Genomic DNA, 120955 nt, shown 5'->3' on the forward strand with positions numbered 1-120955 from the left:
TGAGTATCCGTCAGTGTGGTTTTTATTAGCCTTGCTAGTTTCAAGGGAATTCCCATTATTTTTAGGCTTTGCAGCCTAATTCCCTATTCACGCTGTCGAAAGCTTGTTTAAAATCAATAAACAGGTGGTGAAGTGTAAGGTTGTATTCGTGCGCTTTCTAAATAGTTTGCCTCATGAGATTGAGATGGATGTGATCTATGGTGAATCTATTTGGTCGGAAGCCGCATTGGTATTCTCCCAGGATTTCCTCACCATATATCATTAACCTGCTATACAGTACAGATGAGAAAACTTTATAAGCTGTGTTTAGAATTGTGATCCCTCTGTAGTTATCGCACATTGTTTTGTCTCCCTTTTTCAGAATAGGCACGATTATACCCATCTTCCATGCAGCAGGTAGAATTTCTTTTTCCCAAATATTGAGAATTATCTTGTGGATATTTGCTTCCAGTGTTGGGCCACCACTCTTTATCAGCTCGGCTGTTATCCTGTCGGTTCCAGGTGCTTTATTGTTTTTCAGCGTTCTTAATGCTTTTCTTACTTCAGGCAGAGTAGGCTCATCAATAAATTCCTCAGCAGTGTGGTACAATACTTCTTCCGTTTCCTCATGACTATTACTATAAGCCTGACTTAAAAGTGTTGTGAAATAGCCTATCCATCTTTCCATAATGTCCTCCTTTTCGATCAGTATTTGTCCTTCACTATCCTTACAGGAGTTTAATCTGGGTTGATAGGATTTCGTTCGATTTCCAAGAGTCTTGTAAAATTTTCTGGGATCATTGTTTCTTCTTTGACATTCCATGTCTTGGAGTATTCTCTTGAGCATCATTCGCTTTTTCTCTCGACAGAGCTTTGTTGCAGTTTTTCACTTTTCTTTATAAGTTTCGTAATTTTGGCGCGTTTCCCTTTGTAGGCATTTCTTCCTTGCTTCATTTTTTTCAAACAGTGCTTGCCTGCAATCATCATCAAATCATCCTGCATCTATTTTTGCTTTGTTTTCCCCCAGAATTTCTGTGACACTCGTGATAATACAGTTTTTTGTATTTTCCCAGTCCATATTCACATCATCGGTTATTAAAGTAATTTTTAAGTTTGTTTCTATAGATTCCTGGTATTTATCCAAAATTTCTTTATCCCTCAATTTTTCAGCTTTCCATTTAGTTCTTCTCTTGCCTTCTTTTTTCAGTATTAAAGAGATTTTTTTGTTTTAATTTTGCTCTAACCAGGAAGTGATCAGAATCGCAAGTGGCTCCTCTACAGACGCGCACATCCTCCACTCCACCAGGTACTTTTCATCAATTTATAGTACTTACTGAATTTTTTAGCTTACTTTTAACATATTTTTTTGTCAAAATTAAATCTTTGAGACCTTTGCGGGCGTGCGCACAACAACTCACCAAAGTTTCATCGCAATCGGATTAATGGTATAGGAACGCATACGAATAGAATAAGATAGAATAGAAGAAGAAGAAGATGGTTGTACTAATTCAGAAATCTTCGCGAGTGTGAGCACAGCAACTGACGAAAGTTTCATCGTAATCGGATGAATGGTATACCAATGCATACGAATAGAAGAAGATAGAATAGAAGAAGAAGATGGTTGTACTAATTCAGAAACCTTCGCGGGCGTACGCACAACAACTCACCAAAGTTTCATCGCAATCGGATTAATGGTATAGGAACGCATACCTACGAATAGAAGAAGATGGAATAGAAGAAGAAGAAGAAGATGGTTGTATTAATTCGAAAATCTTTGCGGATGTGCGCACAACAACTGACCAAAGTTTTATCGTAATCGGATGAATGGTATAGGTATAGGTATAGTGTACATATAATTATTTATATTCTAGTTAGTGGCTGTCTCTACTTTATATTTCGTTATTATGCATTTTTAAATATTTGTATAGAAAATAATAAGTTGGTAAAACCGGTTCTGATAATTAATAAAATATGTGAAAAAAGTATTAAGTCAATAGGTACATATTTAACGTGTTCAATGGTAAACTGTAATTATTTTAAATCGAGTATTGGACAAATAACACGCAGAAATTGTCAATATTCACTTACCGTTTCTGGCGTTCGATATTAACTTCCCATGTTTCTTTTCTTTGTAAACGCTTCATTGGCTCATTGGGCTTACATTTCGACACATAATCAGTTCAACATTCATTATAAATATTGAAAAATACTATCAACCTACAGAGCGATCAACACGAAGTCACTTTAATTTTGTTCAGGCAGACATATTGAAATCCGTATCATATGAACATCAGAGCAGCCGCTGATTGGCTTATTCATTTTAGGGGGAATTGAAATTCACACGCCAACTGTTTTAGGGGGTTTTGAAATTAAGTCTAATTTTTGAAAATAAATATTAACGGTTTTAGGCCTTTTTTGAAACTATAACTTTGGCCAACATATAATGGACGAAAACATATCTCTAAATATATAATATCTAACTCAAAATTTTAGGAAAACCGTTTTAGGGGCTTTTGAAACTAGGCGTTTCAAGTACAGACTTACAAACGTATGGATGGGTGAGCCACTGTCGAAAACTACCCAATCAAGACTCGCAACTGGACAAAATCTGGCATTCGAATGACGTTTTCAAAATGGCGTCCATACGGTAGTTCGTAGTTCCATTTTTTACCGTTCTTTAGATGTTTGTAGGACTGTACATAGTACACGAACCACAATTATAGTACAAATACTATAATTATAGTACGGTTGGCTACACTGCCGGTAAGTACCATAGATATAATAAAATTAATAAATGTTACTATTTATACCAGCGGTAAGAAACCTTTTGTTGCTCTAGAAATTTGCATAAGATACTAAATTGAAATCACCGTGCATCTATTTTAAAATATAAACATACAATACCTACAATAAATGAATTTTTATTTCTATTTTTAAAGAGTTTCATATTTAATAATTTATTACTTGATCCAAAAAGCTTGAAGATCTTTTTTCCGACCATGTCCGATCCTAATAGGATCATATGGGCCTCCACAGAGTAAACTGAGTAGAGGTTTGTATTAACAGATTTTGTTTTTTTCGAGAAATGGATGTCAGCCACTTGCTCAACCTATTAGGTCCATACCCTGACTCACACACAAATTGAAAAACAATAATATGTGTACTTGCCAGACCCAGGATTCGAACCTGTGACCCACGGCGTTGAAGATCTACCTACGTGCATTTTCATTGTACTTACCTAGCACTTGTGAAATAGTGATATTAATACACAGTGACGTCCCTAGATAAAATGCCACCCGTAGGCAGCACCAAAAAGCCGCCCATTTTTATACAGTATTTCATCACCCTTTCATGAGTCCATTATCTAAGTAATGTGTTGTATGGATACATGACTAATAAAATATCAGACTAATTATTCGAAAATCTGCACGTGTCGTTTCTGGTCACCTAGTACGTCGAAGAGCAACGGAAGTAAACTATTTTCTAAGTAAGATATTTTCGTTATTACTAAGTTTATGTAGCTATTTATATATATTCCAAATATTTCTCCTCGATTTTCCGCCCTTCGAGTAACTGCCGCCTCCAAGCGACGCTCAATCTGCCTACCCCCATGGGACGTCACTGTTAATACACGTGAGACATGCAAGGGTGATATTATAACTGATGTTATAATTTCATCTACCTACCTAATATATACGAATTAATATGATAAGATTATACCTACCGAGCGTTAGGACACATACCTACTCTTTCCTTTTTACATTGTATACCTAGGTACTATTTATTATGTATATAACATACCTACCTTCAGGGCTTTTTCTGATAGATGTTTGCAATGTTATGGAGTGATGACTAGGTAGATGATATTCAGCGCTGTAGAATATGTTCACAGCCATACTCAATAATTGATATTCTATCGTTTTGATATGACGTGACAATCATCAATCATTGCAGGCATAGTTGGTCAAACTATTGAAAACTGGGAAATTTCTTCCACTGCACAGTTTCTTATATTCTCCCAAAATTGTTTTGAGTTCAAAATGAAAATAATAATAAAATATAATAACTAGGTACCTACCTACCTATTTCAGAATTTTAGAATTGAAAATAAAACATAAATGGTACTCTAGTGAGTATTGTACGACAACATCTTATCTTCTAGGCTACGTAAAGGAAGGCGCTGTTGTCGATTAAATTGGAGGAGCTTGTTAGTTTATAAAGGAAGTGCGGTTAAATATGGGAGGAGCATATTAGTTCACAGTAAAGTTTTAACACGTAGCCAAGAAGATGTTGTCATAGAGTAGGTACCAACCTACCTAGATGTGAAATATGTAGGTATGACAAAAAATGCATATCAAAAGCGCTCGTAGCAAACTGATATGGTGTGGTGGTAATTGGACGGTAATGTAAGTGTTAAATGAGATTCTTTCTGATTGAATTTTTCTAAATAGGTATATGTTAGCAGGTGTCTAGATAACTATTTTGACATGGCCGGGTTACTGACAATGAAACTGTGACGTCACAATGTCGACACTATACCTACAATTAAAAAACATATTTTGTAATACGTGAATAAATATAGACTCCTTTATGTTATACGCGTAATTAAAATGGCAATAGTCCAACCAATCTAGCACCTCACTTCCATTATTGTTAAGTGGATTAAAGTCAACCTGTTTTACGGAATTAATACATTTATCATTTTATTGTTTATGGAAATGGAAAATATATTTATTTATATTATTTTTATTTATGGCAAGCAGTGGCACGCGTTTGACGTTTAAACAATCTGTGACTGTATGGTGATGTGAAGTGACACAATAGTGAGTGGAGAAACACCGATAAATTTGATTACTTTTGACACTGTCTATTATTTAAGAGATTCGTTATTTAGTTTTTTTGTACTACGCAATAACATAATAATAATGAACTGAATAAATTCGAAAGACAGACGTTGAATATGTATTATTAAAGAAGATAAAGGTAGGTAATGTATTTTGACTTGACAATTATTATGCGTTGTCTTTTTTTCTATCGCAGCTGACAATGTTTTCCTCTATCATTTCGGTATATACGTACGAACTTTATTTATAAAGATAATTAATAAACATATTTATATGTATTTTTATCATCTCTCGCCGTCTATAGTGCATTGTTAATTGCCTGTATGTTTGTTCGTGGTTTCATGTAAATATCATTATTAACTGTTGTATTATTACATTTTTTCATGTGCCAGCATGCGATATCATGCCTTATTAGTTTAATAAACTTATTTATGCCATTGAGAATATCAGCAAATAAGCAATATAATATTTTACTATTAATTAAGTAAGTACCTACTTACATACTTAAGATATGATTTTTTTAAACTCTTATCAACTTGTGGTGGGGCTTTTAGCAGTGGACTGTATAAGGTAAATGTGCCGCAGAGGTGGACATGAGATTTTACAACTTTCTTTTTAGACCAACCCAAATCTAACCTACCCCAACCTAATATTACCTAATATATAATCTTAGTTTGTGATAATGGTGTATCAAAATGTATGAAAATTTGAAATTTTCAATTAACGATTATTGGATCGAAAAGCCGATGCGCCGACAGAAAAAGGTAGGTATTTATTATAATTGTCTACATGGAATAAACTGTTTTCGTAAACAAAAAATTATAAAAGCTTGTGTCCACCTCTGCGACACAATTACCCAATGGTTATATAAAGAATGTTAGATTCTTTGGTAGATGTCTGTTTACTGGAAGCCAGGCGGGAACAGTGGCAATTTTCATAGCCAATTTCGACAAAATTCATGAATTAAAGAATAATAACTGGTGCACACTAAATTGCATATAGGGTTTGTTAGTTTTTCAAATTCGGTTAAACCCTACGTTAATCAAGCCGTAATAGATAATAGTCAAAAATTATTCGTATATCTATAAATATCTAAAATTATGCCATTAAATCAAATATAATTTTAGATATTTTATTGATAGAAGAATTTTTTCTATCGATTATGGTTTGGTTTAGGCAGGGATTAATAAATTTAAAAAAACTAACGAACACCATCTGTAATATTTATTTTTAATTCAACGAAAACAAATGGCTGCAACCGAAAAAGTGTGCATTATTTTGTCGAATCGCCCATGGCATACCACACTATTATGGTTTGGTTTAAGCAGGATTTAATTGAATTTTAAAAACTAACCAGCACCTTCTGCAAATTGTATTTTTAGTTCAATGAAAACAAATAAGTATGACAGACAAAGTTTCGTTTGCACTATTTATGACGGATCTCCACAGTCTACCTCCACTCCTTGCTACTGTTATAATCTCTAGATCTATTAAATTTTAATTGATAGTTGTATAGTATTACGTTGGAATCGGTTTTAGCGACTGGGGTTTTCATTTTCCAGTCTGATTCATGCTTGATTTTCATGTACCTACCTTCAGTTGATAATATAAATTTTCATTCAATATTGTTAAAATAATTGAATAAACAATTTTATACGTCATATTATGAGACTTGATTTTTTGCATTCGCCTGAAATTTGTTTTTCCAATCACTGACAGACCGCAAGCATCAGTCCCAGTAGCGATAAAAATAATCTTTATTTTGACCGTCAGGTGCAGCCATGACAAAAGAGATGGCAGCGTCCGAGTGGAGTGGTAATGCCACCTTGGCGCCTCCCATCCCCGAAGAGTCTTTCTGCAAACACATTCTATATGTAGAGATATCTGATTCAAGGTATGTCTGAAACACATAATATCTTGATGAATTTATTTTGATAAATTAACACTATCTGTCAATATATTTTTGTATATTAAAGCTCTTAGTTTAAAGTACAGAAGTTGTTTCTCTGACATCTTTGTCGCTAGTAACGGCGTATGCTCAAGTCGAGGAGGGATGTTGGAATGTTTCAGGGTTCGTATCTGGGATCTGATCATAGTGATCCCGAACATCCTGTTCCTGCTGTTTCTGGCGGCTCGCTTCAACAGGGCGCGGCTAAAGCTGCGCGCTACCAGCAGCCCCATCTTCCTCACCTTTTACGGCCTAGTGTGGGGCAACGTGGCTGTCAGCGTGCTCCGGTGTGGCGTGTCCATGACGGTGAACGCCGCGCTGCCTGCAGGCGGCCTCGCCGACAAGGTGCTCTGGGTCACCGTGCGCTTCTTCCTGCTCGCCACTGAAATGAGCGTCCTCATATTCGGCCTGGCTTTCGGTAACTTATTTCTCCTCCGTAACTGTCCCCGCTCAAATATGTTCACCCCATGTTATAATGATAATAAGTAACCATTTAACAGTCTCAAAACTGTAATCTTCAAAAATTTTGTAACTGCTTTTCGAAAAAAAGTTTACCTTCCACGCCCTTATGTTTACAATTCATAATACGTACACAGGTCAATTAGGTAATACTGTAATATTGCATAAAACATGCATGTCCAATTCCAATGTCCAAAGACCAGACGATCGCGGTTACATGTAAATTGTACGTAAAAAATTTCACCGTGGTACAGTTCGCCGTGAGCTTTCTCATCGAAGACATTATTGTATACTATATAGTCTCCAATTTTATTAGATTCAATATGAACATTAATTCAATTTTCATTGCTGATTTTGGTGAAATTCATGAATTCAAGAATGAAAACCTAACCTAACCTTACAAATTTATTTATTTATTTATAAAAAAAAGAGTATTACGGCATTACAGCTCTTGGCCAATGCGCCATAATACATAATAAATACAAATGTATAAAAATATCTTAATTACAAATAACAATAAAAAGACAGCATGTGTAAATATTAATGAAATATGATAATTTATACAATTATAAATTTGGCCTATTTAATACGTCCACAAACATTATATAGTTAATAAAAAACAAATCAACCTTTATGGTGCCATCAAATAAGCTAATTGCCAATACACAGCATCATGAAACATAACATCTGTCCTGCGACGAGGTATCTTGAAGACCGTGGAGCTACGAGTGATATTGGTGGGAACATGAAAATTAATAATACAGTATATCGGCTATTTTCAAAATTTATTTGCTGCTGGCTTCGTGTAAAGTGTAAACCGACAAGAACTATGTTTTATTTAGACATGAATTTTTTGTCAGTACTATACGACCCAAAGAGGTTGGACGGTCTTTAATATACGGCTATATACTTCCGATACAACATTTCACGGTGAAGTGTGATACGACGAATTTCATACGTACAAGTTTCCGGACACGGACGATCGTACCATGGCTCATAGGAATTAAGTCATGAAGCGTCAACCATTTCTCTTCTTATTTCCTTAACCAGCTTATGTGAAAGTTGTTTTCAAATCAACCATGAAAAATCCCGCATGACCTTATTGTATCACTCGATTCATATTGGATCACTCATGGCCTGCTGCAAGAGTGAGAGAAGGATTAGATTTGAAGAACCCCGCGGCTTAAACTGATGTGTTGTTTCCCCTTACCGTCGCGCAGTAGACTTTTTGAATAATAGGAGAATGGTTTGACAATGAGTGCCCAAATGATGACCACAATGGATGGGATATTGAGTATTTCTTCGTGGTGGCGAGAAACAAGTGTTGTTCAATTTGTACCGCCTCAGTGTCTTCGGCCAAATACAACACGTTTGTTTGTTAAAGAATCACAATGAGAGATGGTAGATCACTGCCAGTTTTGATACTAGGTAGTAATATCACATCCTAATTGAAGTTGGACATGCCTGGTATATAATATTTTATTGTGTAAACTTTTAATGTCATACGGCAAAAAATTTTCTTCTCATCTAGGTTCGATCGAAGTAATAATAATTAAAGTCAAGCTAGGAGGCCCTCTGCTTCACTTAAACACAATCACTGCTGACCTTTTAATTACCACATTTACATTTACCACACTAAATGAGTTTTAAGAGCGAAAATGGTATTGTTTTTACCTATTTCATTCTCACTTATGATTCGTCGTTTGACATGTGAATTATTGTGAGATAAATGCGGCGTGAATGGGTTGCAGGGCACCTGGACAGTAGGAGCAGCATCCGGCATGTGCTGGCGGCCACGTCGCTGATCGCTCTGGCCTTCACGCTCACGCAAGGCACGCTAGAGATCGTCCTGCCCGACGACTGCTTCCACATCGACTCCCGGGACTTTGACCTGTTCGGCCACGGCGGAATGCTCTTCTGGTTCTGCTCCTCCGCTATCTTCGCGCTGGTCTATCTCTGTGTCCTACTGCTGCCGTGGACTAGACTGCGTGAGAGATTGGCACTGCCCAGTGAGAATCTATCATATATATTATATTTTTTAATTCAATTTTTTTTTTGTTCTTACAATCATACGACACTAATCATAGTGAAAATCTGCATAGTTGAAGGTTTACCATGTCATTTAGCATTAAAATGAAGCAAAGCTTCCCAACAAAGTGTGCCACAAGATATTGTTACAATTAAGATTTGAAGAATGATTTGATGTTCAGTTCTGAGATATTCAGTTGACTGAATTCAGGTTATCGTGTACCGTGGTGCAGTTGGGTAGCGCTGCTCTACATACCAGTTGTGCTGTGGCAATGAATAGATACTTCTGTTACTAGATGTTTCTAATACCCATTATATTCCACCTTAATGAAGGCATTGGCCGTCGGTTTTCAGCAAAGCTGTCATTCTACGTGTACGTGGCATTGTTGGTAGCAGTGGACGGGGCGCAGGCGGTGGGCGCGGGCCTCATGAACTGGGGGGTGGGTTCCGGACTCTGCGTCGTGGACGTAACCACATGTCTCTATTTCACACTCTTCACGCCTCTCGTCTACCGCACCTTCCTAAGTGAATTTTTCAGGTATCCGCCCCCATTTTCCTGTACTCGTTTTTTTGTTCTCATTTATGTATTAATTGGTTGAAGTGATGCAGCGGACCCATTGGGGGTGGTCTGTTTTTCCACCGCATATGAGGAAGAAAACCTTTCTTGCTTATAATTATTTGTTTTTAAATGTAGTTTCAGATATTAATGAGATTGACAAGAAATACTGAATAATTATTATAAAATATTGCAATTTGATAAGTAAATAAATGATATCACACATAAATAAACAAAAAGCCTTGCTGTTTGAACTTAAAAAAAGATTTTAACAGGTCAACAGTTACATGAAATCGCAAATAACAGTACAGTAAAACCTTGTTAATGCGAATTCCATGGGACCGAAAATTGAAAAAAAATTCGAATTACGAATTATGAAATGTATGGGGAAAAATATAAAAATTTTGAAAAAAAAATTTTTAGAGAAATTTTTTTTGATTTTTATAATTTTGTTTCCGATCATAGATGTGCCTACCGAATTGGATCATAAAATGTCAGGATTATTTTTATTACCTTAAAATAAGTAATTTTTGATTTTTTAAGAAAAGTCTGTCACAATTTTCAATGACTGGCTCATGAAATAGTGTACTTTATTACGATTTATTGAATATTTTTGTATGCCAGGGACTCTCAAATCATTTCAAATTACGATATTCGAATTAAAGGTATGGTTTTATATGAAAATAGTGTTCAAGGGACTTTTTTTTCGCGAAAATTTCGAATTACCAGTGTTCTTACTAACGAGGTTTTACTGAATTGTCAATTGTACAGAAAAAGCCATAACATCATATTGTGTGTGTTATATAGTGTTATCATCTCAAAAACTTTCCCTTACGAATGATGTAAAGCCTCCGTGTGAATGATGTGTGCATTGCAGTGTGTCGCAGCCGGGTATAATGTTCTCGTACAAGGCGCAAATGGATGAGGCCCTGGAGGAGGAACAGGTCTCCCTGCCGCACCAGCACAGCTTTAGTTCTCTCAAGACCGACTCCGACTACATCTATCAGGTAACAGCAGATCTATTCCAACGTAATACTTAATTCTGAAATCACAATATTTTTTATATTTAGACATGAATTTGATCTCAATGCTATATGGCCATTGGTTTCTGATACACAGTTAACTATGATACGGCCAACTGCATAATATATGTGCAATTTTTTTGACACATCAATTTATATCTAATCTAAATCAAAATAAACATTCCCCTCTCCATTCTACATTTCTTCAGCATTGATGGTGGACATGAAAAGAGGGTTCCCTGCTCGAATCCTGGTAGATGCGGTACAACTCATCGTTAATTATTCCTGATTCTCCACACCTAATGGGTCCATATATCGATCACAAAATCTTCCTCTGTTGGTGTCAATCAGACCAGCTTTTTTAATTATTGTTCATATCCATGTGTCATAAACATATACGGAGCTTTGTTTTTCCTTGACCTCTGGACCGGTGTGGCTGCTGTCCAATTCGGTACCCCCAGAATACGGCAGTCGCTGGCAGCTCCATCCAAAGAATTTAGAGTTTCAATAAATGAAAAAAATTAACAAACTCTCGAAACCAAAAGAAAAATACAAAATTGCAATTCCTAGGGTTTAGGAGGTTTACAAATTCTGCCATTTTTTAAACAGGGACTTTTGTGGATTGATTTTTGAAATGATTAATTAATGCTACAAGAATCTTACACAAAGTAAACATTTCGTAGTATTAACTTTGTTTGTTAATCCTAATTTTTGCCCTATTAAATCATTCGTTTGTATTTTGTTGGATTTCTGATTAAATTTCTATTTTCAGCAGAGCAACAGCGTGTACGACAGCACAGTATTCGAGACGGGTGGGCGAGCCACAGCTACCGCGTCGCTACACAGCCCCGATAGCGCCGCCTCCATGGACGCGCCCGTCCTAGGACACCGACACCGTCAGTAACTACCTGCGGTTTCTTATCGCCCGCCCTACCCATAATATATCTGCGGTATCGTGGAAAAGTGGAATAAGTGAAAGCAGTGTGAAATTGAGTCATGTATCATAGCTTCCTCTTTAAATAGAATTTACAGACACCACGTGGTTGCCCCAAGAATCCATTTTGTTCACCAATATTCTCACATATTTTCATGTCCCGTATACACCCGGTGGATTATGGAATGCAGTCCGTTCGAATAATAAGCAAGCCAAGCTGACATTTTCTCGAGACATCCATAGCATTCGGTTTTAGCCGAGTATAGCCTTGATTCCCCAATTTTCCACTTCAAGTTGGATATTATTCCAGCCATGATAGCTACCATTTAATATTTATTAATGAGTAGCAGAACATTGAAGTAGACATCACTGTATACAGTTGAAAGACAGTACTATTACAAAGGAAATTATTAAGAGATTCACATCAGCGAACCAATGCTTCTTCGGACTACAATGACATTTTTGGTCACGTCTACTATTTTGCCGAACCAAAAGCATGCTTTACGACACATTCATAAAACCCATGCTCACTCATGCCTCGGAAACATTATAATGAATGAGCCCTAAATATTTTTGAAAGAAAAATCCTTCACCTATCTACAAGCCTAACTAAGACGGCAATATTCACAATTCGGAGCTGTACGGTCTTCGAGAATATACCAGTGTAGTTCAATCAATCAAGATTGGAGAATACGTTGATCAGATCATGTGCTCTGAATGACAATGAATCAGCAAAGAGAGAAATCTCGAGCAGCAGAATAGGTTGCAGAAAATGCAGATCGAAAATTCAGTGGCCAGACAGAACTACCAATGAGTTCTGTATAATTGAGGTACTAAAAGCCGGTCATTTCGGATTGCGATAAACACAAAGAGTTGTCAGAGGAAGTCAAGACCATCCTGAGGGTGATAATGAATGAGATGAGTCGGAATCAGTAGCATTTTTCTACTTCTTTCTTAATATAATATATCATGAAAAGCAATACTGTACTGACTCATCTCTGTATTATTATTTTTTTAAACGTCACAAGGATACATCTCGATTATATGTTTTTGACTTATCTTCTTTCCAAGAGACCGCAGATATTAAAATATTTAAAATGAGCGCGAGCATCCTCTCAGTATTCACCAGCAGAGTTTACGGAGGAATCCGTACATTCACGATGCGTTCTTATTTCTGAGTGAAGTTGTGACAATTTTATTCTGTGAGAGACGTGGCGGCCCGCGTTCACTTCGAGCGCGAGCGGAGAGTTTTTTTGTGATAGGCACCAAAGGATCATCCGAGCGGCGACGGAGCGCTACTGTAAAATAGAAATATTTCCAAATATATTAAAGTAACGTAATCTACCCGCGCGGGTAAATTTAGTCGTCCACTAGACTAAGGCGAGAGAAACTAAATTTGGGTCGGACCCGCCCCGAAACCCGGCTTCGGGCGGCAGTCAATTATGCTTTATCTAATTTTATTAGGAGACTGTGATATACCTCGATTATTTTTTTTACTATTAACGATGAAAATTTTTCAAACCGAATGGTCAATTAATTAATTATTGATTCGATCTTAGTTTTAAGACTAAATATATTTTTTTCTGTGAATTTTTAATTAGGATTATTTTCGTCATTATAATTATTGAAAAGGATTAATAAATGTTTTTAAATATGCAATTGTAAATTCTACATAATTGTTCTCAACATTCTGTAAATGAGGTCTTGTTCTTAAATGATCCATTATTACTATTCTATAATGATTTTTGTGTATGTAGAACATGCACAGTGGTAGTGAAACTTACTTTTTAATTTGTTGTGTACTTAATTTAGGCATTGGTTATTCATCTGTAGCGATGCTGTGGCTAGTAGATCGTATATCTCGAAAACCACCTGTACCAAGACTTCAATCAATCAATCAATCAACACAAATAAATTAGAGGGTGTAACAATAATTATAATATAGTGATAAACAGCAGCGAAGTGTGGAGATAGACTGTTAAGACCCGTCATGAATAGTGCACACTAAACTTTGTCAGTTAACAGTATTGAAATAAGACTGCAATGTGTAGATAGTATTCGTTACTTTTTAAAATTCAGTGAAACCCAGCGTAACCAAGTCATAATAGATAATAGTCAAAAAATATTTGTCTGTCTTTAAAATATCTAATATTATGCCATTAAATTATACTTTTGGATGTCTTATAGATAGAAGAATATGTTTTATCTATTATGGTTTGGTTCGGCAGGACTTAATGAATTTTAAATAACCAACACCATCTCTAATATGTACCTATTCCTAAATCAATGAAAACAAATAAGTATGGCTGAAAAAGTGTGTACTATTTTTGTCGGATATTAACAGCCTACCTCCACCCCTCGTCACTGGTGATACATAATGTACATGTCACTAAGAATAATTGAAAAGTTGCAAGTCATCGATTGTAATTATTATAAATATCTAACAAATACTGTGTCAATCGTAGTTCACTTCATTCAAACCGTAGCATAGGTCATTCGTCCATATTGCGTGATGCAGATGTTAGCCACTCTCTCGACTAACTAATATTGCGAATGAATTGAAATGAACTGCGAAGAGACAATGTGCTGCCCTCACCATAGCGAGGCCTTTGGATTCAATTTTCGTTACGTTGATTTTGATTGAATGAATTTACACCCGTGACTTAAGTAGTTTCACTACAAAAAATGATTATGTATACATTTCAAACAAAGCAGTAACATATTTGAAATACGCGCAAAAATAAGTAGTATCTACATATGAGTCGCCTGGAGTCATTGATGCATTTACAATCTATTACAATAATTCTAAATGCATCAATATAGTTGACTATGTATCAAACATCACTTTAAACCGTGTTAAAATCATAATATCTAAATATCACTATTGAGTGAATTCTGTTCCGGCAAGTCTTTTCTAGTCAATCTGGAATCTGTGTTTCTCACACTGCCATGCCGGATTTCACTCCTCATAAAGAAGGTAGAATGAGTTTTATATTTTTTTTTTCGACCATGTCCGATCCTAATAGGATCATAGGGCCTCCACAGTGTGATTTGTTTTACGAGAAATGGACGTCAGCCACTTGCTCAACCTATTAGGTCCATACTCTGACTCATACAAAAAATTGAAAAACAATATGTGTACTCGTTGCCAGACACACGATTCGAACCTGGAACCCACGACGCTATAGGCTGACACTTACGCCGCGCGGCCATCGTGGGTGTGAATATTGAAAAATTACGAAAAATAGTGCTCGAGTGGTTTTTGCCGTAACTTAATTTTTGGAGAATGTCAGTTATGACTCCAGGCTACTTTTATATGGTGATGCTTCTAACTCATGTCAATTGTATTACTTTAATCTTCAGTACCATATTTTCCATCGATAATGCGAGAGATGTTACGATAAAATATTGTTCATCCTCTTTCTGTCAACGTTGAATTATTAAGGCGATACTTCAGTGAAACGGCAAATAATTTTCAACTATAGGTGTGACGAAATTTTGGACTCACTGGCAGTCTGAGAGCAAACGTCGAGGTGTGAATACGTCAATTTGTTTCGTGATGGCGACGGCGGTATTAATTCTTAAATCGTGTAAAGATGACTAAAAACGTTACCCATTTACTTTAAAAAGAAAACATGTCAATGAATATATTATTATTGTTACTAATAGAACAATAAACAGAACATTAAATGGACGCATGTTTGATTTATATGACAAATTATATTTCGGCATGTGTCATTTGCACCCGCAATCCGCGCATCGCCTTGCCACGATCTTTTTAGACCACGCCTCAACTGAGGTATAGCCTTAATGTTTACAGAATTACACTGTACACATATACATTAGTGTTAGACTCTCTTTTTAATGGGCTAGATAGGATTATCTATTCCCTGGATGTACAAGATCTGCCTGTGTAAAATTAGAATGGTAATATTATGACCTAATCATTATTGACAAAATGCAAAATAACTACCTATGAAACATCATCGTTTTATCTGTAAAATTTACTCATCAATCTGTCTAAAGCAGTTTTTTGTATCCCTCATAAAATTTAAATATTTTCACATTGGAGGTTTTAACAGAATAACAACGATATTGAAATCGGAATATTATGTATTTTGCAATTATATAAGTTTTAATTTTTAATAACATGTAAGATTTTTGACCAGGATGTGAGTTCTATGTATTGTTCTTTTTGCTGTGATTCTATCGTATTATATGTCAATATACCACGTACATATTATTAATTTGGCTACCTTTTGATCTGAATATTTTTAATCAAAGTGTACAATTATTAATTTTCATTATTACTGTTATTTCTTGCTGGAAAGACATAATAGTTAAAAGAAATATCAACACAATTTGCAAGACACAACAAGAAACCAATATGTCTTTAGATTATGCAGGGTTAGTGTGATTCTACCTTACTATATTGTGTTGATATTTCCTTTAATAAGATGTAATAATCTTCACTTTAAGAGTAAATTTTTTTGAGGCTTCTCTCTGTGGTATTAATTTTATGTTATTAATTTAGGATAGGTTTATTATCTTTTGTTTTCACCTTAAGTATGATATTTAAATATGTACTTCTTTTTGTAAATTAGAAAAACTTTAAAATTTTTGAAACGATACCAGGAGCTGAGTATTAATTTGTGATTTACTTGTGCAGGATGACGCTTGTTATAAAAAAAAAATTAGATAAGGCCTTATGCATAGAATCCTCATTATGACCACTAAGCATTGATGACATGACCAAAATAGTCAACAACATGGCAACTCCATAAACAAAATTATGATTTTCCATCTATCATTAGGATATAAAAACAAATTAAAAGTATGAAAACTGCAAAGTATAAATTGATAGTCAGGTAAATAAACTTTACACAATAATATAATGGTTGGTTTATTAGCAGTTAATTGAATCGCGGATACAGTATGCTTACAGTGTCATCTCATTCATATATATTTTTATTGACATGACAATGAAATTTTTATATTATTAAGATGGTGTTTGTTTACATAATAGATGTCAATAAAGTGAATAAAATAATAAGACGTACTTACCTTTTTAAAACTGGTAGTCTTTCGTGTTTGCATATGTAATCGGCGCTAAAATTTAATGTAAAAAGATGTGTACGACATTGAAAACTTACTTTTAATTTCTGGTTTTAAATATTATAACATTCGTCAGATTTGAAAATTATTCTTGGTGCGCGCATCCTGCTGAACGCAATTTGTGTGAGCACACCCATTCTTCATTAAACACTAATTACATACCTGAATTATGGCTGTTTAGTGATCAGTGACATTCTATGCATCTCGGCCGTAGCAACATATTGCATGCGTTGCTTTGTCGTTCAATTACTTCTCACTATACATTTTTACACCTATCTTCGCAACCGTGCAAGCTATCATCTTTATTAATTATTCTATTAATTTAAACTGTATTTAAATATGCCTATTTCGTTTTATCCAGACATTGATTTTGGTGGTAGGTATTTTTAAATTATTTTTCTTGCTAGATTGCACGTCTGCTGCGTGAGCTCTCCCATTGGTTTGTCACAAACGGACATGCATTATTGCAATATTATCTATCAAATTATATTGCGATTATACCGTAAACAGTGAATATAGAATAGGTACTAGTTGACTCAATTGTTTACTTTCGACTAATTACTAAATCTACCAATAATTTATAATATGTAATATATGAGAGCATGGTGATCTTTATTTATAATTTTGTGATTTATAATATTTTTGTGATAGGTTTTCTCAGCATTTGAAAATTTGCTTTTATTGATCTTATTTTTAATTGTGTATTCTTGTAAAATAAACTTAAAATGTATTATGAATACCTGTGCATAATTTGTTAGGAAATGAAAGATGCTATTTTAATACCACTGCTGCCCGACCCGAATTGTAGGGGTAACATTTTTTTAACCTTGCAACATTTTTATGTACATACTTATTATTATATTTAAAAATAACATTTCATTGTGTATAGATATTTTCGTAAAATTGGCATTTTGACTACGAATCGATCTATCTAAATTATTATTGTGAATTTAAATATATAAAACGTATCATACAATAACAATTAATATTTATAATTCACATGTAGATATTTTTATAAAGATTGAACAAACCAAAATATTACCGTGTTGGAACGGGACTGTAGTGTGTGAAAAATTATGTTTTTGAGATATTTTAATGCAAAGGTTTTAGCCTCACTAAACCAAGCTATAAAAAATTAATACAGTTTCCGGTAGAGGTGAAGATAATTTGGTAAAAAATGAGCCAAGAAACCACTCAACGAACTGGTATTTGACAGTTCTGTAGATGTAGCAAGTAAATAAGTGTCAAACCGTGGCTAAACTGTAGTAAGTATTTTACTACAGTTTACTCCGTTGCGTACATATAATTTCATTAGAAGTAAGACTGTATTTTTATGAATAATGGAGTATAAAACTAATTAAATTTAGATATGACAGTTTTTCTGTTGGGTAGAGGATTGAATAGTGATAAAAGTGATTGAAAATGATATTATTTCGAAATACTACAGTCTAGTTCCAGGACAGTGATTATGTGTTTTGCCTTTTATTTGATTGAAATATACAATTGTTTTAGCCTGCAATGGACACCTATTTTTTCACCTGTGACACTTAATTCTTGAGAATCGACGGATGACAATTTCATTCTCAGTTGTGTTACTTGCCATATAATTTCAACTCTGAAATTGTAAAGCTACAGATAGACGTGAGGCGTAATGAGCGAAACAGCATTGAATTTGCGCCAATATACATTAAAATGGGCACATTCTTGCAGATGTCATAATATTCAACTGTTCGACTCATGTTTGTTTGGAGCTTAAGGGATTATGGCATTCCAGTGTCAAATTTTAACAGTGTCAAAATGTAGTTGGGATCTGAATATTCCTATTGTACAGGTACAAGTGCTAAAATGGGACATCGGCGGATCTATTCCAACATAACACTTATTTCCAAAATCATTAAAAATAGTGGTAAAAATGCTATGATGTATTTTAAGTGTTAATTATCTCGGGGTATCAAATGTCTAAACCGGCTCAGCAGTCGTTTTAATTTAGTTCAGCAAATTACAATGGCGATGTACCTCATAAGGACTGAGAAAAGTATGACACCGATTTTTCCGTGTACATTCCTAATATTTATGCTATTTTAAATCTTAAGTTTTGTTCAATTTAAAACTGACAGCATGTGTTCAAACATTAATGACACACGAGTTCTCACCACACGGCTTATTAACTAAAAAATGCCATGCTACCAGTTATTTTAGATAACCGTTTTGTAAACAGAATACATCTGTAACACTTGAAGTTATCTTGAGTCTGGAAATATAACGAAACGGTGTTATGCTGTTACGGTTGGAATAGAACTGCAGATTGATTTTTCTCCCTGTAGATATTTAATCTGATAACAATGAATAATATTAACTGTATTACTGTTGTCTGAAGGTTTTTCGAGTTTGTGTTTGTATTCGATTGTAAGCTCACTGACACTAATTAAAAATAATGCTAGTTTAAGCTATACGTTACAACATTGTACTCTTGAATGGTGAAACTGTATGGTTGCTGTAGACTATTTTTATAAAAATTGTATTTTTAAATACTAAATAAAAGAGAACCGTATTTATTAAACACTCCCAATTTGCATGTATTATTTTTCTCTCAACCTTTTTTTAGATTAACTATTTCTTTTATTCAACGAATAATTCACAAGATTTAAGAATGTACCATTCTAATTATTGAACATACATAATTTTGAAAAACACTTTTCGAGAAAATATATTATAACCAATAGAAAAAATCTTTTTTGAAAAAAACCTCGGCAGGGAATCGAACCCTGCATCTCCCGGGTTTACGCCCCATCCGCGCATTACCTCTATGCTACGCGGTGACATACTAATTGCGACAAATTTTAACTATTGGCCACTTTTTTAATACCCACTCATCAGCGCTCTTCCAAATCAAGCTACTTTCTTTGGCAATAGATTTTTGTTTTTTTTATCTACTTTGATTTAATAAACAAAAATCGATTGCCAAAGTAGCTTGATTTGAAAAAAAACCGTTAAGGTAAACCCGGGAGATGCAGGGTTCGATCCCTGCCGGGGTGGCTTACTTTTTTCAAAACAGATTTTTGCTATTGGTTATAATATATTCTCTCAGAAAGTGTTTTTCAAAATTATGTCTTTTTTTAGATGTTTAAAGCCTCCCCCACACCAAAGCGAATATTCGCGGCGAATATTCGCAGCGAATTATTCGCCAATCAAGCTCGTATTGGCTTACGGGACAGAGCACGCTTGCGCGACCGCCTTGCGTCTTGAGTGCGAATTTGCAGCGAATATTCGCTGCGATTTTCGGGAACTCTGTCGACAGCGAATTTATTCGCGGCGGACAATTTCGCCAAGGGAATTAGTAAAATCAAAATGGCGACGATTCGGACGATTGAAAAGCTGATAGAGTTGGTCCGGAAATATCGAATTCTTTACGATTTGTCTGACAAGGAGTATAAAAATATACGAAAGAAAGATAAAATATGGGATGAGATTGGCATCGAAATTGGTGAAAGTGGTAAGGATGTCGTCATAATATGTAAAAAAAAGTATTTGATTACCGTCGCTGCCTAACCTATCTACATTTATTTTGACAGCATGGATACGATAAAAAATACAATAATTATTGTTTCCCGATATTTATAAAATACACATTAATATTAATGTGCGTCATAACGTTATAGCTTTGTTAGTGCACTAACAGTTATTTATCTTATAAAGTTCAATATGGAGCGCTGCGATTGTTAACATTTCGGTATCGAGCATTCAAATATAACAATAATTTTATATCATTGATGCAATTTGTGTCCAATACTGCCATCTTCTTCGGTATCGGTAACGTAAGTACCTATTGTCATTTTATATTTGTCAATAATATCGTGATTTGATAGTATTCAAGAATATTTTCTTTAGGTTATGTAGGTATCTTTAAGATTTTTTTGCAGGTGCCTAACATACAGCTTTGCATTTTTATTGTATTGTATGTTACGCCGAATGTGCGAAATTGACTATTACATGAAATGGGCTAAATTTTGGCTAATTCATGTAATAGTCAAGCCTGTTGCCTTATTCATGAATTAGGTAAATTTTCTGCCCGAGTACTTACGTGAATTCGCCAGGGCATGGAATTCTTAAACTATCAACATGACAGTAGAAAAAGTAAATTTAATACGGATTGGATGGTTTTATTAGTTATAATTGGACATAATATAATATTATTCGGGGTCAATCCACTGCTAGATGAAGGCCTCTGCTAGCTCCTTCCTTCTTCGCTGCTACGTACTTCTATTGAACTTCACGTGAACTAAGAGACTAGCTAAGTGAAAGTGTCATAATATACGAGGATGAATAAGGCAAGGGTAAGGGCCAAGGCCCATTTTATGATTCCTCTGTTGATATACCCACAGAACAGATAATAAATAGAATACCGATATGCTATATTCAATTCGCCGCATGTTGAATGTGTGAGTGTCCTACGAAAATGAAGCACGCATTATCCACGTGCAATAGTGTGTGTGTAATACACCAACATTAAATGAGCGTAAATGCATAAACCGAGAGCCGTTTTCAGTATTCGACGTACAACGTATTCTTGACACGAGTGTAAGTTTAACCCGGATTCTTCCTTACTCTAGTCGGTTACCTGCTATCGTCTTACCCGTTATGCATTTCAGTTCCCATTATTTCTGAGTTCCCTGGATGTACCTATATTTATTAAGAAAAACGACTACCGTGGAATGGGGTGAATACTGGATAGACCCGTTTTTCCATTTCTATCTTCCTGGTCCACATTATTCAGACAAACATGAATGACTTAAAACCTGTTTCTATGGACATAAACATACTACATACCTGAATATCACCCCGCGCTCTCAATAGATTTGCCATTAAATTTTTTACAGTTCACAAATATTCGTATTCAACATCATAATTTTGGAAATGGAGACAGTGAATGCACTGAATCGAAGTATATTAATAATAATTTGTGGAACTTCTTTAAGGGCGACCTATTGCACATGTATTATGAATTTCGGAATGTTGACTGGGAAATTTTATACTCGATTAGTGACATCAATGCTGTAGTGAAGGTATTTTACCAATATATATAAGTATATATAATTTATTTGACAAGTCATTTTTTTTTAAAAAATCATCGGGCTCTTCGCGCAGCTACCCAAGATGGTTCAATTTTGATTTAATTAAAAACATACGACTAAACCACTTGCATCACAAAAAATGGAAGAAAACAAAGACATAGGTACATTGATAGTATTGGGGGGAAGTTAACGTCAGATCCTAAATCATTTTGGAATTACGTTAGAAGTACGCGTGACTCTTCTCCACAATTATCATCTATGTCTCTGGAAGGTAGTGTTTTGTGAACTTCTTGAATTAATAATTTGTTATGTACTCAACATGTCTTTTAAATAATTAAATAAACATTTTTCAACTACCCTTTACGGTATTAGCAGTAAAACAGCCAATTTTGTGTGATTTCTCTTCCTAAGCGTTGGGGCGAATATAGACATGGCGAATGAATAGAATCAAAACAACTTTCTTAGTGGTAAAAATGTAATTACTGTAAAATTATAAATTTACGTACATTTTAGTATGGAATTTAATAAATCAATGTATACATTTTACAAGTGCGGTGGCAAAAACATAACAAAATTAGGTATATATAAAAAGTTAGGTACCCACAAAATAAGCTTTATCATATTAGGAATAATTGTGTTTTGTATGTAGGATAATAATTAGTGAAGTTGTGTTAAACGATGCGATTTAGCCACCATATTTCAACATCGCCCATACAGATTACTGCACCAAACCTTTCTCGGATGTCAGTACCTTCGGCACAAACGGTTCAAGTCCTGCTCAGTGTCATATTTTAGTATCTATAGTAAAGATGTTTTCTAGCAGGTCGATATATTTCTGAGGTATTTTCAAATAGTGTACATTAGTGAATTCATTTTGTTTTTAATTTTTATAACAGTAATTCTAGTAATTAACAGGAGTATCCAAAATACTACGGTTATTAGTTTATTTCGGAATAAATAATTGGTCATGACCATAAATAACACAACAGGTAGGTAAAAAAAAACAAAATATCTATTTACATAATATTGAAATATATTTGCCAAAAATAGAAATGTACATGTTATACCAAGTTATAATATATATATATATATATATCATGTAAGTATATAAAAATAAATATACATAGACAAATTATAAAATATGATATAATTATAAGGTAGTAATAATTGTCAAATCACAATGAGATGGGGATGCTTTTGAAAATTCTTCTGGCAGACGAAGACTAATAATTCTACCTAGGTATATAAATAAAATTTATTCTGCTGTAATTTTTTTTCATATTTGTCCATTTTATTACAATATCTTATAATATAAATCTTATTATATAAATATTTTCTTGTATTCTGTGCAAAAATAATTAAAAAAACTTTATTAACCTACACAAGTATTTTTTATTGAATGATCCTGCAAAAATATTGAAGTAATAGTTATGTGACATATTTTGTTTTGGTGTAAGCCATAACGAAATATACATAAATTATATTACAACAATTATATCAGACACAATTTTAGACACTATTAATTATTGTTAAATTAATTGTTTTACTGGTAGGTACTTAGTATGAATCTATTTTAATATTGATTCCAAATTATTGTCAGTTTTAAATAGACGTTATGTGCACAAACTATTAATCATATTGAGTACCTATTGAAATATTATGATATATTATGTTGAATTTATTAGATATAGGTATGCCATATGAGAATGATATTCAATATGTAGTGACAGTAAGTTTTATTAAAGGCACTGCAATGCAGCATAACAGCACAGGATTAATCTCAATTTAACTTAAGATTTAAGGAGCTTTTTGGCTATACCTGTAATTTATTTTAGTATTCATTCATTAAAATAGTTTACAAACTTTTCTCGAGTAGAAAATGCTAATCTCGCTGCACGTCTTGGATCGTTGTTTAAATTAGTAAAAGCTCTAAGCTCAGGCTCCGGTGGCTCTAAAAATTCAAAAAACCGATCATTGCAATTTTTTGTTCGCACAAAATTATGTAAAACACATGTCGTTTTCACAATGAGAATTGTGGTGGATACTTTTGTTTCTATTGGTCTATAAAATATTCGCCATTTCTGAGCCAATATGCCAAAGGCATTTTCAACTACTCTTCTTGCACCGCAGAGTTTTAAATTGTAATTTTCTTTCAAAGGATCTGTCCTCGATTGCCTATATGGGAAGGGTCTCATTATATATGTTTTCAGACCAAAAGCTTCATCTCCGATTAAGACGTGCTCGCAAGGTTGATTCTGTCCAGGGAGATTTTCAGGTCCCGGAACATTCATTTTATTTGCTTCAAATCGTCTTCCCATGATGGAAGTCTCGAAAATTCCTCCATCGCTGTTCTTGCCAAAACCACCAATGTCGACGCATATGAATTTATAATCTGGTCCAACGATAGCCATAAGCACGATTGAAAATTTATTTAAATAGCACCAGTAGTTGGAGCCAGTTTTGCCTGGACACTTGATGGTGACGTGCTTACCGTCTACACTGCCGATACAGTTAGGAAATTTCCATAAATTCTTAAACCCTTCAGCAGATTGTTTCCAAGTTTCTGTTGTAGGTTGGGGTAAATATTCACTTTCTAATTTTCTGCATATAGCTTCACAAACTTGTGTCACGATTGCACTCACTGTCGAAAATCCAACTCGAAAACTATGGCCAATTGTGTAGAAAGTATCACCGGTCGCAAGAAATCTGTAAAATAATTATTTTTGTTTAGGTGAACAAGCCAAAAAACGATGGAAAAATTTACGGGACACATATGCAAAGGATCTCCGGTCCAGAAAAACAAAAACCGGCCAAGAAAACATATGTAAGAAGAAATGGATGTGGGCCGACCAAATGTTGTCGTTCCGACCATTTCTGACGTTCGCCAAAACATCATCCAACATATGCGAAGAAGTATGCGAAGAAGTATGCGAAGAAATATGCGAAGAACCTGATGACATACAAAGTTTTGATTGGATGGCCACGTATCACGAAGATACGGAGATTGAAAAAATTGTTTTATCACAAGCAGGAACATCGATAACGTCATCAATCAGTGATCACCAGGCAACAGCCACAACACCGAAGACGTCGGCCGGTAAACATAAAAAGGATAATTCAAATCTGGAAAAAATGATACATTATCTCCAAGGGAAAAAAAGTAATAAAATGGACTCAGTGGATATGATTATGTTGGCTCATGCTGCAACAATTAAAACATTTTCCCGTAAGTTGCAGCTGAGTACAAAAAAAAAAATAGGGCTGTTAATGATAGAACAAGAACATCTTCACCTTGAAGAACAGGAGAAGCAAGCTGAGACTGACAATTTTTCGCTTGATCCTGCCTCTGGCATTTTAACAATTGAGTAAAATTTGATACATAGTAGAGCCGTGGCAGAGGGTGCAGGTAGGCGGTAGAGATCTGGCATAAATAGTACAAAGTCATATTTATTTTGTTATTTATTTAACTAAGAATACAAATTGCAGATGGTACTGCTTAGTTTTTCAGTTTTTAAAATTCAATTAAACCCCTCCTAATCAATTCATAATAGATGGAAGAATATTTTTATCTAATATCTATTATGGTCTACTTTAGGTAGGGCTTAACAAAATTAATTGAATCTTAAAACTAATCCACACCATGTGTAATTTGTATTCTTAGTTTAATGAAAACAAAATAATATTTATATGACTGACAAAGTTTAGTGTGCACCATTTATGTCAGATATCACAGACCACCTCCACCCTTCGCCACTGCAGGAGAGCTGTTCCATGTTTTTATGTTAGAATTTTTTGCATTTTCACACTAATTTCATCTCATAATTTATGTTCGCACATTAACTCATTAGGTGCTAACACCGCGACTGGCGCGTTTGCGTAAGTTGGCCATTACATATAATTAACATGATATTTAAATGTGGTAATTAAATTTTAATTAACAGGTCAGCAGTGATTAAACAGTGTGTTAAAGTGATTGTAGAGTTGAACTCGATTATATAGACTAATTTAATAGATTGGATCTAAACTAATAAAGTAATCTGTTTTACTATTTTTCATTACCTAGTACTTACCTACCTATATAATTTTTAAATCGCATCAACTTCTTACGAAACCGATGATCATATAGAATTCTGAATAATCGAGATTCTACCTTAGGTACCTATCTATGTATGTTGTAATAATTGTTGGGTGGGAATTAATCGCACATTGCAATAATCAAAATTCACAAAACTAACATTTGAAAAGTAGTTTTCACATAATATATTAAACGATTTCACAAAATAAAAATCATAAATCACTCATTGTAAAATATAAGTTAACTAAATTATACTGGCAATAATGTCACTATGTATTCTACATTTTATTCAACCGCCATTTTTTTGTTGATTATTCGTGTTGTGTTCCAACTTCCAACCTCATTTGTAACATAAATACACCGCCGTCACCTTCTTTTTTAATTCAAAATAATTATTGTTGAAACACAATCGTGATCGTGCATCTACGATGGCTTCATTACAATATGTGGACGTATACAAATGAGAGAGTAATTCCGACTCGATCCGAACTCTTTCTACAATCTGTTACTATGTACCTAGCGTTATTTTTGATTTTGTAGTAAATATTAATTTTGAATTGTTTTATTTTAGAAATCTATTGAACTAAAAATATGTCCAGATATTATTGTGCCCTATTATATTATGTTCTTCATCATGGAATTGCTTATTGTAATAGTCAAGAATTACTGTACACGCATGAGTTGCCATCATCTTTTTTCATAGTTAATGTTATGTATGTAATTAAACCCAATTCTCTAAACGTCTATACTGAATAGTATCTTCTACTTTGCTGTATATACCTAACTGCCTTTTTCAATCTGGATCAGTAGGTATTTATTTATAATTTCTTATAGTAATACTGTTCATAAATTTGCAATAATATAATATAATGATTATCAAAACGATCATTCAGTATTAATGTATTTAAAAAGAATAATGTAAGTAAGTACATAAATAAATTTTGTTTTCAATGTTATCATAATATTACATAATATACCTAAATGCTATGTTCACTTTCATGTGTGAAAACGTGTAATGTGTAATAACTTGACCGAGAGATGATGAGAAAAATGTGTGATCTTATAATGATTTATTTTATTGATTTACATAGATGCATGTTTAATATCTGTTATGCCAGGAAGTTGTATGTGTGTTTTTACTATTTACTGTTTCCTTGCCTTTTAATCTTTACTTAAATTACTTTTTTTTCATTTTACTATTTTTATTTCCAAAGTTTTGTGTTTATGTTCCGGAATTATTGTGTTGAATAAATTTATTATAAATTTTCAAGATATTTTATTACATATCTCCCCATCCATACACCTAAAACACACTATAATTTTTATTGATTAAATATTGTAATTTGCTAAAATGCAATGCCAACTGGTAAAGTAGTACAGTGAGTAGGTATAGACGGTACTGGCAAAGGGTGACTTTTGGAAAGAGGTAGGCTGTGGAGATCAAAGAAAAAGAGCATACTTGTCAGGTATACTCATGGGAAATAAGACGATATTACTACTGATGAATAGGTACACGCTAATGTCAACATCACACTAAATCGATGAAATTTTAATAGCTCACTGACAATATAGAATTGGGCAATGAATATAAATTATGTATTTTGCAAATCGATCATTTGACAGTTGTAGTTGATTTGTGAATATCATCCATTTCCGATGTGATAAACATCTTTTTAAATGTCAGTGCTTTGTGAAAACAGTCTATTGAATTATGCGAATATATATTCCCCATAATCTTTGTGATTCTATTTAGACATGTTGATAATAAAACTTAATTATATCATTATACATCATCTTTTTTTACCTCAATGCAATGCTTAGCCGTTCTTCAGGCGAGATGGCTTCTCGATAGTTGGTATCACATTTTCGAATATCATGCGTGATGGCGTTCAATATGTCATCAAAACATTCGAAGTTCATTCGAAAATAAATGTAGAACCGCTTTTCGTCTTTGCGCAATTGAGGCATCAGAGTGTGGTATTCTCCATACCTTCTTCTCTCTACATTGATATCGTGAACCCATTTTCTTTTTTCCCTGAGAAGAAATTAGAAAGAAGGTAAATTAGTCGAAAATAGTTTATGAATTGGATGAAAATAAATAAAACACGTAATGGTGTGAATAGTCAAACCTGGCATTATCATCCTCTTCCAAGCATAGTAACAAAAACGCTTCTTCGTCATCCGATGATGAATACATTTTGTTTGTTTGTCAAGACTTGTCACTTTGACATTAGTATTTAGTCTATGGCTGCATCCAATGCTGACATCTTGTTTTCAGATAATTAAAATACACTTTACGCGAAGTGGGTAAAAGTTGTAGCAATTCTGAAAGCGCTATAGTGTACGTGTATTTTTCATATTTAATTCATAAAAATTATAGAATAATTGTCGTAAAATATTAATATTATTTACAATTTTTAAATCTGGCGCGTAAATAAAATTATTTAGTCTATGGCTGCGTCGCTGACGCTTTGGTGTGGGGCCAAGCGCGAAATTCGCATCAAATCCAAGCGGTAGCGACAGCGACAGCGAGGGCGTTGCGAATTCGCTGCGAATATTCGCTTTGGTTTGGGGGAGGCTTAATTTTGGTTTAGTTAATTTTTCTAGAAAAAAAATGTGTTTAGCACGCCCAGTAGAAGTAAAACTTATATTGTTTTCTTGATGTAGATAAAAAACTGTTTTTAAATTGACATACAATGTATGAAAACAACAGAAAATGTAAATTATTATTGTTAATTTAAATTGTAAATAATTTATCGGTGGTGAAAATAAAGATGTAAGTATACAGCTTCCCTTGACTCCTCACATAATTTCAAAAATGTCAAAGAAAGTTTCGACTGCTCTCACAACCAGTGCTCGAAATGGAAAAGTTTACGAACCGGAACGTTCGAAAATTTTCTGAAGATATTAACATAGTTAACAAATTTTAATTTTTTGTTATATGGCATATCTAGCTCAAGACAGACATTATTTTTTCCACAAGACGTGCTAAATTTACCGATTTCACGACTGGAACGGTGCTTCGGTACGCTCCGGTCAATATCGAGCCCTGCACACAACACTTAATATCGGTGTAGACGGCACATATTGTGGCAACCAATTTCTGCGGGAAACCATAAGGATCTACCAGAATGAATCATGATAATGACTGTCAACTGCCTTTCCTGAGTCCACAGAGCAGCAGGCAAGAGGTAGTATAAAATACATTTATTCAATTCAATTTATTTATTTTTTTAACATATTGTGGACATTACAAATTATTAGTTTAAGACGTTCACAACATGACATTTAGAAACAAAGATATATAAATATAACAGTATTACATAAAAAAAGAGATAGATCAGTAGATAAATTATATAGGTACAAGGAAGTTCACTGGACGAGTTAAGCAGACCCTATTTTACGAATTTATAAAACAACGTCCACCTAAACTCATTTTCACGTAGGTGGAATATATCAACACCCGAAGCAATTTCGTTGAACATAGTTATCGCCCTCCTAATTGGCATTACCAGGGTTGGTTCTGCACCATGGGAGAATAAACAACTGATGGTCTCTATTTCTAAGATAGTTATCAGGGACACACAGGTCAACACTGCCCAGAATGGTAGAGTTCTCATTTATACCTCGTATAAGTCGAAAAAAATATGTAGCTAAACAAAGATTTCTTCTAAATTGCAGACTGCAGTATCCTCGCTATAGGATTGTTTTCCCAAATATCCATTTTTGTCGAAATCGACCTTTTAATGCAGAATGTTTTTTTGTATCTAATTGGACTAAAACCATCCCTTTCATTAAATTACTTTGTAATGGTAATGAATACATCATTCATATGCTGTAAAAATAACAATTTAAATATAGGATTATGAAATTTGTTTTTCGTCTCCTGAACATTTGGTCTATTCGGGAAACCAATCCTACAGCGACGGTATGTAAGTATGCCTAAGAGAAAGTCAATCGGATAAAGCCACGGATAGTATCCATACAACCTCAAGTAAAGGAGTCTCAAGAATTTCTTCTGTACCCTCTCCACTTGAGCTGCTGAAGGTATCAGAGAATTATTGAGACATACTTGACTGAGAAGCGATGAGGCCTTGCACTTGTCCTGTGCTCTGATGTTGGAGCATGAGAAGGTAATGAAATTAGTAAGAAAATATATACTGACCACTTCTCTATATCAAGCTTAATGTACACACGATATTTACCAGTATTTTTAAACTAAGAACTTTCGGTATAATATGCATTGCATTTACAAAAAAATAGCACTATAATAATTGAACTACATAATATTTCTTATATAATATAATATAATTATTATTAATTAGACATTCCCTTGCCTTTATAGTATATACAATGGTTTCAGGAAAATTAAGAGAAATTAATCTTAGTTCTATTACTATGTATACCGTAATAGTAAGTACATACGCACATCCTTGCTCGATGGTTTTACACTGATTCCAATATGACAATATTGGCTTGATGGTTTTTTGTTGGACACCGAACAAATTGTGCTATCCGAAAAAGATTGAAGGTCTGTAATTCTTGCGCGATGTAATTTGAGTGAGAGAGTGAGGACGCACCGGCAAGGCTAGTGTGGCCTCGCTCTCACTCGTGGTCGAAGTTGTGCCGGTGCGACGGTGGCCTCACAGCGTCTTGTGTCGAGTTGTTTGACTGTGTGGACGCAACGACGAGCATGCTTCCATGTCAACATGCTCGATCGAGCAAAACCGTCGAGCAAGAACGTGCGTGGGTACTAGGCTTATGACTTGCAAGCTTGACTTCACATTTTTGTAAAGTATGGCTTAATTTTACCCCGTGCGTGGGTAAAAACAAGTGTTTATTTAAATTCGTTTGATAATTTGAAAGTTTCTTCTTTATTTTAAATTACTTAATTTAAAATACACATAATATGTATTTGATCGTTATTTTAGTAAATTATTACCAAAAAACGAGTTGGAATATGGTAATGTATGAATGGAACGGGGAAAATGATTTTTGTTTGCTGGTCACCCTAATTTGACAGCGTTCCTATTTCTGAATTGGAACTTGGAAGTGGGGTGCCCTCAACCCTGTTAAATTTTTGATAGAAGTATTCTGTGCGGTCGTGGTTCATGTAACATTTCTTAATCATAACTAAAAATGTGGTTAGAGGAGGCTGACAGTTTCGCCGAATTCTTTCGCGGCTTCTTGCCTTATTACTTATTAGTGGCGCTTCCGTTATTTATCATAATCTCGCCCATTAATCCGGTCGCCGCCTCGCATGAATTTCCAGTTTACCGAATGCAACAGTATGACCTGCACGGAGTTCCTCATGGTAATTGAACGTCTGGACTCCTCGCATTGGGATGCGATGCGTCTACTGAAATGACTTTATATAATTTGGCGTATCGCCGGGATTAAAATTATGTACTCTCGTCAATTTCGAGGTTAGAAATTTACTCGACATTACAGACTACGATTCTCTGGATCGCTCTGGAGTCGATTACCTGTAATCTACGGCACTCTTCTGGCTAGAGGCAGCTTGTAGGATGCAGTTTATTTGTAGAATTAAAAATGCAGCTGAACATAGGTGTTCACAGTCATATCTGGAGATTTGTGTAGTTCACCGTGAGATATTGTATCTGAAATAGATGACTATATAGTATAGAGATCAAATTCAAAGACTCGAGCCTCGACATACTATAATTTACCTTCTGGTTATGCGGCTGAAGAAATGCAGAACAGAGAGGCGGTTGTTTATTTTGATGTAGATTAGATATAAAATGATGTGTCCGGAAAATTGTACATATATTATGCAGTCAGTCATATCACAGTTCACCGTGAACTATTGTATTGGAAACCGATTGCCATATTGTTATAGCATTGAGACTAAATTCATGTCTAAAAAAATACGTAATAAAAACTACCAGAATACAAGAGAAAGACAACAGCAAACAGATTGGTAGCATTTATTTGATACCAGTCAATTTCACATTAATGTTTCTATTGAATCTAATAAAATTGAAACATTACTGTCTGCAATGCGCCACGAACAACGTGTAATTTTTTGTTCTTAATGCTGTATACCGTATAGACCGTATGGTCATAAGAGCTCAGGGTGAATTGTGCTGCGGTGAAATGTTATACATACAGTCAGCATGTTACCGTTTACAGCGGGCCTTCTCGTTTGTCATTCGATTCCCTACTACTTAGGGCATTTTTTTTTCAATAAATTACTGTATTGTAATTCAAACGAAAACCGGACACCATATTTCACGTCTGTCATGTGAGGCAAATACACTATATCAGACCAGATTGTTAATGTATTTTTGTTATTGCGAAAACTAGAGAATTATGTGGAATACGTTTTCTGTCAGGAGATAAGTTTATTGGTTAAAGGTACACAACATACCAGGGAACTCAGAAATAATGGGAACTGAAATATCCAATGGGTAAGAAGTAGGTAACCGATCTCGAGTAAGGAAGAATACGGGATAAATTTAAACACATGTCAAGAATTCATCATTTATGTCGAATACTGACAACTGCTCTCAGTTTATGCATTGACACAAATTTAATATTGGTGTATTACACACACTATTGGATGTCTATAATGCGTGGTTCATATTATTTGTAGGACACACACATTCAAAACCCTGCGTCAAAATTTACTAAATTAATATATGGCAGGGTTGGTGAATCGTTTTACGTAGGCGTGCGAAAATTTCCCAAACATTATTTTTCGACTATGACGTGCCGAGCAGTTTTTCATGAAGAAAAGTAGTTTTTAAAAATCCTATTAAAAATGGTGATGTTCTAGATACCACTCACGGAACATAGCACACATATTAGCTTTATCACTTTTTTAAATTACGCCATATATTTCGATCCACTAATTTTGAAACCCACGGTTGCCGCGCGGCTTAAGCATTGGACTATAACGCCGTGGGTCCCAGGTTCGAATCCTGGGTCTGTCAAGTACACATATTGTTTTTCAATTTGTGTGTGAGTCAGGGTATGGACCTAATAGGTTGAGCAAGTGGCTGACATCTATTTCTCGTAAAAACAAAATCTGTTAATACAAACCTCTACTCTATGGAGGCACATATGATCATATCAGGATCGGACATGGTCGGAATTTTGAAACTGTCTGCCAGAATTACTACTATTAGCTACACCAAGTTTTTGTTTCTTATTTGGTGCAGTCATTTTTTGCAGGTAGAAATGAAATTTTTTGTTAATGCATTAATTAGTTTGGTTCTTTATGCACAAAGTGACACAAGAATTACTCTGATCAGATGAGGCATTCTGTTACAGTGGTCTTAAGCATTGTAAATCGATCAAAAATAGAGGTTCGTGGTGCGACATCCCCTGCTGCCTGATGAGGTTAGGTTATTTGTGACGCATAAAGCACAAGGACCGACCTCTGCAATTATATATTTACATTAAATGTAATGCTTAGTCTTTAGGAGTATTTGCTTGCTATTTTTTATATAATTCGATCTGTCATTTATTATTTTATGTATTTTTTTCTCTTCAAACGCGTGCCATAGGTTCGCCACCACTGGTATATAGCCTATCGAAATTCTATTTATTATAATATATTCCGTGCTACATACATATTGTGAGAAATTCACATTTTAATGTAAAAATCAAAATGAACAGATGTGTTACTAATTTATGCGATTTTGCTTTACTATTCGTAAATTCGTAAGTTTCACTTCAAAACGGTATTTTTCATAATACTCTAGTGGTTTACGCAATGACAAGTGCATATTTACAATGTGGTATATTCTAGGACGACTATATCGTGGCTACAGCCTTATAGTGCTGTATTGATTTAAGCGAGAGAGCGTAGGCAGTAGATGTATACCCAAAAATGTGGGGAAATCCATAGTTCCTCAGATCGCCACCAAGACACTCGCACCCATGATATAATGGTTAGACCATATAATATGGTACATTTACCAGATTCACCTGGAAAGTGTTGAAACTAATAGAAATGTCGGATTGGTACAGGTTGTCGAAGCGCATCGGTGAACTTGGAGGCGCGGTCGTTGAGCGGTTGGGGAACCTCCCGGCACTGCGTGGTGTGCCGTCTGCGCGACCTCACGGTGGAGCGCTTCCTGCAGATCCGAGCCAAGGCCGGCGCCCTTCTGCTTCTCCTTCCCAAGAGCTTCGCAGATCTCTCCGACTCGGAGCGTGAGGTGAGCTCGCTTCCAACTGACAACTGTAAAACAACACTTATCAGCAATTCTTTAGGATTTTTAGTATGGACTTGTAGCTTCCCACTCGTTGCAGGCCTTCATAGAAGGTAGACGCATTACACAGTCACACGTCCAAATTATCATGATTTAGTCAACTCAAATATAATTGACAACGTAATATTTAGTTGTACATAAACACATTTTTTAACAATAAAATATTATTTTTTATCATACTCATATGAAGGTTCGTTCCCCCATAACTTGGCCATTTAGGATTAAATTTTCCATTCATATTTTATTCTTGCACGTTCAACGAAACTCCACACCTGTGCCCCTACCTGTGGGTCTATTCTATGCTTATCGACCGCTAAAGTGATAAAGTGAAAAATATTATCAAACTTAGGGTAGGTTTGTATCAAAATATTAGCACTTATTGTAACAATTACACGAAGCCGGTTTTTATTGTTGCAATAAGTGCTATATTTTAACAGCACCTATCTTGCTGCTGTTAAAATATCGCACTTATTGCAACAATAAAAACCGGCTTCGTGTAATTGTTACAATAAGTGCTAATATTTTGATACAAACCTACCCTAAGTTTGATACTATTTATCAATTTAGTGTTCAATAAGTATAGAATAGACCCACTGAAGTGCGGATGCCCCGCTCGCACACCCTTTGTTACACTAATGTAAGACGCAATGCCAAAGATATTAAAAACTTTCTTTTATAAAGATGGAGCCTAAATGTATGAAATTCAAGCAGAGAAAGGACCTCTGGACTAATTGATTAAGTCAGCTACAAGCGACTTTGTATAGCGAGTTCATTTGATGTGAACTTCACACTTCAACTGTGACATTCCATTATAATTTTAGATTCACCCAATTAGTTAATTACATACATCATTCCATGTGCAGATATTTCGAATTTGACATTTTACGCATCTCACATATTGCCATATCAAAGCCGACATTTGAGTCTAAAATATCTGTGGAAAGATACTCTTTTATCAATCTTATGTAGGCAGCGTAAAGTAATACGTTAACCATTATTTTTAGGATGAATAATCATAAAAAGAACTGAATACAAATAATATAAGTTATGTAAACAAAGCAACAACCTTCAAGTCAGAATGCGAGTCACCATTTTGTTTTCAGGGCTGCCAATAGAAGAAGAATAAAAATTAACTTGTTATTCTAACAGAAAATGTTAATATTTCTTCATCTTTAATAATGTTTTTGTGTTTGATATGTCAGGTCGAAACATTCTGATACCAATATTTTATACACATGGACTTCTCATACAAAGCAGATACAATATGTTTAGATCCATGTATAGATAAGTATGTATGTGGTGTGAAAACTGCTCCTAACGAATGTTGTAATTATTTTATTTTATTAAGAAACATAAACTGTGTTACATTGATTTTAAATATGTATAAAAATAAATTAAAGCGAAAATGTAGCAACCAGTAAAGCTTCCATAGATAAAAATATAATATAATAATGCATAGCAAAATTATACAAAGGATAGCGATAACATAAAATAGATTGATAATTATATCACTCGTAGTCATTTAATCCTCAGCACCTCGATTGAATTTGTGACATACAGTACTAGTATATACTGTCGGTAATAAAACAGTTTGATTAAGAGTAAATTTGATTTATTTCTTACATAAATAGGTTAGTAAAACGAATCTAATTGTTTAGTCTCGGTAAATAATCGGTCTGTTAAACATATATACCTCCACTTATGTCTGTCCATTTACTTTAATGAGATTATGTAAGTACACACTGTCAACGTTGAAACGTGACACTCCCTCGAATACAGATTTGACTTACCAAGCGAAACCTTATAATCTAATATTATGTCGACCTACTTGGTGTGCCCGATGCAATGTACTCTTTTTGACAATATTTTTTACAATGAATCCGAGACAATAGAATGGCAGGGTCTTAGGCTTCCCACCTAATAGGACATCTAGCCGGTGCGACACGTCATACCCAGTTAGACTGGGTATGAAGAAAGCAAGCGGGGAAAGTTCTTATCAGCGGTGAGGTTATGTGTACTTACTTGACGGTGTAAGGTGTGAAGTGGTAACGTGGAATGTCACCGGTTTTCCGCCGGCGACTTTGCACTCGATCAATCACCAGCCACTGATATCTCTCCATTACTGTACCACATAAATTTTCTACTAACCGATCGTATTACCTGACTTTATGATTACTACCTCGTGGTCTTCCATGTGAGGCTTAGCAGCAGATAATATAGGACATAATCGATAAAAAATATTCTTCTATCTATTGAATATCTAAAATTATGTATGATTTAATAGCATAATTTTGGATATTTTTTAAATATACAAATATTTTTTGACTATTATCTACTATGGCTTGGATAGGTAGGGTTTTATTGAATTTTAAAAACTAACAGATAATCTGCAATTTGTAGTCTAAGTTCAATGAAAACAAATACGTTTGACTGACAAAGTTTAATGTACACTATTTATGTCGAATAACAGCCTACCTCCAACCTTCGCCACTGGTATATTGTCATAACATTCATGGTGGAATGTCTCAAATGATCAAGTCACGCATGCGTCAACTATCATCGAAAACGGTAATTTCCAGAATTTTAGCCCAGAAGTGGATCGTAATGCCGGAAATAGGAATAAAGAAAAATTTTCATTATTGAAATTCTGTCATTGCAGATTTGTGAAGTTGGCTTTTTTTTTCACAGCACTTGCTGCTGCTGGAGAATGCGATGTTGGCGCAGGAGATATCGGTTCCGGTTTACTTTGCGCCGTGGTCTATCGAGATGAACGGAATCGTGGAAGACCTCGCCGACAGTTTCAAAGCCGATGATAAATCTGGAAGCGCAGCCGATGCCATGTTCAATATGGCCTCTGCTAACGGATACCAGATAGGTATAATCAACAGTTTTAATAAAAGTCACTTGCTATCTGTCGACTGTTTACGCTTCCCATAATGTCTCGGTAGAGTCACTATGTAATGGAATTTTTCAGTGATATCGGGCGGGGTGAACCAGAAGCAGGAACTGAAGGTGGCGACCGTGCATGGCCAGCTGACTGGACGAGACAACGCTCGCGTTCCCACAATCGTCATCGTTGCGCATTACGACTCCGCCGCCGTAGCTCCCGTAAGTTTTTATACACTTAAAATACTATTTAAATTAGCCTATGATAGAAAAGTTAATATTTCCTGTATTGGCAGCAGTACCGAATGCTTTGTTTATAAATAAAATGCTATCAGAGTAATACTCCGTTTACACGTGCATGGACTACATACTATCGCAGCCATAACAAGAAAATATACGTGTAAACATGTATTATCCTACAGTTGCAAGATTGCACGCATGAATCAAGAAAGTTCGGAAGTTTCTGAATTTTCATGCAGTAGTTGGGATTTTGGAACCTGCCGGCAAAAAAACGAACTACAACTATTCCTAAAACAATGAAAGATAATCTTTCTATAATTTTACTAAAATTAATAAGATTCTACTAGTACATATATGTTGTGATTTTGTTTGTATTTTACAAAATAAGTTAAGCAATTTTACCGTGCTTTGAAGCCATACGATTGTACCCTAGAGGCATTCAAAAAAAGAGATGAAAAGTATGTGAGTGTTGATGTTTCTGTACTTGTGCAGGAGCTGGCGATAGGTGCGGAATCAAACGCGGGAGGCGTGTCAGCACTGGTGGAGCTTGCTCGCGTCTTCTCGCAGCTGTACGCATCGAGCGGTACACGCGGTTCCGCTAACCTTGTCTTTCTGGTAACGGGCGCGGCCCGCATGAACTATTACTCCACTAAAAAGTGGATCGAAGATCAGCTGGACTCTGTCGATTCTTCCCTCATTCAGGTGCGTACCCTTTTCTATAGCAATATAAACTCCTACGATAGAGAAAGCATTTTAAACTTTTTGTATCAATTAATATTGGGCTACTGTGCCGGCTAGGTCACATGCACAGTACGGATGATAGTGAACCAGCAAAGAGAGTAATTTTGAGCAATCCAATGGGAAGCAGAAGAGAAGAGGTATGCCAAAAATTCGCTACCGATGACTGTAGTATATACTCATAATACCGTACTGGAAAGCGGTCACTATGGATAGAGACAGGTGGAGAAAGCTGTCAGAGGAAGTTAGGACCCTGATTGTCACACTCTTGATGGTGATGATGATGAATCAGCATTTTGATTTCATGGTTCCAAATAGAAAAGAAAATTTATTATAGATAATCATAGTTTGCTTATTATTGTTTGTAATTATTAATACTTTGGTCTTTTGCCGTAGTTCATCCATTGCCAGATTAAGGTCTAAGTTCCTTATATTTATCTTGGTCTCTATTTCTTCCCAAAACCTGAGTCATGTCGACCAAGAAAATTCATTGCACGTTGTTTGTGTTGTAGGATGCGTCGTTCGTAATGTGCCTGGAGTCAGTGGCGTCGGGCGACTCCCTGGTGATGCACGTGTCCAAGCCGCCCAAAGAGGGCAGCCCCACAGACCTGTTCTTCCGGCGGCTGAAGCAGGCAGCGGCGACGCGTGGCGCCCCCCTCCCCGAGGGAATGCACAAAAAGATCAACCTGGCCGATGACAACCTTGCCTGGGAGCACGAACGCTTCAGCATCCGCAGACTGCCCGCCTTCACCCTCAGCTCCTTAAAAGTAAACAGTCCATTTCGCCGCTGGTATCATTCTCACACTCAAATTACACAAACAAACTCTTCCATCGTCACCAATTGTCCAGCATATTAAAAATGTCACTTTGAATCTTTTCTGATAGTCTGGAGTGAAATAGAAAATTTTGTATTTTTGCCACACCGGACCCCAAAATTAAGTCACGATCACGACCCTTGTATTAAGGTGAGGTTACAATAAATCGATTATTTATAGCCTACCTTCTTAAGAAAAATAATTTTTAATTGCCTATTAATGTATTTAAATAATAACTTCATTATTTCATATACCACAAAAATTATATAATTTGCCAACATTTGTCTGTAAGTATGTATTATAAATTAACTGCCGGCTTGCTTAATTAGACGGACATGTAGTTATTGGCACTAACGTATGTATGCAGCTATTACATCAACGTCACCAATACAATCCAACAAACGCTTCAACTAATTTGGTGCATTTCACGATAATATCACACACGTATTGTAACAAACACACACAATATCAAAACCAGAGTCATACTATCATGTGACCGGAGGATGCAGGTATTTAAGCCTAATGGGCCCTCAGGACCATACAATGATGTTATTTTTGTAAAGTATACACTAACTTTGGTGCGCTGGGCCGATACTGCAACAATTAAATATGTAGCATGCATAGCCACCGCCTTATTAGGGCGATGCTTCTCAATATACGAAGCAACAGTTTCCCATGCTTTTCCATGACACTAACATGTTAGCGGAACGAGTGCTAAACACAGACTGATGCACTGGCGCGGAATGTCCCGGCGCACAAGTCAGTGATGTGAAAAGGAGACTCCCCCTTTCCGCGTCACTCGTTATGTAAAATGTCGCTCGTTAAGGGAGCCATTTTTTTACAATTTGTTTTGCTCGTTATGAGAGGTTCCACTGTAATTCAAATTCAAGTATTGTAAATATGGCTGTCCTAGGACCTTTTTTCAGTTATCTACCATAGCCTACCAATATGCAACACGCACCCTTCGTCACTGGTTGGAATAGATAGGCTGGCTGTCAGAATATATTATAATTTTCTCGCAGTAATTATTTAGGGAATGGGCAATTCAATGATTATAAAACGTAAATTCATTTTTAGGTTAATTATTGTTTTGTAGAAAGCGATCTAATGAGTGCTTATCATTTTTTCAGAGCTACAAGTCGTGGAGCAGGTGGTCGATGCTGGATACTCTAGAATCAGTTAACGTGGGCACACTCACCCTCAACACGCAGATTGTCGCTGAGGCGCTCGCCGCCTACCTCTACAATCTCTCCAGCACCGACTACAGTGCCGTCTTCACGGACTCTCTGGTGCGTATCAATTACAGTGGACTTGGGTCCGCAACCCGCTCGATCATTTGATCCCAAAACGGAATTATCGAATTCTTTGTACATATTATTATAACATGTCATACCGATTTCAGAATCTAGTTTTCATTTTTAAGAGTTTATTCAAAAGGCCAAGGTGCTGTGTGAAGGTCGAAAATGAAAAATTTTGGGTATCTTTGTGAGCTTGGCCTGAAATATTTCTGTGTTTTCTCTTTTATTTTGTTAACTGTCAATTCATGGTGTAACTGCATTGTATTGTTGTTTGATTTAATAAAACGCAATTTTTTTGTAGTACTTGTTCCACTTTTAATCAATAAATTGGGACCAGTTTCGTCCGCCTCAGAGGGACATGTCCCTCTGAGGTGAATATGTGGAGTATGCGAGCGTGTATCTGACGTCTTTCAAACTTATTCAGGTCTTCCCCAAGGATCAAATCTTGGCCTGATTATGTTCCTTATGTTCATTAATGACATTGTCAATGTTATAAATGGAATCCAGTTTTTACTCTTTGCGGACGATTTAAAATTATATGCCTCAATTCCCAGCGAATTAGATTGTCACATATTACAAAATAATCTCAATCCAATTAAATTTTGGTAGAAAATAAATAAACTCTATAGGGGTGCATACTACTTCCGCGTTGTACTATTTATAAATAATAAGTCGTGGGTGTCTTGAAGAGTATATGGTATATTTGATAGAAACACGGTAACAGTACAATAATTTTATATGAGCAAGTCTAATAGGTTCGAGGTAATTTAGACTGGAACCACGGCATAGTCAGATCATGTACCTAGCTCAATCAAATAGCTCACTTGACTCTAATAGGGCTTACGGCTAACCGTGTATCCATTTTCAGAGTGGAAGCAAGACTACTGTAGTGAAACTAGGTGAATGAGGTCTCTTGACGAAGCCAAGCCCGACTCAATTCTGACTAATTACTGAAGGCCAAACGCCGCCTTATATAGTCAAATAGGCGACTCCTTCTCTGCCGTCTATGTGATAACGTCTGCGCGCTATGGTGGGAGCACGCTATAGTGGGGACGGCACTTTATGCGACATCCGATGAGTGAAAGAGAAAGTGTGAAGAACCCGCGCTATAACTCAAATTAAATACTAACAATAATGTGTGTGTATTAGGTTTTCGAAATCAAGATCTCCAATTATATTCAACTTTATTATGTCAAATAGATTACTGAAGCATCAATTAGAAATTAAAGATCTTGGCATATTGTTTGACTCACGTTTATCATTTCGCTCAAATAAATAAATTATTACCTGAAGGTCTTAATCAAAAAATTCTTAGATTATATGGTTGGAATTTACGTTTTCCCAATTCCCGCTTCTGCAGTTCTGTTTCATTTGAATTTAATTCCCGATTTTAATTTTAATTCCCGATTATACTTTTCCTACGAAATGTTCAAATTCAACACATTAAATTCAATGCCATGGCAATCATTGAAATGAATTTCAAACCCATGTTCGTGTTAATATTTATTGACATCTCTGCAGCGTCCATGACCAAGGTTTACAACTGTTGAAATAATGTCTCAACAAATATAAACATTGTCAGCTCAAGAGAAAAGGAACATTCTCAAAGAGATGAACAAACACGTCATAATATTATATTATACCTGAAACGAAAGACCACAAATTGATTTGAAAAATTGTCTTGTGTTGCAGAAAGTGGAAGAGGCAGCGTTAGATTCGTGGATGAAGTTCCTCACCCGGCAAGCTCGTGCCACGCAGCTGGTATCTAGCGGGGCTAGCCCGGCTGTGACAGCGATAGCCGACGCCCTCTCACGCTACCTGCCTGACCTGGCCATCACCCACTACACGCCGGACAAGCGCGACCCCGAGTTCTCCACTTACACGCCCACCTCGGCCATGCTCAACGTCTACAAGTCAGTATACCGAAACTCTAATTTAAATTAAGACATAAATGTTATTATAAAATTCTCCCACGTAATTAAATGATTTCTTCACAAATTAAGTAAATATTGCAGTTGCAGTGCCTATCTATCCTGAATGACCAGTTGACCTTCCCTAATTGCCCATTGCTTTATTCAATCTAACATTTTACATAATATTTGTTTCATATTATGAAACTATAATTTTGTATACTTATATGGTAATGATATGGAGGGGGGGAAAAAACTTCTTCTTTGTCGTGCACTCATGGCTATAATCATAATAAATGACATCGCATTGTATAAAAAATACCAGGCAAATACTCTTCAAGAATAACCATTACGTTTAATGTAAATATATAAATGCAGAGGTCGGTCCTTAGGCTTTATGCGGCGGGGGGTGCCGCGCCACGAACCTCTAATTTTGATCGATTTAGAATGCTTGCGACCACTGTAACGACAGAATGCCTCATCTGATCGGAGCAATTCTGGTGTCAATTTGTGCGTAAAGAACCAAACAAATTAATACATTAACAAAAAAATCATTTCTACCTGCAAAAAATGACTGCACCAAATAAGAAACAAAGACTTCGTGAAGCTAGTAGTAGTAATTCTGGCAGAAAATTGGTGAACCGAAGTGTATGGTGTAATTGAAAAAAGTGATATAGTAGCTATTACATATATATGTGTGCTATGTTCTGTGAGTGGTATCTAGAACATCATCATTTTTTAAATAGGATTTTTAAAAACTATTTTCCACCATGAAAAACTGCTCGGCACGCGTACATAAAAAGTTTCGCCAACTCTGATCTAATGTATCCATTATGGGTTTTTTACAAACACTTCCAACATTACTTTTTATACTTGCTCCTTTACATAGTACATAATAAGGTTTCATATTCTTTTATTTTATTCATTTATTATATAAATGAGAATTAACTGAATTCATTGTCTGTGTGAATTTACCACTAGGGAGTGTGCGCATAGTGGCTGAAGATGCCGAAAGACGAAACCCAGGTTGCAAAAAATGACTCAAATGTGTACAAAACTTAAATCAATTAAAATTTAAACATTCAATTTTGGATTATTATTTCCTATTGAGCCTTTTTCACTGGTTGATATTGATTTATACCGAATCCTTCGATTGTACTCTATCACTAAAGATAACATCGCAATGGTGGTATGTATGCGCATTAATATCTAATGTGTAAATTTGATTTTTGCAGCGTAAAGCCGGCAGTGTTTGATCTGCTGCTGACGGCGGCCATTTCGCTGTATCTGGCGGCGGTCTACTTCTTCATCGTCAAGTTCCCCACTGTGTACGCGCAAGTCTGCAAGTACTCCTCCGACACCTCCGTCAAAATGTTCAAAATGCAATAATAGAGGGTGTTTGTATCTCATATCGAGCAATAATTTATTTATGTGTGCACTGTGACCCCCGTTCCCCGAGTGCTAGTCGCATTTCAAATCGGTTGCGCCGTGCACTTTTACTGTCCGTCTGAAGCCTTCAGGTTTCAGAGCTGAGCGAAATACATATGTTCAGGTTATGTATAAAATAATAATTGAAAGGAGTACACATATTATTAAAAAAAGATTATCAGTTTTTACATCAATGTTCCTTGTAATTTTCTATTGTCTATAAGGATTATAATATAACTCATCTGTGCAGTAAATTTTATATAAAAAAAATAAGTACCATTTTTTTCTCTAGATAAATGAACTCGACGTTATACCCCGTTTACACGTGCATGAATTTATTGCTGACAGTACGTATTATCGCGGCCATAACAAGAAAATGCACATGTGAACATGTATTATCGTGCAAGTTGCAAGATTGCATGCATGGATCAAAAAAGTACAGAAGCTTCTGAATTTCCACACGACAATTGGACTGCAGTAGAACGATAGTGGTGAACCTACTGGAAAAAAAAACAAACTACATCGGGCAGAGACTCACTTTGACGTTTACCTATTTTCACGACGTGTCAAATAGCACCATACAAAGACAACATCGTGTCTCGCTTACTCTTGAAGAATGAGATTGAAGAGACAGTCAGGATTTTTACATCATAACAGTTATTATTGCAATAGTTTAAAATACACACTATTGGTACAAGTAAATCTTTATATTTCTTCCGGCAGGTTCGCTACTATTGTTCTACTGCACATGCGCACCGCCATGTCAGTACCAATTATTGTGTGAAAATTTAGAAACTTCTGAACTTTTTTAATACATGATGCAACCTTGCAATATTTTCTTGTTATGGCCGCGATAATTACATACTGTCAACAGTAAATCCATGCACGTGTGAACGGGGTATTAGAATGTTGAAACAGTTTAACTTGGTCCAGGCCACTTGTATTAGTGCAATTCTCAGCCCTCAATTCTAATACACATCAACTCTACAGTGGTATATTTGAGATACATAAAATTAACAGTAAGAATTTTATTGAACAATACAGTAAAACTCCGTTAATACAAACTGTTAATTCGAAATTTACTGTAAATCGAAAATTCATAAAATTTGTTTACAGCGATTTCGAATGATGTTTCGAAATTGGAGCAAAAAACTTTTTTTTTTAAGTTTTACAGTTTTTTTGCCATGCATTTTGTATTTCGTAATTCGAATTATTTTTTCAATTGTCCCGTCGATTTCGAATTAACGAGGTTTTACTGTATTATATTTGCTGTCTTGACACTCAGATAAGTCTGTACCAATTATTATTCTTCTCACTCTAAAACCTGAAGGAATAAAATGAAACGATTACGGTCCACCCGTAGCGATATTATCCCCTTTTTGAGAGATTCAACGTTTACTTGGTGGTAGATAATTCACGATAATATATAAAATGTTTCAATCACTTGATATGTGAATACATTTTATAAAGTATAAACCCCCTTTGGTGTACTTGCCTCGATGGTGGTGTGGGTTGTGTGGAAAAAATATTAAAAGACATTAAATTATTTTGTATGGAAAGTCTACTTGGCTATATGCACTCTGTAGTTTATGAAATACTTTCATTTCCAATGTATAGAAGAAGAATGTATATTTAATTTAAATTGTTTTTACCTTTTCAAAGTAATATAAATATTATGTAGGTATATTAGTCACAATAAACTTATTTAAACAAAGTTGTTAGATTTATCATTGTTTTATTTTATATCCTTTTTATAACAGTTTCTTTATTTTGGTTTTTTATAACTTATGGAACTGTTTTCTTGTAAATTAACAAAATTGTCTGGTTGCCAGAGGGGGAACCAGCGAGGATATTATTCTAACATATTGTCGTTAATTTTCTACAAACGCGTATGTAAATTTTTGTCAGTTTTGAGTTGTTTAATGTAATGAATTCAGAATTTGAATATGCACATTCCACTAACACGTACTACATAATAGATTTAAGCAGTTACAAAAAACGTATCACAGTAAAAGACTTTTATAAATATTATAAACTCGTATCTTGAGATACATGTTTGGAAGTACACAGAATACTGAACTCGGACAGATGAGTATACTGAAGTTCTTTCTCGCAAGTCAAGATACGTATTTACTGCAGTAGTATTGTAGAATGATTCACAGTAAAGTTGCAACGCATTCAATATGACTGATCGGTCGAAAGTAGTGCAATAGATTGAAGAAACATAACATTTTTTTCATGAAAATATGTGTAACTATACTAAATGGATATTTCATAGAAGAAAATTTATTTCTGAATTAAAAACGTATAGAATAAAGTTGTTATTTGCCTCTCCTGAAAAGTTGTGTTTTTTGAGATACTTGTTTGTAGGAAATTAACGATGATGTCACTTAACATCCAAAAAGAGCTAAATCTGATAAATATATCACATTTATCGCTTTATGTATTCAGGCAGTTAATTATTACAATAAGTTAACCGTCAGAAATGTCAAAAAGTGCTATCTTTCAACAGGCCCTCTTGGTTTTGTTAACTTTTAGAGAGAGATAGAATACATCAATTACATAGGTATTTTTTTTTTTTTTTTTTATAAAAACCATACCCTTGCTTTTTCGTACAAGGTGGTTGGGTGGGTTAGTTGCATTGATGTGGGGCTAATTAGGTGCCTCCATTTATATCTTTAATTTTCTTTATGGCCAGGATTAAATATTTTGTGTAGTGTTCTTGTGTTGTTCTATTGCTTAGTGCTTCGTGAGGCTTTTGGAGGTCAATTTCGTGATTATGTTGTCTACATCGAGTCCTGAGAGTCCATCGCTCCCTTTCTAGTATAGGGCAGTCGTTGATGACATGCCACACAGTTTGAGATGTGTTGCCGTCACATGGACAACAGTCGTCATCCCTCAATTTAAATCTTTTTAGATAAGCTCGCACCGATCCGTGGCCTGTTAGTATCTGTGTGAGTTCGTGTGATATTTTTAAGTTCCTGGCAAGAGTGATGGCACAGTTTATGTTTGGAATAAATTTCTGCGTTATTGATCCTGTGGCGGATGTTGTGTATCTGTGGTTCCATAGCTCTATGGTATCTTCGTTTAGTTTTTGTTTTGCGTAACTCAGAGGGAAGTGTGTATAGGTTAAAGGTCTTTTGTCTGTTGTGGCTTGTTTAGCGTATTTATCAGCTTCCTCGTTTTCGGCTATCCCTGTGTGACTTCTTATCCAGAAGAATCTGGGGTTTGTTCCTATCATTCGAAGCTGTGTTGACAGTGTTAAAATGTCTCTTACAAGTGGGTGTGTCGATGATGGGTTTTGGAGAGCTACCAGACTGGATTGGCTATCTGAGAATATGTTTACATAGTCGTGTCTGTGGAACTTTAATCTTTTGAGTGTCCACTCGAGAGATTCTCTGATAGCAAATATTTCTGCTTGGAAAACAGTGCAGTAGCTTTCGAGCTTAAATTTTCGGGGTGTTATTAATGTTCCATTTTCGTAGGCTACAAAAGCTGCCCCTACTTTGTTATCGATTAGACTGCCATCTGTGTAGATCTCCAATCCTGTGATGTGGTATTTTGTTTTAGTGTCTTCGTCAACTGTTCCTATGTGTTCTATATTTTCTAGATGTCTGTTACCAGGATGTGGAAGTTGTGTGTAGTGTATTTTGTTTTCGTATGTTCTGTCTGTAGGTAAGTGTCGGGGAAGTATGTGGCTTATTTTAACTTGTTATATTCCTGTAAGTTCTTGTATTTTTATATCTATTGGCGCTATTCCTGCCAGGGCTTGTGCTGACGTTAGCGATATTGTGCGATATCCCTTGCAAATTGATATTGCGAAAGGTCTTTGCGCGGAATTCAGTCTTTTTTGGATCGACTTTCTGTGAGTTGCTTTATTCCAGACCGATGCCGCGTAAGTTAAGGTTGGCTCCACAGCTCCATGATATATAATTTTTAAAACTTCAGGAGACGCCCCCCAAGTGGCTCTTGCTGTTTTTAAAAAGAATTTACCCATTTGAGCTGCTTTCTTACATATGTAGTCGACGTGTTTCGCCCAATTGATGTGCCTGTCTAGTATTATGCCAAGAATTTTAAAGGAATCGACCAACTCTTTCGGTTTTCCTTTCCACTGGATTTCTGGTGTTCGTATTTTCCTTTTGTTGATAAACATTATATTTGTCTTAATATCTGAGAAGGTTAGTTTTACGTCTTCACCCCATGAGTTTACTTTTTGAAGCACGCTATTGGTTTTTAATTCCAGTTCGTCGGTGTCTTTTGCTGCTATCAATATTAACACATCGTCAGCAAAGGCTTGTATGTATGTATTGTGGGGTAAGAGTATTGTTAATAGACTGTCTAAGGCGATATTCCATAGTGTTGGGCCACAAGTTGAGCCTTGGATGCAACCTTGGGTTTGGTCTTGTTTTATTTCTTCGTCTGCATACTTTAGTTTTACTTCCCTATCTTGTAGATAACTGCAAAACAGTTTGTACAAGTTAGGCGGTGTTGACTTGATTGCAAGGGCGTTTTTTATGTGTGGCCACCATGCGTTATCAAATGCACCTTGAATGTCTAGGGAAATTGCTATGAGTGATTCTTTCAATTCGAGATGCGTTGAGATTATGTGTACGGCTTTGTTTAGTGCGTGTTCTGTTGATGTTTGAGGGGTAAAGCCAAACTGTTTAGTGCTCAATTTGTTGTTTTTTGTAAGATGCCAGTGCACTCTCTGAATTGCTAGTTTTTCTAGCACTTTTCCGAAAACGGGAAGGAGGCCGATAGGCCTGTACGATTTTGTGTCCATAGCATCTTTCCCAGGCTTAGGAACGGCCTTAATGATCGCTATTTTCCAGGATTTCGGGAAGTGAACGAGTGTCAGACATTTATTGTATAGTAGTAGAATTTCTTCAGGGAAGTTTTTTGCGAAATTTTGGCAGATATCTAATGTGAGGTTGTCGTGTCCAGGTGCCTTTTTTGGAGTCATATTCTGTAAGGCGGATAGGATCTCAGTAAGTGTGAATTGGATATCATCCTCTCCGCCCGGAATATGGTTGTCTGATGTGTGTCTGATGTAGTGTTGAATCGGTGTATCTGTTGTTGGATCATCGTATGGAAAGAATTTTTCCATTAGGGCTTTTGCAGAGTCTTTTGCGGATGAGTGCTTTACTCCCTCTGTAGTAAGTGTCGATTGAATATTGCTGGCATTAGTTTTTTTTGTTATTTTGTATAGCGAAGACCATGCTGTCATTGGCGTCTGAGATTCATAAAATAATTTAGCGCTTTTAATTTTTGCTTCCTCAATGGCTGTTTTGTATGCTTCTCTTTTGTCGATATAGTCAGTGAGCTTTTGTGGTCGCATGATGTCACTTGAGTTCTGTAATTTCCGTTTTGATCTGAGAGTTATTCTTTTCATTTTTGTTAATTCAGCGTTCCACCAGATTGGATTTTTCCTAATATCATGTTGCGTTTTTTGTGGGAGTATTTTATGGCATGCGATAGAGATTGCCGAGGTGACCGTTTCCACTGCAGTGTCGAGTTCAGGAGTTGTATGTATGTTTTCAAGGAACTGTTTATCTATGTTAAGCTCGGCCATGTTTTCCCTTGTCAATTCATTTATTTTTCTCCAGTCGGTTTTTTCATTTGTTATAAAAATGCGTGTTGAGTCGGTCATGGGTGAGAGTACGCTAATTGTATTGTTCCAAGTAAAGGTGATTGGGTTGTGGTCTGAGATGGGGTTGTGTTGGTCTTCTACTGTCCAGTTAGCAATTTTGTGTGTTGTGTTTGGTGAAGAGATAGTGATATCAATATGAGATTTTAAATGTTTCCCGTTCCGCCAGGTGCTGTAAGTTGGAACTGATCCTTCATTACATACGTGCCACCCAATGCTGGCTAGGCAACTGATGATCTCATCGCCTCTTTTGTCATTTTTCGGGCTCCCCCACCAGCTGCTTTTTGCATTGAAATCTCCTCCTATTATATATTCGCCTTTATCTTTTCCTAATTTTTCAATTTTTTGGAGTGTTACCAATGTTGAGGATGGTGGTGGTATATAAATTGATCCAATCGTTAGCTGCAAGGTTCCAGATTTCAAGGTTGCAAATGCATTGCACTGGTCAGATATGTCGCTTCTCCAAAGAAGGCGGAGGTTAGGATTGGAGATGATTATTACGGCTTTGCAGGGGTTTTCCGATGTTCCGTCGGCCTGATATATTGTTAGATTATGGGGAGATGTTACTCTGCCCGTATTTCCGACGTAAGGCTCTTGAAGAAGTAATATATCATAGTATTTGGCCTGAGCTATTATGTGATCCATTGCTGAGCGGCATCGCTGAAGATTTTGTTGAAGAAAAATAATTTTTTTGACTGCCTTATTCCTAGAAGTTTGATTTTTCTTTTGGTCTGATGTCCATTGGTCGACTGTTGCTATCTGGCTATGACCGATATTGGCGTGTACTAATTTTATTTTAGCAGCCATAATCAATTGAGTTGAGAGACTTTTTTAAATATGCTTCTTGTGCAGGGCATAGTTTTTCCCCTGTTTTGTGACTAGCGGGCTTCCCATAGCGTGTACAAGTTGCACATATTGGTGTTTTATTAGACTGTGAACACTCGGTAGATATGTGACCCTGTGATGCACAGTGGGAACAGACTTGAGGCTCTTTACAAAATTTGCTCGGATGTCCATACATGCAACATTGTGTGCACAATGTTATACCAGTAAAGTCACGCACTCTGTGTGACGACCATTCAAAATAGCACCGACCTTGTTCTATTAATAGGTGCCTTACTGCTGGTTGGACATAAAATACTCAGTGACATGTAGGGCCTTCTCGAGGTCCTGCAAGATGACTGCGGATGGTTGTTTTTGTGAACACTTCGGCAGGTAATTGTATTTCGCGGATTGATTGATGAATGCCTTGTAGGAAGTCTACGTCCTCAACTTCCCGGGGTACATCATAAATGATTATACGTGGCAGTCTTTTGGGTGGGATTTTTGCTTCCAGTTTGTTTGATGTGAAGCCTGGTGCGGCTGCTAGGCGTTCTGAGTCGGACTCTGTGGCAGTATTTATTACGACCCCACGATTCTTTACCAATCGTACACCGGTAATTTTCACTCCTAACTCTTTGGGATTTATCGCTTCTTGTATGATGGCCTTTGTTGATGCGGAATCTTTTATTTCGTCATTTGTCGGGAAAACCAGTACTGCAGGCTTGGTCGGACGTACTGCAGCGCCTAGACGGGATATAGGTGGTGGAATTGTTTGTTTTACAGCACCTGCATATGATGAAGTGGAACTTTTAAAGGCTTTCATTTTTATGAGTTCCATTGCTTGTCGAACAGTTCCTTCATTTGTGGAAATTTGTTGTGCTAGAATTCTAGCAGATGCTGAATTTTCTGCTGATTCGGCAACTGTTGCGGCGAACAAATGCATCAGTGTATCCATCTTGTCTAGGATTATTGTTTTTTGTTCCTTTAGGTTTTTAGTCGACAGAGCAGCCAGTGCTTCCTTGATGGAAATAAACAGCCCATTTGCTTGATTCAGCAGTTCAGTGGAATTTATTTTTGAGCATATCTTGGTACTGTTTGGTTCTGAATAGGTTGGTGTTCTCTTAAGAAGCGTACTGGGGGTGAATGGTGAGTCTTCCCTCGATGAAGAAGAGTCATCCCGGGTGTCGCTATTTATGAGTCGGCGTCGTGGAGAACGCCGCTTCTTCAGTTCGGTGTCACTCATTTTTTTTTTATGCGTATTCGAGTGTGAGACCTTTCTCAGTGAAGTTGATAACCCCTGTTGTTCGACTGCTACTTCTCATTAAGTATTAAATTATTGACATTTAATGAACCAACATTCACAAAAGCACCAACACTTAATTGCAGATTAACACTGATTGCTTAATTACACTATCACGTAAGTAGTTTTGCTTGATGTTTGCACTGCGATATAAATTTTAGCTTTAAATTTATTCAATTGTCATTAGTTGTTAACAGTTATATTGGCACTATTAAAATTGGTAATGATAATGGTTCACTAACGAGGCGCGGTACAACACAATGTACGTCCTACTCGCTCAGCGTTTCGAACTATTCTCTTAGGTATTGAGAATTGAGATGCAAGATGCGACTTTTGAAAAATAATTACGTCACAGCAGGTACCTTAATTTATAGATAGATCACACTAGCTGTCGCTGAGGTCCTTTTTGTTGGTTTAATTTCTTACATTTAGGCTCTCTATAGATAAAGTAGTTTTTTTTTCAATACCTTTGACCTTATGGCTTGTTTACCCAATTATTATCAGTTTGAATTTGAATTCAAATTTTATTTAAAGGTATTAATTGAGTTAAAAAATAATAATAACTTCAGTTCTTATTAAAAATATTTATTTTATATTAGTAAGTTCGCATACAGGTCATGAATATTGCTTAATATTATAATTTTTTATTCATAATATTTGAACACCTTGTTTCTCCGAAAATAAATATGTTAATAATTGAGTCAGCAGTGACTTTTACAAAATAATAATATAAATTCTGCATCAGACTACAAAAATAAACAACTTGTCTACGCTTAAGTATAAAACTCACAGAATGAGACAGGCGATCTCTCTCCCTCACCCTGGGACTATTCAAGAATAATACCCACTTATATGGAAACTGTATCAATTTAAAATATTAATTTACTTTCGTACGGGTTATTTAGTGTTGTTTCCGTGAATCTGTGACTTTCCATGCCCTAAAGAAAGCATTACCATTATAAATAACACAGGGGTTAATTATATTATTTATAACGGTTATAGCTTTATAGTTATCTACTTAAAAAATAACCTTTATTAATTTATAATTTAATATAATTATTGTATTATCATTTTGACAAATAATATGCTTTCGAAGCATGTCACCGCGTGTAACATACGAAAGGGTGTAGAAATTACAATTTGTTACAATTGCAGAGAGAATGGACCGCGTATCTCTACAACATAAAGTATGAAGGTTCTCTCCTTCGAGTGGAATTCTGGGGTCCTGATAACGTGTATTAAGTGGACACGAGTCAGTCGAATAGAGACAATATAATTACTGAATGAAGCATATAACTAATATAATGACTATGAAACACATTGCAATGTATAAAAGTAAAAATGGCACATTTTGGTTGATCAGTAGACTTCCATGCTCACACTGCCGGTGACGTCCACCAGCTCCTTTGAACTGAATGTAGCCACCATCTTCAACGAGCCTGCCGCCTGGAACAAATGAAAATTAATTTCAATACTGCGAAATAAAAGTGACCAGACTCACTTGTTGATTAAAATGTGACAACAGAGAATAGATGCAGACTTTTTTATGTGCTGATTAGACATACTGCAAGAGCAACCAAAATGATCACTTGTGTGATTTCACCTTTTAATAGTCAAAACATCAATCCAAACTCGTATGAAAAAACAACAGCCTGTCTCGGGATTTGAACCTGTGACCCAGAGCTTTAGGCCCGTTTCAGATGGGATACCTGTGTCGCAATCATATATAATAAGGAGGCCCTTGTATTCGAATAATGGGGCCATTGTATTATGTTTATGAACGCCCCAGAGATAATGAGTCAACGCGTGTCCGGTACACATTTCCGTCGGCCGCTACATTCTCAAGCCGCCGAAACATTTGTTTTTATTACCGCAGCCAGTTTTATGTTCTAATTTATAACGTGAAATTATGCGTTGACTCATTAGCTCTGGGGCGTTCATAAACATAACACAAAGGCCCGTTTATTCGAATACAAAGACCTCCTATATTATATTGAGCGCGACACTGGTGTCCCGTCTGAAACGGGCCTTAGAGAGCATATTGTGAATGCCAAAACAAATGTTGCAGCAGAAATCACCTCATTGCTATATTAACAGATGTTCATTTGTCAAACAGGGTGAAGAATCTCATAGAATCAGGGAACACAAAATTAATGAGAACTGGCTTACCCTACTGGGTGTGGTATAACAGGCTAAATATCTCAAGTGTGGAAAAATATGAGACAAACTTAAACATGTGTTATTTTCAATAGGTAGATATGCATTTTAGATTGTCACGTTAATGTACGTGCTTTCAATCTTTGCGAACAGTCGACACGTTTTTTTACCTAGGTTTTATGTGCCATAAACCACCCTACTTCAGAACTTTGGTCCATTTCGATGGTTTTTACATTTATATTTATTAATCTGTTGTGTATCTTTCTACCAAAGCAACAGCTGTTGCTGTATAGGTACATATAGTTAATGAAATAATGAAACACTTACCGATGGTGTGATAGGCAAATCAGCCCAAAGAAGGGCATGCGGGGAGACATCATCATGAGCAATTATGACATTCCTCTTCAGAAAGCCGGGACCCTCTACGTGGAATTTGCAGTCGGTTAGAACGCGGTCCAGCGGATTCTTGAAAGAGAGGCTCGCCTTGCATGGCCTGCCGACGGTAGGCTCCGGCTCAAACTGGACAACAGTAATCACTTAGTTGATGAAATAGCTCAGACATTGTATAATGATTTCATCGTAACATCCACAGAGACGTGGCCGAAACATTAGAACTCAGACTATACTCACAGAGACCATATTTCTTTTGTCTGACCGGAGTCTCCCAAGGTGTTGTGATTGTTTGACTTAATACTAGACACATTGGTAATTGACATGACTGAGAATGCTATTTCAAATAGTATGGCATGTAGAAATCAGATAATCCAATATTGTTCAGTTTCACTCAGTTTTAATATGACAATAGGTACTTATTACCTGGTGATTATTTTAAACCATAGTTTCCAAAGCTGTTTCTCGGGTCAGCAAACTTAGCCCACAGTTTTAGCTGTACTTTTGGTGGCTTTTTAGGATATTTTAAATTGACAATGCTATAGTATTATAGACCTTATAAGTTGAGCAAGTGGTTAATGTACATTTCTCATAAAAACAAAATCTGATAATACAAACCTCCACTCCATGGAGGCCCATAATATGATCTTCTTACGATCGGACATCGTCAAAAAAATAACAATCACACAAAGAGACATTGTTCTGTGTGGGTTTTTACGTTGTATTTTGCACCTTGCCGCCATATGAGAACTATTTTGTGTCATTAAGTTTAGATATCTTGAGAGAACATATTAAAATAATTAATTCATCGTTTTGAGAATCTATTAAGGTCACCTTGATTTCGATGGACGGTTTCAAAACCTGGAAGTCGTCTTCTCCCGCCCACGTCTGGTTTGTCTCCTGGACAGTGCAGATGGCGTATATCTTCATATTGCAGTACTCCACCAGTTTGGGGATGTAGTCTTCGGGGGTCACGTTCAAGTTCACCCGCTCATCTGGAACATGAATTTCGTTCAATACATATTCACCAAGAAATTACTTATAATGGTATTTTTTTGTTATTTTATATTTTAAATATAATATAAAATATAAACAAGTATTCGGATGTCAGCGATCTGGACGATCGGTTATTCCCTAATGTCATGAATTCTCCCAATGTTTGATGGTCCCTGTCTTAAAGAGATGAACTAATTTGAGTATTTAGAGCGCTCTCGCGGTACTGTGCGTAAGGCGCTGGCCTTTCATCCGGGACCTACAGGTTCGACCCGGTGAGGACACAACATATTTATGTGATTTTCTCAAAACCTGGGTGTTTGTGATTGTTTCACTTCTATTACTAAATACCAGTAGCGAAGGGTGGAGGTAGGCTGTTAAGATCCTCCATAAAGGGTACACATTAAACTTAGTCATACGTATTTGTTTTTATTGAACTCAGACTACAATTTACAAATGGTATTGGTTAGTTTTTAAAAATCATTTAAGCCCTGCCTAAACCAAACCATAATAGTTTTAGTATATTTTGGACGATACGACAAAATTGTGCACACTTTTTCATTCATACCTATTTGTTTTCGTTGGATTAAGAATACATATTACACATTGTTGGGTCATTTTTTTAAATTCATTAAACCCTGCCTAAACATATTATATAATATAGATATATATAATAGATAAACATATTATTCTATCTATAAAATATCCAAAGTTATGTGTGATTTAATTGCATATTTTAGATTCTTTATAGATACACGAGTATACTATTATCTATTATGGCCTGATTTTCGCAGGGTTTAATTGACTTTTAAAAACACCCTCAGTAAATAAATTTTAGTCTTATTTCAATGAAAACAAATACGTATGACTGACAAAATTTAGTATGCAATATTTATGTCGGATTTTAACAGCCTGCCTCCACCCTTCGCCACTGCTAAATACACTACTGTTAAACAAAACTACTGTTATTGGGCCCTAGACCTGTGTAGTGTTCAGAATATACAATATTATGTACATATATATTTTTTTAAATTCTGTCTTATTGGTAATAGGCATGGCCAGTCCGTGACTTAACAAACGATAATATAGAGATAATATAAATTCCCTCTTTTTTCTTTAGAAAATTGAAGATGAAGTTTAGAGAAAGGAAAAGTCTCTGGATGCTCTCACGCTGAAGACTTCCTATTGTTGCAAAAATCACCATACTTATGCAATTTGTACTCTTAAATCAATGAAAAGAAATACGTTTCACTGACAAAGTTTAATGTGCACTATTAATGTTGGATCTTAACAGTCTTAATGCCCACGATGGCTGCGCGGCTTAAGCCTTGGCCTATTGCGTCGTGGGTCCCAGGTTCGAATCCTGGGTCTGGCAAGTACACATATTATTTTTTCAATTTGTGTATGAGTCAGATTTGTGTATGAGTCAGAGTATGGACCTAAAAGGTTGAGCAAGTGGCTGACATCCATTTTCTCGTAAAAAAAACAAAATCTGTCAATACAAAACCTCCACTCTGTGGAGGCCCATATGATCCTATTAGGATCGGATATGGTCAGAATCTTGACAGTCTACCTCCCTCCTTGACCACTGCCGCCCAGAGATATACAATCCACTTTAATTGTCCTACATAGTTCATTATCATATTTTTCAATTACATAGAACACTGGTTTAAATTAGCCCAGATAATCAACATTCTATTGTCCTGAGTTTCTACATTTTATTTTTAAGATATTTATATGTCAACATTTCTTGATGTCGCAGTATCTATTGTCATTTTGATGTCCACCATTATACTGGTACAAGCAAATATGGTAGTAAATCAATAATAAATGTGACGATGACTATGATTGATTCTAATAAAATCAATACAGGCTAGTTTGTAGTTATTAAAATATAACTCACTTCCGTTTGCCTTAATACTGAATTTTCCTTCTGCTTTCTTCACAAGGTCGGATTTGATTCCCGTGTAATAAACACTTCCCGCTTTCAAAACGGCTTTCACATTTCTTGGCTGAAACATAATTCAAATTATAAAATATTTATGAGGTTCCGTTACGTTGTGCGAAATATAAAAAGGATTCCGCGACAAAAATTATTTTGGAATTTCTGTAGGTAGAATATAGTAATAATTATTAAAAAGATGTTTTACCTCGTTAGATTTGTTGGTTATGTTGACTGTGACATTGAATGGTTCGCCGATGTTAATCTTCTCTAGCTCGATGAGATCAAAAGTGACGTCTTCTTTGTCCTCATCGGGTACCGCATAGAACCTAAGCACAACGACACCTTAACTGTCATTTCTCAATGGAAAGCCATATATAGATACTAAATTAAAATGAAATTATGATGGAATGGTCAAGGTTTTTGATATTGATTATCTATCATACATAAACCAATTGCATCCGCTACAATGCTTGTAGATAGATGATAGGTAAAACTAGAGAAAGCTGATCCAGAATATCACAGTACCAATTCTGGAGTGATCACAATCCTCAGTCATGATGGTTACAACGAGGAATAAAGAAGAATGTAGCCTTCATGTGGTCAGATCGTCAAGTATTGAATATACAATCTACTTATTTAAACTATAGCAACTAAAAATAGTTAATGTATGCAAATATTGCCACTCATTGACAGCAAATGAGGAGATGAGGTCAGCACTGTGACTGGGTGCAAATTTATTATTAAAAAATAACTACATAATGTTCCGAATAGAATTGATAAAGCAATAACATAAATACCTCTTGGCTCTTTCTGATCCTCTGATGCCGTTGTAGAGAGAGAGCCTCTCAGCTTCTGTGCCCTCCTGTGCCTTGTACTGGGAGGTAATATCCTCTCGGTCCGTATCTCCGTTGGGATCGAACACGAACGGTTGCTTTGTCAGGATCAGACGACCGATGCTGCAATTTCAATTTCAATTCATTTATTCACACGTATGGCAGCAGGATGTCATTTCGTCAAGGAACAAGAAACAATGGTAACTGAAATACCTAACGAGTATGGAGTACAGGAGGACCTCGACTTTCGCACATAATTGGTTCCTGAAAATGTGTGCGAATGTTGAATGTTCGAAAGTAGAGGGAAGTAAAAAAAAAAAAAAAATTGTGTGTATTTTGAAATATTTATTTATCTTAAGAGACACGTTTAAGTGGGGTTTGCGGGTGTTTCCCTTAAAAATTTATCAATAGTTAACTGTTTGCCACTCTTAAATCACCAGCTAAGTTTCCTCCAAGAAGCAATGTCAATCGTTTTTTAGAAGGTTTATATCCAGGGGCAACTGATTCTTCCTTAGATAAGAATGTACGACTAGGCATTTTTTTCCAAAATAAACCTGTCTTATCTACATTAAATATTTGGCTAGAGGAATATTCTCCATCTTCAATAATTTTGGATAATGAGAAAATAAATTCTTTTGCAGCATGTTTATCCACATCAGCCGATTCTCCAGTGAATTAAATATTATGAAAAGAATACCTCATTTTAAAATTGTTAAACCAACCGTTACTTGCTTGAAAAATCGTGTTAGAATCTTCTTTTAATCCAGCCTTCCAATCTTTGTGCAAACTAAGAGCCTTCGCTTGAATAATTGAAATACTCAGAGGGACATCTTTTTGATGTTGGTCATCGACCATGATGATAAAGATTTTTCTATTTCATCCATAATTATGCCGTGTCTTTTGGAAGCAATCTTTAAGGATATATGTCCACAATTTTGAACGTATTCCATAATTTTATTTTTATTTTTCAAAATTGAACATATCGTAGACCTGTTTGGATCATACGAACGTCCGATTGAAGCAAAAGATTCACCGCTATCAGAATGTCTAATAATTTCCATCTTTGTCTCGATCGTGTAAAGTTTATGAGTCCTTGATTTCTTTTTGTTCGTATCAACACTGCAGTTTTTTCGTTTCTCACTCATGTTTATAAATTTTTAGGGTGAAATATTTCAATTAGCAAAACGCACTACACAACACGCCTGCACACGCTCCTGCACAAGACTAAACCTATCCTAGATAGCTCACAAGCAAAGTGACAGGTGCGAGCAGGATGCAAGTGATGCAAGAAATGCACTTCATTATGAGCGAGCGAGAGAGGGATATCTTTAACCCACAGCGCGAAGTTTAAAAAAAACGATTTTTTTTAAATGTGTGAAATAGCGAATTGTGCGATAGTCGATCGTTCGAAAGTCGAGGTCCGCCTGTAGTAGGTAACCAATCTCGAATAAGGAAGAACCCGGAATAAACTTAAACACGTGTCAAGCAGCGGCGGCTCCTCTAATACCATGCAAGTGCTACGCACCGCCTGCATCTTTGAAGACATTGCTCAACTTTTCATTGTTATTCATACGTGTATCACTCACTTCGCGAACTATGAACAATACTCCGTTCGTGCGCAAAGCGATTACGATCCAAACAGATTTTCAGTTTGCACATGATTACAATGAGGTCATTATATACTACTTAAGCCGTGGTCGAATGTTCCTGTAATGACGTTTTGTGTAGAATTTTTAACACACTTTTAGATCGGCGCACGAAATTAGGACTCTAGAAACAAAAACGCCAGTTTCTGTTTTATAACAATGTTGGCGAGTTAATTTTTAACAATTTAAGATTTAATGAATCGATTTTTCGATCGATTTAATGAATTAATTGAATCGGTTTACGAAAATACAAACTACCGCATTTATTTCTAAACCACTCAAATACATTCAATAAACAAAAAAACACATCAGCGGTTATTTATTTGGCTGAAGCATTGTTTGCTCAGAGCGTAAAGTCGTAAACCGTGACATTTATTTTTCTTTATTGATATTAAATCATTTGAACTGTTTAAAAACTCTTTTTAAGAAATATAATAAATAAACAAAGACATATTTAATTTACCTTCTGAGAAGTTCAACATTTCAGTCATTTTACACTAAGATATTATCTTAGCTTATTGACACGGCAGCCTTCGGTGATTAAGGTAATCATGGAGAGACGCTTTACGACCTTTACGTGGCTAGGGCAAGTGTTCCTGATGCCGCCAAAGAGTGTGACACTGCGTACCCTTATGGCACAGCCTCAAGGGTTCCGTTGCCATGGCCGGCCCTCCCTCACCCTGCAGCGGTGCTACAAAAGCGACCTACGTGCTGCAGGTCTGACATGGCGGGAGGAGGCGCAAGAGTTGGCGTTGAACCGAGGGAAGTGGCGTGAACTTGTTCTTGCCCTATGCTCCAATACTGGGTATAGAAGGTAAACCATTGCGCACTACCAGAAAATGCTATTCTGAAGACCACCGGCCACCACTGGTGTCAAGAATACGTCATACGTCGAATACTAACAACTGCTCTCGGTTTATACATTGGCGCTCATTTAATATTGGTGTATTACATACGCTTTTGCCCGTGCATAATGCGTGTTTCATTTTCGCAGGACACTCACACATTCAAAACCATGCATCAAATTGTAGCATATTGAATATAGCCTATCAGAATTCTATTTATTAATCAGTTCTGTGGATTTAGTATATCATTCCCCGGATATTTTATAAGAAAGATACGTAGCTTAAGAATCTCTGTGATTGACATTAGTAGCAAGTGAAGTAAACACTGATGACAGCCAATCTCCGATAAGAAACGAATATAATATAAAATTATAAATATCTGACTGGTATTTGTTGGTGTCGACCCTGGCGTATCCGAGGGCCTGTGTGGGATCTTCCTTCCAGCGCATGAGATCTGCATTGACGGATGCCAGCAGGAAGGGCACGTCATACTGATAGCCCACAGCTCCCTGCTTCACGGCCTCGAGAGGTGCGGGTCCGCACTGGAAGAAGCCGCCCGATGTCTCTTGGGGCGTGGCATCCACCGCCTGCCAACCGCCATAACCTGAACAGTTTTTAGGGTTAGTATTGATCTGGCATGTGCTGTACCATCTCGAAGCTCTAAAATTACCATTGTCAATCTGTTCGAGGGATCCAGCATTTAATTTGTTGTAGTTATTCATAATATTTGAGTGGTCTTAAAAGTTTTTTGTTAATTCTACGATAATTGAGTTATTTATGTTGATAGCTGTTTCAGACTATGAATAATTTTTGTATATAAAAACGCTTATAGCTCCCTGGACATGACAGACAGAGAGCATGCGTTATATTCATCTTTATTCCCTTTTTCACACACCGGCAGTGGCGAAGGGTGACTTTTGGAAAGAGGTAGGCTGTGGAGATATGATAAAAAGAGCACACTTGTCAGGTATACTTACGAGAATAGTACGATATTTACTACTAATGAATAGGCACACACTAATAAATGATAACGACACACTAATTCAATGAAACTTCAAAAACTCATTGACGACATAAAAATGAGTGATGTGTTTAAATTACGTATTTTTCAAAACATGTATACCCATCAAAAATCATTAGACAAAATTTATTTTTATTTTTAAAAACAATCTATACTTACTTATTTATTAATATTCGATTAAACGCCGTTGAAATTATATTTTTAATTATCTAATTATTAATGATTTTGGACAAAGTGCGCAGTCGTGACAACAATATTATGCGCGAATGTTTTAGGCTTTGCGAAAGGAGCTTGCCTCATTTCGTACAAATCAGCAGACTTGCTGAGGTTACGAGACGTAAAGTCCATACAAAAAAAATTCAGAATTATTCCAAACATAATCGGAAATTTATTTACGTCGAGAAGTCGCGGCATTTATTATTTAATTTACGGCGCGGCGCGCTGTGGTTTTTTTAATACCTTTGCAGTTGTTTTGTAACCTGTGTAATACTGTAATACATTCCTACATATGCGATCTCGTTGGCAAAATAAATTATTTTTATATAACATAAAATAATGAAGTGATTAAGTATATAAATATGTCAATATGCAATTAAAAAATATTTTTCTTAAGAAGGTAGGCTTTAAATAATCGCCTAGTATGGAGTCTTCGCCACTGCACACCGGTGATGTAATGCATTTACTACCTCCGCCCACTAGAATTTCCTTACGCTCCCAACACATTTCCCCCATAAGAAGTGTATAAGCCACAGGGTGGGGGACGCCTGTGCTTGTAGAGGGTGAAAAATGCTATGTTTTATGGTTATGTTGGCAGCTTTAATACATTTTTAAAGACTCATATATTAACCCCACATAACACCCACGATGTCCGCGCGGCTTAAGCACCGGCCTATAGCGCCGTAGATCCCAGGCTCGAATCCTGGGTCTAGCAGAAGTAGGTACACATATTGTTTTTTCAATTTGTGTATGAGTCAGAGTATGGACCTAATAGGTTGAGCAGTAGCTGACATCCATTTCTCGTAAAAACAAAATCTGTTAATACAAACCTCCACTCTGTGAAAGCCCATATTATTATAATCTTATTAGGATCGGACATGATCGGAGAAAACTTTATCTTAGATACGTGTTTCATTCACATAGTAAATTAGTAGGTATGTACGTAATTTTAATTGAATTTTGAATATTTCAGACGTAAATTGCGGAAAATACAAAAACGTTAAGCCGGGAGAATTAAATGTTTTAAATTTAAACAGGACTGCAGAAACAACACGCAAATAGCAGAAAAATGTGAATTCTGGGCACGTAAAATCAGAACTTCGCTGAACTAGAAAATGAACTTTCATGTCAATGCAAAAAGCATCTATATGGTGATCAGAATGAATATAATACGGTGTTACTGTGTCTTTACCTATAGGAAGATCAGGTCTGGTCATCCACACATCGTTCCAGACATGATAGTTCCAGATGGAGTCCTCTCCAGTGGGATTGTTGGGGTCAAAGGTGAGTTCCTCCATAGCCGCGTCATAGTATTTATCCACAGTGAGCGAAGAGTTGGCGTCATGCGCCGATACCAAGTTCGACACCACACGTGACGGAATTCCCAAGGCTCGGCAAACTGACAAAAATGACAATGATTATTGGGTACATACACATTTCAATTAACTTTATCTTTGCCTACATTGGGAAATTAGGATTCATTCCGAAAACTTCCAAACATTAAAATGGTGTAGGTACACACTTGTGGTAAGGACTCCAGCGAAGACCCAGCACTGTCCGTAGGAGACCTCATCCTGCGTCTCGAGGAACTGCTGCAGGATGGGGGCGCTGCCGGTCCAAGCGGCGGGGGCGGTACCGTCCGCATAGTCTCCGTCCCACCTCCCCACCAGTACGCCCTGGTCATCATTCGAATTCACAATCTTCGAAATCACCCTGCTCATTTTCACCGGACATCCGCGCCTGAAAGTATACAGAAATATTTTTAAATCTCCATTCCATTCCTCTGTGATATGCATAGGGTGTTGAATCATTTTCCAGATGAAGCCTTCTGTAGTTTCCCTATGAAAATCACTAAAGCAAGTTCCAGTTTGGTGTAAGTGGCATTTTTATATGCAAATTTCTCATCCTCTCATTTCGTTTTCAGAATTTTCATACAAATTAGTTTTCAAAGAGTTATGTTTCATTTCTCCTTCATATTATGTTTAGGTTTATAATTGTAACAATTTATGAGTTCAACGGTTCTTCCAGTGGCCACAGGCCTTGCATTTCGTAGAATACTGAGGAATACTACCAGTCCGTTGAGAATGCCATTCGACAGCTAATCATCCAGATGCCGATCCTCAGTCATCGGGTACAAACGAAAAACATGAAGAACTAATATTCCATTTACCTAAATAATTAGTATTTTTTCCGTTTCTGGGGGTTTGGACATGTGTGTATTTATATTTAAGGTTAAATTAGTCCACGGGGGTAGCCATGCCTCCCATGGCTACCCCCTTCGAATGCGTATGGATGTCTAGTTAGAATAATAAGTAATTATCACTTACTGTGAGAACGGAATCTCAGCCCTGTCGAGAAGAAGCATGCAGGCGGGTAAAACAGTGTCATCGAACTGTCCGAAGATCCACTCGCGCCCTTTGCTGCTACCCATAGGACCCACCCAAATCTTACCCACGTCATTCAGAATATACTCGTCCAGCAACTCTTCGTCAGCCATATAAACCTGGTCATCTGCAAACGTAATTTTATGGCATTTGTGAAATTCAAAACATACAGTTTGACCAGATATTGAATAAAAATCTAAAAGCTAATTGACTGATTGTAAAACCCTACGAATTTCAGGAACCTGGGTCCTTTACCCATATGGTAAATCTACCCCTGTATATAAAAGGGAAATCGAAAAAGGCGTAGTGGGGATAACGATTAAAATAGTTGAAAGTTATTCTGCATTGCAGATTAATTTATGACAAGCTTCATAACAGTGTTGTGAGCTTTCTTTCTCCGCACTCAAATAAATAATACGCCTTGCATTAGCATTAGATAGCATTACATATTGTCAGGGGCGGCTCTACCTAAAGGGTTCATAGGGACCATCCCCACATCGTTTTGTCAAAAATACACGTTCGATATTTTTATCATTGTCACAATATACCTACTTAATTACTTGATTAAATGAACTATTTAATTTATTTTATCATACTGGGGAGCGAATAGAATGATCCCATGGTGAGTAAAAACGCTCGCTGCATGTCGGTGTTCAAAATTGAAAAATGGTAAGTCTTTAATAATTATTAATACGTATTACATAATTAGGTTAATATTTTAAGCGCACTTTTTAGATGTAGTAAAGTGACGAATGAGATAATCATATTATTTATTCTGAAAAATTACTCATCTCCTCAATAATAACATCATTATTATTATAAGTATATTGGTATATAATGTATAATATGAGAAAATAGGTACATGGGTGTGTATATTTAATAATTAATGGCTAAACCCCACCACCAAGAAAGCCGTCGAGCCGCCACTGCATATTGTATAGGTACAACCAACTAGCACTGTTTAGAATTTAGATAAACAATCAAAGTAACCAAATCAGTAGCATCAAAAGCAGATCGCCTTTTGTAATTTATTTACAAACAATGTAGGTAGGTATCGCAGAACTATAAAACATCACCGAGCGGTGAAGCAATTATCCGTAAATTGCGAAAGTCGGATGCGACTACCTACAAAGTCACTGACTTACACTATTAAACGCACTTCTCCGGATGCATTCACCATGCCAAGACACTTCGCGCTTTGATACCTGCAGTTATAAATACTCAATTACGAGCTGCGACATGTCAAACCCGAAAGTGATTATTGTGTCCTAACGGAAATATTTCTAGGGCCATTGATGTCCGTTTGTGTCGTCTGCGTCGCGTTATCATGTTTTTTTGGAAATACTACATGGCTATATTAAAAGCTAAAATCTCTCTTAATATCACCTAAACGTCCTAAACGATTTGCGATTTTTCATTTCTAGGGAAGTCTGGACTAGGGATTGCAATACCGAATGAATATATCAATACCGGTACCTATTTCGGTATTTCTTATTGAATACCGGTATTCGTCAAAACAAATCATAGAAAAAAGAAGTACCTATCAATAAATATAACTATTAAAATCTATTTGAAACATTATTTTATAGCTACCTAAAGTACCTCACTCCATTTATTATGTTGATCTTTCTCACTCAAATCCAACGTTTGTTGAATGTACTACCAACGTTAGATCAATAAGTAAGTTATACTCGTAGATTAATGGGAAATGTTTGCCATGAATATTTTATTTTACGAAATATGTTAATTCATCGCGACAATTCCATAAGTATATTTGAGGGATTTTGTTTTAATGTTATTTAACTTTTGTTGGTTTAAGATTTAAGTCGTTTTGGCAGCATACAACTTATACACCAATACAATATAGTAGTAATGAAAAATTGACATTAAAATAATTTTCGAAAAACATAAACGTGTATTCTTTCTTAATACCTAAAATACCGGTATTTTGGATTTTTTAAACCGGTATTTCGGTATCGATAAATAATTGAATACCGGTATTGCAATCCTTAGTCTGGACCCTCCACTTATGTGCATGCCTGTGTGACAAATACAGATTATTAAGGCGATATTGAAGAGAATCAAAAGATAGAGGAAGCAGCTGACCTTTGTTCCAAGGGTTGAAGAGTATGTAGATGTCATCGTCGTACTCGAAGGTCTTGATATCTGTGGGGGCGCTTTTGATGGATGTCTCGACGACGAGTGACCATGAGCCGACAGGAGCGTCACACGGACTGGTTATCTGAATTTTGTAAATACGTTAAATGTGAATTCAAAAATCTCTCGCACATTTAAAAAAAATATTCAATAAGTACTGAATATGCATTGGACCCACAGAAAAGAAAATAAAATTATTTCTGAGTTCCCTGATTGGACCCAATCGGCGCCAATTTGGACCCGCTATTACAGGATGCGGGACATGGTGAAAATCAAACAATTTTAATTATATTTTGATTTTTTTAAAGTTGAAATTACTTGATCATAGATGTAGCTATCATTCTATGATGTTAGTTATATGAGGCGCCGAGCGCCAAAGGAGCTCAAGCACCATTTAACAAAAGTGCTACAAAATGGCCGACAAGTTTTCAGTGAATTTATTTTTTTAATTTTAAACTTGAATGTTGAAATGGACAATTATTTTCTAAGCAAAGCAAATTTTAAAAAATCAAAGTATTATTTGCAATAATATTTAATGAAAGATATCTATTGGATTCCAAAAAAAATGGTGTTTGAGCCTCTTTGGCATATAGAAAAATGAAAAAAGGTGGCACTTGATACTATTTTTTGTTGCATAAGCTTCTGTGGCATTAACATTTTCAAACTCAAATAATGGCATTAATTTAAAAAATAATTCATTTAAAAAAAATGTTTTAATGTAAGGGTTTGGATAGCAATAAAAAAACATTTTGATATAAACAAATTTTATTATGCCAAATAAAAACTGAAAAAATGGTCAAATTTGTTATGATTGTAACATGAGTTTGTTTGGCATAAAATTTCCCTTATAATATTAAATACGTTTTTGCCATTACAGCAATGATTTCAAAGCCTTTGGATTTTTTTTTTGTAATAACCGTCTATATACCCAATATTATTAATAATACTAAATCAAATCGTTACTCCAAACTGGCCAAAATAACAAAATCATTATTCAAATTTCACACCATCATTTTTTCTCAAGGATTCTGGTGATTTTTTTAAATACTTTTTTTGTTATATATCAATCGTAATTGGATATAAAACAAGATGCAATTAGAAATAAGAGTTATTTTCTTTCATCTAAGTAAAAGTTTAGTGGACATAATTACTAAAATGACGTTAATAACCATATTTCAAAAGTAATCTAAAATATTTTAAACAACAGCGTATGTGAAAGAAAAACGGATAAAACATGTTAAACTTACCGCGATTTTCCTCATTTAAAGGTTTAGCACACATCGAAACTATTTTTCTAATCCTTCTTGAGCTCATTTTTAGTTTTTTTCACTGTTGAGAACGTATATTCAATAAGACAAATCTGACAGCTGTTTTGGTCTCGCGCTCTCCATAGTATAATGGCGGATAAGCTTCTGTGGCATGCCGACATAATGACCAAAACAATTATGCCACAGAAAATAAATCTCCATTGTAAAATATCTATAATTATTTGAGCGATAAGACTTTGTGGCATGATACATATCGATTTATAGAAAAAACCTACATTCAAATGTCAAAAATCGTAAAGTTGGCGCTTGAGCTCCTTTGGCACTCGGCGCCTCATATACAGTCCCATATATTTTATTAAAGAATTATTTGATTTAAAATCAACATGATGACCAGTTTGGTGGGTATGAGGTGTTTGAGACAGTAAAAAACATAAAATGGCCCTTCATCTTCTAAATATATTGAAGATATTATATTTTGCTCCAGCTTTAGTATATTTTTCTTTTATTATTTACTTTTATCATGGACTTTTTATCTATGTCATTTTGTATAAAAAAGGCTAAACAACCCAAAAAACTATATTTGACATGTTTTTTGATTCCACTGATACACAAAATTAGCTTAAAAATATAAATAAAGAATAGAAGAATTCAACACCTATAAATATTTAAAAGATTTATTTGAACAATTAGTTATAGCAATTTTAGTAATCAGTGTGCCCTTTTAAGTGATCCTGAAAAATTCACCCTGTCTCCAATGGTACTTATAGAAAATAGATTATTTTGAAAAATCCTGGAAACATACATATTAGATAACAGTTAGACCAACTGCAACTCGAACATAAATGTCTCAAAACTATAGATCCGTGTATGATTCATGAGCTAAATGATATTCCTACTAACTTAATCGTAACAGACGTCCGGCACTAGCCAAATTTTATTATTGACTTGTTGTACTCTATACTTATATGACCGTACTTTAAATAATTGATATAGCCAGAAATATCTAATAGCCTTTAGCTCATTTTATAACTGTTTTTATTGCAAGTTTATTTACTTTTGTATTTAAAATTTTTAGATGAGTCTTGATTGATTATTACCCTTTTTAATGTCCCAATTTAATCATCATTAATCCCACCACTAGCACTGCAGTACCCCCTGTTCTGAACGTCTCTTTTTGATAATAATATGTCAACTGTTACTTGTGATCATTGATAATGTCAGCAAGTCGACATTTGTACAAACACTAATGACGGTCCTGCAACGTTGACCAATGCAAGATTTCTATACATATATCGTCCACCTCAACAATATACCCAATGACCAGAACAAATGCAATTCTCAGAAGACGTTTTCGGGGTCGGCAGTCTGCATAAAATTATTAATGGGTTAAAGTTTCTTACCTCGAGACTGAGGGTGTCATCCTGTTCTGACATGATGACCGCAGACCAGCGTAGTTTCTCCGGCTGAGGAGCGTCTCTCACCAGAAACATTGCACCCTTCGTCCTTTTGATCACGTGAGAATTCTCGCCTAGCATTCAAATAATTCATTTTAGATCATTCAGAATAATTCATAGATACATACGTATGAATCAGGTGATTACAAGTCATCCCTATATTATATAAAAAAAATATGTGTATTATTTCTAACATCTCTGAGAACGTGTCCGGAAACTTGTACGTATGCAATTCACCGTATCACACTTCACCGTGAAATGATGTATCGGAAATATGTATATAGCCGTATATTAAAGACCGTCCAAACCTCTTTGGGTCGTATAGTACTGACATAAAATTTATAACACGGTTCTTGTCTGTTTACACTTCACAGGAAGCCAGCAGCAAACAAAATTTGAAAATAGCCGATACACTGGATTATTTGTTAGGTTAGGTTAGGTTTTCATTCTTGAATTCATGAATTTTGCCAAAATCAGCTATGAAAATTGAATTAATGTAAACATTGAATCTATGTAAACATTGAATCTATGTAAACATTGAATCTATGTAGACATTGAATCTAATAAAATTGGAGACCGTATAGTATACGGTCATCTCTTTCCGATGAACAGTGGCGGCGAATCTAGCGAAAGCTGTACGGGATTCAAAAGTGGAAACAGGTGGCAATATAATTCGTCGCCCCAAAAGCAAAAGGGCACATGTGCAATTTTGACGGTTTTGAGTTATGAATGCAGTTTTCTTCGTAATTTTTTTCTCTACATTATGGGCAAAACGGTATTTGTGAAGCAAAACCCATGAATTCACAATTGAGCAAAGAAAATAAAGGTTACTTGTGTATTTTTTTGTAAACTGATCTTCATTTAATGTATAGGAAAAAGGTAACATGTACACGATTTTAGGAACTATGTGCAATGTTTACAAAAATAATACAGGAAAAAGGTAACAAGTGTAATTATTTAAAAGTGAGTAAGGGCCTTTGTACAAAAAAAAATAATTTCGTTGCAGAAAAAAGGCACTTGTGAAATTTGTGAAAATTTTAAAAACATGTTGGCAGCGGACAAAGAGGCCCAAATAAATATTTTGGAAGATCACATTAAGCGTAAAGTGGACGCTCGCAAATCAAAAGATGAAGATAAAGCTATTCATAAATGCATATAGGAAAAAGGTAACATGTGACTTAAAACCTCTTAAAAATAAAAAATTGTCAAATTATAAAAAATAAACTGCATTTCAATCTTGAGTAATTAGGTCACATGTGTTCCAAATTTTATTTCAAAATATTAAGTAATAACCTCTCCACGATTTTTTTTCACTCCAAAAAGACTTAAAATGCGTTTTTCTCAAAACTCAATTTATGCACAAGTGCCCTTTTGCTTTTGGGGCGACGATATTAACACAATGCTTACAGGCCCTTTTAATTAATTTTGTAATTAACGTGTTAATTTGCATTTGAAAAGTAATTAGCAAAAACACAATTTTGTGCGGCCCGTAAGCATTGGGTTAAATACCATTGCTACATACAGATAATAAATACTACTAATACTAGTGTAAGCTTTTATGGTTTGTTTGTATGCATCTGAAAAAATCATGGGCTTGTAGTTGATCAATAGGACAAAAATTAAGAATATGCTCGTTCTGATAAAGCAAGCATAATATTATCTTTCAGATCCTCAAAATGATCGACAAACTCTTCTAGTTTTTCAAGGTATCAAGAGACAGGTGCTGCGTGAGACAGTTTTATCTATTTAGAAACCATTATTCATTGATCAATAATTCCCCATGGATACTTTTTAGTTTTGAAGAATGGAATGCACTCACCAATAGAGAAGACGAGCTTGACTTGGTCGCTGGCGGGATTGAAGGGCCTGCCGACGAACCTGATGGCGGCGTTGAACTTCTGCCCTCTCCTGAGGACAGCCACGCGAGGCTCTGCGTGTACCAGCTCGCAGCGGTCCGTGTGGTGCGCCGGCGAGTTCTCCAGCGGGTAAAGATACACCATCTCCACGACGATGGGCGCCATCTGCAACAACGATCATTTTTAGACCATATGTACCTACCTACATCTTCCATCTCCATTACACACAAACGATTTAAAGTCGTATTTATGTACAATTGCCACTGATATTTCTACACCAATTAATTCATCATCTGACAACTGATATGACAACATCATTAGTGTACATAGCTAGTATAAAAAATGCAAGTATTAGTCGATAGTATTTTTTTTTAAATATATAATTGTGATGAAAAAAACTTGTTTTTCTTGTACCTACTGTCTTTGTTAACATTTATCATCTTCTAATGATTTTTTTTTACAATCACAACATATTATATGATAGGTAACTGTAAGTATTTTTTATATAAAACTTTGTTTATTTTATACATATAAGACATCTGTACTTATACTCGTATCATACAATTATATATAAAAATATATACATAGTGTCAAGGTGGAGGCTGAATATATTAGGGCAGTGGTGGTAAATCGATGTCCCACAAGGGGGGGGGGGGCTGACAGGGCTCTAGCCTAAGGGCCCGGGCTTAGGGGGGTCCCGGCGTGACGGGTCGACCAGATAAGTGAGATAAACACACATCACAAATTTTCTGTAATAGTACAAAAAGTCGCCTGCGGCACTATTTTACTTCAGGAATATTAACGTTTTAAAATAAGTATGTGGCTGTGCGATGTAATTTTTGATTATTGCATGTCAATACACGACAACTCAATAATTCAAATGAATGTTTTCAAAAGTACAAAAAATCGCTAAAAATACACTGAATAACCTTAATTTTATCTCGAACATCATTTGGAAAACGCTACTAGCGATATCTAGGGGGCCCGATTCAGGATGTGGGGCCATGGGTAAACCTATTGCGCGTGTGCTACGAATTCTGTTGAGACGCGAAAGAATTATTGTATTTTTGATGGGAAATTATTGAAAAGCTCTTGACTTCCTACTTGACTTAGGTATTTTTCGTAATTTTCATTAACGGTGAGAAATGCGATCGAGTCGGAAGGAAAAAAATAAGAAAGGAAGAGCTAAAAAAGTCTTGTCTCCATTGCATTGGGAAAAAATCCTTAAATAATATTTAGTTTTTTGGCACCCAAGTTAAGTTTTTAAGTTTTACTAGGTTGTATTCTTATTTGTCCGGTGGTTGTTTGTCCGGTACAAATCTTGCAATCGATTTTTAACTGACTTCCCGACTAGCTAGACATTTGAAACTTTTAGAATATACCAGAACACGATGCCAATGCATTCTTTTAATACTTTTAGCCATCTTTAAGTAGAATTAAATTCATTTTCAGTTAATTCTGTTTTGTGTGAAAAGTTATTTCGGAAGAAATCCGTAATCCAATCCACTATTATTGGTTGCTAGTCTGGGGTCCAAGCAACTAAATCATTAATAATATATACGTGCGTTACTATGGAAATCAATATGAGTGTCAAAATGACATTTCAGTATTATTTCTATCAAATACATTTTTTTTTGATCGTTTAAGATAGTCAAGTCAAGTTTATATGATTCAACAGAAAAATTAAAAACGTTGTATATAAAAAGTTCTTTTTAGCATTTAAGTAACTATATCAAATCTCGCTATAGTAACAATATTGAACCTCGGTTCGAGTTAAGTAAAAAGGATTCAAAGTAATACCAACACATAAAAATTTTATTTTTTAGAATATCCTGTCATAGTTATTTTCCGAGCTGCAAATTGAAAATTGTCTTATTCGAGAGGTTAAACGATTTTGTCACTTTTTAAATTTCAATGAAAATAATATTAGTTCTGGTTTCGAAATAAACGATATAAAATTTGAAAGATATTATAAATCTTAAGAATTGTCCTCTAAAATAAAGGACAATTTTATCATCACCGTTGCGATATGGTAAACAAGATTTGGTTTACATTATTGGCCTATTATAGGCGCCAACAATAATAATACCTATCGCCTCATTACCATTCATGATAATATACGATAGATAAGCTTTGCCATAAGATAATCGTGTAAAAGGGATGATCATAATTAGGGAATCCAATCCCGAGCCAAAATTCTGATCTCGGGATTTCGGGATTACAATTTGACAATCCCGGGATTGGCATTTTTTTATAAATCTAGTATAATTTATACTATTTAAGACATTTATTGTTAATATTGTATATCTACGTTCAATCGTGGAAATACATAAGTTTAATGGAGTAAATAATATTGTAATATAAATAATAATGTGAATTTAATATGAGATTGCTGTTTCTGATAGTAAAGACGTAATGAATGGATTAGCGAGATTTAAACTAGTAAAGCAAATAATCATGGTGTACTTATGGCCTTTCCGCTTCATAAATCAAATTAGTCAGCTAAATATGAAACTGCCGTAACACATATCATGGTGGAATCACTTTGTTAAAAGTGCGAAGCATTGTTTTTTCCAATCTTTCTCATTTTTAATAATTTATGTGAATTTGAATTTTGAAAATGTTTTTTTATAAAATGAATCGACAACTTACACATGGGTATAAATCAAACTTCATTCAAACTCAGTTTATTTCTAATGTAGTTATTTGTTATTAAAAGTATTTTTTCTGTTATATTTTCGTTTTTATTTTATTTTTCATAAAAGTTGATAAAAAATCAATCCCGAAAGTTTAGGGATTATTTTTATCAATCCCGGGATTCATAGGTATCGAAAATAGCTCGGGATCCCTAATCATAATTATTCATAACATAATATACTAGTGTAGTATACAATGGCGAATGATATTAGATGTGGATATAAATAACTAGAAATAAATAACAATACACACTTGGATAGCAATCAATGTGTTGAAATACGTACAAACAGTAGATAGACACTTGTAAGGCCACGATACGAAACTGTGAATTTCAATCGAAGTATCGATATTGCTTATACGTTGAATGCAATATGGTAAACTATTTGTAGAAAATTATGATTGTTTCGTATTGAAATAAACTCTAATAATCCTACAATTAATTTAAACGAAATATGCAATCGAAAATTTAAATTTACTGCCAATAGGTACCACATCGAAATAACTAGCACTACTGTCGGAACTCACCATTTAGTGCCGCGGTCTGACTATAGACACCTTTGGACACTGAGCAACGCGCGGAAATTTTGAATATTTTATTTATTATATTTTTTGTTGAAAAACTAGTAGTTACTGAATTTTTCTTATTTACCGTATTTCAGCATTAGTTACTTTTATACAAATATTCGTTATCATTACAGACACAAAACTTTCATAGTAAGTATTTAAAATTCCCGCTGTATTTTCACCATATCCATATAATATCAGAGCCTTCAATAGTATTGATTACATTTTTGTGGTATAAAAATTCAAACAAATAAAGAATTTCCACCCAATCAACGGTTACATGTAAATTGTACGTAAAACATTTCACCATGACACAGTTCGCCGTAAGCTTTCTTATCGGAAAGAGATGACCGTATACAGTCTCCAGTTTTATTAGCTTAAATGTGAATATTAATTCAATTTTCATAGCTGATTTTGGCAAAATTCATGAATTCAAGAATAAAAATCTAACCTAACCGATAATCCAGTATATCTGGTATTTTCAAAATTTGTTTGCTGCTGGCTTCCTGTAAAGTGTAAACCGACAAGAACCGTGTTTTATTTAGACATGAATTATTTTATGTCGGTACTACACGACCCAAAGAGGCTGGACGGTCTTTAATATAGGTACTGCCATATATTTCCGATACAACATTTCACGGTGAAGTGTGATACGGCGAACTGCATTCGTACAAGTTTCCGGACACGTCAATAAACACACTAATAATACAAACATTGATATTATTCTGTCACAGTATTTATCTACTTTATGTTGCTTGAAATTCAATGAAAAAAATGTTTTTTTTTTGTCTAATATATTTCCTGCATCATTACATAAAAAAAACAAACGCATTGTTTAGTAATAAATTAATAATTGCGTTAAATATCAATAATTCTTGGTGAAAAATACAATACTCATAAATGTAGTACTTATTCCATATACTTTAATAACAATACAATCTTGACTGATTCAAAAATCCATTATTACAGCTAGAGTTCTAGTTTCCCATACAAACAATGTAAAGATAAAACATACTTTATTAAATAAAAAACACACCAACACGCTAATCAAATACAATCTTCGAAAAAAATCAGAGTTCAAAAATGATGTAATTAAATTCATTTAGAACACAGGATAGATACACTGTTATTAATTGTATATAATAATATAATATGCTATAGGCCAAGTTTAGTGATAAATTTAATATATTTTAATTCATTGTTTTGACCGGGCAATATTGCTCTATTTTTTTTCAATTGATAACTGAATTGTTTGCGATAAATCATTTCAAAATAATTAACATAAAATAATACTTTTTCATCGTTCGTTAAATGAATATATTACTTTTGTAAGTATAAAAAATACAATTAAATTGTACTAAAATACTTTGGAAAAATAGAACATTATTCTACATTTCATAAAAAAATAGATAAGGTCGTTTATTTGGAAAAAACAAAATTAGGTAGATTTATTCTTTGTCCATAATATAAATTATTATGCATTGCTGTATTTAATTAGTGTTCATGTCTTCAATAAATATTGTTTTATATTGATTATTTTATTATTCGAGATTATTCTATTGAAGCGGACGAAACCGGTCCCGATCGTTATTAAATTACATGGAATAAATACTGTATTTTATTTTAACTACTTTGATAATAAATCAATTAAATAAAGAAAAAAATATGTTAACGGCCCACATGCTCAGCGTAGGTCAAAATGGAGATTTTATGCTATTTTCAAAGCATGATCCTGGACATTCCTTAAACGTTGTAGATAATATATTTATATAATTCTGAAGCCTTATTATCCTATATATTTATTTTAAACATTTGATGACCGCATAAAGTATTTTTATAACATAAAATAGTATTCTTTTAAACCTCTCGCTCTAATGTTTTAGAATATAGTCATATTTCAGTACGTCCATGTGAAGTGGTGTTAAGATTTTTTAGATTTATTAATTTTTAAACGCATTATCATATATTAATTAATAAATCTAAAAAATATTAACACCACTGCACATGGTTGTACCGAAATATGACTATATTCTAAAACATTAGAGCGAGAGGTTTAAAAGAATACTATTTTATGTAATAAAAATACTTTAATGCAGTCATCAAATGTTTAAAATAAATATATAGGATGATAACGCTCCAAAATTATATAAATAGATTATCTACAACGTTTAAGGAATGTTCAGGATTATGCTTTGAAAACAGCATACAATCTCCAATTTGACCTACGCGGCGCATAATATAATATAATAAATGGTAATTTTTCGATAATATATCTAATAGTGAAGTTATACCCTAAAGTCCTACCGTGACTGGGGTACGATCATTAATTTTAATAACTCATATTGACTGAAGAAATATAATATTAATTGATTTACCTTATCAATTTGATAAAGTTGAAACAAATTTTTAAAGAAACTGAGTAAAATCAGTTGTTATCAGCTACAGGAAAATACGTGTGCTTCCGACGACTAACACCACTAGAATAAAACTAACTCGAAAAAATTCAAATACCGGGGTAACTTATTAACGAATTATGCACTTGGTAATAATAATAAAAATAATATATTATTATAATAATATATGCATAATCTTGTATGACACACTTAAAAAATACAAGATATTTAGATATTGTGGCATTACGGGTCAGAGAATCTTAACTATATTGTGATATTATTATTTATCGCGAATGTATTTATAATTCAAGTGATTGTGTCTTCTTGTTCAGCATCCTTTCAAAAAGCATTTAATATTGATTTATCTACTTATAACATGATTTTTTATTTATGAACATTAAGTGCAACCTTCGATGCTAAGTTATTTTAGAATAGAGACAGTTGTGCGCCTGATCGTCAATGGAATGGGAACAGCCTCCGACAGCACCACGTCTCAGTGGCGAAGGGTGGAGGTAGGCTGTTACGATCCGACATAAATAGTGCACATTAAACTTTTTTAGTCACACGTATTTGTTTTTATTGAAGCAAGACTACAATTTAAAATGGTGTTGATTAGTTTTTAAAAATTAATTAAACCACACCATAATACTTTTGGTATACTTTGGGCGATCCGACAAAATTTTGCACACTTTTCCATTCATACTTATTTGTTTTCGTTGGATTAGGAATACATATTACACATGTTGTTGATTATTTTTTTTAAATTCATGAAGCCCTGTCTGAACCTAAACCAAACTATAGATAAAAGAATGGTAGTATTCTTCTATCTATAAAATGATCAAAATTACGTGTGATTTAATGGCATAATTTTAGATATTTTATAGATAGACGAGTATTTTTTGACTATTTTCTATTATGCCTTAGTTTCGCAGGGTTTATTAAATTTTATAAACTAACTAACACCATCTGTAAATAATTGTAGTATTATTTCAATGAAAACAAATACGTATGACTGACAAAGTTTTGTGTGCACTATTTATGGCTGATCTTAACAGCCTACCTTCATCCTTTACCACTGAATCATAGTATGTACCTACACAACACATTAAATCAATATTATTAGTGCAAAGTAATTCAGTTAAAAAGGTGCCCCTGTAAGAACTGGCATACAATTATCATCTTATCATTTTTTCTATTTATTTCATCTTATAATCAAGTAGGTATTCAAACTTTTAAAGTTGAAGAGGTTTCCGAGAAAAGAGCTACTCAATTAGATTATAAAATGATCAGTAAAAATATTATGATTATATACCGACGTATATGCATACAAAATAACGTATGTAGATAGGTACTTAATAAGCAACAAGAAAAAAACGCTTTGAAGTGATTATTTTTGAAGTTCAGCAAATTTAAATCTTGAAACTTCTTAGATTTCTATAATTATACTATTCAAAATTTATTTCTATCATATCGATAACTTCCTATGTTGTAAGGATTGAAAACTCAGACAGAATTTTCAATACCGGGATTTCGGGATTAATATTTCCAACACATGAAAACATTGTTAAACTAAGGTCGAAATGAACCGGAACGGACCGGAAATTCACGAAACGATAGTTGCTTCATTTCGTGGAAAATTATACACTAGGTTCTGGTTTGTGAATTATGAAAAAAAATGATATTATTCTTTCTTAGAGTTAAATACGAAGCGCATGGTAGATGATAATACGTATACTTATATAAAAATACATTTTAATAGTTTCGGAACATTAACGAGCGCAGAATAAAACATTTTGACTATACTTACAAGCGCTGGGTGAGTATAATATGATCTATTGGTCGCTCCGTTCACATTAAACGGTTTTGACCGTACGCAAAAAATCGAACGGCGACATTCTTTTATTGGCGTGAAGAAGAGCATGGCGCTTTACATGACATATTACACGGCGACGCTTAAAACCCGAAACGGTGCCGTATAGCAGTCGTTCATTTCCACTGTATTCACGGCGTCCGGACGGCAACCGATGACTCAGTGGTGTACGTGACCTAGTACACGCTTTCACATAAGACGGTTTTAAATCGTACAAACAGCACACAACTCAACCACAAACTGAGCTTTTGACGGAAAAAACCATGCATAAACTGTATAGTGTGAAAAGAGCGTGAACTTGTTGCTGATTCGGATTTTTACCGTTCGACTTTTTTCCGTACGGTTAAAACCGTATAGTGTGAAATAAGGAAAGGGTTAAAGTACACGATTGGAATTTTCCCATAAGTGGGTACCTACCTAAATAATGAGAAAACAAATGTGAATAGGCTCAAACTATTAACGTTATTTAAATAACATTTATTTAGTTCACAAAAATATGTTGACTGAGATAAAGAAAATCATGTGAAAGCTACTTCCGAATCTCCGGAATTCCAGGGTTTTCAGCCCTAGATCATTGGCACGGTAGACTTACAATCGGTGGCCAGAAAAGCTAATCGCTGCTGATAAAAAAGAACTCACAAAGCTGCTACACCGGGTAGAGGAAGAGAGTCGCAAATATGGCCTCCTTATAGGAATAAGACCAAGTTAAGGTTAGGTATATAGAAACAGTGTACGAGTACGTATATCTGGGATCAACAATTAGTGGAAAATGCGGATGTGAAACACAAATAAGAAGGTGCACACAGATTGCGGGAATGCGATGACACGTCTTACACATGCCACAAAAATGATGATTGTGCAAGCATTATAGCGCCTGTACACGTGCATGGATTTACTGGCAGAAATAGTGCGTATTTTAAATAACTGTGTACACGTAAAAGCAGAGGAAAAGCAGTTCAAGTCGGTTCAACTAGCTTTTGGGACCATCGGACCGTCCGACCTGGTCGCCACAAAGGCCAATTTTGTTGCATTTAGAAAATTTGCGTTGTCATACCGCCAACGTGAAGATCACTGAATTTCAAGGTGGTCGCAATCCTCAGCCATGAAGGAACGACCGAAAAGAGAGAGAACATTTTCAATCGGTAGATTTTGGAATTGACAAATCAAGCAGTATCCCGGTATACGAGATTCTTAAAACGCAAACCCTACTACGCAGTGTTGTTTAACCACAAATAGTAAGCCACAGATTATCAAAGATTTTTCGGTTCGAGTAATTTGTTTTGTTTGACCTGCACAAGATCAAAATGTAAATAATAAACGCTGCATTATCGCTGTACCAATTTTAAAGTTATCAGTTTTTCTCACCGGCATTAATTTTATTTCATTCTTTAATTACCAATTAATTATTATTTGATTCAAACGTTCGTTTAAAAACGTTAAGGGCCGGACGCGGTAAGCCACAAAACAATAAATAACTCTGCAATCTGCTCCTATTTATTATGATAACAAATCTCTTGCAGACAACCTATTATAGGTTTTTTCTAACGTATTTTAGAACAAAATAGAAACGGCTGTATTTAAAAAAAATAGTTATTATTAAAATATCTGAGAAGGAGGTACCTTCAAGCATCTAATAACGAAATATAATATAATATATTCCTGATAATTTTTAATAAGTCTATTTTCACTAGGTATATAGCTGAATCAGTCAGTCCGATGCTGTTTCTAGTAAGTTTCGTAGGCTTTTGAAACTGTTGATTCATCTGTTCATCTAGGGTCCCTTGTAACGCGAGCGACGAAATTTAATAAAACACCTGATCACCCTCGCCAACAGGTGCTATTTTGGTCTACAAAAGCTTTTAAAGAACAAAGCACTCTCAAGGAAAACCAAAACAATGTTATATAAAACTATCCTGCGTCCAGTATTAACATATGAATCAGAATGCTGGGCACTCAGCAAACAGGATGAGAGAAGTATGGATATATTTGAGAGAAGAGTTTTGAGACGAATCTTTGGGGCTGTTCAAGAGGGTGGCATTTGTAGGTCAATGTATAATGAGGAGATACACACTTTATGGGGACGAAAAGATCACGTGGCAAATGAAAATGCAGAAACTGCGCTGGATCGGCCACGTGCATAGAATGCCGGAGGATATACCGGCGATGCGGGCTATGTACGCAACCCCTGATGGCAAGAGAAGACCTGGACGGCCGAAATTGAGATGGCTGGACTGTGCCACGGGAGATTTAAAAATGCTCGGTCAAAAAAATTGGAGAGTGTCGGCGCTGGATCGTACAGGATGGAAGAAGTTTTTGAAGGAGGCCAAGACCCACCAAGGATTGTAGTGCCATAAATGATGATGATTTTTATAGCTGTCTTTCCCCACCCCTCATATCATGGACCAGGGAACACATACATAATGTGAAGTGGGTTGCCTTTTGGGTGAGACTGTAACAAGATTTAAGCTTAAACACGTGTTGCACGTCAATATATACGTCTGTATCATAGCATGCATTAAATTTTACCACGTAAACGAAATACGCATTCAATATTAGTAATTTTTGAGGAAATTCGGCGCGCTTTGTATTTTTTTTTAGATTTATAACCTGACCGCCAAAAAGTAATAAATCGAATCCTATTTCGAAACATTGGTCCTTGGCTTAATATTCATGTCTTATTATTCTGTTATTTCTTGTTTCTCAGAGTGTCGTTATCTCCCCCTCCCCCTGTGGGCGCTGGATCTGTACGCGTAATGCAGTAGGTGGCGTTTAGGTGCAAGTAGGCAATAAGCAAGTGCCAAAAAATTGTCGGGCCACCTTAGATGGCTGGGTCATATACACAAGATGGATGAGACACGCATAACAATGAAACTGATATTCGGAAAGTCGGAAGGCAAACGAAGACCTGGTTGGCCTCGTACAAGATAGAGGGGTAGTGTCGAGTTGGATTTCAAGACCTTGGGCGTCCAAAACAAGAGGGAAGCATCGTCATTCTATTTAGTGAATACGATTTACTTTTCATGAACCACCTGTAAATCAGCTGTGACTACAGAGATTTGAGGATAATGAAAGGATAAAACTAGCCTTAAAAATAACTATTAATTGCTGAATTTTTAACACTCAATGGCGGTTTATCACGTGGGTTTTTTTTACAATGGACCTCCGAACCTGTCAGTGAATCTGGCCTATAATACATGTACCTAAAAACGCTACATTAGTGGAACAATTTAACATGCGCAGATGCTATTTCTTCTAGTGCGCAGGAATTACGCAGGTCGATTATAATTATTAAAAATCTGCGCCGATTTTGTTTTATTTTCTATCAACACCCTCGAATTTTACGGTTATGTTATATGTCTATATTGTCTATAGGTACCATAGCTCTTATCCCATAGCTATAGGTATCATTAGTCTTAGATCCATGAGCCGGTGCGCTCGAAAAGTTATTGTACGCGACCTGGCGTATGACACGGCGCTGCGTGTGTGGCAGGGGCGATGGACCACTTCTTCCAAGGGCAGACAAACGCATTTGTTCTTTCCTAATATTAAGTGGCGCATGGAGATAACCAGATTGACTCCAGACCATTAGACTTCTCAGTTCTTAACCGGACACGGTGGTTTTGCCTCCAAGCTCTGTCAGCTTGGCCTAATAGAATCTCCGACTTGCTTATGTGGCAAATTGCAGGATGCCGATCACATCCTCTGGGAGTGTCCCTATATGTCGGTTGAAAGGGAAGAGCTTCTCAAGTCGGTCCGACCCTCAGTTGGACCGGTCGGCCATTGCGACTTAGTATCTACGAGGGAAAATTTCTCAGCTTTTAAAAAGTTTGCGGCATTATACGGCAAGCGAGAAGGTCTTTTCTCACCGAGAATTGACCGTAATATCATTATATGGAATTAGGGATCACGCACACTCTAGTGCACGCCAACCAAGGTCTTGGGAAGTTGCTCCTGGGACACTTTCGGCACAAATTTGAACAGCGCCTATCGTTCGTTACGCCATGGTATACGCCTGCAAAACGGGTGTGGAGACGTGGCGGGTGGTGGAGGGAAAAGCAAGTAGGTACCATAGCTAGATAGGCTAACAAGTCAAATAAAAAAAATGTTAAAATAAATTATTTTCTGTAAAAAATGATTAATATTCAACGATTAAAATAACATGTGTAGATAACCAATTATCAAAATAAAATTGAAATCTATTTTTGTTATTTTTGGGAATATTAACAACAACAAAAAATCTTCGCGAACAAGTGTGAAAAAAGTGTAATGAATTGATTGGTTAATTCTATGAATTTAAAATGAAAAATGCCGATATTATGCAATACTAAGGTAAAATTATTATTTTTTAAATTGTTTCGTAAAAAAAGTATTGGTTGTTCACTGTTTATGTACTTAAATTATTATTTTCGCAATGAATATTAATTGAAATCGAATCTAAAGATTAGAAAACAGCTATAAACATACCATATAAGCGTGAAGATCAATAGTTTTGACAGAAAATACTACTTAGTTAGAGCGAGAGAAAACGGTGCAATAGGTGTCATGTAAAAGCAGTCTGAAATAATAACGGCAACAATAATTAAATTTACCACAATATAATAGTGCGCAGTAGAAGAACTCGCATTCTGCGAAATGTCAAGGTTATGTCGAAATGTCAATGTTGTATCGTAAATATATGGCCGTATATTAAAGACCGTCCAACCTCTTTGGGTCGTATAGTACTGACACAAACTTCATGTATAAATAAAACATGGTTCTTGTCGGTTAACACTTTACATTTTAATGGAAGCCAGCAGCAAACATTTTTTTTAAATAGCCGATATACTGGATTATTTGTTAGGTTAGGTTATGTTGGGTTAGGTTTTCATTCTTGAATTCATGAATTTTGCCTAAATCGGCTATGAAAATTTAATTAATGTTCATATCGAACCTAATAAAATTGGAGACCGTATAGTATACGGTCATCTCATTCCGATAAGAAAGCTGACGGCGAACTGTGCCACGGTGAAATGTTTTACGTACAATTTACATGTAACCAGTGAATATTACCAAGCGGCAGTAGCACCTGTCAACATTAACATTCGTCTTCTCCATATCCCCCTCTTTCTCATACGTTTACGTGTTTGTTCTATATGACTGCCTTCGTTCCGGTGTTTCAGACTCAATTCTTGGTCTGTGAGCTGCTGCATCAGCCTGGTGGAGTCTTTATAGAGTCTTATGACTAGGGGCCGGATTTATATGCTAGTGCATGTTTTGTTAGGGTGTATGCACAACTATGAGAGTTGCACAGAAATCTGTTTTGACAGACACAGAATCCAAAAATATAATTTTATTGTGCATATAAATGCATATTTGAGACGTTAGAGCATATTTTAGAGCTTTTGAATTTATAATTTTAGTTTTTTTTTAATTATTTTATCGAAATATAAGTAAGTTAGGAAGGTACATAGTTTAGATGCACTGGCATTTTTAATGCCATCTCTGAGCTGTGGATTTATCATAAAAAGTGAAGTCAGCTCGGGCACTTTCATTTAAAGTTTGCCCAATCACCTCTGTGGACGTTGAGAGGTCGTTTTCCGCATATGAGCAAAATACTGACATATACCTATGCGGAAAAATTTAATGCCAGAGCACAATATTTTGTTTCGTTTTTTTTAATGTTATGTTTGGTTTACATTGTATTTATTATTCAACTATTTGTACTTGTGAAAAAACTATTTTAAAAATCGTAATTGATTAACTTTATATTCATTGTTTATGTTTTTTTGATCTGTTATCGTATTATGTTGAAAAATTATTAACTAGTTATTCGATTTTTTGTCAGTAATATTGGGTATATTATATTATGTAAGATATAATTTTTTCCCACAAAAAATGTCAATTTTTAATTGCATATTTCTTCGGTTTTAGTGCATATTTTATTGATTTTAAGTGCATACGTGCATGCATATAGTCATGTTTTTGTTGCATATAAATCCGCTCCCTACTTATGACTTTGCTGAGTACTCCATCGGTGAATTTGTTCATTTGTATAGCGGTGTTGCCATAGAATATACTTACGGCTGATGGTTCTTCCTCATCCATAATGCTTAAATTTTTTATTGGTTGTGTATATTGCGGATTAAAATAATTTATGATCATGTAAATTATTATAATTATCGTGAAGTTTAATGAGGTTGCCAGCCACTTGTTGCCAATGTGGACACGGCATAAGGTTACAGCACCCCAGTAGCGAAGGGTGGAGGTAGGCTGTTAAGATCCGCCATAAATAATGCACATTAAAATGTGTCAGTCATACGTATTTGTTTTCTTGCATGCGAAAACCAAGCCATAATAGATAATAGTCAAAAAATACTCGTCTATCTATAAAATATCTAAAATTATGCAATTAATTGATACATAACTTTAGATATTTTATAGATATAATAATATTCTTTATTTATTATAGGTTGGTGTAGACAGGGCTTAATGAATTTAAAATTAACACCATTCGTAAATAGTTGTAGTCTTGTTTCAATGAAATCAAATACGTACGACTGACCAGCACTCGAAATGGAAAAGTTTACGAACCGGAGCGCTCGACAGTTTTCTAAAGATATTATTTACATAGTTATCAAGGTTTATGTTTATTTCATAAAAATGTGCGTGTTAGATTTCCTATTATATGGCCTATATAGCTCTGACGGTCACACTATTTTTCCACGAGACGGAGCGATAATTTTACCGATTTCACGAACAGGAACGGCGCTCCGGTCCATTTCGAACCCTGCGACTGACACAGTTTAGTGTGCACTATTCATGGCGGATCTTAACAGCCTACCTCCACCCTTCGCCACTGCAGCACCCTATCCCTATTATAATTACCCTTAACATATTAATTTATCGATATGTACTCTTATCACTAGGTATGCTATTCCCGAACTGTAAGCATCATTAATTGTATTCTTTCACGGACCCGGAAACCCCGTAAGCGGGGAGGGATAACTTACGCTAATTTGGCGGGGGGTGGCACGTTAATTTACTACTAAAAAAGGGTTGGGGACCACTGCTATAAACAATAAAACGTTTATTATTTGTTATATTACGTAATTTCTTGTAGCTTTTTCGTATTCCATATAAGAATTAATTATTTCAGAATATGTACTTATTTTTTATTGTTGTTGAAATAACTGTGAAAGCTTTTGAAATTTCAAAACTTCCCAAAAGGGAAAGCGCTCTGTGGACCGGTTATTGTTACCGTCACAAAATCATGCCCTGCCCTTTTATGAATGACTGTTGGGTCAGACAAATTATCAGAGGATCGTTTTTACTAACAATACAAATAATACAATTATATAAATTACATAATTGTATTTAATTATCATCTGAATCTTTCCACCAATTAAAAAAAAACAGTATCACTCATACAGCGCCGATTTTCTTTGACGCAGACGACGCGTTGGATTTGACAGAATATTTAAAAGGGGGCTTGGAGACCGTCCAAACCAGTCTTAAATTATAAATCCCAAAAATAGTCCCAAAGCATAAAGAAATCTCATTAACTAATTTCAAATGAGCCTATTATAGTCTATTAACCGCCTGTTTAAAATATAGTAATAAATAAATAGATATTTTTGTAAAAAATCATTGACGTAAAAGCTAATCCTGGAATTTCAGGATTTCGACAATCATACCTCTGACCTTCCTACCCGTAGACTATCCGCATGAGATGCAAACCTAGCCTCTGAGGGTCTTGAAGATTGGGTAAAGCCAGCAGAGCATCTCCCACCCGGACCAGTCTCAATTACCGTACATGGAAAGCCCTAAGCTGACTGAGTACCATAGTAGGGCGCACCCGAGACAGCATGGTGAAGTGGGGGTTCTTCGATGACCAAACCTGCAATTGTGGTGAAATGCAAAGCATGGAGCATCTATTTTCATGCAAAGCTTGCCCAGTCAGCTGCAATTTCGATGAGATCCTACAAGCTGAGGAAAACGGTGTTGCCTTCGCCAACTTCTGGAGCGACACAATGTAGGTATTGGAGACCCGACACAACGGAGAAGAAGGATTTCGCAGTCAAGAAATTAAACGAGATCACACAACCTAATTAGTACATCATTATGTATCTAAATAAATAATAAATAAATAAATTATGTATTAAGTATATGTTTATTTATTTTTTGCATGTCGTACTTTTGATGGTAATTCTAGATTGAGCTGACCTTTATATTTTACTAAACCTTGCGATTTCTTATACAACAGTATTTTTATATTTGCTGTGGTTCAATGAAACACAGTGTTCAATAGGATAACATTGGCAATGTATTGTTTTAAATAATGATGGTAGGTTGAAAATTCGATAGTTCCGGTTTCCCACGATAGATTGTAACTCTACCTAAGAACTTATGAATTAGATTAGATAATCATTTTAGTACTATTCCAGTGGCGCACTGTCTGCAGAGAATATATTATTATGAATTAATATATTTTTATTAACTTGCTGCTGCAATAATACGTTTGTGTATTGTTTAAGGATTCCAATCATGTGGATTTTGTACGGAAATAAAATGATATTTGGAGAGAGGTTTATTAGTAAGATTAATAAAAGCCTTAAACGATAGTATTAAAATAATCTGTGTTTTAATATAATAATATTATGTGAATACATAATGAATTGTGTTAAACAATATCAGGAGGGCTGAGGTTTAGTTTGAGTTTAAGCCAAATCTTTCACTCACGTCACTAACCACAGGGCTTTGGGCCCAGAGATCAGTGACGTCCCCAGACAAAATGCCGCCCCTAGGCAGCGAAATAAGGCTGCCCTATTTTTTATACAGTATTTTTCATTATTATTTCGTCACTGAAATATCTAAGAAATGTGTTGTATAAATACATTACCGACAAAATATATGCTACTAAATCTAATTTAAATGCTATCCCTGCTTCAACAGAAATATTGCGAGTCCTAGATTTCAGATACATCTAAAAATACACCTGGCAACTTCCAAAATGACTGGCAAAAATATATGGAAAATTTTTAAATTAGGCAAGTATGTACCACCTATAATAAAAAAATCCTGCACGTGTCATTGCTGGACGTGACCTCCGAGGACAATGGAAGTAAACTAGACATCGCGTACCCGACAAAAATACAGTCCTGTTAAGCCTTGTAGGTATGTTAATTACTTAATCCATTTTGTTTCCAACCAGTGAGCTGATTTTTTAATGGAAAGATATTTCCATTATTACTAAGCTTAGGCAGCTATTTATACATATATATATATATATATATATATACCTAATGATTCTCCTCCATTTGCCGCCCTTCGAGTAACTGCCGCCTCCAAGCGACGCTCAATCTGCCTACCCCCACGGGACGTCACTGCCAGAGATTCCCAAATATATTCAGAAAATTCTTTTCAAAAATAAATACACCCCAAACAAATATAAAAATGCAGCGAAAGATTTACGTTATAATATTATGAATCTATTTTTTTTACTAATAAAACATAGTAAAGAATGATGCTGTCGTAAATAAGATACCGTGATGTTTAAATTATAAAATTATTTATAAAAATCAAACATGGTAGCATCGCACACCGCATCAAATAAAGAAAATTAAAATATCGACATGTTATTAGGTATAAATGAGAACTCTGCCATTCTGGGCAGTGTTGACCTGTATGTCCCTGATAACTATCTTAGAAATAGAGACCATCAGTTGTTTATTCTCCCAAGGTGCAGAACCAACGTGCCACTGGTAATGCCAATTGGGAGGGCGATAACTATGTTCAGCCAGATTGCTTCGGGTGTTGATATATTCCACCTGCCTGAGTGTGAGTTTAGGTGGACGCTATTTTATAAATTCTTAACATAGGGTCTTTTTAGCAAACTCGGTGTGGGTACTTCTTTGAACTTCTATAATATGTATAATTGTATTTTCACTGCTTTTGTATGTTGGTCCCTTGTATTACTTTTCTTTTTCTTTCTTCTTTATAATAATGTTTCATGTCATGTTGTGAACGTCTTAAACTTATAATTTGTAATGTCCACCATATGTTTAAAATTAAAAATTAAAAAATTGAATGAGTATCCGACATTGATATTATTGGAATAGTGTGTAGATGCCTAGTATACAATGTTTATGGTGGATAGAGGCAACTTAATTTACATTGACGTACATAAATTAATCGATTGTCGATGGTGCTGTCTGGGCAGCGAAATATTTAACCCCGAGGTCACCCTCGTTGCGGGAGATGACTGCGGCAACGCAAATAACAACGCTATTATAACGAATGATATTAATATCGTTACTATATTACAATAAAAAAAACCATTAGGTAGTACATAATAAAAAAAAGTTATCATCGCACCGCGTTAGCATACCTAATCAATTTTTGAATGTTGAGACTAATCACGAAGGAGGTTGATTTGATTAAGAACGTCATTCAAATGAATTAATTACCAACCATAATATATAATCTAATCATTGAATTTGTTATTTTATTGAATATTGAATAAAAAAATAAAAAAAAATTATCGGCAAGTACAAGAACGTAAATAATAAATTTGGCTGGCGCCGGACATCGGTACGATTAATTTAGAAATGTCATTTACCTTAGTACTATTGCATACAAAACCAATCGCCTTTCGATTGGCATAATTGTAAGTATCTCAGATAAAACGTAATTATTAGAAATAATTCACATGGATCATAGACGTGCCGATAGCTTAAAGGCTCAACCTCTCAACAGGAAAGTGAAAGATATGAATTCGAGTCCCGGACATAATTTTAAATACCAGGATTACGTGGTTGTTATACTATCGATTAAGGGATTCTGGAATTAGACAGACGCAAGTGAAATTTTACACGTAATCTCTAAATAAACTTAGAACTTCACGCTTATGCGGTATGTTTATAACAAATAAAACTCTGACATTTAGTGGCACTCTTTAGTATTATAATATTGGAAAAGGGACAACTGGACGTCAGGACAATTGGGCGCCGCACTGTCGAATGACATAAATATACACATTCGTTTCGATTTTATACAGCAAGTAGACGAGGAAATTCTGGGGCGCGACAAACCGGTGTGGGTCCTGGCCTCCTCCAACAGCTCCCTCCACCTGCCCCTATCCAGTGTGGCTGCTTTCCAATTTGGTACCCCCAGAATACAGCAGTCACTGGCAGCTCCATCTAACCTGCGAATTTTTGGCCTCCCTCTTCTTCTACGTCCTATTGGATTGCTGGACATCACTCTCTTCGCCGGTTCATTGTCATTCATACGGTGCACATGACCTAGCCATCGCAATCTACTACTTAGTACCTAGTTTTAATTCATTTTGCTCTTAATATAATGTATTTTTATTGCGGATTGATAATATTATCAATATTATCATGTCTGAGGCTTTATATAAAAATAAAAGAACTCTCGTTAGAACTTAAACATGTTATGCACAATAAATTATTCACCTGTGCATATTTAAAAATATTACCAAGTATTAAATAATATCTAATATATGTAATAATTTAAATATTATTATATATTTTAAAAGTAACTAAAGGTTACGAACGTCTATAATTATTATTATTTTCGAATTTCATTCGATTGCGTGGCACCCAGTTGTCCCGACGCGGAAACGTCCTAGACCCATAATATTATACTTATTATGTTTTATAATAAATTATGCATAATAATTTCGATCCGGTAACCTCGTGAGAATTAGAACATTAATGGTATTTTCTTGAAATTATCAATTCATATTTATTTAAATGAAACATTGACTATCTTTAAATTACCTACACGTTTGTTGAGCTCACAAAAATGTATATTGTTTATTTAAAAATCTTACTATAAATAATTACAAGATAAAAAGAACTTTTTATGTACAACGTTTTTAAATTTTCTGTTGAATCATATGAAATTGACTTGATCAAACAAATTTGTACTTGATAGAAATAATACTGAAATGTCATTTTGATTTCCATAGTAACGCACGCAATAATAAAGAGCATGTGAATTTGCCAGACCCGGGATTCAAAGCATGAATTTACAATATTATTAAATATTTCCATCTGTCTTTGTCCAACGGTTGTCGCATTGATCTATTACTACATTCAATAGAGACTGTTTTTCAGTTATAAATAAAATTCTACATTAAAAACTATACTGATGGGTCTCAAATGAACTTTCCATTTTCTTCTAATAATATAATAATTACAAGATAAAAAGAACTTTTTATATACAACGTTTTTAAATTTTCTGTTGAATCATATAAACTTGACTTGACTAGCTTAAACGATCAAAAAAAAAATGTGATAGAAATAATACTGAAATGTCATATTGATTTCCATAGTAACGCACGTATATATTAATAATTTAGTTGCTAGGACCCCAAACCCCTACCAACCAATAATAGTGGATTGGATTACGGATTTCTTCCGAAATAACTTTTCATACAAAACAGAATTAACTGAAAATGAATTCAATTCTACTTAAAGATGGCTAAAAGTATTAAAAATAATTACAAGATAAAAAGAACTTTTTATATACAACGTTTTTAAATTTTCTGTTGAATCCAATGGCATTAAATCATATACACTTGACTTCACTTGTGAAAAATTTGACTTGATAGAAATAATACTGAAATGTCATTTTGACATGTCATATTGATTTCCATAGTAACGCACGTACCTATATATTAATAATTTAGTTGCTAGGACCCCAGACCCCTAGCAAGCAATAATAGTGTCGAAATAACTTTTCATACAAAACAGAATTAACTGAAAATGAATTCAATTCTACTTAATTGTGCATCGTCTTCTGATATATTCTAAAAGTTTCAAATGCCTAGCTAATCGGGAAGTTAGTTAAAAATCGATTGCAAGATTTGTACTGGACAAATAAGAATACGAGCTAAGAAAAACGTTGTAAAATGCATTGGCATCGTGTTCTGATATATTTCTAAAAGTTTCAAATGTCTAGCCAGTCGGGAAGTTAATTAAAAATCGATTGCAAGATTTGTACTGGATAAACAACCACCGGACAAATAAGATACGAGCTAATAAAAACCGCCCACGGTGGCCGCGCGGCATAAGCGTTGGACTATAAAGCCGTGGGTCCCAGGTTCGAATCCTGGGTCTGGCAAGTACACATATTGTTTTTCAATTTGTGTGTCAGGGTATGGACCTAATAGGTTGAGCAAGTGGCTGACATCCATTTCTCGTAAAAAACAAAATCTGTCAATACAAACCTCCACTCTGTGGAGGCCCATATGATCCTATCAGGATCGGACATGGTCAAAAAAAAAAAAAAATAATAAAAACGTTGTAAAATACGAAACCCCGGCCTATAACATTTTTAATCTCAGGATTTAAAAAATCGATTATAGTAAACCATGCTATAATAGTATAATAGATACTGAGTTTTTTTGTCAGTTGTTAACAACTAAAATGTAATTAATAATATTTAGGGATGTCCAATTATTGTCTATATACCTTCTATCAACCTACGAATTACTATTAATTATGAATCATGACCAGGGAACTCAGTTTCTGTGATCATGACAATTCAAAGGCGATTTTTTGCTTATATTTTCTCGGAAATGACGTAACCTCTCAGGTTGTATTTTGTATTGTTATAAATACATTTATGACAACAAAAACTAATATGATATTGACTTCATTTTAGGTGACTACTAACTGTGTAGGTACATAATGATTTGATTCACGGGAGACGACCGTGCAGACTATACCTAATAATTATTGTAAAAATCTATATTATAGGAATAATAGGTATATTATTTCCATGACCATGTTTACCATCTATGGTGGCTTCTTGCATCTAAATGGCTATAATCTTACATTGTTTAACATTATAAAAGAGACACTTCATCCGGTAATATTCAACGCTATTTTTGTTGTGAAGCAAATTGCTCAATACACAATTATTTATTATCGTTTTGTATTTTCATTGTGACTTTTATTATTGCACGATTGTCCGAATGATAATTTTCCAGATACGAATTTAATGAAATTGAGTTAATACCATTTTTTTTTAAATTAAAAATACATCGTTTTAAACACCTCAAACACAGTGGCGCGTTTAGTAACGTAGCCAGGGAACTCAGAAATAATGGGAACTGAAATAAATTATCCAACAGGTAAAGAGAAGCAGGCAACCGATCTCGAGTAAGGAAGAATACGGGATAAATTTAAACACGTGTCAAGACGTCATACATCGAATACTGACAACTGCTCTCAGTTTATGCATTGACGCTCATTTAATAATGGTGTATTACACACACTATTGCACGTCTATAATGAGTGGTTCATTTTCGTAGGACACTTTACACAGATTTTGTTTTTACGAGAAATGGATGTCAGCCATTTGCTCAATCTACTAGGTCCATACTCTGATTCATACATAAATTGAAAAACAATATGTGTACTTGCCAGACCCAGGATTCAAACCTGGGACCCACGACGCTATAGATAGACCGACGTTTAAGGCGATACCAAAACCTACCAGAGGCACATAGTTGAAAAATACGAAGCTTGCAATTTGAGACATTTTTTTGATAATTTACAATTTAAACTGTATTAATTAATAAAAAAAATGTACCTATCTGAAAATATTAAAAAGGTAAACTTACAATTGTATTTTTTTTAATATAAAATGTGAATTTGTCAAAGAATCCCATATTATTTAAAAAAAAAATGTTTTATGGTCATAATATTTATTATTAAAATTTATTTTATTAAGTTTTCTATGTTTTGTGTAAGAGATTTACTAAGTACTAATTCATAGTTGTAATATTTTTTATATTTATTTAAAAAAACATCGATTTTTATAAAAACATAAATGTGTATAACATAAAATCCTTTTTATTTATATCAAATCGAGCTTCAATATTGGGACCATACCCAAATAAGATAGTTATCCAATAATCATTGATAAAATTAGGAAACTCATTATCCCATAAATGATTTTCGGATTCCGAATAACAAATTGATGCACATTATTATATTGTGTTTACTCTACAAAAGTGTGCGCTACTACTTTTCGTTTACCTACTCATCGTTTGCGTTTGCCCAACACGCAGTCTTCATCTCCGATGCAAGGCAAATAATATGCATAATAAATAGCCATTCGCCTTGCACATATTGAATGCAGCTAATATAAATAGACATGAATGCATGTCACAAGTGCGATTTTTACTCAAATGTCAATTTGCATTTAAATTCTTATTTTCAAATAATGAAAAAAAGAATGTTAATTTATTTGAAGTAGGCTTGTAGTCAAGATACTTTTAGCACGTACATGTTAATAGATAAACATTGAAATAATATAAATAAAAATATTCAATCATTTATGTGTTTGTTTGTTAATTAAATTGTTATGCCAAATATGAGCCTTTTATATAATTTGAGATACGTGTTTAATATTATTATTATTACAACGTTTTTTTTATTACAACGTTTTTCTTATGTCGTATTATTATTTGTCCGGTGGTTGTTTGTCCGGTATAAATCTTGCAATCGATTTTTAACTAACTTCCCGACTAACTAGACATTTGAAACTTTTAGAATATATCAGAACACGATGCCAATGCATTTTTTAATACGTTTAGCCATCTTTAAGTAGAATTGAATTCATTTTCAGTTTATTCTTTTTTGTATGAAAAGTTATTTCGATACCATTATTGGTTGCTAGGAGGTCCTAACAACTAAATTATTAAATAATATATACGTGCGTTACTATGGGAATCAATATGAAATGACATTTCATTATTCAGTATTTCTATCAAGTACAAATTTTTTTGATCGTTTAAGCTAGTCAAGTCAAGTTTATATGATTCAACAGAAAATTTAAAAAACGTTGTATATAAAAAGTTCTTTTTATCTTGTAATTATTGATTTATATTTGCAGTATTTTTATTACACAAGTTGATTTTAATGTATCTCTCTCAGGACCGAATTTACACTTCAAGGGGCCATGGGCTAATAAATTTTGCCCCCCCCCCTCCAGAAAAACGAATCAAAACGAATCTGTCCATGTGTAATTTTAAAAAATATTGTTTATTTTTGTACAAATTTGTACAAAACGCCGATGATGCTTTCATATTCAACAACTCAATCGATGGTATTCAAGAGACAATCGAAAGGTTGCATAACAATTCGTCTCGATCAACGCCCTCTTGAATTAGTTATTATAATATAACCTCATACACTGACGATATCATGGATTTCGTCAAATAATTTGTCAAGCTACGCTGCCTCTAACTTATAATTTTGGTGGCCTGGGCTTAGCCCAGAGCCCTATGCATCGTGGGTCCCAGGTTCGAATCCTGGGTCTGGCAAGTACACATTTTGTTTTTCAATTTGTGTATGAGTTAGAGTAACGATCTGATAGGTTAAGCAAGTGGCTGACATCCATTTCTCGTAAAAAAAACAAAATTTGTTAATACAAACAGGCCCATATGATATTATTAGGATCGGACATGGCCGAAAGAAAAAGAAGAAGAAGATAATAATTAATGCGGCTATTATCTCCCTTGTATAATAATATCATTAAAAATAACAATGGTAGAAAATATCAATAGTGTGGTACCTATTAAAAAAGAAATCATTTATTGTTTATTTATTAATATGTATATTGTTATTAAATTATACTTGTCTGCTCGTTTACGATTACAATTTTCTTATTACGTTTTGTGATTATTAGGTATAAGTATACAATAACCATTAATTAAGGATTTATGATTATAAAATTAATAAAAGAATAATAAATTAGCATATCTATTTTTAATAATTGATTGTCGTAAATATGTCTATGTTTATTTAAATTAGCTGCGCGCAATATTTTCAGATGTCTATTGAAATGATTAGTAAACAAAAAAAAAATAACACAGCACTCGAATATAAACATTTTCAGTATTTTTCTGTCTGAACGTGTTTTCCGACTGAAATAGAAAAAAAATGTATTTGCATCTTACGATTATTGCCGAAACGGTTGGGTATTATTTATTTTTTTATGACAAAATTGATTTTTTATAAAATAACTGCACATTACTTATTATTTAAATTAAGAATTATGTATATTATAATATTATTATATACCTACCCTTATTATTAAAAATATTATTTAGAAATTTTCTATTTGTTTTACATTAACACTATTGTGATTTTATTGACAGTGGAAGCGTAAAGCTTTTCTTATTTTGTAAAAAGCTCATAATATTAAGTAGCTTTTTAATAAATAACTGGGTCAAGTAGAGAAAATAATTAATTATTCGTAAAAAAAATATTGTTTACATACCTCTCCATACATATCGTCCATTGTTGCACTTGTTAAATTTATAATAAATACTAAGTTTCGCGAAGTCGTGATCAAGAACTTGGCAATTATTTAGTTGTTTGTATTGGTGCGGTGTACCGTCCGCCGAACCGTTTCTTGCGAGACTGTTTTTCTGTCTTCGGTCTGTCATGTTAAAAAAAGATTTACACGGTACAGATAATTCGTTGCGTCTCGGAATCACTTTCCATCTCCGTCTGATACAAAGTAGTAATACACCACGGTAATGCCATATTTTCCTAACGGAATTATAGTACATGTTACAGAAAATTAAAGTAAGTCCGCTTCCGATTCTGCCCACAGTGCCCACAGAACAGAACAATAAATAGAATTCCGATAGGCGATAGGCTATACAGTAAGTTCTCGACTTACGTAATTAATTCGTTCCGAAGATTTTCGTGTAAGTCGACAAATCGCGTAAGTCGAATAAAACTTAAACTAAAACTGCATACACTATTAACACTTAAGAGCATACATAAGTGAAACGGCAAATAATCGAAATTCATATCACATAATTACAAGATAAAAAGAACTTTTTATATACTTACCACGTTTTTAAATTTTCTATTGAATCATATAAACTTGAAAATTCTATGTATTAATAATTTAGGACAAATAAGGCAATTGTCAAAAATCATTTTTTTGCTATTTTGCAACAAACAAACAAACTTAGAATACTGAAATGTCATTTTGATTTCCATAGTAACGCACGTATATATTAGTAATTTAATTGCTAGGACCACCCCCTTAGCAACCAATAATAGTGGATTGGATTACGGATTTCTTCCGAAATAACTTTTCATACAAAACAGAATTAACCGAAAATGAATTCAATTCTACTTAAAGATGGCTAAAAGAATGCATTGGCATCGTGTTCTGATATATTCTAAAAGTTTCAAATGTCTAGCTAGTCGGAAGTTAGTTAAAAATCGATTGCAAGATTTGTACTGGATAAACAGCCACCGGACAAACAAGAATACGAGCTAAGAAAAACGTGGTAAAATATACATGCACCAAACGAAGACAATTAATACTCTAATCCATGGTTTCCCAAACTATGGGTCGCGACCCACCAGTGGGTCGCGAGCGAATATTGAATGGGCCCTCGCCACTGTATACATGAATTAAAAAAAATAGGAAGTGATAAATTTGATATTTCATTCAGCTATTTACAATTCCTAAAAATTGAAATAAACTGGCTAAAATAATTCTGGCTCTCAGTTGCTGATAATAAATTATCCTTGCCTGTTCGATAAAGCTATGAAAGTCCTCCTTCTCTTTACTACCTCATATCTATGTGAGGTCGGATTTTCGGCTATGGTTAACATTAAAACTAAATACCGAAATAAATTGGATATATCAAACTCACTGCGATTAAAAGTAACTAAAGTTGAAGTTGATGCTAAAACTGTAATGAAGAAAAATAAGAAACACAAACAGAAATAACTTTGTAAAAAAACCGTGCAGGTGTAGGTATTTAAGTAATATTTTTTTTTTATTCAAGTTGTGTTTCTTATTTCAACAGTCTTTCATTCATATTGGTAACACTTATAAAAAATATTTTTTTTATTTCAATTAGAACAAATAAGACTGCATTAAGTATTTCCACGACTCGCCACTAGGGAATCTGAGCATTACCAATATTTATGCCCTCTTTTCTCTAAGACAGCTAAGAGGTGGGTCCCAAGATTGGAAATTTTTGTTAGATGGGTCGGAGCCCAGTCAACTTTGGGAACCACTGCTCTAATCTAATGAATGCAATAAACAATGATCATTTGGAAAGATTGAACTATGTTCTTGAAAAATAACTATACTTATTTCTTTTTAGAATTTTAATTTAATCATCAAATCTTCAGCGTTTTTCGAAATGCCTGTTTACACTAAATAACAACAAACGGCAAATATTTTAAATCCTTTTGTTGAAAAGTTATGAAAACAATAATCATATATTTATTATTCCTACTATTTCCTTATATATTATCATATAGAATTCCATTAGCTAATTATTTTTTTGGAATAAGATCGGTTATATCAAAATATTACAATACTCACCCGGGTGAGTATTTTCAACAACAGGTGAGACGAAATTTCGCATTCATCGCCAATCGCCGAGCGGCATTCGAGGTGAGAGTACGTCGATTTTTTTTTTGTGATAGCGTCGTAAGAATGTATTCTTATATCGTGTAAAGATTACTAAAAAACGTTATGCCTGTACTCGAAAAAGCAAACATGTCAATGCATATATTATTAATATTACTAATATAACAATAAACATAACATTAAATGGACGCATGTTGAATGTTTATGATAAATTATGTTCCGTGGGGCACGCGTCAGTAGTTCAATCCGCGCGTCGCATAGTTACGATATTTTTAGACCGTGCCTCAGCTGAGGTGGCATACCGTCACTGCTCTCAAAAGATGTCATATTTATATTCGTTCCTTCATTCGCCGCCACTATACAACACGTGCCCTACCTATCCCCAGGGGCCGTCACTGATAGGTGGACTAAAATGTATTTTAAATAGTACACATACTATATATAGATGGATGTATATTTGATGAAATTGTTCGCAGAGTAAAGCTAGGCTGGAGTGCTTTTGGCCGCCTGAATAATATCTTCAAAAGTGACCTTCCACTGTGCCTAAAGCGCAAAGTGTTCAACCAGTGTGTGCTTTCCGTGATGACATATGCGTGTGAAACATGGACCCTAAGTAAAAGAGAGATCCAGAAACTTAGAGTAGCACAACGTGGTATGGAGAGGTGCATGCTGGGCATAACGCGAAAGGACAAAAAGAGAAATGAGTGGATAAGGAAGCAGACAAGGGTTTGCGATGTAATAGAGTTTATTAAAAGCCTTAAATGGAGATGGGGTGGACACATAGCTCGAAGAAGAGACAATCGTTGGACAAATCTAGTCATCCAATGGTATCCGAGAAGTACAAAACGTCCACAAGGTAGACCTAGAGGCCGCTGGATCGATGAAATGATAAAGTTCTGCGGAAGTACGTGGCAACGCAATGCACAGGACTGAGAGAAGTGGAAGCAACTTGAAGAGGCCTTCATCCAGCAGTGGATAGATTCAGGCTGATGATGATGATGATGATGATGATGATGATGATGACACATACTATAACTATAGTACGGTTGGCAACTCACTGATACATCGCGATTACGCCATCGGCGTCCATTCATCAGAATCCAAGAACGGACGAATGCAAGCACCTATGCGTGGTCTGGAAAATGATTGCCTGAGGATGGCCGAACCATAATTTATTAATATAATATACAAAACCGCAATATGACACACCGAGTTGTGGTATTTACAAGTTTTTCTTTTATAGTAATACTACAAACAATAAGATGTCATTGATAACTGCATTCCGTTAGAGTCGTTAGACGTAGATACTATTTATTATCTGTGAGATTCAATGTGATAATTTTAATGATAAACATAAGACGATTTAAATAAAGTGTATCTTTGGTTTGATTAATGATACGATACGATTCATGTGATGTTTATCATTATCAGCGGCGGAGCTATATTATTCGCAATGCGAGAGAGTTGAGACCAATAGGGGCCATTTTTACAACGTTTTTTTTAGCTCGTATTCTTATTTGTCCGGTGGTTGTTTATCCAGTACAAATCTTGTAATCGATTTTAACTAACTTCCCTACTAGCGAGACATTTGAAACTTTTAGAATACATCAGAACCAGCGCTCGAAATGGAAAATTTTACGAACCGGAGCGCTCGATGATTTTACAAAAATATTAACATAGTTATCTAAATTTATGAATATTTTATAAAAATAAGTGTTAGGTTTTTTTTGTTCTATGGCCGATCTAGCTCAGACGGTCAAATTATTTTCCGACGAGATTTTATTAATCGGAACGGCGCTCCGGTGCGTTCCGGTCCATTTCGAGCCCTGATCAGAACACGATGCCAATGCATTCTTTTAATACTTTTAGCCATCTTTAAGTAGAATTGAATTCATTTTCCGTTAATTCTGTTTTGTATGAAAAGTTATTTCGGAAGAAATCCGTAATCCAATCCACTATTATTGGTTGCTAAGGAGGTGGTCCTAGCAACTAAATTATTAATATATACGTGCGTTACTATGGAAATCAAAATGACATTTCAGTATTCTATATTTGATTGTTTGTTGCAAAATAGCAAAAAAAAAAATTATTTGTCGACAATTGCCTTATTTGTCCTAAATTATTAATACATAGAATTGTCAAGTTTATATGATTCAACAGAAAATTTAAAGACGTGGTATATAAAAAGTTATTTTTATCTTGTAATTATTAATTAATGTAAATGCTGTAAATACATATTATTTTAAAACTTCGTAAGTCGTGTTGTAGGTTTACTATTAACAAAGGTTTTCGTCAAGGTGACACGAACTCACCCAAATTATTCACCGCCCATTCAGGAGAGTTGAATAGCTCAGTCATATGCGCTTTGCCTTTTCAAACGATCCACATGATGCAGGAGTTTGCAAGTGTAAGGTGCAAAGTACCTAGGTTTAAAGATAATGTCTCGAAGACTAAAGAAATGATAAACTATTTTTCTGAACGAAAAACAATTCTCATTATCAGTACTGCGACTATCCCGGACAATAAATGTCAATTGACGGTGTATGGTGTACGTACATTATGACGAGAGTGCTCGCAGAACCAAACTGGTATGTACCGCATTTGGACGTCTGAATGGTATCTTCAAAATCCTCACATTGCGTCGTTCAACCGACGTGGGCTACAGTGCTCACATATGCATGTGTAATATAAGAGAAGTCCAAAAGGTGTACGTTGGGCATAACGCGAAAAGATCACAAAATAAACCATTGGATAAGGAAGCAGACAAGAGGCTGGACATGTCGCTCGGCTAGTGGACAACTGCTGGATAAAATTAGGGATATAGAAGATTGGAAAGAACTAGGAGAATCCCTCATCTAGCAGTGGATCGATCCTGGCTGATGATAACGATGATGATATATTTATAATGTCGTTATAATTGTACATAAATATAGTAAATGTAAATGTCGTTAGGTAGGTACTTAGTTAGTCCATGCCTGCTGCTTAGTTGAACGATATGGACGCCACACGGCGCCTCCAAGAAACCTTATCGACTTTAGGTCTTAGAGACTGGCGAGCGATAGGAATTCAAAGGATTCTTGTAAGCGGCTCTCGTGATGCAGTGTGTAAGGCGCTGGCCTTCCACCCGAGAGTTCTGGGTTCGATTCCTGGTGAGGACACAATATTTATGTGAATTTATCAAAGCCTGGGTGTTTGTGATTGTTCAAAATTACTAACAACCACCTTGTACGAAAACGCAAGGATACGGTTATTAATAATTCTAAAAAAAGGGATTCTTGTAATTAACGGTAACCAAATACTTATTTCGTAATATTTGTTACATATAATCAAATATACTTCCCCACGCCAAATAGAGCAGGTCTGAAGATTCGAGAATTTATATAAAAGCGAATTTTAACGAGATCCAAATATAATTTACGCAAGAATAGTCATTCAGAAATTGTTTAGTCGTATAGTATTGTCCAGCTTTTGCACTTATACCTACAATGTGCTAACATAATAATAATAATCTTTCTTCAACATCTAGATTTTTAAATTTATCACACGTTTTCTTCTGTGTATGCTGCAAACATAGTTCTTGTAGATCCGACGAGCGATATTTCTTTTAAAACATCTATTAATTCTACTGTCTTCTTCGAGGGTTACAATAATTTACATATTGGCATTTTTTTATGTTCGCATGATGAATTTAATGTTTCATGCAATGACAATATTATGTCATTGGTTTCATGATACTTCCTATTAATTGTTTTTCATGCGGTTACTTGTATTATTTAAACTTTCCTGTTGCTAAGCATTTAATTTAACCGTATTACCTACATTATTATATTGTTTCATATTTGTATTATTGGTAATTATGTTTTTTTTTGTATACCACAATAATTCAGTGTTACAGTTGTCACAATACTATAATTATTTTGTTTCCGCGAAAAACGTCACACACTACTATATTACGCCAAATTCGGTAGAAATACTATAATTTTAAAGGATTTAAGACGATTTTTTTTCCTGTACTATAGTGTCCTAACGTATAATGGTGATTGGAGGATAACCAAGCTGAGCTACACCAGACAATTTTTGACAGGCCACGGTGGGTTTGCTGCCAAGCTTTATGAGCTTGGACTTGTTACACGACCGACATGTCCATACGGCGGGGAAAAACACGATGCAAACCACATCCTCCGGGAATGTCCGAGAATGTGCTCGGAAAGTGAAGAGATGCTCAATTTATTCCAATCAGCTGTTGGACCCATTGGACCGTCCAACCTGGTCTCCACAAAGGAAAATTTTATTGCTTTTAAAAAAATTGCGTCGTCTTTCGGCGGGCGTGAAGATCTCTTCACATACATTTTACTGTCCGTATTGATTAGCTTCATTTTTTGTTATATTATATATATAATTAAATTAGTTTTTTTGTTAATTTTCCGTGCCTTTCTCTGCTACGGCATGTTGTATTAAAGTAAAATCATTAGAATCAGTCAAAGCGAGAGCATGGCGTGGAGAGCGTGAGAGCGTGGCGTATCTATAGACTTGGGTGTCTACTCCTGAGACATTCCCAGGCGTAAAAAACTGCTGATGCCTCACATCTAAATGTAGGACCTCGTGATTCGGTCGATTAAGATCGAGTGTGGTGTGGGGCAGGCTGGTTTGCAGGGTATATTATGTTTGTGTTGTACTGTAGATTTTTTTCAGAAATATTTTATACCAGCATAGAAAAAAGACGGCAACAGTGTACCTACTGAATGTTTTTTCTTTACTGTTTATTATTGCACACTCTATACGTACTGTAGTCTATAGTGTGACAACTTAAGAGGACGTTCTACAGAATTGGCCTTGAGAATTGAAAATATGATTTTTTAACATGTGGTCCATAATATCTGGTCTACTAGTTAATATAAAAAGGTCGTGTCAAAGTTGTTTGTGTTAATAAATTTGCTCTGTGACTGATCCGACTCATATTTCACATTTATTTCATCAGGGCTGTCGAAGACATAAATCATAATATATATTTATAATTTTAAATTTTTATTTATAATATATATTATTTAAGTTTTGTGCATCTAATGCCGGGTCCACACTGGCAACAAGTTAATTTGCTGGCAACCTCGTTAGATTTTACGATAATTATTGTAAAATTTCTTAAGCAATTATGGTAAGTATCGTAAAATTTAATGAGGTTGCCAGCAACTTGTTGCCAGTGTGGAAATGGCTTAATATCCACTGTGGTTCACGTAGTGGCATGGACCTGGGGTTAGCTAATTCAGGAAGTCAACACCCATGATAGAATTTTTTCCAGTTTTGGTTGCATTATATTCCAAAACTCTTCTGTAAAAATCGTTTCCGAGTTTATAAATGGAAATTTCTCGGTGTACATAGTAAACAAACCTACGAATAAAAAAAGACAAAAAGGAACATACTGATTCATCGCAGTAAAATCTGGTAATCAAATTCGCCATTTTGAAAAGCGACGATTTTGCGTAAACAAATATCACGTGGTCTGTACGTGTGCGGCAAACTTCGAATGTGTTTGTAATTTTGTGCAAAGTGCGAATGTAATGTTTTCAAATAATTGATATGGATTAATTATACCATCGTATTATTTTCTCGAAATCATAAACATACTATAATAGTATTTGAGTATCAACCTATGTTCAATTTGAATTGGGTTATAACAATAATATACCCGTATATATATATATCAATAGTATGTTTGCTACAAAATCCACCCAAGTTATCAGTACGTACTTGCACAGGTTTGATTAAAAACCATGATGAAATTAACATTTAAAAAATATGAATGCTTAATATTATTTTGACAGCCCTGTTTTCTGATCGGCTTCATCTCGCAGGTGTTCATAAAATAATAATAATTCTCCGCGCGGCAGAAATTATCAGTAATAATAATAATATTTCTTGAAATAAAATCTCCGATGATTAGTGATTTTTGCGAAAAGATCGATTTAAATTGACGTAGTTACGACGCCGAGGTCCTTTTTATACTGAATTATATTTGAACGGCGGGCTCTTCAGCGGGCCCTTAAGCTTGAAGTAAATGTGCCGCAGAGGTGGACATGAGATTTTACAACTTTCTTTTTAGACTAAGCCAAACCTAACCTAACCTAACCTAATCTAACCTACCCCAACCTAATATTACGTCATATAATCTTAGTTTGTGATAATGGTGTATCAAAATGTATGAAAATTTCATCGACTATTGGATCGAAAAGCCGATGCGCCGACAGAAAAGGTATGTATTATAATTGTCTACATGGAATAAACTGTTTTCGTAAAAAAAATATAAAAGCTCGTGTCCACCTCTGCGGCACAATTACCAAGCTTAAAATTGCGCAGATTGTGATTTCTTCTACTGCGCTGTAATTACATAGGGCAAATTTAATTGTTATTACCGTTATTATTTCCGAATGCTCTTACGTGAGATTTTTTCTCCCTCGACGTTGTTCTAACTACGTCAAATTCTCCGTCAAAACTGTCGAACTTCTCGCTTATGTGATATGTTTATATCATTGTGTATTATGGCTCTAACACTGTTATGTCATAATATGTACTGTTTTTTTTTCTGAATAGAAAATTTCCAGTAGATTCCACAATGTATTGATTTTCCTGGGAAATTGTCGGAAAAATCAAACATAATGATAAAGTTTATTTATTTATTTATTTATTTAAGAATACAAAACATTGTGAACATAACAAATCTAAATTCAAGACGTACACAACATGAGATTTACATTATAAGTCAAAAATTACCCTCACAAGAGAGAAGAAGAGAATAAAGAATAAAGAATAACAACAATAATGATAATAATAATAACAAAAAAAATAATAATCAAAACATACTTAAGTACAATTTAATAAAGAAAAATATAATTTTTGAGAACGAAAAACATACAATTTTAAACAGAAAAATACAGTTTCAAAAACAAAATGCAAAGTACATCATTGAAAATGTCTATGTCTTTAGGGAGCGCATTTACTAATCTTGCACCCCTCGCTAATGGTGCCTGATAGGCTTGACACGAGGAAACGGTTCCAATCCAGAATAAATCATGGCTGCGACCACATAGGTAATTGACATGCGCATAGAAATTCAAATTCATTAGGTTGTATATATGTAGATTGGAAATCATCCCTCGCGATAACAGGCAAAAGTGTTTCAACAGCAGAAGAGACCGACGAGATTCAAGAGAGTGAAAAGTAAGCATGCCTTGTAGAAAGGCAGTCGGAAAATAATCATCTGACGAATTATCGAAAGGAAAATAGTTAAATGTTTTAAAATAAAGACATCGAAGAAATTTCTTCTGGACGCGTTCTCGCGTATTTTCGGCACTCTTTCTGACATCGAAAATATGTCACACAAATAGGGCAACATCGTCAAAGCGATTAACTGCGATTAAACGGTTGAGAAGTGGTGCTGTAAAATAATATACATACTATATTTAAATAACCCCATTGAACTATTTCCTCGTGTCGTTACGGATATGCATAATGAAATTAAAATTCACACACGATGTCTAATTTTTATTTCAAGACTCAAGATGAAATTGTAAAAAAAACTGCAGACGGTTTCTTCAACGAATTGCTGCCAATAATTAATTGATAAATCAAAAGTAAAGTAGACAGACTTCGACAGTGGCGTGCATCAATCAACTGAAGCAACACTGGGTTATAATGCAAATGTACAGTGAAAGAGCAGGATAAAGAATCAAATCCCTACTGCAAATTTGAAGAAACTCTTGTTACAAATATAAAATACTATGTTTGGATTTGATAACGCTGTAATAACATTGACGTCCCTAGACAAAATACCGCCCCTAGGCAGTGCCAAAATGCCGCCACATTTTTTTATACTTACAGTACTTTTTATCATCTTTTCATGACTCCAATATCTAAGAAATGTGTTGTATGGGTACATTACTAACAATATCACTAAATCAAATTTAAATGCCATTTCTGCTTCAATAGACAATATTGCGAATCTACGATTTCAGATAGGTACATTTAAAAATACGCCTGAAAACTTCCAAAACAAGTACCTAACTAGCAAACATATTTGGATAAATTTTAAATTAATATAAGTATATACCTACCTACAATTCAAATATTATTTGTAAACCTACACGTGTCATTGCTGTTCATTAAGGACGTGACGTCCAAGGACAACGGAAGTAAACAAAACATCGCGAACCCGACAAAAAAATAAAGTCCTTTTAAAACATTTATAATAATAATTAATACATTTTGTTGTTACACAACCAATGAGCTGAATTTTTCAATGGAAATATATTTCCGTTATTACTAAGTTCAGGTAGCTATTTCTATATACGAGGGTGGGTCAATAAGTCCTTAGAAAAGCCGACAGGTGGCGCGACTAGTACTGTAAGCGGTTTGTTTTCATGCAGCGGCACTACCGATTCAGTATGCTGCGAAGTTTCAATCAGATTGGTCGGGTTGTTGTGTGTTTCTCGTACATTTAAAAAAAAAATTTGCTTGTGGAAAATGGAAAAATGGAAAATGGAGAAAATTGAGCTTAGAGCTGTTATTAAACATTTTAATATAAAAGGGTTAACAGCAAAGGAAATAAAAAATGAGTTGGATTTAGTTCACGGCATATCTGCTCCTTCACTTGCAACTATTTATAACTGGTTAAATGAATTTAAACGTGGTCGTACATCAACAAAGGATGAACCACGCTCAGGACGTCCTGTAGAGGTGACTACACCAGAAATGATCAATAAAATCCACGATATGGTGTTAAGTGACCGAAGATTAAAGTTGAGTGAGATAATTGAGGTTACAGGGATCTCAAAAGGTAGCGTCATTTCTATTTTACATGACAAATTGGGCATGAAAAATATTTCTGCAAGATGGGTGCCGCGTTTGCTCACAGTCGACAATAAACGCAATAGGGTGGTGGCCTCTAAAGCCCTGTTGTCGCTCATGCAACGCAATCCGGATGAATTTTTTCGTCGCTTTGTGACTGTAGATGAAACATGGATACACCACTATACTCCCGAGACGAAAGAACAGTCAAAGCAGTGGATTGCGAAGGCAAACCATGTCCAAAGAAGGCGAAAACCGTGAAATCAGCTGGTAAGGTTATGGCTACTGTATTTTGGGATGCACGTGAAATTATTTTCGTTGACTATTTGGAAAAAGGAAAAACAATAACAGGGGATTATTATGCATCTTTATTGGACCACCTAAAAAACAAAATTGAAGAAAAACGGCCTCATTTAAACAGGAAAAAAATCCTCTTTCATCAGGACAATGCCCGTGTTCACACATGTTTACGATCAATGGCTAAAATTGAAGAATTGAAGTTCGAATTGGTCGACCACCCACCGTATTCGCCAGATTTAGCCCCCAGTGACTTTTTCCTTTTCCCAAACTTAAAAAAATGGCTAAGTGGACAACGTTTTTTTTCAAATGAAGAAGTCATCGATCGGACAAATGCTTATTTTGAGGACCTTCCGAAAACTTATTTTTCTGACGGTTTAAAAAAAATTGAGAAACGTCTAACCAAGTGTATTGAGCTCCAAGGAGATTATGTTGAGAAATAAAAAAAAATACAAAAATAAAAACTGTTTTAATGCTTTTTTCTAAGGAATTATTGACCCACCCTCGTATTATAAATAATGATTCTTTCCGCCCTTCGGGTAACTGCCGCCCCCAAGCGACGCTCAGTCTGCCTACCCCCACGGGACGTCATTGCTGTAATAACATTGACTTTGAAGTAAACTTACTGTCATAACAGTTTTAAAAATTAAAAATTATCACTATAACATTGTAATGAAAATGTTACGAAATATTTTACTCCGATTTAATCCAACTAACTCATAATGCGCGAGAAGGTAGAGATTCTCTTGGCTTCGCATCCTCCGTGATAACTAAGGCGTTGGGCATGTGATACGACTGGCCCAGGATAGGAAAGTATACTGCAAGTCGGTTGCCAACCTTCGATTGAAGACGGCACCAAAAGGTGATGAATATAATCGTTGTCATTCTGATTTCTGATTTTCCCCATGAATAGTGAGAGCCACCCTTGTGCAGACTTGGAATGCTCTCCCCTTTCATTTTGAGTCTCAAATTGTATTCGAAATTTTTGGTTAAATCTTTAAAAAATTAGAGCATTTTCTCGAAACCCACGCTCAAATAACAGTGATTTTAAGTACGACTAGATATGAAGCGCTGACAAGTTTAGAGGCCCTGTTTTGATTTAAAAAAATCTAAGATCTCGATACTCGCCACCGCTTTCAGACGATGCAATGATACTATTTTGTTTCTTCATTTACCGCCCCATAGCCTGCCTACCCTCGCGGGACATCACTGCTTATAGGTGTAGAAAATACTAATTAATAACATATACATAATATGATAAAATACATAAAACAATAAATATTTATGGTTCTCTTCGGTTTACACTAAGCCAGCGGCAAACAATTTTTGAAAATAGCCGATATACCTACTGGATTATCTGTTAGGTTTGGTTTTCTTGGTTAGATTAGGTTATGTCAGGTTAGGTTAGTTTAGGTTAGTTTAGGTTAAGCTTCGATGACATTGAGCGAGTTTACTAGCTACTAGCCGGCGAGTTTAAAAGCGGACGAGTCAGCTAGTGCGATAGTGATGATGACACACAAAAGTTCCACTCGCTCAGTAGCCAACTAGCTAGCGAGTTGAAACCACGTGTTGTTTCTTTAATTTGCTAAACTTATCTGGATGTTCACAGCTAGTTCACTAGAAACTATGATGAGACACGGCTAGTTTACTAGCTATCAAGCCCACACTTTGCTAGTTAGCTAGTGACCATGATTACACTGGGCGAGTTTACTAGCAAATAGTCAATTCGCTGGCTAGTAGCTAGTAAACTCGCTTAATGTCATCGAGGCTTTAGGTTGTCATTCTTGAATTTATATATTTTCACCAAATCGGCCATGAAAATTGGCGCGGTTCCCGACTAGCTTCCTGTAAACCGACTTGTACCATATTGGTTATCGAAGGAATAATGTGAATGGCGGTCTGAAATAACCAAATATCTGAAATAACATTAAAAAATTCTTCCCACTCTTTAAGTTGAAATGAGACGCCAATGAGCGTGCCACGGAATAATACCCAAAATGAAAATTATATCATTTTGATATTTTCAAGTAAAAGAAATTGGCCACCTTCCAGTTCACAGTGTGTTTGTTATGCGCGTATTTTGAAGAATTTCTTGCTAATAAACAGGCCATCGTATTTTATGTTTTATGATAACAAGAATAGTTTGATAAAAGGCATTTAATTCCTACGCAATTGCAATTTGTACAGCAGTAATTGCCAAAAGCTCTGTCGTTTAAACATGAAAGCTTTGCTACATAAATGTTTCAATTGGAAATTATAATTAGATATTATATTACAAAAATACTATTTTCTATTATGCAACAGTTGATGCAAGAAATACGCACGAGTTTTCTGTATTCAAAATTTACTTTAATTAAAACCCGATGCTCGTTCTTCCAATAATTGGAAGTTCATAAAATAACACGATGGCGGCCGAAATTTAAATTTTCTATAATTATTATCGTCTGATTTGATTGGTTTTCGGTTTGGACATGTATTTTATGGTGCTGAAGATCAATTCAAAGTTAAATTTAATATTTTGCAAGTAAATGCCGATCAAGAGAGCGGCTAAGTATTGAATTATTAGATGGATGTATATTTGATGAAATTGTTCGCAGAGTAAAGCTAGGCTAGTGACCTTCCACTGCGCCTAAATCGCAAAGTGTCCAACCAGAGTGTGCTTCCCGTAATCACAAATGCGTGTGAAACATGGACCCTAAGTAAAAGAGAGGTCCAGAAACTTAGAGTAGGTAGCACAACGTGATATGGAGAGGTACATCCTGGCCATAACGCGAAAGGACAAAAAGAGGAATGAGTGGATAAGGAAGCAGACAAGAGTTTTGCGATGTGATAGAGTTTGTTAAAAGCCTCAAATTGAGATGGGCTGGACACATAGCTCGAAGAAGAGACAATCGTTGGACAAATTTAGTCATCCAATGGTATCCCGAAATATACTTACCAAAAATATCATGGTTTGGTTTTGGCAAGGTTTAATTGATTTTTAAAAACTAACCAACGCCATCTGTAAATAATTGTAGCCTTAGTTCAATAAAAACAAATACGTATAACTAACACAATATTTATGACGGATCTTAACACCCTACCTCCACCCTTCGCTAACTAAATATACCTACCTAAGCTGATAATAATTAATTATACTTTGGTATCTCTAATGCCGGGTCCACACTGGCAACATGTCGCCGGCAACCTCGTTAAATTTTATGATAATTATCACACTTATTGTAAAGTTTAACGAGGTTGCCGGCGACATGTTGCCAGTGTGTACCCAGCATAATACTTACACTATTATTATTTTTTATTCAAATTCTGAATAAGTATAATATTATACAAGTTTGTACAGATTGAAATGCATAAAAGAAGCATATCTATTTTCAAAAATCCTAGAAAAAGAAAGTTCGACCTTACATCTTCCACTTTCCGAATGAGTGCTCTGTCCTCAGAGCTATCGATCAGTCATCGTATCAATCACGCTTATATGATATCTTCAAATTCTGTCAATTGAAAGGCGATCAGCTCTATAATATAACAGAACATGACAAAACAGAACAGTGACAAAACAGAACAGCCAGGGGAAAAATGAAACTTTAATTTATGTAGAATCTATTTAGGTTAGGTTAAGTTAGGTTAGGTTAGGATAGGTTAGGCTAGCTTAGGTTATGCTAGGTTAGGTTAGATCATTAATTCGTTGTACCTAGTCACCCAATCATTTTCAACATATTATATTGATTAAGATGAGATATCCTAAGCTTGCCGGCAAAATCCCGTTTATTTGAGGCTTTGTAGCGATTAGGAATGCAGAAATTAGGTATATAATTTGATTTATTATGGCGTATTGAAAATCTGTGCTATTAAAAATCTATCAACATAATAGAAATAGGACAATTTCAATATTAAATTTATATTTTTCCTGAGAGGTCATAGTTATATTTATCGTTGTTCTGTTTGGCACTGTTCTGTTTTGTCACTGTTCTGTTTTGTCATGGAACCTAAATACGACGCGATTGCACACGTCTTTAAACTTCCGGTGACTTTGTTTCGGTGAATTGATAATTGATTGAAATACTGTGTTGAATTAATAGTAATAGCCAAAAATTCTATTATTACTGTAGGCGTACGAGTATTAAGAACAGCTTCGTATTTTCATATTTACATAAATAATTCGCGAGCGTGTGAAGAATTCACTAATTTGACATATTATATTATGAGTATTATGACAGCTTCAAAATACAATTTATTGTAAAAATAATAACAAGATAAAAACAACTTTTTATATACAACGTTTTTTAATTTTCTGTTCAATTATTATGCTCAATATACTTGTACTTGATATAAAGTAAATAAAAAACAAACAAATAAGTACTTATATAATACTGAAATGTCGTTTTGATTTCCATAGTAACGCACGTATATATTATTATAAATTTAGTTGCTAGGACCACCCACTTAGCAACAAATAATAGTGGATTGGATTACGAATTTCTTCCGAAATAACTTTTCATACAAAAAAAAGTATGAAAAGAATGCATTGGCATCGTGTTCTGATATATTCTAAAAGTTTCAAATGTCTAGCTAGTCGGAAAGTTAGTTAAAAAACGATTGCAAGATTTGTACTGGATAAACAACCACCGGACAAAGAAGAATACGAGCTAATAAAAACGTTGTAATAATTAGTGCGCAAAATCAGGGAGCTCTGAACTAAATCATGAAATAGAGTTAGAGATTGAAAATACATACATAATTTGGAGGGATTAATATGTATAGAGTAGCACAACGTGGTATGGAGAGTCGCATGCTGGGCATAACGCGAAAGGACAAAAAGATAAATGATTGGATAAGGGAACAGGCAAGGGTTTCCGATGTAATAGAGTTTGCTAAAAACCTCAAATGGAAATGGGCTGGACACATAGCTCGAAGAAAGGACAATCGTTGGACAAATTTAGTCAAGCAGTGGTATCCAAGAGGTACAAAACTTCCGCAAGGTAGACCTAGAGGCCGCTGGATCAACGAAATGATAAAGTTCTGCCGAAGTACGTAGCAACGCACCGCACAGGACCGAGAGAAGTGGAATCAGCTTGGAGAGGCCTTCATCCAGCAGTGAATAGATTCAGGCTGATGATGAATATGTTCTGTGTACAAAATATAGCTAGTGGCCAGAAAACTCATACTAAAGAAATAATGGGAACTGAAATACCTAACGGGTAAGGAGAAGCAGGCAACCGATGTCGAGTTAGGAAGAATCCGGGATAAGCTACGTCATACGTCGAATACTGACAACTGCTCCGGTTTATGCATTGACGCTCATTTAATATCGGTGTATTATAAACACTATTGCACGTGCGTAATGCGTGTTTCATTTTCGTAGGACACTCACACATTCAAAACCCTACATCAAAATGTACCGTATTGAAATAGCCTATCGGAATTATTTTTATTAATCTGTTCTGGGCTAGTGTGTGTTCGAGTACAACCAGAGTCAAATCTGCATTAGGGCTAAAGGTGCCCCTGGCAGGGACGCACCAAGGGTGGCTGCCACCCAAAAATGCCGCCCCCAGATATCAAACAATATTAATTGTTTAATGAAAATATGACAGAAGTCGTAGAAAAGTTGAAACAATTATTTTCTTCTTTTTCTTTTGACCATGTGCGAGCAAATATGGGCTTCCAAAGAGCGGAGATTTGTATTAATAGATTTAATTAATTAATTTAATTTAATTAATTAATAGTTTTTTATAAGAAATGGATATCAGCCACTTGCTCAACCTATTCTGTCCGTTGACTCCAAACACAAATTGAAATAAAATTTATATGTATTTATCAAATTCGAACCTGGGACCCACGGCGTCATAGGTCGACGCCTAAGCCGCTCGGCCATCGTGGGGTTAATTATTATTATTTTATTGTCATCAAAATAAATCACACAAATTATGACATATTTTACATACCTATTAAATAACATAACATTCTGAAATCGTCTAAATCGTCTTAAATCGACAGATATGATCGATGGATATAAAGGAATATTGAATGAAATCGAAGAAAATTGCGCCTCAGTCGTTTTTTCGTCATGAATTTCATTTTAAGTATATAATTTAATAACATAATTAGAAATGATTTTTCGGACTTTTGCCACCGTCCGAATCCTGTAAGCTGGGTGTTTCTCATTCCTAACTACTCCGTTTATCACGCCCCTGGATCCTAGTCCGTTGCCCTCAATTGGTAGAGGGGCCCCAAAATAAAATAAAAAAATCTTGAGGCCTTCTTGAGGCAGAAAAAAACAGCTGTATCCTCGACAAGCTCAACAAATTTAACGTCAATAATTGCAGAAAAATACGTCACATTTGTGGATGAATCAAATATGTATATTGTTATCAAGTCATGTTGCATTTCAGTTTTTATTTTTGTAACATGGGCAAGCTTTAAAAAATACCGTTAAATACTATTATAGTTTAAAGGGATTCATAAATGGAACAATAGTTATTCTCTCATTAGACAATTGAAATTTTAAGCCGGAATACGTTAGGGTTTTAGGTTTTTTGACCATAGGGAATGATCAAAAATAACCACGATCGGGAAGGCGATCGGGGCAGACGATCGGCTTAAGGGTCCGCCGGTGTAATTTGAGCTTTAGCGTCTACATGACGTATTGCCTAGCCGCACGATACACAACTCAAAATAATATCACGGTTTACTCTCACTCGGTGGTCAAAGAGAAGCACTGATACAAATTAAATTTGTCTAACCTTTGGTGCCTATTGATTTCCAATGTCAAATGCAGCTGTAATATTTCAACCATTAATAGCGGCTTAACCCTGACATTTTGGTGAAAGCGCAACCTGTACGGATTATAAAATAAAGCATTAAATTACTGATAGTCTGATCTCTTATCAAAGCTTCTAATAGTAGTTATCAACCTGGAGAGCAATATTATATAATATTACTAGCTGACCCGGCAAACGTTGTTCTGCCATATAAATTATTTCTAGTGAATATTTTGGTTGTTAAATAAAAAAAAACCGAATGTATCGTAAGTGTGTGGGGATGGGATCTATGACAGAAAGAGGAATAGAGCGCTGTAGACGATGACCGCCGATAAAAACAAAAAAAACATCAACCATTCATTTTCTCAATTCAAAATGAGTAATGATGTTCATAATGAATGAATTACTTGTGACAGGATCTCGTTGTTTAATGTTTATGCAATATCCGTAATGTCCCTTCCAGAAGATTAGCGGATATTGGAGAGCGTCGTATGAACGGTGTGTGTCAGCGATGAACTCCAGATTATTGTTTCTTCTTCGAATCACGATTTCTCGCGTCGATGTGCGGTCGCCAACCATGATTCCAGCAATGTCGTCAACAACAGTCGCATTGAATCGACGTACGTGCTCTCCAGCTGGTGTTTTATCAGGATTGATGACAATAGCGTGATTGTCACTTTGCAATTCGTGCATGTGTGCTTTGAAGAATTTCAATAATTCATTGTGCTCATTCAACAGGGCGTCCAGTTCGCCGACGATGCGCCTGGCATTAGGCGAATTGAAGCTATTGTAGCCGCAACGTGCATCCATATGATTGATGTTCTCACCGCCGCGCCCATGAAGTAGATTTGTAAAAATGTATGTGGTTCGTTTGGCATTGGCAGCAATGAGCCTACTTTGTGGTATACTTGGCCTTTGATTTTGAACGTAGAATGGAATTGTTGACCATTTGCCGCAGTATTGTGAACTATTTCTGTTGCTCCGGACGAAGTCATTTGGAAGCATGAATTGAATGTGCGAATGGACTTCAGGTACAGGTTTGAATCTGGAACCGTGCCGATGAGCAAGCCGTTCAATGGTTCTGGTGGTATCTCAATTTCTGGTAGTTGCACTTTTCCTGATGCGCATTACATCCCGGCTGACTCATGTTTGAATTTGAGTGCATGACAATGGGGACATTCTTTGTCCATAGCACCAATCAGCACTTTCCGATGAGTGGAATATTCAATATCTGGCTCGTACTCGAATGCGAGACGAAGGAACGAAGCGGATGTAAATGTTCGATGTACTTGTTGGCGTTGTCGGTCATTTGCTCTGCGTGTGTTAACTACGAACCGGCGCGCTTGGCTCCGTTCTAATTGTCGTTGTTGATTTCGTTCAGCTCGTGCCTCTTGTGATTAAGATGCACGCAATTGTGGCATGCTTACACGCACGTTTTTGTTAGCTTGTTGGATTTGTTCGTCTGTTCTTTCTGCTCTACTATTTCGCATGTTTGTTGCTTTATTCGTTCGACGGCCCAAATGCCCCCCCTTGCGTCTTGCTGGCATTGTGCACTGTAATACACGCACATAAAAATAGATAAATTAAAATAAATCGTACAAAATTTTGCACGCACTGCGTTGTGATATGCCGAATGAAATGTCAAAATGACGCGACGCTTTTCTTGAATTCTTCTCGGACGTAGCGCCATCTGTCATTCAACAACATAAATAATTTCGTTCTGTTTGAAATACGAACGACGGTTAAATTTGTTCATACAAAAATAATAAAATCGCGATTAAAAAATGGGAGGGTCGGGGTAGGAGGGTGAAAATTTGAGGTTATAAGTATTTTTTTATGCCAAATAATAAAAAAAATACAAAATAAAAATTGTCAAAAAAATAAAAGAAAAATTTTCTGGATACAGATACCTTAATCACCTAGCGGTATGAAATATACTTGTTGACCTATTCTCATACCTAACAAATATACATAAAAAAAATTCATAAAAATCGGTCGAGCCATTTCGGAGGAGTTCGACCACAAACATCGTGACACGAGATTTTTATATATATAGAGATTGATTATTTTTTCTCGATTATTTCTTGTATGTACTCACATGCAATTGATCCAATTATCGGCTTATATCAGGCGTGTCCAATTTTAAGTACGCTGGCGCTGTGATCTAGTCTCAAAACTGACAGTACTGTCCGACAATAAGATCTCGTCGATAACAGGAAGTCGCTATAGTCGCATATAGAAGACTTCTCAGTGATGTACCCGCGAGATGATTTTGCATGGCATGCTTTGGGAAAAGAGAAAACAAATACGTATAATAATGGCAGAAAGCAATTTATAAATAATAGCAGGCAAATACTATTAAAAAATAAGCATTACGTTTGATGTAAATATATTTTTGCATAGTTCGGTCCTTAGACTTTATGCGTCGCATTTAATATTAACGCACTAACCTCATCAGGAGGCGGGGAATTCCGCGCCGTGAATCTCTGATTTTTACCGATTTACAATGCTTGATTCCACTGTAGCGAGAGAATGCCTCATCTGGTCGGCTCTCGTGGTGCAGTGGGTAAGGCGCTGGTCTTTCACCCGAGAGTTCTGGTTTCGATTCCCGGTCATGACAAAAACATTTAAGTGTTTTTCTCAAAGCCTGGGTGTTAGTGATTGTTCAAAATTACTAACAACCACCTTGTACGAAAAATCAACGACATGGTTATTAATAATTCTAAAAAAAATACCTCATCTGATCGGAGTGATTCTGATGTCAATTTATGCGTAGAGAACCAAACTAATTAATACATTAATAAATAATTTCTGGCTTTCTTCTAATAATAAATCTGGCAGACAGTTTCAAAATTGGTGGACCGAAAAGGATCGCGTAATTGAAAAAAGTGATAAAGCTATAACATGTGTGGTATGTTCTGTAAGTGGTATCTAGAACATCATCATTTTTTTAAAAAGAATTTTTAGTTATAACTGCCCAGCACGTCAGACAGTTGAAAAATAATATTTGGGAAATTTTGGCACGCGTACGTAAAAAGGTTCGCCAACCCTGTTCTATACTGATATCATTTATAATATTGTATCAATGCTTTTGATTAAGGAAAACTCCGAAAACTACAGATAGGGCTAGTTATGTAGGTACCAGGTACCTACTTGACAGCGTTTGATACCATTGACATTGTCATTGAAACGAGTAAGAGAATGGTGACGTAGTGGTTTTTTTTTCCATGGTCGTCCATCTACTTGAAAATAAAATTGTTTTAGTCATCGAAGCGGACTAGGTCAGAACCCGGATCAACACACACATAAACGATTACTCAACACGCCATTTTAACACCTACTTAGTATGCAGTCTGCAGTGAACATAATCAATGTATCTACCTACATAATAATGTGCTACATATTTATTTGCTATACGTGCACGGAGCAAATACAATAATGCACTTCAGTGCTGTAAATGTTGTAATTTAGGGATATCAATACTGGTATTTAAAAGCCGGTATTTAATTATTTATCAATACCGAAATATCGGTTTCAAAAATTTTAAATACCGGTATTTTCTGAATTAAGGAAGCATACACGTTTATATTTTTTGAAAATGAATTTAATGTTATTTTTTCATCACTACTATAAATTTTGTCTTCGTTTGAGCGACCAAGACTTTCCATCCTTCTCGATCTACCGCTTCTCTCAGGGCATAATGAATGGTGCCCCCAGTCAGCTCTTTCACTTCCTCCTCTGCTTCGCTTTCCCTGGAGGCCACCCAAAACCACCAATCTCTCCAGGTTGTCCGGTCCGCGCCGGACAATATGTCCAAAAAACTGCAGAATTCGTCTCAGACATATTGTTGAGAGCCGTTCATTTATCTGCAGTCTCTGGATGATTGACTGGTTCGTCCTGTGCTCCGTCCAAGAAATACGAAGCATTCGGCGCCAACACCGCATCTCAAAGGCATCAATTGCCTTCCGTTCCCATGCCTTCAGGGACTATATTGTGTATTAAATTGAAAGTCCAATTTGTATGCTGCCAAAACGACTTAAACCAACAAAAGTTAAGTAATATTAAAACAAAATACTTACTCCAAAATATACTTATGGATTTGTTGCAATGAATTATCATATTTCATAAAATAAAATATTCATGGCAAACATTTCCAATTAATCTATAACTTATTATATTGATACAACGTTGGTAGTGCTGTACCCGGACTTATAGTATTTGTAAAAATTTGCATTTCTTAAATATTAGGATCAATAGGTACTTACATATTTTTTTATAAAGGTCAACAAATTAATGTCGGCAGGTTGGTACTTTGGTTTGCTATAAAATAGTGTTTTAAATAGATTTTAATAGCTATATTAAATTTATTGATATGTAGGTACTTATTTTTGTCTATAATACCGGTATTCAATAAGAAATACCGAAATACCTGTATTTATGTATTCATTCAGTATTGCAATCCCTCGTGTAATTATACCAGGAACCAGAATGCATGTAACGTACGAGGACTTTGTGGAATCAGATATTCAGGAACGATAAACAGGAAACCGAGGACATGGGAAGGATAGAAAAATTTCTTTCGGCGAATAGGTAGTGATTAAGTATATTTCATTTTTATTATTTCAGTATTTTGGTCAAGGTTTTGGCATCCTGCAAAACGTCATAGAAACAGCGCTCAAAATGAGTTTCTGTTGTGTACCTATCTACCTTGCACGGACGAATTATAATGTCAATAATTATATTACATATTATTCTCTTTTCTTCATTTATTTATCTCCAGCACACTTTAATTAGTGCATGTCTAGCCTCGTGGGACGTCACTGCTTTGTACAGTAAATTTGTTATTTTACAATATTTTTTTCACGAGATGGATCGATTATATTGTTGATTTCACGAACTGGAGCGGCACTCCGATCCATTTCGAGTCCTGAAAATAAATATGTCTTCTTTTTATGGTGTTATTATGCTTACTGTATGTAAACAATTGTCTGTTGGTTCTGTTTTATTCAGATTTATGCGTACTTTAGTCTTAGCCAAACCATTTTTCGGTGTGCACGTCTGCTGAAGACCCCATGTTTGGGGTACCGGACCGCCCCCAATTTTTAAAAGAATGTATTTTCAATGTATTTATGACCTTTACACATAACTTAAAATCGCTGTGTATACGAGAAGTAGGCTTTTGCGGCGTGAAATGTTGGAGATTTTAAGGTACGAGTACCTAGTTATCTTTTTATCAGGGCTCGAAATGAACCGGAGCAGACTGGAAGGCAGCACCTGTTCGCGAATACCTAGAAAGTTCGTCTCGTATAAAAATATAGGTAAATTGCGTTCTAGTACGTGAATTGTTAAGAAAATGGGTACTATTTACGTTACATATTTTTTTCATAAAGTTTAATACGAAACGCTGTATAAAAGAAAAAATCGAACACTGTTATGGAACGGCAGGATCAACTGCATAAACAGTTTTTTTATATTTGAACTGGTTTTATTATAATGCTGTGTTAAGGACAATAACTTGATAAGTCTGATGTTATACAGTGATTGAATGCAGTCGATAATTCCTTCTTTAGGGGTAGGGTGGTTGATACTAATTTGAAAAGAAAGTATGATTCTATATAAAACAAATTGTATCTATAATAAAATCATAACATTCTCAGATGTTTCGTTTGATAAGAAACGTATACGTAAAACATACTAAAAGAACGAAGTCCAGAAACAATGGTTGATAAACCACACCTTATCAAATGAAGAAAGGTGCAAAACCGCGGTGCTATAACAACACGTTTTGATATTTTCTGAAAATTATCGAACGCTCCGGTTCGTAAAATATTCCGTTTCGAACCCTGCTTTTTATACTATCGTACATAGAGTCGATTTGGATAATGCTGAATATCGTAAAGTCAGCGATAGAAATTTAATTAGAGTGCAATAAATCTGCGACTTATTAATGTTTATGATTATCAAAATTCTAAAAACCTATTTCGAAAAAATTTACTACATACTAATTAGTATGTGTGTGAAGGCTAGCTAACAATATTCCACAGGCAGATTTATTTAAAACTTGTTTATATTTACCAATTTGAACATCTCTCCGCCATTTTTTGCAGCTATCTATCTACTTTTAATCTCATCAATTCATTATTATTGATTCTTCAATCATGACATGACATCAACAATTATGTATATTTGATTTATCGATTAATGCAATTGTGCCGATTCTGATATAAATGAAACGGGTATATATTAAGTATTTACCTATTATGTAATGAAAAGCTATAAATACTGCGTGAATTAAAATAATATGATGCGTTAGGAATAAATAATAGTCTCTAGACAGGTATAGATATTATGGAACATGACTTGTGACTTCAGTCAAGGAAAACACTGGAATTATTTTCTTGTACCTAATACCGTGAAGGCAAACATCGCAGTATGATCAAGCTGTTCCATTCTCAGTTTGAACAGTGCATTATAATATGTAAGTAATAACACACGGGCTCCCAACCTGTTTTGTGTCGCGACCTCCTCTACATTTGCATAAAAATATTTTTCATTGGGATGGAGAAAAGGGTTACATTTAAATTGTACGTAAAACATTTCACTGTGGCACTGTTCGCAAAGGTACGACCGTGTATTATACGATCTCCAATTTTATGAGATTCAATTTTCATAGCTGATGTTGGCAAAATTCATGAATTCAAGAATGAAAACCTAACCTAACCTAACAAATAATCCATAATATCGGCTATATTAAAAATTTGTTTGCTGCTGGCTTCCTGTAAAGTGTAAACCGACAAGAACCGTGTTTTACTTAGATATGAATTTTATGTCAGTATGAACTGCATACGTACAAGGAGAAAATACATTAAAAATAATACTAAAAAATCATGTGGATTATCACATTTTTTTCACTTCATCTACGTTTAAATGTGAATTCGCAAGCATCACATTTTATTTCACTCTGTTTTTAGGCGTATCCGGAAATTTGTACGTAAACAGTTCACTGCAGGACACTTATTCGTACGCAGCAGTACGTGAAACATGAGTTCGTGTAACATTTGACGAGTTCTTCGTTGAATATTTCACCGTGGAGTATATTTGTACGTATGCTACAACATGTAGAGATGTCTTTACTAGGTTAGGTTAGGTTAGGTTAAGGTTAATCTAACTGGAACAGTACTATTTGCAAACTATCGCCGCATTTTGTAAGATACGTACAAATGTATTCCACGGTGAAATGTTCAACGAAGAACTCGTCATTTGATAAAATGTTATACGAACTCATGTTTCACGTACTGCGGCGCACGAATAAGTGTCCCACGATGAACTGCATACGTACAACTTAGATGTAACCGTTTTTAGGTATGGACTACTCATTACATTTTCTCTCACGTTTTGTATGTTTGTGAATTAGCAACCATTACATCAGGATTTATTTCAATTTGGCCTGACTGTTCAGCCGAATTATCTGATTTTTAGTCGACAAGGTTAGCTGACTGTTGATTTTCCGTTTTGTCGAATTCAAGCTTTAGATTCACGATTTTTTAAAAGAATCATAGGGATTCCACCAAATGGAAATA

At 35.1% G+C, this 120955-nt stretch overlaps 3 protein-coding genes across 6 annotated transcripts; 2 read left to right on the top strand and 1 right to left on the bottom strand.

The window, feature by feature from the left end:
- The first annotated feature begins 4761 nt into the window (after window positions 1-4761).
- Window positions 4762-15000, top strand: LOC147074683 (transmembrane protein adipocyte-associated 1 homolog). Of its 2 annotated transcripts, none has more exons than XM_085943687.1 (7): window positions 4762-4962; window positions 6597-6717; window positions 6894-7189; window positions 8982-9239; window positions 9613-9796; window positions 10692-10821; window positions 11612-15000. In XM_085943687.1, the coding sequence occupies exons 2-7, from the start codon at window positions 6605-6607 to the stop codon at window positions 11738-11740; spliced, it is 1110 nt and encodes a 369-aa protein (XP_085799813.1). In that variant the 5' UTR covers window positions 4762-4962; window positions 6597-6604; the 3' UTR covers window positions 11741-15000. The 2 variants fall into 2 exon arrangements, with proteins under 2 accessions (XP_085799813.1, XP_085799812.1); XM_085943686.1 differs by having other exon boundaries at window positions 4771-4962; window positions 11609-11872.
- A 16080-nt stretch (window positions 15001-31080) lies between these two features.
- Window positions 31081-45312, top strand: LOC147074684 (BOS complex subunit NCLN). Of its 2 annotated transcripts, XR_015070222.1 has the most exons (10): window positions 31081-31346; window positions 34031-34218; window positions 36961-37147; window positions 37247-37380; window positions 37891-38100; window positions 38649-38903; window positions 40082-40240; window positions 41942-42162; window positions 43395-43802; window positions 43936-45312. XR_015070222.1 is itself a non-coding variant. In XM_085943684.1 (9 exons), the coding sequence occupies exons 1-9, from the start codon at window positions 31172-31174 to the stop codon at window positions 43546-43548; spliced, it is 1683 nt and encodes a 560-aa protein (XP_085799810.1). In that variant the 5' UTR covers window positions 31081-31171; the 3' UTR covers window positions 43549-45312. The 2 variants fall into 2 exon arrangements, 1 of the variants encoding a protein (XP_085799810.1); XM_085943684.1 differs by having other exon boundaries at window positions 43395-45312.
- Window positions 45313-51925: 6613 nt separating this feature from the next.
- LOC147074685 (hemocyte protein-glutamine gamma-glutamyltransferase-like) lies at window positions 51926-95494 on the bottom strand. Of its 2 annotated transcripts, none has more exons than XM_085943680.1 (14): window positions 95347-95494; window positions 70485-70686; window positions 68612-68739; window positions 65893-66028; window positions 63730-63913; window positions 62925-63142; window positions 62595-62801; window positions 60550-60769; window positions 57639-57797; window positions 57047-57167; window positions 56800-56908; window positions 54738-54898; window positions 53841-54032; window positions 51926-52802 (listed from the first exon to the last, which is right to left on the bottom strand). In XM_085943680.1, exons 1-14 carry the CDS (start codon window positions 95365-95367, stop codon window positions 52716-52718), a joined length of 2145 nt encoding a protein of 714 aa, XP_085799806.1. In that variant the 5' UTR covers window positions 95368-95494; the 3' UTR covers window positions 51926-52715. The 2 variants fall into 2 exon arrangements, with proteins under 2 accessions (XP_085799806.1, XP_085799807.1); XM_085943681.1 differs by lacking the exon at window positions 95347-95494 and adding an exon at window positions 76158-76266.
- Between the last annotated feature and the right edge of the window lie 25461 nt (window positions 95495-120955).

The sequence above is a fragment of the Rhyacophila brunnea genome, unplaced genomic scaffold, assembly GCF_057557595.1.
Source record: "Rhyacophila brunnea isolate RB1 unplaced genomic scaffold, BYU_Rbru_1.0 scaffold_16, whole genome shotgun sequence".
NCBI lineage: Eukaryota > Metazoa > Arthropoda > Insecta > Trichoptera > Rhyacophilidae > Rhyacophila > Rhyacophila brunnea.

Coding starts and splice junctions, on each gene's coding strand:
- LOC147074683 (XM_085943686.1), top strand. CDS start 6,605: ATGACAAAAGAGATGGCAGCGTCCGAGTGGAGTGGTAATGCCACCTTG. Junction 6,718..6,893: donor GTAGAGATATCTGATTCAAG/GTATGTCTGAAA, acceptor GGAATGTTTCAG/GGTTCGTATCTGGGATCTGA. Junction 9,240..9,612: donor TGAGAGATTGGCACTGCCCA/GTGAGAATCTAT, acceptor GTCGGTTTTCAG/CAAAGCTGTCATTCTACGTG.
- LOC147074684 (XM_085943684.1), top strand. CDS start 31,172: ATGTGGTTAGAGGAGGCTGACAGTTTCGCCGAATTCTTTCGCGGCTTC. Junction 37,381..37,890: donor ACTCCGCCGCCGTAGCTCCC/GTAAGTTTTTAT, acceptor GTACTTGTGCAG/GAGCTGGCGATAGGTGCGGA. Junction 38,904..40,081: donor TCACCCTCAGCTCCTTAAAA/GTAAACAGTCCA, acceptor TCATTTTTTCAG/AGCTACAAGTCGTGGAGCAG.
- LOC147074685 (XM_085943680.1), bottom strand. CDS start 95,367: ATGGACGATATGTATGGAGAG. Junction 60,770..62,594: donor CAGACCTGATCTTCCTATAG/GTAAAGACACAG, acceptor AAAACTGTTCAG/GTTATGGCGGTTGGCAGGCG. Junction 57,168..57,638: donor GGATCAGAAAGAGCCAAGAG/GTATTTATGTTA, acceptor CGTTGTGCTTAG/GTTCTATGCGGTACCCGATG.